This window comes from Mercenaria mercenaria, chromosome 17, assembly GCF_021730395.1.
Source record: "Mercenaria mercenaria strain notata chromosome 17, MADL_Memer_1, whole genome shotgun sequence".
Taxonomy (NCBI): domain Eukaryota; kingdom Metazoa; phylum Mollusca; class Bivalvia; order Venerida; family Veneridae; genus Mercenaria; species Mercenaria mercenaria.
The window spans coordinates 23666579-23810757 of record NC_069377.1 but is presented as its reverse complement, the minus strand read 5'-3'; the positions used below and the strand labels follow the sequence as shown (position 1 = coordinate 23810757).

At 35.2% G+C, this 144179-nt stretch overlaps 3 protein-coding genes across 5 annotated transcripts; all 3 read right to left on the bottom strand.

Annotated features, from left to right (window-relative positions):
• Positions 1 to 71628: 71628 nt before the first annotated feature.
• Positions 71629 to 73303, bottom strand: LOC128550082 (uncharacterized). The gene is made up of 3 exons (XM_053528193.1): positions 73107 to 73303; positions 72731 to 72866; positions 71629 to 71935 (listed from the first exon to the last, which is right to left on the bottom strand). The coding sequence occupies exons 1-3, from the start codon at positions 73242 to 73244 to the stop codon at positions 71655 to 71657; spliced, it is 555 nt and encodes a 184-aa protein (XP_053384168.1). The 5' UTR covers positions 73245 to 73303; the 3' UTR covers positions 71629 to 71654.
• Positions 73304 to 80140: 6837 nt separating this feature from the next.
• On the bottom strand, positions 80141 to 113354 carry LOC128549922 (uncharacterized). Its single transcript, XM_053527704.1, has 9 exons — positions 113151 to 113354; positions 109017 to 109056; positions 103809 to 103976; positions 100199 to 100326; positions 96878 to 97016; positions 95210 to 95400; positions 90301 to 90348; positions 85325 to 85430; positions 80141 to 80151 (listed from the first exon to the last, which is right to left on the bottom strand). The coding sequence occupies exons 1-9, from the start codon at positions 113235 to 113237 to the stop codon at positions 80141 to 80143; spliced, it is 918 nt and encodes a 305-aa protein (XP_053383679.1). The 5' UTR covers positions 113238 to 113354.
• A 12279-nt stretch (positions 113355 to 125633) lies between these two features.
• Positions 125634 to 142627, bottom strand: LOC123535913 (uncharacterized). 3 transcript variants are annotated; one of them, XM_053529268.1, is made up of 8 exons: positions 142458 to 142627; positions 135387 to 135770; positions 134638 to 134994; positions 133916 to 134221; positions 129978 to 130098; positions 129294 to 129349; positions 127924 to 128001; positions 125634 to 126615 (listed from the first exon to the last, which is right to left on the bottom strand). In XM_053529268.1, the coding sequence occupies exons 1-8, from the start codon at positions 142522 to 142524 to the stop codon at positions 126449 to 126451; spliced, it is 1536 nt and encodes a 511-aa protein (XP_053385243.1). In that variant the 5' UTR covers positions 142525 to 142627; the 3' UTR covers positions 125634 to 126448. The 3 variants fall into 3 exon arrangements, with proteins under 3 accessions (XP_053385243.1, XP_053385244.1, XP_053385242.1); XM_053529269.1 differs by having other exon boundaries at positions 127897 to 128001; positions 142454 to 142572; XM_053529267.1 differs by having other exon boundaries at positions 127897 to 128001; positions 142458 to 142563.
• Positions 142628 to 144179: the final 1552 nt, after the last annotated feature.

Genomic DNA, 144179 nt, shown 5'->3' with positions numbered 1-144179 from the left:
AAATAACGAATGAAATTACATAAATAGTGATATTTCTCTTGAGTATGACTGAAATGCCCCCGGTGAAGGGAGAAAATCGTTTCTCAGTAGGCATTAAGCAAATGTTGATAAAATGTGGACTGAAATACTCTGGGTCAGTTTCGAGAAATAAATCACGCCTTATGTTTGTTTACATTGCTGATCAATCAGAATAGACTGAAGTTTACCTTTTTATAACAACAAAGACGCAAACATGAGAGGACGTAGTATTGTCTTTTTCTTTGTAACGATTTGTAATTAATTATCAGTCCGCGTTTAGGAAATAACATTACATTATCCCGCATAAACACTTTAAAATGGGAGCAAACGTTATTACTTATTCAGCATTTACTATACATACGTTCGTGTGAAAATCATTCAATTATTAATGGTAACTTTTAACACCAGCACGTGTGGCTTTTCGGCTTTGATAAAATTTTAAAAAAAGCCATGAATTATACATTCACACCCTAACTTATTTCTATATTTCTAAATTCGCAAAAATAATTCGCTAGTTTGCTTTAACGAAATGCAAATTCTTTATCGTAAAATATTTAAGAAAGTATATACAGAAATAAACATGCTTGATAATCTCGAAACAATATAAAGGGGTTTCAGACAGTCTGACGTTTTCATATAGTTGTTTGATCATGGTATTTTTAAGTCTAAGTATTTTTGTATTGTAGGGTCTTAAATACTTTTTTTAAATACAAGATATTCTGAGATAATAGCCCTTTTACGTATAACATTTACACACTCACTGTCCTGTCGCTCGCTTGAAAATTATTGAACTGCTTTACAATTACAGGTGATTACAGAAAAACGCAAGACAAACTGTTTTGTGACAACCGCAATACTGACTCTACAAATGTGGTCTACAAACTTAACTTGGGGAACGCAAGGTTATGATAATCTGTCACTTGTTAGCCGAGTTATCGCAGTTACCTGAGAGCCGGGTATTCCTATCTGCATCTACATCCAGTGGTAGATTATTTTACTTGCATACCGTATTTTACAAATTTTAGACTAAATAAAGCGGAACGATATACTTTCTTCGTAGCACTCTTTTTTTACTGTATCGTAATTAAATAAAGTGCGAAAAATTATCGTCAAAAACAACAAAGTTCCGGTTTAATTTTGCCATTTGTAGCGTAACATTTTTTTCTTTGTAAAATAATTTGTTTTGATTCGAGAAATAAACTATATGTAATGAAAAACAACTTTCAAGGTATTTGATTTGTATCTCATTCTACATGAAAAATATATTCAATTCATGAATCGTCAGTTGTCATTAACAGCACGAGCGTCATATGGCATGGGAGTGCCTCATGGGGTTTTGTCGGGGTGGGTAAAATTCCCGGAAATGCCAGACTCTGGTGTACAAGAATGCGTAGGCCTTTCATTGACCGAGCCGATTATCTGACATGTATCATTTAACTCATTATTGATAAATGTTATATTTGTAGGTACATGTATTCCTTTGGATGACTACATTTTAACTAGAAGTTTCAAAACTAAAATTGAATTTATTTTCTCGATAGACGAAGTATTTAAAGAAAGCCCTGATATTAGAACATTCGTCAGCTGCTGGCTTTAAGTATCACTTGCCTATGCTTTCGTACAGATGTCTAGAATGTAACGTTAGTTTTTTAATGACACCCAGATTATAAAGCTGGCTTATTTGCATAGGCCATATGGCTTGTTGTCCTGACGGTCTAGAAGATTATATCGACTATCCTCACGTACACTGATATAGAGAGCTGTTTGAAGTTATATAGACTCTACATGGAAAATAGCATTCGCCTTATGGTCATATAGTGAGACCACATTTCTGTTCAGCTTTAATGATAGTATCTGGAAAAATGCACTTGCTAAGATATTCAAGTTACATAAACACAAAAAGTTGGGATTTAATAAGTGGGCCTTACAAGAGATTCTTCCACTCTCCAACAGATGTCTATCTTTTTAGCATATCTTTTTAGCTTTTCTGTACATAAATACTTCTGTCTAGGGCGTATCTATAGCTTTACTAAACACCAATATCATAAAGCTGGCGTATTTATATAAATCGTAGTGGCTTGTGGCTCTGATGGCATTTAGGAGCCCAGACACCAGATAGTTTTATCATATTTAATTAGTGTTTACAAGCGTTTTTCTATATGCAAAAGTAAAAAGTTACATACTGGTGTCTAGGGCGTAACGTTAGCTATACAATGACACACAGATCATGAAGCTAGCTTATTTGTGTTAGTCGTATCGCTATGTATTGGCTTGTGGTCTTGAAACCATTCAGGAGCCCATATAGCAGAAATTATTAACTTAATTACATGCACTGAAATTTGATACGGAATAGTGCATTCGCCTTGTGTCCATACAATGACACAACATTAAAAGAAATGAAATTATAACTATATCCTGTATCTAAAGATGCTATATACCGGTTATGATAGTAATATACCACAATAATATGCTGCTTTTATGCAGTCTAGAACCGGATTTGTGTACATCCTAGAATGTCATTTATATAAACATCATTTATTGCGATTTGTATCTGTATGCCCTCTTCTGAAATATGAAGATCACAGGGAATTAGTTTATAATGCAGAGGAATGTAAGATAAGTTGTATTCAGTGATCCCTATAATAGTGCTACAGTTTGGTTCTAAGAGCGGCCAACAAATCAAAATTGAAAAGGGCAAGTTTTCGTAAATTTTTCCCGCCACTAAACATTTACCTTAAGTCCTGATATTTGTATTCGATTCGATTCACAAATCATTAATCAGGGAAAACTTGGTAAAACGAAGGCTACGCAGTCAATATATTATCTTAAAACGCAATGAAAGAGAACAACAAAAGATTAGAATGTTATATGTTACATATAGATATGCCCCATATATGCTACGAAAATGTTTGTAAACTGTTACACATTTTGTATATCAACAAGATAGAGCTTACATTCAATCACAATATACAGCGTATGCCTGAATTCTGCAAGTTTATTTCATACACAATAAAGTTAAATACGGACAGCATGATTTTTATGTTATATGTGAGCCTTACCAAAGATTCTGTTATGTTTGTCGAAAAAGGTATTTCTTTCAGTTTTATCATATTTCATTTGAGTTTTACTCTCTCATATCTGAATAAAAATGCACACTGTTACATACAGGTGTCAAGGTCGTTTCATTAGCTTTCCAATGACATTCAGATCATAAAGATGGCTTATTTGTTAAAGTAGGATTAGCTTATTATCCTGACACAGTTTAGGACCCCAAATAGACGAGTTTATTGCTTTACCTTATGGACACTCTCATTTGATATGGAACGGTGCATTCATCTTGTGGCCATACAGTGAATCAACATTGAAAGCAATGAAATAATTACTATATCCTGATCTTACGCACTATATACTGGTTATATGGTAATATACTCACTAAGATATGCTGCTTTTAACGTGTCATTCCGGCATTTAGAATTGTATTTGTTTAAATTCTAGAATATAACTTATTTAAAGACCTTTATTGAGTACGAGATCTGTACACCCTTTTCAGAAATCTGAAAAAGAAAGATTATAAGTTTACCATGTAGACAAATAGTATACACAAACATCTATTATCCTGGTACAGTTCAGAAAGTTGTCCACAAACTAAAATTGGGAACGCAAAATTTCGTACTATTGGCCCAAACAATTTTCTGAGATGTATTTCAAGGACACGCCCGTTTTAATTATTATCTGTAATCGTTATTATGTAATTATTCCTTTGGATTAAACTTTCAATTTTTTATTGATCTGACGTTCTCGGTAGAGATGGTCGAGAGTAAAATATGTGCTGATACAAGTGGTCGGTTTAAATGACCAAATATTCGTCAGCTAATACTTGCTAGAAATAAAGCTGCAAAGTAAATATATGACATTAAAGGATTTTTAAAGAAAATACACAAAAACTAGAATGTTGTACATGCCGTAGATAGACATGCCCCTATACGGTACGAAAGGATTGTTACGCATACCCCTATTATACTGTACGAAAGGATTGTTACGCATGTAGTATGTCGACATAATGAGCTTATGTTCGTCATGTATTTCACAAGTAGCTTTCTTAGATATTCAGGTTAAATACACAGTAAAAATTGGGATTTTATATGTGAACCTTACAAAAAAATCCTGCGCATAGCTCAAATAGACTTTCACTTCATATTTTGTGAGCGTGTTACTGTCACTTATCCATCATCAAAAGGAAACTGTTACATACTGGTGTCTTTCGTAACGTTAGTTTTACACCCAGACCATAAAGCTGGCTCATTCTTGTAAGTCGTATGGTTTTGACACCATTTAGGAACCCAGGGAGCAGATATTACCGACTTTCTTTACCTACTGGGAAGGTGAACTCGACCTGTGGCCAGACGTAATGAACGCTTTACTATATACTATATTTTTGACAAAATATATAGGTTTTGTTTAATATAATTAAAAATAATAAAATAATCAGCACTGTGAGGACTCGAACTAATATTTGGCGCATTATATTTGGTCATATGACCAAAAATAGTTAAATCTACCGCTATGGAAGTTTGGTTAAATTCTACTTTGTAGAACTTTTTCTATATGCGGAAAGTTGATGATAAAGGTAAAATCAAATTATATAATATTGTAGATTTTTTTTTTACTCGAACGTGCAGAACTACCGTAAGGGAAGATATTTATAATAATCTTTACCTATTTTTTTGTATCTTGGGATTAATAAGCTTTTTTTTGAAAATTTATAAACATTGATATTGATGACCATATAATTTGAGTTTCATAGGACAATTGTTTATGGTCTATTGCTTTAGGGGTCAAAAGTCACAGTTACCTCAAACCTGAACACGTTTCTGCTCAGTAAGTAATGAGCGTTGTGGTAAACTTCGTAGGATGATTATAAGGATCTTACATGCCTGCCTGTGTAAGACGGGGTTTCCCTACCCGAGGGACAGTGTGGAATGGAAAACCGAGCGTTAGCGAGGTTTTTATCCATGCTGTCCCGAGGGTAGGGAAAGCAGCCGTCTTACACAGGCAGACATGTTAGATCATTTTTCTTGCCTATCATGTTCAAAATAGATCGTGGAGACAAATAGGTTTGGGGATTTCCTGACATTATTTTTAAAGTTTATGACGTCACAATGGTACCAGTAGGCCTACTATGTGACGTCACCTTAGTGCATGCTATTTTAGACAAAGTTTTTCCCTAGGGAAAGACAGGAATATCTATCCCCGGCGCGTGCTCGGATAAATGTATACTTTCCCCGCTAGGCAGGCAAGAATGTCTGCAGTCAAATAACCCCAATTGTTTTGGTGCCATCAGCAGTTCAAAGATCAAAGTAACCTCGAGATTGAAAAAGGTTTCCACACAATAAGTAATGAACGCTTTCGTCTGCCATAAATTATTATCAAGCTTCATACCACGATTGTCTGCAATCAGCATTTTTGGGGTATTTAGCCGTAGATCAAGGTCACAGCCTACAAAAATTACACATCAGGTTGCTTCCATTAGGTCATCATGTGAGCATATGTTTTTTACAAGGAGCTGTTGCCATTGTTAATTAGCATCACATCTATTTCTTTTTTTGTTTCGTTTAATGTCACTCCGACAAAGGTCACAATTATGGTGACTTTTCAAGTTTTTTTATGGTGAAGAAAAATTCCAGGCACACATATTTCAGGCATTGGCGAACACCTGGGCAGATCCACTGACTTTCCGAAAGCCAGCTAAATGGCTTCCTCACATGAAGAATTCCACATCCCAAGCGAGACATTAAACCCTTTTCGGGGAGGAGCAAGTGATTCGATGTCAATGAACTTAACACTCGGGCATGGAGGTCCCTCATTTATTTCTTAAATGTTATGAGGCAATATACGACTGAAGAGAAATAGCGAGCTTTCATCTCTTGTAAGATTCAATGAATTGTTGATTTTTGCATTTTGCCTATAACACTTTTTGAAAGAGATTTATTTTCACTTGTGCATCTTGATGGGCATTATTTCTTACCATCAGCCTGCTTTGCTTCCTTGACTTCTATTTATTCGTGTTTTTGAAACAGCAGAACAATCAAATGATCCGAGAAAATTGAATGTTTTGTTGAAGCATAGCAATTTCTGTTGTAAATCAAAAGGAAACAAACACTTGTGATCAGATAACAGATCAAAGCCCTGAGAGGACTGTAGGGAAGCGTAGCTGAACTGGTAGGCATTTTAATAGAGAAGCCAGGCAAGAAAAGAGTCTATCATTTTGCAATATTTCACTAAATGCTTCTAGTTTTTTGTACTCATTCAACAAAAAATGTAACCCGCATCCAGACCAAAGTCGGTAACGGTTACTCGAATCATAATCTTTGACTTGACTCTTAATCTAATGGATCTAATAGGGAACCAATATCTGTACGTATGAAATAAGATCATCAGTAAAAGTAGAATAAGGATTTAAAGGGCGCTTTGACCTTGACACCAAAACCAAAAACCAAATCAACATTTTTTTTAAATCTTTCAAAACTGTGCAACAATTTTTTTAAAATCTTACGTAAAACAAAGTGAGATGAAACATTCAGTATGTAGTAGGCCCAATATTTTCTTAAATTCAAGAAATCCAACTGATTCACTTACGAGCATTGTGTGCACACTTGAAAATAATTGGGTGAGACTAGCAGCATATCAACAAAATACCACAAGAGGGTTGTCAGCATCATATCAGAAATATATAAGAAAGAGGCCCTATTGGCATTTTTAATTATGAATGACTACTGCTCTTTTTTTTTGCAAATGCTTCATTAAAAATCTATATCCGTGATTTTCACGTTATAAAGATTGATGCTACCGGCGACTTATATTTTTAGCGGATAAATATTATAGTTTTCTGTGTGTCACTCACCTTGGTCACATGACAAATATTTACCGCGAAACTAAAGTAGTTCAACGAGTAGACATAAATCAATACATTTTTAAAATTTATATGTCACATTTTTTACTTAGTAAAAACAATGGAATACGGGCTGGGCAATTTTCTTGTCGGTATGAGGGAAATTTTTGGCTCGAACCCCACTGCCAACCGGACTGTAAAAGGTTATGGTCTAGTACTTTTATTCAAAAATACGATGGTTAGGAAAATTAACGGACCCGTAATAGTGTACCTCCCTTTTTTGAAGATTATTCAGTTCATACCATAACCTACTTTAACTAATTTTTCAGGAGGGCGTAGGCTCAAACCCCACTAGGACCAAACTTATTCAATTATTTCTTTTATCTAGTAAGATAAACTGATTTTTTTCAGGACTTTTTATTGATTTGTTGATTTGTTTTTGCGGAAAAAGGACCAAAAGGATAAGGCACAGTTTGAGCCCCCATATTTCAAAGAAAATGAAAAGAAAAATAAATCTCAACGATAGGAATTATTTGAAAGAGGATTAATCTTGCATTTTTTGAAGAAAAATGTATCAGTTTTGCGTTATAAGTCATGATCCATGGTCTAGTTTCATGTCATCAACACAGATTTTGCACATTTTTAGACATTTTTAGACATTTTTATGCACTGAATCACCAAAGTACGACACGAGCGCAGTGGAGAACAATTATGGTTTTTGGACATGTTTTGAGGATTTCAAAAACACGGAGAATGATACATGAGAAAAAATTGTTCTAGGGTGCGCTCGTAGTTAATTTTGAACAAATATGGTATTTTGTCGGAACAGTTTACTCTAAAAATAGCAATATAAAGGAACGAAACTCTTGATTTACTTGAAGAGCTTGGCGTAAAGGTAAGTAATTTAACATGTTGTGACGTCATGCGGAAGTGATTTCGTTTGCTTGAAACTTAGGTAAAGTGGCTATTTTTGAGTCGGGGCTTTGCTCCGACTCAATGGAATAATAGACGGTTAATGAAAACCACTACACTTTTTAGTGCAAAACGGCAAATAACAAAAATTAGTGCAGCCATAACAAAGCGCGTGAATATCATCAGGACTTTTTACGGCTATTTTTATATTAACGGCTATTCTTAGAATGCAGTCGCCAGTGACGTCACCGATATATGTCATACATACCGCTTGATTAAGTTGATACACACAACAAACACGATTGCTTCTGAGAAACTATTCCAAATAAAAACTTGACGGAAACCGTATTCCAAGGGCGAAGTTTCGCTCAAATGATATAAATGAGCATTCGGTATTTGAGCTGAAACACTGGCTTGAATGTGGATTACCTAACCGTGGAGATAAACCGAAAGTTATAGTAGAATAGGTTCATAAAGAACGTATAACGTTCGTTGTTCAGCAACACTTCTCGTGACTTGATTACACCTGAATCCGTATCCTATAATTGCAGATTAGAATGTTCGCTTTCATTTTTTAAACCTAGCTTATTTTGTGGTATGTACATCTTAAATAGTTTTAAGACAGGAAAGTGCACAGACTGGAAATTATACACTGTTTTTTTAAAGAGCCTACTGACTATACTGTCTTTGAATGGGACTAAAATTTCATTTTCATTTTTTTATTGAATGGCTCCATAATGTCTCTCAAGTAGCTACGGAAATCTTCCTTTTTCTTGTAGATTAACAAGTCATATTGAATTTAAAATTAATCAAATATATGTAGCAGAAAAAAAAATTGCACATGTGTTTTGTGTCAAAAGCTAAAACATGAATTTAAATCTTTATCACTACATTTTATGGTCAAACGAACGATCGATTTGTCATTCATTCACATATGTATAAGTTCTATTATCGGGTGTCCTAAGTAGCTCAGTTGGTAGAGCGTTGGCGCATTAAGTCGTAAGTCCGAGGTTCGGATCTAGGCTGCACAACTTTTCCTTAGACTGTTACATTTGGATATTCTACTGAGACGTCACCCTTAGAGTCAATGCGGAACAAAGCAGTCTGATTGGGGTGTGCATCTGAATTCGGTTAATAGTCTGCGTCAGACATTAGCGAAGAGAGCAAATTTTCTTGCAATAAGTGGAAAGGTGTGTAGCGGTTCTCGTACTGGTCGGCCATTGTAGCTCAATTGGAAGAGCGTAGGCATGAAAAGCCGAAGGTTCGAGTCCCGGTCTAGGCTGCACATGTTTTCTGAGACCGTTTCATGATGATAAACATGACTTTCATCTGTTATCAAAACTGACTAAAAAAGTGGTAGTTGTATGTGTCCGTATATCATGTATAATTTGTTTTTATACTGCAAACCACGTACTTAGTGTAAAATATGTTTTCATCTTATGAAAATAGGATTTATGTGCAGCCAGCATGTAAACTTACTTGTGAATTAGGTTCATTACATGCAGGCTAGGGGTCTGGTAATGACCAACGAACCCCTGGGACCTCCATGGCCGAGTGGTTAAGGTCGCTGACTTCAAATCACTTGCCTCTCATCGGTGTGGGTTCGAGCCTCACTCGGGGCGTTGAATTCTTCATGTGAGGAAGCCATCCAGCTGGCTTACAGAAGGTCGGTGGTTCTACCCAGGTGCCCGCTCTTGATGAAATAATGCACGGAGGGGCACCTGGGGTCTTCCTCCACCATCAAACCTGGAAAGTCACCATATGACCTATAAGTGTGTCGGTGCGACGTTAACCACCAGCCCCACTCCAAAAAAATAAAAATAAAAATAAAAATATAAATAAATAAATAAATAAAAATATAAATAAATAAATAAATAAACAAACAAACGGACCCGTGGCGGTGCGGTAATCAAATTATGCACTTGTAGTTGTACTGCTATGTACCATGTTAACAATGTATATGATACTTGCTGAGGAAAAGCTATGATTTATTGTCATAAACATAGTTTTTGTTAAATATTTTATGTAAACAGCTCTCACTTGGTGACATTAGTAACTGTTAAAATCTACTCTGTTAGTAGAATGAATTAAGCAATGCAACAATTCCAAGTCTAAAATATTAAAAGTAAAAGTTTAACTTTATTATTCTAATCGCAATAACAAATGCGACATAAATGTTGTTACCGCTTTTGTTACTTGTACATATACTTTTATTTGAAACTAGAATTGAACCATTTGACCGAACATGTTATTGATCAAAAAATGGAGCTCAGTATCTCTGACAGTTAAAATGTACATACTTATACAAGATTCCAGAAACATAAGTTTCAAATATTGTGACTGATTTCCTATAAGATGAAAAGTGTAACTTAATCAACTACTTGTCAAGTTTATCATTTCAGGTGTTTGGAGTGTATACCAGTAATAATGTTGGAAGTTTTAAGACAAAAATTGTTATTTCTGTTGACAAGGGAAGTGGGTACGAGCAGAAGTAAGAGTCATTTAACAGACTGCGAGAAAGGAGTTGGACGACCATTCCAGTTCTTCCAATAACAGCCTGGAGGATACATGCGCTTTTGTTATTGATTGATATATGGAAATATTACTGAATCTGCAAAAGTGACTGTTTCTGTTAAGCTCTGACAGACTCAGTGAAATATAAAACAAGTACTAATACAGATGCTAAGACTTAGAAAAAAGATGTAATTAAATTGCTGGAAGCCACCATATTGGAATGAAGCTTTATCTAAGTGTTGTATTGTCATACTACCGGGCATAATTTGCAGTGCGGCGCTGTCGCATGTTTGGCCAAAATCTTTTAAAAGATGAATTTCATTTACAAGCAGGTTCTTTGTTTTCTTCACAGAAGTGCTCATTTATTTAGCAAAGTTGGTCTAGCACTTCTTGTGATTGCACGAGAGATCCGTAACAGCACTTTGATAAAGGATATTACATAAGTGTCTTTTCATATTGAATTTTTAAACAAGTTGAATAATATAAAGAAATGCGAGGCTCTAACAAGCATTAATTAGGGTACATGTTAGCGTTTACTATTGAAACAACAAAAAATCTACTGTCTTTCACTATAGAAACAAGTTAATTTGACCAATTCTCATATATATTTTAAACTATATCGACATCAAAACTTTAATACTCTAGTATATTATCATTTTTATTCATTGGCTTTATTACAGTCCCACGAAGTCAAACATGTGGTCAATTAACATCTCTGAATCTGAAATTCTGAATGGCAAACAATACAGATCATGATCAGACTGTTCAGATGTACATACTGAATATGATCAGACTGCACAGTTGTGCATGCTGATCGTGATCTACACTGATTGCAAAGGCAGAATCAAGCATGATATTCAGCATTGTTGTCCTGTTTACCCTTACCCTGCTCAATTTAAATAATCAATATTTCCATCTTTGAATCTGGAAATACTACCATTAATTGTAAAAATAGATGCTAACAAAAAGATACTAATACTAATCCGAGAAAAAAAAAAAAGGAAACAAAATTATCACTAGTTAAATTATCATATTTTTCGTATGAGAACGAATTTGTTTGGGTGCAAATGAAAAGTATTAAAAAAAATGTACTCTGATGACTTATATTGCTGTTGCATGAAATATAATACTGGCATTACAGGAAAAGAGTGATTGAATTCAAGTTTTTGAACTCTGAATAGGTTTAAATAGTTTGATAAATGTGTTTCAAAGTAACAACACCAAAGAAAAACTGTAACAGTCTCAAAAAAATGGAGCGCGGTACAGGTCCTTATACATTCCAGACTCCTGTGATTAGAGCTTTTGACAGCATTTGCATAGCATTTTTGTCATTATTATAGGGCCTATACGTCATTATTACAAACCTATAATCCTCGATATTTTTCAATGCTTTAAGCGCGTCATACAATATTATTACTTGATCAGTCGGCGGAAATCTTTCGTCAAATTCGTCCAAGAAAATGATTCTGTAAATTGTATACTAAATACGCGTAATATAAACCAGATCTAAATACATGTATTGCGGTACTAACTTGGTCACACAAGGGAGGAACTTGTGTATGACAGCCATTTTTAATCAGAATGGGCTATTCAAGAAAATATTCCAGAAAACATCTGTCTCACCCCCCGTTGAAACATTTTTTTTTTTTTGGGGGGGGGGGGGGGGGGGGGAAGGGTGAGTGGGCGACCAGGAAAGGGTTGTAATTAGCAGTTCTAAAGCCGAGTCAAAGGAAGTGGTATTTTACAGATAAATGTGAATGGGGCGGTAAGGGGGGTGGGGGCTTTCGAGTAACCCAATGGGGATAAGGTATTTGGGGTATTTTCGTGGAAGGAAAGTGGGTATTTTGAGTTAAAACAGGGTGTGGAAGGTTGAGGGGATAGGTAAAATGTCTTCGAGAAGGTAGGTTTTTTTTCCCCAAAAAATCTACATTCATGGGGAGGGAGGGGAATGGGGGATGGTATTTGAATTTCTGGAGTAGTCCAGTTATCCAAGATTCCTCTTTGAGCCCTAGCCCAAAATGGTTGCATATTCTTCTCACCTTGAGCTTAAAATACATTGTTTGAATGATTGTAAAAATATACATTTTATAGTACACCGAACATGTGACTGTGCCGTAACTGCTTGATTTATTATTGATGCAATATGTTTTCACAGAATGGTGTCAGAGTGAAATTACAAATTATGTAAAATCTCTTCATATATACATTGTACAATCTAGATAACTTGTTGCCTGTAGAAAAAAATCACATTTGAAATGTATGGGCATTGGCCATTAGACATTCTGTTGGCCATCAAGATACAGACATTGCTGAAACAGTTTCAAACGATGGAAAAACAAAAATATAGGTGTTATAAAAATACAATATTTTTCGGGGCATAACAGTTTAAACAAAAATAATTAATATTATGGATAATCAAGTGGTGTCAGCAACAATTACAAATTAGACTTTAAATGAGTATTTAACTAGTAAACAGCATCTGCATCTTCATACCAGGAAATAATTAAGATATTACGACATTTTACAACATGCGATGCCTCAAGACCCAATACGTGATTTGAAATTCTTTGTTCCGTTCAAGGGAAAACAATAATCTCTATTGACCTTAAATAATACTTAAGATTCAGTATAAGCAATATACAAATCGAGAACAGTTCACTAAATTTGGATTTCTTCTTTCGAAAAATTCGTGATCATTAACTTTTAAACACAATGCATCTCAAGTGCTGGTGTCCTGTCCCTATTTCAAACGTTAGTATGGATTAACTGTCTTAAACAATGGCACTTAGTAAAACAAGGAAGATAAGTAAGGTATTGAACAATTAAATATACTTAAAAATAGGGTGAAATACTTACGCGTTGGGATGTGAATAAACAGTTTCGTACAATCTTTTACACATCACATTGATTATCGAAATCCTAAATAATTGATTAAAAAATTAATACAATACTGGTGTGATTTAATGTATGTCAGTAACAACAAGGCCAGGTATCCAGTTACAAAAGCCTTTCAGCATAAAAGAAAGTTTCAAAAAGCATGTATATATAAAACTTAATCTGATCTTAATTGATGATCATCAAATGAGTGAAACTGCTATATAAAAAAGATAACTATATGAATTTTTCCCTGATTTTCATAAGTCAGTTCCCGAGTACACTTACAACGTGACTTTGCGGCACTTGAATAAAATGAAAGACAATGCAGTATGTATTTACAGCAAGTCATCTAGTTTCAACCACTTATTTTATACATAAATTGCAACAGGAAGTAAATGGTAACGTATATAAGTATGCCCTTTCACATGACAAGATAGGTCAAGTGTTTAAGTGATGTGTTTCAATCTCATATTGTTTATGTATGTTTGTTAGATTATTTCATTGTAAATTATTGAGTAACAATGTATGACAGGCAGAAAACAAAATATATTTGGTACCTTGTTACTAATGTTGTAAACCTTTCCTGTCTTAATTTTCATTTTATAAAACTACACAGCGCCAATGGGTTGAATTGTTTTGTTATGTGTATTTTGAAAAGTTAAAATTGTTATGTAAGATCTTGTACCATGGTTAAAGTTTTGATATATGTTCTCTTTATCTCTGTAATTACTTGATGGATTTGTTTCAAACTTTAAATAGTTATTTCTCATCATCACCCACATCAATGGCATAAGGGCCATAACTCACACACCAATTTTTCATGAATGATACCCCCTTTTACTTAGAATTTCATGTTAAAGTATTGATGCACGTTCACTCTTTCTTATTGTTAAATGGATCTGATTCAAAAAGTATAAATACAAATAGTTGTTCCACATCATCACCAACATAATATGACACAAGGTGCATAACTCTAGCAGCAATATTTCATTAATCATGCGTCCCTTTTTACTTAGAATGTAAGGTTAATTTCGATGCATTTTCACTATATCTCTGTTACTGCAGAGAGGATTAATTGTTTTACATTATCACTCACATCATATGACACATGGACTATAAGTCTAGCACCAGTAATTAATGAATGATCTCTCTTTTTTACTTAGAATTTCAGGTTAAAGGTCTGGGGCACTTTCACTCAGTCTCAGTTATTACTAAATAGATTTGCTTCAAACATAAAATAGTTGTTCCACATCATCACACACAACATATGACACAAAGCGCATCACACTTGAACCAATATTCCATGTATTATGCCCCTAATTTGCTTAGAATTATGCTTATTTACGGTTTTGATATACATTTTATCTCTCTTATTATTTAATACTTTTAGCACAGACTCAAGCTATTGTCCAATATCTTCATCCAAATTGGAGTCATTAAACACTCCAGTGATAGCTCCAGCTTCCTCAGATGTGTCCAGTTTAAATATTTAGCACCAAATAGATGAGCGCACTGTCTCCTGTGACAGCTCTTGCTGATGTCTTTATGATTACTTTTTTTGTGTCCTTCGAGAGACATTTATAGTGTTTGAAGTATTGTGTATTCGACTCGTATAGTTAAGATTAAAACGAAACTTGTTATACATGATCAAAATGAAGTTTTACGTCTGAATATTAATTTTTAGCTTACCAGAGCATGTCTACCGACTTCAGATCATTTTGGTCCTATAAAGAAGGTAGGGCTGGTTTTCCTGTATGTCTTTATAGAAAGTTTTTAAAATATTATCCCTTTTCCTCTCAAATTGTTGGTTCGATTTCAAAATAATTTGACAACAGTGTTCCTTGACCATGTACCAAATCCCTTCAAGCTACGTATGTTTGTTAAAAACGTGGCTGCATAAGGATGGTGCTAGTTTTCTGTGTATGACTAAGGACAATCTTAAGAACCACCACGTCTGCACTTTTTTAAACTTTTTTTAAAAACTTTTTTTATATTGTCTCTCTTAGTATCATTTGTTATCCCCTACACACACCATACCTGTCCATATCTATGTAGTGGAAACTTTTACAAACATCTTGCCAGTAAAGGGTCTCGCCCTGTTTCAAAACAATATGACAAATATTTTCCTTGTATGACCATCTACCAAAATTGTCCGGGCAAGCAGAGTATTTCAAGTGAGCAATCTATGACCAAAGTTGTCCTCTTGTTTTTATTTTAACCAAACAGAGTCCATACGACACCAACACATTTCTCTTACTGTAGTTTACCAATAGAAGTTTCTTTTTAATATTTCAAACCTAACTTTAGTAATTGTGGAGAAATAAAAGATGCTTTAAGGTTTAGGAGTATATCACCAAAACGCAGAAATATTTTTTAAACGGACAACATCATTACCAATGTTTTACCTGACCATTACATGTTCTGCCGTACTGTCCCGTACTTAAAATATTCTGAAGAAGTTGTCCCCCTTTGAAAATGAATGCCATTTGTAAATAAAAGAAAATAAACAATTGCTGAAAACTGTGTTCCACCTAGTTATGTGAAATTTCAACACTCGCATGCTATTGCAAATGCATCAAAACACACATGTGTAACAGGTCCTTGGAAATGGTTAGTGTTTAAAGGCGTTTGACTGTCCGAAAGTGGGGGGCCCTTTAGGCAGTCCTTTTCCGTAATTCAATGTTTATATCAGTATACTGACACTTGTTTTGTAGAGTAATATACACGCTATTATTACAAAAACTACAAAACAAGTGTCAGTACACTGATACAAACATTGAATTCCGGAAAAGGACTGCCTAAAGGGACCCCACTTCCGGACAGTCAAACGCCTTTACAAACTCACCATTTTCAAAGAACTGTTACACATGTTTGTTTTGATGCATTTGCAATGGCGTGCGAGTGTTGAAATTTCACATTACTAGATAGAACACAGTTTTTAGCAATTGTTTATTTTTATTTCTTTACAATTGGCATTCATTTTCAAAGGGGGACAACTTTTTCAGAATATTTTAAGTACGGGACAGTACGGTAGAACATGTAATGGTCAGGTAAAATATTGATATTGTTCGTTTATCAAACATTTCTGTGTTTTGGTGATATACTCCTAAACCTGAAATATTATGCATAAAAAATCAATAAACTACCATGGTAACAAGTCATTAGATTTGTAACCATGAGAAGTTCTAAACATTTCTTGATCTATCTTTATTGTGGAATATTGTCAATTTGAGAAATACAACTTTTAAGTTACTTTTCAGCTGTTCTGAGTAAATAAGAGTTATCTCTCTTTATTTTTTTCTTCAAGTATTATAACGGGTATTAAATGTCAAAATAAATTACACACTATATTAGCGATGAATCAGTGATTTTTTCCCGCTGATTTGGGAATGAGGCCAGGGCCTTTGCCATTGGGAAAATGCGCAATAAACGTATAAATTAGGATTTGTTAAAAGTCATAACTTTTTATTAAATGTTACATTAAAGAAAACAATGGCCATAAATGCATTAAATTAGCATACTGTCTTGTTTCTTAAATGTTTAAGGTTTCATAGGTACAGTCTTGGTTGAAAAAGTAAAAAAAATCTTTTTATCTTTTGGAATATTCATTTTGAAATTGGGAAAAAAACTTTTTACCTTTAGGATTTGGGCCCAATATCGGCCCCAAATTGCCAGAAAAAAAAAACACACCCCCCATACCCCCCACAAAAAACAAACAAACTGTGGATTATCAGGTAAATTTATAAATATAAAGTTCTAATTTAAGTAAATAATAACTTCAGTATGGCACTTAATTAAGCATACCCCCTCATAAACCAAATATTCACACACTTGGACGCATGTACATGCATATATAAATCAGTATATTTTAAAAAAATACTGACTTTATTCAGATATTTGGCAACTAAATCAAGAAAATAGACATATTTTATAATCTAATGATGCTTTTAAAAACAAGATATGATCGGGGGCCCAAAACGTCCCTTATCATACATGGTCCTTTCCTATGATAGCCATTTCTTGCTGTTAAAAGTTACAAGTTAACCTCTGATACAGAAGGATGAAGGTTTAGGCGTCTTTGAAAATATTACTACCTTCTTTATTTTGAATTTATTCTGTGGTAAAAATTTAGGTAGGTTTTACTTCTGTCCTATGGTTATTTTTGAATGCAGAGAGATAGGTCATAGGCTATTGTTTCGGTGTTGGAGCTTAATTTCTGTCCGGTTAAATCTTTTTACTTGAGGCTCCACAGAAAAAATGTTATCGACAGATTATGTTACGTTTTATAATTGGTACGCAAGACTGATGTTTCTCCTATAAAATTTTTCGTAAAATGAACGTTCTGCGATTGTTTCGCAGTGGTTATCACTTTGAAATTTGTCTATGTTTGAGCTTGAGGAAATAACATAAATTATACAAAATTTAGAAAAAAGACCTTATTAAAGTTGTTTAAAAAATGCAACACAGTGCGAAACAATGTTAACTTCAAGACTGTATCAAGTTTATGCAATTATCAAACATTACCATTAAGAGTCCACAATCTTAATATAACCAAAAATACAGTTGAAAACGGGTGTTTAAATAAACGCCAACCCCTTCCCCGAGGAAGTAAGTTCAACACAAAGCACTTTTTAAAATATCCGGATAGATATATGACAAATTTATTCAGTATATACAATATCACTATCAGCGTTTGTGAGAATGTTTCTAAAACGAACTTGTTTTAAATAGAATAAAAATGCAAAAAAAAAAAAAAAAAAAAAAAAAGAGGAAAAATCAAACAAACTGAGTGTCGTTAAATCAAATAATGTTATTAGTTTCTATTATAAATATAAACATTATTTATGTAGTAAAATAGAACATGTAAGCTGTTTCAGTATTCAAATCGTGAAATGTGGTCATTTGTTTCTTCTCGCGTGACTGTGGCAATTCCACGCAGCGGTTACCTCCCCTAGAACATATAGCATCTAATCTGGAAGAATTCAGTTTTAAAACTTAAGCTTTCCTTTTACATAATTCATAATTTGTGCTCATTATTTGTTGTATTATATGCAAATATCATACCTTGTAAAAGTCATACTTATATTAAACATATAATCAATAATGCGCAGTATAATTCATATCGACATTTATTATGAATGAAGCTGTGTGCACGGAACCAATGTTTGTTAAATGACCTAAGGTCATAAGCTATAACTAAGTGGTAACTGGAATCCCGTTTTCATTTAAACAACATAAATGATTATTTAAGTGTTTCGATTAAATTTTAATTCGATGTATTGCATATATTTATGTTAAATACGTCTTACATTTCGCATTATTTATAGTTTTATCTCTGCATATTACACAGTGTGTGTATTCTGTCAATGAGTTTTACCTTACCAAACTTATCGATGTGGGTTCGAGCCTTACTCGGGGCGTTGAATTCTTTATGTGAGGAAGCCATCCAGCTGGCTTACGGAAGGTCGGTGGTTCTACCCAGGTGCCCGCTCGTGATTAAATAATGCACGGAGGGGCACCTGGGGTCTTCCTCCACCATTAAAGCTGGAAAGTCGCCATATGACCTATCATGTGTCGGTGCGACGTTAAATAAAAAAAGGGGCCTCCGTGGCCGAGTGGTTAAGGTCGCTGACTTCAAATCACTTGCCCCTCATCGATGTGGGTTCGAGCCTCACTCGGGGCGTTGAATTCTTCATGTGAGGAAGCCATCCAGCTGGCTTACGGAAGGTCGGTGGTTCTACCCAGGTGCCCGTTCGTGATGAAATAATGCACGGAGGGGCACCTGGGGTCTTCCTCCACCATTAAAGCTGGAAAGTCGCCATATGACCCATCATGTGTCGGTGCGACGTTAAATCCAAAAAAAAAAGAAATAAAAAAATAAAAAAAAATATATAAAAATAAATAAAAAAATTACCTTACCAAAAGACGAAAAAGTTCCATTCATAGGGATATTTCATTCATAGGACGCGAATTTATTTATTTTCGTCATGTAATTTTTTCTATGTCGTAAAGTAGTACAACGCGTACACAAAGTTCTTTACATATTTTACATTTACAAATCATAAATGTTCACATTTATTGCATTTGCTGAATAAACGGTATCGATCTGTTTACTCTCAGACCATTGAATGTTATAGAAGTACTGAACTACTTTTATAGCGTATGTTTGGAGAAAGGAAGTAACGGCATTTGTAACTAAAATTTCACCAATGTCGGTATACATAGTGTGGTGACTTTGGGAAAGCTACGCTTTCCAATACTTGAAAAAAAAGCATTACAGGGCCTGACAGGATGGTGAGTCAGGCCGGGCTCAATCTTTGAGAGTCGGGTATTGGCAACTTATGCTCTGTCCCCTATGTCTCTAGCATGTAATCTTTCATTTACAGAAGAATACAGATTTTATGTTTTTTCTTTTTATAATGAAATTAAAGAAGTCAATTACAAATGGAAAAATATTTTTAGGATTGGCAGGCAGACCTCTATTCCCCAAGTTTGTCAGTCACTAGGAATTGCAGGCTGTCTCCCATAGGATTGTAGACCCTCTTTACATCTATATATTCAGATGTTTTAATAAACGTAATTTCAAGTAGACAACTCATTAAACCGGAATCCCAACTTAACAAATATCAAGTTCCTACTGCATGTACAGATATGATAGTTTCGTGAGATAAAACGTTATAAAAAGTTTTCAAATGCAGACGGGCGTATGTTTATCGCAAGTCATCTTGAAATAGATATGGTCGAATTTTCGGAAGCGCGTGATAAGAATACAGTTTATTTCATTTAATAACCACTAAACACATATACCACTGAAATATGCAGCAAAGATCTTACTGAATTTGGTTTTAGTCAGAGGAGGATAAATTTATGTTTGTCATATGAATCTCTATTTGGTAGTTGTAAGTTAAACGATAATCTTACATAACATAGATTTAGGTGTAAAAAGTGTTTGTAGAGGGACAGTTCTACTGAATCGAATCTTTTGAAAAGTCAAAGAAATATTCATATGGAAGTGGTGGATGATTAATTGAGGATGGAATACAATGCGGTTGAAATTGCTTCAATTTTGTTTTGTTTGCATTTGAAATTTAAAGAAAAGAGAGATCTTAACTTTGTAAAGACGTCTCGGTACACTGCGAAGAAAACTGTCGGTGTTTTACTTGATTTGCTCGGTAAACTGTTTGATTTAGATATTCATTTAGTTGGTAGTGTAGCTGAAGGTATCAACGGACCTAAAAGTGACAGAGATTTACTGTTTTGTCCCCGTAATGACTTTTGTTGTGAAGAAGACCTTTTCAGAACAGAAACAGCTGAGAAGAAAGTCTTTCTGGCAGATTGTTTAAATGCATCATCTGGCTATGCACTTCTTTGGGATGCAAGTCCTTTTATAAAAGCGAATATACGGTCTTGGAAGCCTTCAAAATTGAATGGATTTATAGAAGAAGATACTCTACTTTCTATCATAAACACCAAGGATGGTAAAGTGAAGGCAGTAGCACGTTTCGGAACGATGGTATTGGATAACAGCGAATTCAGTGAAGAAATACTTCAGCCAAATTCGACACAAAATGGTCCAGCTATAAGCTGTATTATTGGTATTGGTGAGGTGATGAACTCTGTCCTTTCGTTAATCAAACTTGATGTCGGGAAAAATATGAAAAACATGCACACACTGTTTGGTACATTACTTGGGGAAGTGAGCTTGGATCAAGTTTTAGCATTTCCATTGCACTGCAAAACAATCTTGCATAGATATATCAACCGAAGACGGCGATATAACTGGCCGTCGGAATCTTTGCTTCTAGAAATAGAGAATATTCCGACGTATGTTGTTCCTGTTGGGAGGAAGGGAAGCCGCTTTGAAAACAAAGAATGGAGAATTTCATACACATTGACAGAAACGCATCTCGTAAAATCACTAAATGAAGTTCAGCTCATGCTTTTGTATCAATTGAAATTAGTAGCGAAAGAGCATTTAGTAACACTTTGTCCTGAGATTTCGTCCTACGTCATCAAAAACCTAGTCTTGTGGATTGTTGAGTGTTCTCCTGCCGAATTCTTTCAGTACAAAAACTTCATACCACTATACAAGTCATCATTGTTGATTCTAAGAAAAAGAATTTGGAAAGGATGCATGCCAAATTACATGATTCCGAAAAGAAACCTTTTCGAGGGAAAAATCAGTATTTTCAAAAGGGTTCGACTTTATTTTAGGCTAAAGCGCTTATTAAAAGAAGGATTACATATTGGTACATTAAACGACATGTATAAAACCATTTCCTGTCAAGAAATTGACATACTTCGACAGCAGATAGTAAAAGAAAGTCAAAATGCGATCCGGAATTTTACGAGGACAAATGAACTTGTGAGTTGTTTTAGGTCATTGGAAGGATTCGTGTCACCTGCAACAATCCTTTCAAGATTGATGGACGTTTGTAATAAGATAAGTCCGAAGATACCTGCAGATATCCCTCTTGATTAAAAACGTATTTAGGGATACAGAAGCTGAATTATAAGATGTAGTTACAGACGACGTCTAAGAAATTTACTTATATAAGCGAGATTATGTAACTGAATGATACCCGCTGACACTCGTATTTGAACCAAACTCCTAACAGCGAGTATTTCTCCAAGTTTTTCATTAATCGCTGTCGTCACAAACATTGCATTACCATAAAAAGCACACGAGCACTGAAAAGATCTTCTTTTCTTTCTTACTCCCAACTTTAATTTTTCATTATTTTTTACCCACTTTAGCTGTAAATCTTTGAAATATACTCAAAACAGCAGTTTCAATAACTGAAATCTATGGTGGCATATTTCTGCCACGAGATGTTTAAAGCACTAACACGAAATTTTGCGTTAAGCTATTTTCAGAAAAATGCATACATTTCTCGGAAAGTTTACAATATTATCGTGATAGCTACCTAGCTATCTCGTGGTAGAAGAGCCTCACTCGGGGCGTTGAATTCTTCATGTGAGGAAGCCATCCAGCTGGCTTACGGAAGGTCGGTGGTTCTACCCAGGTGCCCGCCCGTGATGAAATAATGCACGGAGGGGCACCTGGGGTCTTCCTCCACCATTAAAGCTGGAAAGTCGCCATATGACCTATCATGTGTCGGTGCGACGTTAAACCCAACAAAAAATAATCTCGTGGTAGAAATATGCCACGATAGAAATCTAACATCAAATGATGAAATAACGATTTGTCTAAAATCTTGATAAAATGTTTGTGATGGCAGATATTTTTTTACTGTAAGGGGAGGTCACTGCGTTGGAAATTGATACGTGCTTTTATGATGAAACTTTTTCCACCGTTTGAAACAGAGTAAACTGCAAAAGTTGAAATCACTTAAACAAACAAGAATGCCTATGTACATAAAGGACACTATATTTAACAGCAAAATAACTTACGGAAACAGAAGCCATTTGATTAACACAATCCATAACAGACACAGCAAGAAGGAATCAGTGGATATGTCAATTGGTTTGACTATTGACCGGTCAGTCATTCAATAAGTGTATACTATAAAGTTCAATCATCGGCATTATCACAAGACCAATGACCTCTACCAGTGAATTATGTTCTATGCAACGGTCTAGCTATATCTCTCCGATGCATTAAGCGATCATACGAGGGAATAGTGAAATAAAAAGACACATTGTGTTTATGTTAAAGCGTTTCCTTTGGTTGTTAAATAAAAAGATTTTGTTTTTGTCCAATTTCTTGAGGTACTTTCTTTAATAATTGTATATGTATTTGCTTCTTTTTTGTCATAGTTTAATTCTTCATGAAAGTAAGATTAAAGTCCAGTGTATTGGTAACATTCTCTTTTACAGTCGTCCAATTTGTCATATGGTAAGTTTTTTTTAACTGATTCTGAAATTCAAGCCCTGAAATAAAGTGATTTCTTTTCAAACAAGGCATATTAAAGTAATACTACCATGAAACAAGAACAATTGAAACATGCATTCTGCTCTATGAGAAATGTCTTGAAAAATCCGATTTGAATTTAAAAAATTAAAACTATTCTCAGATACTTCAGCTTTATAAAGTTAAGACCACATCATATTTAATTCAAACATTTTACATAACACATTGCACATCTTCAAAATATTTTCGTCACATTTTTGGGCTGGTAACTTTTGAAAATTAACCATCATCATTTGTTGTTTTCATCTGGTGGATTTAATAAATAGAACATCTCAATGTAAATTTAACTGAATGCAAGCTTAATACCTCTTCGTTTTACCAAAACTGCACATAATCTGAAGACAGAACCAACATGTTTTCCCTCCTGTAACAATAATATCAGTGACTGATACTTTATCATAAGATACAGTAAACACATCCAGATTATAACAATATGACAGTCTGAGATTTATTTTTATAGAAAAAATAACATCTACATCCTATATATATATCACAAAACAAAATTACGATGTATTTCAGGTGATATTTTAAAAAAATAATTTATTTCATAGTTAAAATATTATTTGTTCTTTTAATTCAGTCAATGGATCAAATTTCAACCAGTGCTCTTGTGAAAGGAAAACTCTGATGTTCCAAAGTACTAATGTTATAGGGATAAGAAGATAACAGTGAAAATTATAATCGAAGATATCTACAGCAGGGATATGCGTGTAACAAGAAGGACACCTTTATGTTATGGCAGTGACATTTATACAGAAAACTAAGAATAGTTACAATGTTTATTGAACATAAAATTAGAATAATTGCTCAACAAATGCGAAACATGTCTCGGACTGAAAATAGGGAAACTGTTTTTTAAAAAAGGTTTACAATCGCATGTTTTTTATAACTGCAATAGTTATGTGTTACGTCAAAGACACTGTCTGTTACAGGAGAGAAATTTGTCTAGAAAAGCTAGACAAAACGTTCTTTTTTAGAAAGTCAAACAATATTTTGATTAGTTTTGAAAGATATAACCATTCTGTAAAACATAACAAACAAAATTTATGACCATGTTTTTAAAACATTTGATATAACTCTTCCATATACATTGTTATGTAACAGGAGTGAAAAATATGCAGAAGTATGTTTAACACCATTCTGTTGTAACAGAAATTCAAAAAATGATATCAGATTGAAACGACATCAACTGTAAAAAAAGATACTTATCTTGTTTAACTGTAATTTAATAAATTATAATGATTGTACAGGTAAATAAAATGATTACAAGATGACATGTTGTTTATTGTAACACTAGTGACATATTTCTATCATTATATTTTACCAGATTTACATAGCGCCCTTTTCAAGAAAAACACGTTACATACAAAGATAGCCACCCACCACGACAAATTCATATATTCTACTAGTACAGAAACATAGCGAGATAAAGAGTGAGACAGAGAGAAAGCTGGCTAACATAGCCTAGCCCGTCTAGTTCATTAACATGTCCGGTTAGTAGCACTGATACACGCAAATCGGATTATCCTGGGAAGAACCAGTTTACTGGACTCTTTGGTAGGTGGGAGACTCTCAAGAACATCTCAGAGAGTTCAAGTACTCTGACCATGATACGAACGATTGAGCTTTGAAATGACATTCAAATCGTTGCTTTTGGACTGCCGGGCAAGTACTCATGGCGGTCGAAACAAATGACTGATAACATGACAGGTAATCAAGTTTCAACTTTGCATCAACGCTGAATCAACATCATGTGTCCAGTGATATAGCATTAAATGTTTAAATACGATTAATCTTCTTTTTTAACGAACAAGAAAGAAAATTGAATAACCAGCTCAAATACGCTCAACAATTACCATATACTGCTTATATATTTACCTTTTACATCTTCATGATTAAATTAATGATTGTATTAAAGATTATTCGAAACGTTTTCATTTGTTTTATAATAAATTTGTTGCTACTTATTCCGAGTATGTTTTCTTTCTAAATTAAAGTCCATCACACCCTGACGCTAAGTGAAAATGTTGTTGTTTCTTTTCAAATCTTTGTTCATATGTTGTTTCACAAGCTTTTTCAAATACACGTGATTAAGGTCGTTTATCATACTTTGCCATAACATATTTTATCCATCACATGACCTTAAGTCTTGGATAACGGCGATTTATTTACTTTGGATATATTCAAATTCAGCGTCTTGTTTTTCTCTTGATATGTGCGCTATTTCAATGTTTTGCCTTCTTCCGTCAAACCGTGTTATGTTGTTCTGTTTTTTTTCCATGTTATTCTGCAGGCTATAGTTCTTCAGACATTCCATGTGTTACAATTACCTTTTATCTCTTTGGGCTCTATAACATCAGATGCAATTGCTTCATCTTCATTTATTATTTCTGGTTCATCGGTTAACATTTTTGATTTTATACTTCCTAGAATTTTTGGTGTATCTGGCACCACTCTCTGCTAGCCCATCCATGTGTTGTGTCAACTCTGGTATCTGATTTTCAGTCTTTTTAAGTGCACGTACAATTATGTATATTTGTCATCTCTCTACTTGTTATACATCTTTTAAGTCCTGTGTCCGGGTTCTTCGTGCATTTCAAGTTTAAGTGTCAACGGTGTTTGTTAGTGATTTACAGGCATTTTAATCTGTTTATCTGTCACCTACCTCAGGAACTACTTTGTGTTCTCTAACTGATTTTTCTGCAAGATTGTCTAATTTTGATCGTTATTCTCACTGCTTGTTTATGCATGGCTTTTTTGTCCGCACTGTATCTTCTTGCACTTCTGCAACTACTTTTCGAACTGTAATATTTATGGGTTTTTGATCTTCAAGCTCTACTGACCCGTGTGTTACTACGCAGTCATCTGCCGACTCACTGGGAAAATCTTGTTCATGTGTCTCCACCACTTGTGTACATGATGTCTTTCTAGGTTCTTGATATTCATGCACTACTTTATCATTAGTCTTAACTGGTTCATCATTTAACTTTATAGGTTTATAATCAATTACACTCGCCTATGACCTGAATCCGAATCCATTTGGAGGCAGAAACTTTTATGTAGTTCAGCATTTGACAATACCATGTCGTCTCCTGTAAAACTATATTAATCAGTTAGCTTTTTGACGTTAATTTAGCAAATCAGATCATTTTTAGACTGCAAGTAACCATAAAAGAACACTTTTTTCAATCATTGATCTATATGCATGTCTGTCCCTTGTATTATGCGTCCCAGTTTAATGGGATATTCATGCTCATTTCTTCAGTACTGTTGTCAATGTTGTGTATTTAAACGAAATACAAAAAAAAAATACGAGTACCTATTCAGATATGCACTCAAACTATAAATGCAAATTGTCATTTAAATAACATATTGTTGTCTCTCCTGTAACAGTTACATAAAACACCGATAGTTTCCATGCATGTAAATATAACTTTTCTGATCCAAATTTTCTTTTTTAAATTATTACTGTTACATGAGAGACAGAAATCTACTTGCCAACTTTCATATGGTATTTCCTCGATAAAGAAAACGAATGTCCGCCGTGGCACCTCAAATGTTATCTTGAACAAGAGGACAATGATGGTCCTGAATCGCTCACCTGTCCCCACGTGACCCAGTTTTGAACTGAGTATGACGTCGTTTTTTTCTTCTATTATTTGACATAGTGACCTAGTTTTTTAGCTCATGTGACCCAGTTTTGAACTTGACCAAAATATCATCAAGATGAACATTCAGACCAATTTTCGTACAGATCCCATGAAAAATATGGCCTTTAGAGAGGTCACAAGGTTTTCTATTTTTATACCTAATGACCTAGTTTTTGATCGCACGTGACCCAGTTTCGAAATGTACCTAGATATCATCAAGGTGAACATTCAGACCAATTTTCATGAAGATCCATTGAAAAATATGGCCTCTAGAGAGGTCAAAAGGTTTTTCCATTTTTAGACCTACTGACCTAGTTTTTGACCGCAGTTGACCCAGTTTCAAACTTGACCTAGATATCATCAAAGACTAACTTTCATACATATCCCATGAAAAATATGGCCTTTAAAGAGGTCACAATGTTTTTTTTTATATTATTTGACCTACTGACCTAGTTTTTAAAGGCATGTGACCTAGTTTTGAACTTGACCTAAATATCATCAAGGTAAACAATCTCAACAATTTTCATGAAGATCAATTTAAAAGTATGGACTCTAGAGAGGTCACAAGGTTTTTCTATTTTTAGACCTACTGACCTAGTTTTGGACCGCAGTTGACCCAGTTTCAAACTTAGCCTAGATATCATCAAGATAAACATTCAGACCATCTTTCATACAGATCCCATGAAAAATATGGCCTCTAGAGAGGTCACAATGTTTTTTAATATTTGACCTACTGACCTAGTTTTTGACGGCACGTAACCCAGTTTCAAACTTGACTTAGATGTCACCAAGGTTTACATTCTGACTAACTTTCATGAAGATCCATTGAAAAGTATGGCCTCTAGAGACGTCAAAAGGTTTTTCTATTTTTAGACCTACTGACCAAGTTTTGGACCGCACGTAATCCCGTTTCAAACTAGACCTAGATATCATCAAGATGAACATTTTGACCATCTTTCATACAGATCCCATATAAAATATGGTCTCTAGAGAGGTCACAAGATTTTTATATTATTTGACCTAATGAACTAGTTTTTAAAGGCATGTGACCCAGTTTCAAACTTAACCTAGATGTCATCAAAGTAAACATTCTGACTAACTTTCATGAAGATCTATTGAAAAGTATGGCCTCTAGAGAGATCAAAAGGTTTTTCTATTTTCAGATCTACTGACCTAGTTTTGGACCGCACGTAACCCAGTTTCGAACTTAACCTATATATCATCAAGATGAACATTTTGACCAACTTTCATAAAGATCCCATGAAAAATGTGACCTCTAGTGTGGTCACAAGCAAAAGTTTATGCACGGACGCACGGACGGACGACGGACGCTGCGCGATCACAAAAGCTCACCATGTCACTTTGTGACATGTGAGCTAAAAATGATATTCTTCCAAATGGCGGCGATGCATAGATAAAATAATAGAGGGCTCAGCTGTTATTTTGACTGAACAGCTTTCTGTTACATGAGGGACATATAAGTTAGGTACAAACTTTGAAATCAAATTAGGTGATGATCTTTTCCCGGATTTCCAACTGTATGCACACTAGCATTCAGACCAAGTGCCAAATAAATTCAAATAACACCCAGTTCTATATTTTGCGTTTTGCGATTCGAATTTATCTTGCAAGTTTAGGTATGATATATTTTACGGCGATTATGTTTCTCAGGGGAAAAATAGGACATTTCAGACATTTACATTGAACATTTCAGCCGTGAACAGTAGCAACTGAGCATTGTTCATTAAGTGACATCCAGAGTGCCGTGAACAGTAGCAACTAGGTAATGTTCATTAAGTGACATCTAGAGTGCCGTGAACAGTAGCAATTGAGCAATGTTCAGTAAGTAGCATTCACAGTTCCGTGCACACTGGAAACTGAGCAATGTTCAGAAAGTAGCATTCACAGTTCCACAAGATATGGACACCCATATTCTGTCCCTGCCGTCGTCTGATTGCAATTTTTCGTGAAAAGTTAATTATATGCATTGGATTTGACTTGGAGGCCAACTGCCAACGGTCAGTATGCAGCATTCACACTGCAAAAAATATTACCGACTGAGCAGCATTCACAGTGCCATGAACACTATTCATTGATCAACGTTCCATCAGTAGTTCTCAGAGCTGTGAAGACTTTACACTAAACATTATTTATTTTTATTTGAAGATTGTTAGTTTGAAACATTTAGTGATTTGCCTGATCACTGAAATTGTCTAGCTCATAATAGAAATCTGTTACGAATCATTGGTACACGAATCATTTAGGCAAGGTAGCCAGAGGAAAATTCTATATACGAGATATTTGGTCTCACCAGCTCTACGTTTTAACAAAGGACATTCTACATCGTTTATCAGCTAGTCTAAGACATAGTCACCTTAGCGATTGGACCCAAACCATTGTTCAAGATACTAAAGGCGTAGGCACTTCCCTGGGTCATATAACCAGTATCCTGACAATGTTACTGAACGTAAAACAGAATGAGGTATAGGACAATATTATCGATCAAAATATAGGTGATAGGGCCAGGAGTTTGATTGTACTAAGAGATACACACAGCTTGAAATAATAATGGAGTTATTTCCCCTAAATATTATGGTTCAGGATAAGGAAACAATATAAACGAAAACAACAGGATGAATAAATATCATGTTTTATAACTTGTTTTATTTAATGCAATTGATAGCAAATATTCGACCCTACATCATACTCTCGCTGCTTAAAAAATAGCGTCCCGACACTTCCGCTGTAAACATCAATTGTTTTCCTAAAGACTTACTGGCGTGTACGGCCTTCCATACATCGAATCATGTATATTTAATTACAAGGTTTCCAAGAACTATCTTAGTCCTACCAAATTATCGAACGAAAAGTATATGAATAGTGATACTTTATTTAAGTAATTTTCGCGTGAATGAGATGACCCCCTGTTTACATCATTGACATGGCGGGAGAAATTCGTCTGATAAAACTTCTTTCAATAAACATAAAATGTAGCAAATTTTGTCAAAATATGTAATAAGAAACTATAATTGCAGTGAAAAATATCGATTTTGAAAAAATAATTACTTCCTGGGTTTGTTTATACGACTGACTAATCAGAACGCACAGACGTAACCTTATTCCCAGGTATACACTTACCTCATTCCCGGTACCTTTTTGAATTTGTGGTCTCTGACCTGGATGGATGGATGGATTGATGGATATAAACGAAAACAACAGGCTGAATAAATATTAATATGTTTATAACTGTTTTATTTACGGTAGGACGACTTCGGCCAAGAAAGTCGGACTCTACTATAATAATTTCTAGGGGTAACTCGGGCCCAATTTTTAAATGTTTGTAAAAGTTTGTAGATTCTGAAAGTGCCGGCATAAATTGGCATAAATGATGGTGGGCTGAGAAATCCAAGGTGGCGTCCATGATGTCCGCAATAACATGAAAAACGTGTTTTTTTTTTTTTTTTTTTTTTTTTTTTTTTTTTAAATAAGGTTTTCGTAATTCCCTTTAGACTATTAATAACTAAACTGCTGGCATGCATTGTTTTGTAGAATTATTGCAACACATCTTTCATGAATTGTAAAACGTTTAAAATATTACATTTAAAGGTAAAAAAAAAAAAAAAAAAAATCAAAAGGTCAAATTCCTGCTAAAAATACAAAATTTCCATATTCATTATCACTTATTTGTAGTCTTTTGAAAATTAGAATTTATAAGTGTTAAAATCCTTTTAAAAGAATTCAAAGAATGGCACAAAAAGATTATCTAATACAAAGAATGACAATTATTGATGTTTTACAATAAAACTATTGTTAAAGGTACTCATACTAATGTGACTTTATATGCGCATAACAAGCAGGTAAACAGGAAAGTACTCGATGAAGCTGAAACATATGTGTGTAATTTTCTTCCTCAAGTAATGCAGGTATGAAAAAAATGTTTTTTGGCTAGTTCTGATTCATGTATAGTATTCCCCTAAGGATAGGCTAGGTCAGAACATCCGGATAGCTACATATATGGTCCATTTACGGTAACTGTAATAGCATACATGTTGTAAAAATAAAAGAAAACAAAATTCCAGAGTTAGTTTGCTAGTTTTTTCTTTTGAATATGCAACAATCTTTTTTCTTGTTTTCATAAAATATTTTAATTTTTTTTCTCTATCTCTCATAAATAATGAATTAAAGGTGGATGTAGTTTTAAAATTTATGCATTACATTATAACATATATTCTATTATTTATTTTTGTTTGTTTGTTGCGGTTGAATCACACTCTGGTAAAGACTGCTGGGTGGTAAAAGCAGTCTGTAACTCGCATATATAATGATTGAGAACAATTATGTTCAGTAATACATATGTATAAGCAAAAACTGAAAGTTAAGGAAATCATTCACATGTTTCAATGAAGGGTGCGTGCTGTTCATTGCTTACCTCTCATGAACAGACTCGATCAAACAGAGTCTGCTAATGTTTTGCTTGGTTGCATTCTACGCTTCAAAAGTATCTTCATATAGATTTGACATTTCCCCGAGGTTATCGAAGTTTTTGACTTGCGGGCTCTGGCGTCTACACAGCCCTTGTCCTTCTGCAGATGTTAATGCACAAAAAAGATAAATGTGTATTATCCCTATATTTTCGGTCACGATCAAGAAAGGTATCTGCATATCTAGGACAACGACTGTCAATGGCAGCGGCGGCCAAATACAAATTCTTATAAATGTAAAACGTTAGTCTACCAAACTAAAGATTTAACCATACATGTAGGAAAATCTTAATCTGAAAGATGTTACAAATATACGTGTACGTTTAAAAGAATGCTAGCCTCAATACCACAATACCATTGTTACATATTGTTCATTCTTAAAGTAACAAACAAAAATATCCCACATAATGCAACAGAACAGAGTTAGACCCTTACATTCATGCATTAGATAAAATCTTGAAATTAGTTTTTTAAGTCATTCAAATAACCAAATATAATTCTACAAATGTTCTTTTTATAGTTTTGTTCTGATCATATCAATAAAAGAAGTTTTAATATTTTATTAAAAGTTGTGATCCGAAAAGCGTGACAGCTCTTGCGTTAGGCCAGTTGTAACAAGCAAGATATCTATTAGTTTACTTACCTTTCAAATACTTGTATACTATTGAGTGGAACATGAAAACGGTTTTATAGATCGACCATGTTTTTTGAGCCGGAACTAATTTATGCAGGACAGTTGATTCGCCAATTTTATGTTACGGAAACACTTGAGAATTTGCTGTTTTTACTACTTTTTACGATGAAAATTGAAAAGCGTTTGTCACACATTTACCCCCCAAAGTTAGTAGTCTCTATTATAAATATCTATATTTTGAAGTCATTATTCACTACTTCAGCTATAGCGCTATTGGTTACGACGACGGAAACATGTCTTTATTGCCGCGCGGTCCGGGGTTCGATTCCCGACGCGGTCATCTTTTCCTCTTGATTTGGAACTTTTAAAATTTGTTAGAAACAAAAATTCATATTCTAATATTCATAATAATATCAAACTTCAATTTGAATGAAAGATTATTTTTAGTCAAATCTGGAGGCATGCTGCTTTAAACCACCAGGCCAAGTTCGATGAAACTTCACAGGGATGTTTCCTGGATGGTCTTCTTTGAAAATTATTTTAAAAAATGAATTCCGTTCAGAACTCGGTTGCTATGGCAACCGAAAGGAAAAACATTGAAAACCTTCTTTCCAAAACCACAGGGCCTAGGGCTTTGATACTTGGCATGTAGCATTATTATAGTGGTCCTGTACAAAAACTGTTCACATTATCCCCCTAGGGTCAAATATGGTCCCGCCCTGGGGGTCACATGATTTATATAGACTTCTATAGGGAAAAAACACAAGACCTAGGCCTTTGATATTTGGTATGTAGCATTATCTTCTGGTCGTCTACTAAGATTGTTCAAATTATGCTCCTAGGGTGAAAAGAGGCCCCGCCCCGGGGGTACCAAGTTTTACATAGACTTATAAAGGAAATAAACTTCATTTTTTTCTGAAACTGCAAGTCCTAGACTTTTGAAATTTGGTTTGTAGCATTGCGTAGTGGTCCTTTAACAAAATTATTCAAATTATGCCCCTGATGTAACAAGAGGTTTTTGCTAGTTTTACATAGACTTATATAGGAAAACAAAATCTTCTTGTCTGAAAATTCAAGGCTTAAGCCTTTGATATTTGGTATAAAGCAGTAGCTAGTGGTTCTCTAACAAGATTGTTCAAATTATGCCCCTGCGATGAAAAGAGGCCCCTTCCCGGGGGTCACTTGTATATGAGTTATATAAAAACACATCCGATCATATTTCCTAGATTGTTTGATTATAATTACCTTATGCCCCCAAGTAATTAGGCGTCACTTGAATGTGACATTGATCTACTGACCTACATTTTTAAGATACAACCTTGTAATTTGGATGACAAAATACAGTTTTGCACACCGATCTTAACAGCACAGAAATTACCGATCGATCGATCGATCGACAGACAGACAGACATATTTTATTTAGAAAAAGATTTATAACAACAGTATGGTGGCAAGCAGACTAATACAATCATACATATATTCTAAACCATGAAATGCACACCAATACTAGGGATAACACAAAAAGAGAAACAAAAATTCCCCTTATTTCCATTGTGGTCCCTGTTATTGGCGGCATGGCACAGAAAGTCATGTATTGGTTTTAACAATAAATTGCCTATTAAATCTTGAAATCAAATGTATCACAGATAATTAAGTTTTAAGTATTATCACAATATACAATCTCACATATTATTATCACAGTATTTTAGTATTAGACACCTAGAGGTCAGTATTAAAAACAGAAATATATCACGCACAACATAAAAGTGACAAGATAAAATGAAAATAAGAAAGTATGAAAACTAACTGGTCATGAATTGGATTTTGATGGCATGTTTGAGTTTTGAAGGACATGTAATATATCTAAGATCCTGGGGAATATGATTCCACAAAGCAATACCATTGAAGGCAAATGTCTTTTTGCCAAAGCTTCCAACCTTGGGCAATGAGAATCGCCCGGTATCAGTAACTGTCGATAAAGATTTCAATACTCATCTTTAATGTTCTTAGCCCTAACCTACTGACCTACTTTCTTGTTTTTGAAGCTACAGCAAAATAATTTGGACACATATATGGTGTTTGATACAGATTTCAATACTTATCTGGAATAGTCTTAATCATGATCTACTGACCTACTTTTTCGTTGTTTTTGAAGTTACAGTATAGAAATTTTGACCACATGTATAATTTTTTATACAGACTTCAGTACTCATCTCGAATAGTCTTAATCGTGACCGTCTGACCTACTTTCTTGTTTATGAAGATACAGCATAGAAATTTGGATAACTTGTAGAACTTTTGATATAGATTCAACTACTTATCTTGAATAATATTAACCCTGACCTATTTCTTGTTTTTGAAGCTTCAGCAAAGAGATTTTGAACATCTGTATAATATTTTAGTACTTACCTTGAAGAAAATTTACCATGATCTTCTCGCCAAGTTTTTTTAAAGCTTTAGCAAAGAAATTTGTTCAAGTAAGCACTTTAACTCAGATGAGAGTTTTAGAGCCATCATGGCCCTCTTGTTTCAATCGTTTGTTTTAATACGAAGGGTTTGAAAACATTTCATCTTCAGATTTATCTAGGTGTATATTGACCATGTTCTGTCAGTTAAACAGGAATACTGGGAGTTAGATATTGCTACAGACGATCTCCAGCACCGCTGATCATCGAGCTTAACTCGGATTTCGATACATCATCTCACTCAGAGACTTACACAGGTGAAGGGTCGTCAACAGACACAGCAAGTGAAGTTGAAAGTATGTGTCATGAATTAAATTTAAATAAAAGTTGCAAAATATATCAAAAATATAGAAACAATGAAAACCAAATAAGACAAACATTATTATCAAAATATATAAAATGTTTTTCGAAAAGAGTTTTCAAAGATTCTTGACTAAAATAAAATGAAAAATAATATAATAAATATAATAATAAAATAAAATGGTGTGTACTAGAGAGAAAAAATACGGACGAAATCTGGGCTTTAAATCGCACCTCAGCTTATACTTCTCTGGCTCTACCAATTGCACCAGCGATATAATCAAATTCTTTGGAAACAAAACATACATATCAACTTACTCTGTAGAGATTGGAGCGAATATCGATATAACCCAACTGAAAAAGGGTATCATTCTGTCACGGCTCAAAACACGCGGTCGAACTATAGACATAATATTATACCGTTTGTGCACAACAAAATTTGTTAGGATATTTATATTTATTATGTGTTTGATTTACCCTTTAAAACCTGCTTCAGATGTTTTTGTCAGCTTACTTGAAAATTAACATTTTACAAGCCGATATTAAAATGAAATACCAGTGAAGACAGTATTAAATGTTAAAATAAAACAGGTTTAAATTAAGAAATAATAAGTTCCCAAACGTGGATTATCGTAGAATAACCCGAGTTTTGAGTTCTTATGCGTAAGAATATATCACTCAGGCCTACGGCCTTCGTGTGATATATTGTTTCGCATAAGAACGAAAAACTCGGGTTATTCTACGATAAATCACACTTGGGAACTTATTATTTCGATTCTAACTCGACATACTAGTATTAAAAATGTTAGAAAAAAGTGGTAACTACTTTTTACGACCGTACTACGCACCTGGATTGGATGATGTCATTGCACGCGAGTGGTATATTGCAGAATAATGCGAGATAGATTTTGCTCTACATGGTCGTGTTAGAATTAGTAATATAGGATAGGTAGGGTTAGTTATTGTGAAATCTGTACTTATTATGCCAAAACCGAACAATGATTAGTTCGTGATCGACTGAGTTTAACAGTCTATATTTATCGAACATCTAATTAAAAAACAAAAAAAAACTTCTGGCAAGCAGTATTAACTAAATATCAGCCTTTGTAGAAGGACTGATTTACGAATTGGGGATTTATTTATAAGTAAGTAGATTTTAAATTAATCATTAATGTCAATTTGACACTAGACATATTTGAAATAAATTATAGTAGCTTGGTAATTATATATATCTTAAGTTATATATGATTATGAATCTCTCCTTACAGCTTACATTTCCGACAAATATGTTTTACGTGGAATAAAACGCCTGCTTTGAGTTGCCAGATATTTCTGAAAAGCACAATGAATTAACTGAACAAGTATATGTATCATTTTGTACAGAATATACAGTTGATCTTTAATTTGATTGTTGTACATGTTTTACAAACGCTGTGAACATAGAGGTGCAATTTTACTATCACAGTTTTAAATAAAAAATCTTTTGAGACACTAAGTTCTATAGAATCAATTTTGTATTTACGACATAATCTGTAAAATACCAAAGCAAAGGATCGACATCGATTAGAATTTCATTGGAAAAGTTTTCAATATGAAAAATATACATTATTTCATATAAATCCGTCAAATTATTACTGAATGCAGAAGACATGTGTTATGTGATGTCATGATTATTTAAGTCAAACGGAAAAAATAGAGACAAAACTAAGCTGTCAGTCGATTCCATCGCCTTTAATCAACTTGAGAGTTCTGCCGTTCGATTTCTAGAATCCGTATTGTAGTACCTATTCATCGTTTGACTGCTCCTGTAGTCAAGTGGTTAGTCGTTGTCTTGAAATCACTGTAACCTCTCACTGATTGGGGTGGGGGCACGGGTTCGAGCCTTCCTACCGACCATATTTCTTTATGTGAGAAAGTTGGCAGTTTCTTACAGAGACAAGGGTCTAGTACTGGTTCTTCCCAGGAGCGTTGCTTAATTAAGTAAACTAACCACCCGACATAGTAAGTCATGATTCCCGAATCAAGTTTCAATTTGCTGTTCAAGTCAAATGAAGGAGCCCAGAAAAAAACTGAAAAAAAAACTGAAAACTGTTTCATTTGATTAAACGCCTATTTTTACGCAAAACATATTCAATGGCGTTTTACAAATACATAAAAATACGACAAAAATTAAGATATTTAATGACATATAACATAAATGAGAGCCCAGCACTTAAGGTTTTTAAGCTTCATGTACAACGGCTACCTGACTGGAAGCTGAATCGTTGATAAGTATGTAGGACCTAAATACATATTCAATGTACGAAAAAAAAAAAAAGATTCCAATTAATTCATGCATGTCTTCAGAATCGCATGTTTGCTAGATAAATGGTTAGAGCTATTACCTTTATAACTTGAGTAATGTATTTAAGCAGGGCATTTATGTTTAAACTAAATATATAATGTGAAAAGTGATGCCCATCAGGCTATGAGTTACTATTGTAAACTTAAATCCCTGACCAAGCGATAAAAATACACATTACTTTTTATCGACTTGTCACAAGGAAATCGATGTACATCGGTGACTGGAAAAAAAATACTTATAATGTATACGTGAAATGATCGGGAGAATGCAACGTTGTGTGTGTGTGTGTCTTCGGTTTAACGTCTTTTTCGACATTTTTTAATCAGGTTCAGTTTTACAGACAGTTTTACAGTTTGTTTTGAAACTGAGTCTGAGATACGGCTAAAAACTGTAATATCATCTATTTTAAAATCCATAGACAAACTTTTCAGTTTAAATTGACTCTCGTCATGGGTGTAACGGTCAGATTTTTCCCCAGTCAGTTTTTTCCCCGGGGAAGAAACTGACTGGTCAGTTCTGTCCCCCCCCCCTAGTCAATTCTACCCCCCCCCCCTCCACCCCCAATCGCAACTGGTTACTCTTGATCATTCTTATGGGGTGGGGGGGGGGGAACTAACTAGTCAATTCTTTCCCCCCTCATCAATTTTCCTGGCTAGTCAATTATTTCCCCTGTTAGTGAATTGGAATTGGTTATTCTTGGTTATTCTTAACTAGCCTGTTTTTTATTTCCGATAGTCGGTTTTCATTTAAATTTCATATAAAATAAGAAATATGTTTCATTTTTTGTGTAAGTGAAAGAAATGTTTTTAAATGAACTTATTTTAATTTCTGTTGTATTTATTTATTTGCCCTTTTCCTGTTTCAATTTCTTCTAAGGTAAGGAAATTACTGCTGGTCAGTTCTTTTCCCACGTAGCCAGTACTTGACCAATAAGGTGGGGGAAGTAAACTGACCAGTCAGTTCTTTTCCCCCTAGCCTGTACATGCTCTGTTAGGTGGGGGAAGAAACTGACCGGTCAGTTCTTTCCCCCATGGCCTGTACTTGACCTATCAGGTGGGGGAAGAAATTTACCGGTCAGTTCTTTCCCCTCTAGCCAGTACTTGCTAGAAAGAATTGACCAGTCTATTTCTTCCCCCTCTAGCCAGTACTTGCTCTGCTAGGTGGGCGAAGAAAATGACTGTTTCAGTAATTTCCCCCCTAGCTAGTACTTGACCTGTGGTGTGGGGAGAAGAAATTGACCGGTCAGTTCTTTCCCCACTAGCATATATTTGACCTGTCGGGTGAGGAGAAGAAATTGACCAGTCAGTTCTTTCCCCTCTAGCCAGTTCTTGACCTGTCGGGTGGGGAGAAGAAATTGTCCAGACATTCCTTTCCCCTCCTAAGCCAGTACTTGCTCTGTTAGGTGGGGCAAAGAACTGACCGGTCAATTTCTTCCCCAACCTAACAGAGCAAGTACTGGCTAGGGGGGAAAGAACTGACCGGTCAATTTCTTCTCCCCACACCACAGATCAAGTACTAGCTATATATAAGGGGAAAGAACTGACTAGTCAATTTCTTCCCCCACCTGACAGGTCAGGTACTGCCTTGGGGGGAAAGAACTGACTAGTCAATTTCTTCCCCCACCTGACAGGTCAAGTATATGCTGGGGGGGGGGGGAAGAACTGACTGGTCAATTTCTTCCCCCACCTGATAGGTCAAGTATATGCTAGGGGGGAAAGAACTAACTAGTCAATTTCTTCCCCCACCTGACAGGTCAACTATATATGCTAGGGGGGAAAGAACTGACCGGTCGATTTCTACCCCCACCTGATAGGTCAAATATATGCTAGGGGGGAAAGAACTGACTGGCCAATTTCTTCTCCCCATCCAACAGGTCAAGTACTGGCTGGGGGAAAGAACTGACCGGCCAATTTCTTCCCCCACCTGACAGGTCAAGTACTGGCTTGGGGGGAAAGAACTTACTGGTCAATTTCTCCCCCCCCCACCTGACAGTTCAAGTATAATGCTACAGGAGAAAGAACTGCCCGGTCAATCCCCCCCCCAATATAATAGGTCAAGTATATGCTAGGGGGGAAAGAACTGACTAGTCAATTTCTTCCCCCACCTGATAGGTCAAGTATATGCAAGGGAGGAAAAAACTAACCGGTCAATTTCTTTTCCCCGCCTGACAAGTCAAGTACAGGCTAGGAGGGAAAGAACTGACCGGTCAATTTCTTCCCCTACCTATATGCTAGGGGGGAAAGAACTGACTGGTCAATTTCTTTCCCCACCTGATAGGTGTAATACATGCTTGGGGGAAAAGAACTGACTGGTCAATTTCTTCCCCCACCTGATAGGTGTAATATATGCTAGGGGCGAAAGAACTGACTGATCAATTTCTTCCACCACCTGATAGGTCAAGTATATGCTAGGGGAGAAAGAACTGACCGGTCAATTTCTTCCCCCATCCCGATAGGTCTAATGTATGCTAGGGAGGAAAGAACTGACAGGTCAATTGCTTCTCCCAATCCGACAGGTCAAGTACTGGCATGGGGGAAAGAACTGACCGGCCAATTTCTTCCCCCACCTGACAGGTTAAGTACTGGCTTGTGGGACAAGAACTGACTAGTCAATTTCTTCCCCCACCTGACAGTTCAAGTATAATGCTAGGGGAGAAAGAACTGACCAGTCAATTTTTTCCACCATCTGATAGGTCAAGTATATGCTAGCGGGGAAAGAACTGACTGGTCAATTTCTTCCCCCACCTGATAGGTCAAGTATATGCAAGGGGGGAAAGAACTCACTGGTCAATTTCTTTTCCCCACCCGACAGGTCAAGCACAAGCTAGGAGGGAAAGAACTGACTGGTCAATTTCTTCCCCCACCTGATAGGTCAAGTATATGCAAGGGGGGAAAGAACTGACTGGTCAATTTCTTTTCCCCGCCCGACAGGTCAAGCACAAGCTAGGAGGGAAAGAACTGACCGGTCAATTTCTTCTCCCCACACCACAGGTCAAATACTAGCTGTATATATGGGGGAAAGAACTGACTAGTCAATTTATTCCCCCACCTGACAGGTCAAGTACTGGCTAGGTGGGGGGGGGGGAAGAACTGACTGGTCAGTTTCTTCCCACACCTGACAGGTCAAGTATATGCTAGGGGGAAAGAACTGACTGATCAATTTCTTCCCCCACCTGACAGGTCAAGTAGATGCTAGGGGGGCAAGAACTGACTAGTCAATTTCTTCTCCCACCTGACAGGTCAAGTACTGGCTAGGGGGGAAAGAACTGACTAGTCAATTTCTTCCACCATCTGACAGGTCAAGTACTGGCTAAGGGGGAAAGAACTGACTAGTCAATTTCTTACCCAACCTGACAGGTCAAGTATATGCTAAAGGGGAAAGAACTGACCGGTCAATTTCTTCCCCCACCTGATAGGTCAAATATATGCGAGGGGGGAAAGAAATGACTAGCCAATTTCTTCCCCCACCTGACAGGTCAAGTAAATGCTAGAGGGGAAAGAACCGACTGGTCAATTTCTTCTCCCCACCCGACAGGTCAAGTACTGGCTAGTGGGGGAAAGAACAGACTGGTCAATTTCTTCCCCCACCTGATAGGTCAAGTATATGCAAGGGGGAAAGAACTTACTAGTCAATTTCTTCCCCCATCTGACAGGTCAAGTACTGCCTAGGGAGGAAAGAACTGACTAGTCAATTTCTTCCCCCACACCACAGGTCAAGTACTAGCTATATATAGGGGCGAATGAACTGACTAGTAAATTTCTCCCCCCACCTGACAGGTCAAGTACTGTCTAGGGGGTAAGAACTGGATCCCAGGTGCCCCTCCGTGCAATTTTTCATCACGAGCGGGCACGTGGCTGGAACCACCGACCTTCCGTAAGCCAGCTGGATGGCTTCCTCACATGAAGAATTCAACGCCCCGAGTGAGGCTCGAACTCACAACGATGAGGGGCAAGTGATTTGAGGTCAGCGACTTTAACCACTCGGCCACGAAGGCCCCTTCATAATAGATATAGACATACTATAACGTATATGTAACATAGAAGAAAGAAAGAAAAAACTATCTGGACGTCAAAATGCCACTGTCAAAAGCAAATAAAATCTGTAGAAAGATCCCTTGGAAGCAAAGAATGCAACCAAGAAGAATAAAAGCAGAGTCGATTTGATTGAGTCTGTTGATGAGAGGTAATGAAATGTGCAAAACCTCTCAAGCCCTCTAACACCGACCTAAGCGGAACTCTATTAAACATAATTATGTTGAATGGACTCCATGATCCCAAATGACCAGAAAATATAACAACACTGAATCCCCCGCTGGGGCATAAACTTTTTAGTATATACTGAAAGGTAACAAGGTGTACCAGTCGTGTGTTAGCCCTGTGTAGCAAACACTATATATTAAAACTGTTGCTAAACGTATGTCGTGCATCATTTCATCACGAGCGGGCACCTGGGTAGAACCACCGACCTTCCGTCGGCCAACTGAATGGCTTCCTCACATGAAGAATTCAACGCCCCGAGTGAGACTCGAACCCACATCGATGAGATGCAAGTGATTTGAAGTTAGCCACCTTAACCACCCTGCCCGCTTGTGATGAAATGATGCACGGAGGGTCACCTGGGGTCTTCCTCCACCATCAAAGCTGGAAAGTCGCCATATGACCTGAAACTGTATCAGTGCGACGTTGAACCCAACCAAAAAAAAAGAAAAAGAAAAAGAAAACACCCGTTTTACTTTCTTCGGCACACTTGATTTATGAAAATCCGCCAAGAAATTAGGAACTCTTAGGCAAAATATTACTTTAATCAAGACGTTTTTACTGTGTGTATATGTGTACGGTATCCAAATTTCACCAACCTGTATCTCCGAACGGTTTCTTAAGATGGACTCGTATATTAATGCTGATTACTGAAATATTTAAAAATCAGCCTGAGAGTTTCACAACTTTTAATATTACAAACTTTGCTTCTTTAGGTGCCTCCGTGGCCGACAGGTTAAGGTCGCTGACTTTGAATTCCTTGCCGATTAAAAACTCCCATTTGAGGTATAAAATGTGTTTGTCAGTTCGACGTCAAAGTATATTACATCGTGTGAAAACCACATGAAATATTTTCACGAGAGATTAAGTGCTTTACTCTAACAAGTAAAACAAATATATAGTTCCTTTTTATTTTGTTTTCAATGGTTTTAATTTACTTTTAACATTGTTTTTACCTCATCAATAAAATGTCTATCAAATAAGTGATTATCCCTGGCCAGTGAAATTACCAGATATTTGTTTCAGTTTTAATATTGAATACTTTAATGAAAAATTCATTTTAAGATCGCCCTTCTTAGTGTATACTTAAATGGCATATATTCGCAGTACTAGATAATACGTACGAGATTTTGGCTTTCTCACTGTCCAAATCATTGTGAATTGGTTCTATTTCACTTGGATTATCGTTTATATTATAATTATTTATTTATTTATTTATTTTGTTGGGTTTAACGTCCCACCGACACAATTATAGGTCATATAGCAACTTTCCAGCTTTGATGGTGGAGGAAGACCCCAGGTGCCCTCTGTGCATTATTTCAGCACGAACGGGTACCTCGGTAGAACCACAGACCTTCCGTAAGCCAGCTGGATGGCTTCCTCACATGAAGAAATCAACGCCCCGAGTGAGGCTCAAACCCACATCGATGAGAGGCAAGTGATTTGAAGTAAGCGACTTTAACTACTACTCGGCCACGGCATTAAATACTGTATGTTTTCACCTTCAGTTATACCTTTATATCTGCAGTGACCCTTAAATAAACCATACAAAAATCATTAATTTGAAACAAATAATTTTTCAAAATCATGTAATACTGTTTATAAAATGCATTTAAACTTCTGGATATAGGACCTAACAGCTGTAAGTCGCGTTCTAATGTTGATCACTCATACAACACAAGACTTAGAAATGATGGGTGTTTTGCTGTCTCTGCGGTTGGATACTTTTGCAAGAAATCCTTTTCTCAACAAATTTTAGTTGAACTTATATGGAAAAAAATCACAAATTTGAAAAAAAAAAAAAAAAAACACTTCTTTGTAGCTTCTTTCATTACATCAGTAAATCGAACATTGACTAACACTCATTTCCAAAGTTTTCTGACAAGGCCTTCTTTTGTATTAAGAAGATTTCAAATGAATGTTTTTTTCTTCTCATTTTGATGACATATTCGTATACAATCACGATAGGAGTTGAATCAATGTATATATCCATCCTTTATTAGGTAATGTGTATCCTCTGTCGGTTTGTGTAACATGTTTGAAGCCGCATTTTGATGTTCCAGTCAATGGCTGTGGTAAAAACATTGACGTAGACTTGTGAACCTATCTTTGCATGCAAAGGGTTTCCTTTAGCGATTTCTCTGATGAAGTCCTGATCATTGTAACAAAAAAAAAATACACAAACTGGATATTGACAGCTATAAACGCTTTGAGGTTTAGGGTATTAACATTAGTAGGAAATTCACATTAAATTGTAAAAAACCAATTAAATTATAATGTATGTTTTAAAACGAACAGGTACAGAGGAAAAAAAGAATCATTTAAAGAACGTAGCCGCACATATATCGTCCAGTATGAAAATATAGTTATGCGTAAATATATATACGTACATAGCGGCTGAGCAAAGGTACACATTAACACCAGCAAAGGAATGCGTCAATAATAGTTACTAACATACCGACACAAAGATAATGAAGAAGGAACATAGCAGAGCACCACCTTGGAGCAGGCAGTAGCAGAAATCTATGTTGTTTAGTCACGGTAAATCTCGCTTTTTAACTCTTATGTTCCTTTACTACAAAACAGTGAAAAGTAAAGGTTACCGCTTTGAAAGACATAGGAATATATAAAATTATCGGACATTATGCTTGGGATTTCGCCTATACTTCAATGCCATTTCTTGACTTCAGGTATGTCTATATAAAATGTTTTAAAACAATAAATAAAATTCTACCATGCAGATTATCAGTTTTATCAACATTTTTAAAAATAACTGAAAACAGAAAATAAAAGTTTTGGTCACACAGCTGTACTTCAGTTCTTTCAACCCGAGTGCCCATGACAGCTGATGCATTGATCATAGTCTATTGTTTGTTTCTATATATCTTTGCTTTACTGTATTAACACATGTAAAATACTGACCGGGTATTTAAGAGAGGGTTATATATTGAATACATGCAGCTGGCTTTTTTCAGTTGTAGCGAAGGGGTGTAGGAGACTGCCCATGCCAATATGGGTTCAGGGGTGCCTGACTTGGAGCATTTAATGACACATTTGGGCAAGGAACGATACTCTTTTCAAGTTTGGTGTGTTTAGTTTTTCTGTTTCCCAAATAATCTGTAGGCACAGTCCTGCTGTGCTTATATAATAGCGGCTACGCCACAGAGTTATGCACATTTAAATTATATTTTCTAATGCCTGGCAAAAATTTAAATGTGCTTTCTGTTACTCCAACACAGAAAGAATAAAACAACATAACTCTACATGTAGTAATAAAATACCGACTGGTCCAATATATCTGATTCAATGGAACAGAACTTCACTAGCTAATATCAACATTTAACATTTATGTTGATATTTTTGGGGTGTCAGTGTTAGTTCTTTAAAGGTCGTTAGTAGTATTTCGGTCGGTATCAGAATAAGTTTCAAACGTGGTGGTGAATTGGTGTTAATTCTGGGGGTGTCAGTGTTAGTTCTTTGGGCGTCAGTGTTAGTTCTGAAGTGGGTGTCTAGTGTAATTCGCAGGTGACAGTAGCGTACCTAGGATACAGTATAGGTCCATGAGCCATATTCACTTAAATATATTCAATTATTATGTTTTCTAGGAAAAAAAGGCAAAAAAATCATTTTGAAAATTTTTGCCCCTGTGACAATGGTAAGGCATATTTCTTGAAATTTGTTTGATCAGTGACAGTATTCGGCAACGTTCAAAGTCCGAAAAAACCTTATTAAGAATAGAAAAAAAATGAAGCGGCCATGGCTTTGTTTATAGTCATATCTATAGTATTGTTATTTCGCACCTTCATATTATGGATTCGTGCAAAGTTTCACCAGTTTCATATCCAGGTTTATTTTATTCGGTATGCAGATCCTCATGATATCTTCTATGTTTTCCGGATAAAGACGTTACACCATTACTATGTTTTAGGTAGACAACCAGTTGTTTTCAAATAGACCTGCATTATAACATGGCGTGTACGTCCGATGGGGATGGGGGGGGGGGTTTCATTAAAATTTTCCATTTGGCATAAAATGGAGCAAATATTGAAAAAATATGTATTGAAATATTCTAAAGGCACCTAATAGAAATGAATCACGGTTCATGTTTGTTTACATTGCTGACCAATCAGAACAGGCTTAAGCTAACCTCATTCTAAGGTATAAGGCATAACAACAAAGAAGCAAACTTCCATAGCCACCGATGAGAAGGACGCAGTATTGCCCTCTTTTCTTTGTAACGATTGTTAATTAATTATTTGTTCGGTTTTAGGAAATAATATTACATTATCCTGCATAAACATTTTAAATGGGAGCAAATTTTATTACTTATTCAGCATTTACTATGCGTTTGTGTGAAAAGCATACAATTATTAATGGTAACACAAGCACATGTTGCTTTTCGGCTTTGGGATAATTAACAACGGACCCCATAAATTATACATTCAAACCTTAATTCGTATAAACGACATCTTATTTCTATATTTTCAAAACACACACAAAATAAAATGATTTGTTAGTTCGCTTTAACTAGAAACAAATTCTTTATTGTAAAATATTAAAGAAAGTATTTGTATCATGGTTTACCTGCAGTGTCATATGTACTTTTCTCCAACTAAAGAAGAAACTAGAATATAAGGTGTACTCTAACTAAGTTAGAGAATATGTCTTTATGTCCCGCCTACATATAACATTCTATGTAGGGAAATGTTGAACATTCTGAAATCGTTCTCCATTTCGGATAGAGTACGCTTGTTACGTGATAGTACCAACGCTTTAAATGGAATGTTAACTTGTCAACCATAATTAGTAGCCGAATGCGTTGTTTATATTGGTGGACCATGATACAAAACAGAAAGCGTAGGGGCCACTTGAATAATAAGGTTATTTATCGAAGGCTACTTCTCGAAACAACCAAATTATTCTCGTGAACCTCTACTCTTTCTATAACATATAGACAAAAATGCTTAAATATATCGAAACAATACGCAGAGATTTCAGATAGTCTGACGTTTTCGCATAGTTGTTTGATTATGGTATTTTCAAGTCTAGGTATTTTGCATTTTAGAGTCTTTAATTAGGACAGTCATACTGTTTTCTTTATGTAAAAAGACATTCTGAAAAAATAACCCAGTTTTACCTAATACATTTACACCCCGAATGTCCCGACGCTAGCTTGAAAATTCTTTAATTGCTATACAACTTGTACACAAGTCAGGTAATTACAGAGAAATGCAATACAGTATGTATTTAGTGACACCTACAATATTGACTCAGTACAAAAAAAAATTAACTTTGGAAACGCAAGATTACACTAATCTGTTACTTGTAAGCCGAGCTACCGCTAAAACAGTTACCTGGGAGTCGGGTATTCATATCTGCATCTACAACCAGTGGTAGATCATTTTACATGCATACCGTATTTTACAAATTCTAGACTAAATATAGCAAAACGATATATTTTCTTCGTAGCACTCTTTCTTATTGTAGCGCATTTAAACAAAGTGCGAGAAATCATCGTCAAAACAACATAATTCCGGTTTAGTTTTGCCATTTACATTTTTTTTTTGTGTAAATAATTTATTTTGAATCGAGAAATATACTATATGGAATGAAAAGCAACTTTCAAGGAATTTGATTTGTATCTCATTTTACATGAAAAATATACTCAATGCATGAATTGTTGTCATTAACAGCACGAGCGTCATCTGCCATGGGAGTGCCAGATAGGATTTTGTCGGGGTGAAAAAAATTCCCGGAAATGCCAGTCACTGATGTGCAAGAATGCGTTGGCCTATTACTGACCGAGTGAATCATTTAACTTATTATTGATAATTGTTATATTTGTATATATATATATATATATATATATATATATATATTTCTTTGGATGACTACATTTTAAGTTGAAGTTTCGAACTTTTAATGGAATTTATTTTCCCGATAGTCGAAAGTTATAATTTAAGGAAAGCCCTGATATTAGAACATTCGTCAGCTGCTAGCGTTTAAGTATCACTCATCTATACTCTCGTACAGATGTCTAGAATGTAAAGTTATCTTTCTGATGACACCTAGATTAAATAGCCGGCTTATTTGCTTAAGGTACATTCTATAGCCAAAATATCGACATTTTAGTGCTTGTCTTTACAACCATTTTGCGAATTTTTACTGAAGAATTACATAATTTGATGAATGAAATGCCTACTAAAAATGATTTACCTTTCCTTTGAAGTATATATCTTGAAAAACAAATGCCAACTTGTACCCGAAAATCCGGACAGAAGACAGAAAAAAATATTTTTAGGTGGTCATATTTTTTCAAAATCGACAGCTGCTACATTCAAGCATTATTCTGCCTAAAATTGTGACCAAAACGTACCTAGATAATATATCTACTTCCTGCAAGCAATAATTTTTAAATAAATTTGATGAAAGTGCCTTTTAGAGTCGATAATTTCAGATAATTTTTATTTTCTCTTTTTTCATGCAAACATCATCATTTCACAATTAATTTGAGATAAACATGCGTATCTATGACAAAAATCCATAATATCATTACAAGGGCAATACACATAAAAGTCAGATGTGTCAATTTTATTTTAGAAACGGTTGCAGTCACAAAGTAACTGACAGAATAAAATGTAAATTTCAGCATATTTTTTCACACAAAAATGTGTTAATGCGTAGAAATGTGATCAGGCTGAAGCACATGGTCTTATGGATTTCAAAATTTTCGGCGCTTAACGTGAAAACAGATAAAGCACAGGATTCACAAACATTAAATTTATGCTTAAATCTATATGCGATACATTATGCATATAATTATAATTCACGATAATATCGCATATGGAAGTAACTGGAATAAATTTGGACTATTTCCTCTGGAAGTTTACATGTCTGTCCTGTCAAAAGGCCTCCCTCGTGTTTACATATTTTGACAGGTCGAGTTGTTCTGGGACTAGGAAAATTGGTAAGTGCAAAGTTATATAGATTTATATAAATTAATTATTTTTGCAACGAGTTCAAAGTAAGGTTGATAATCAGTCGACTCTATTTCAAGATCTGAGAATGATTTGCCTATTTTTGGGCGGAGAACATAGCATATGCATGCTTGTACCACTGCCACCATAGATTATCATTAGATCCACTGGCAGATCTACAACAAATCATTCTCAGATCTTGAAATAGAGTCGATGCAGAATTAACGCATTGTTTTATAGATAGTGAATGGATCAGAATAGACAGAATAGATCATTGTCATAGAAAAAAAACGTTGATGTACTTTTTGCATTCGAATTGACATAATTTGAACATAGACTCTGCATTTATGCCATAAAATATGTCTGATTGGACGTGCTGAATCGTCCGGCAAAAACCATCAGTATTTCTAAAGTAACATTAATTAGAATCAAGGTCTACTGTGCATATAATCCGCCATGTGTTCGTTTCAGATGAATGAATACCTGCACCATGGAAACAATGTCATTTGCAAACTTTTTGAACCTGTGCTGGACGTTCACATTGACGTTTCTTGTTCAACATATACATGATGTCGAACAACGGCTAGGTAAATGTTAGTGTTCTATATATATTCTACAATAATTTCGTAAAAAAAATGAACAATGTCTGTAAGTAAGCCAAAGAAAGGACACCTCTGCATAGCTGACAAGTTCAAGGGTCTGAATGAAGCATGCACCGAAATATCAACAAATTTATACATTTATACAATTGAATGAAATAACATACAGTAGGCCTATATTACAGCAATATGTGATTAATAAATAGTATCATAATTATTTATTTTACATGGCATGCATGAATTGTTCAACTTCATAAATGAATTGTGCTGTAGACCTACAGAATCAGCATAAAGAAATTAAGCTACATGAGTAGTTTTAAGATACATAAATCCTAACTTGTCAAGATTCCATATATAATGCTGATTTCCTTATATGGGTGGTTTTCAAAATAATGAAGCTTTTTCTTCTTTTTCACCTTACATTAATTCAGTTCAGTTTAAGAATGTGTTTTGGGGCAAATCATATCCAAATCAATGTATTCAAGAAATGTGTGCAATTTCAGATGAATGGCTCAAGCATTTTTAAAGTTATGTTAAATTATATAGCTAATTTTGTCCCCTCTGCACCAAAAGTGTGACATTTTGCATGAAGGATAGTTTTCAACTGTGTTTTACTTTTTCAAACCAAACTGAATTGTCACAGCTTTGGCTTTTGTTATGTAATCTAAACTCTGCACATCAAAACAAAATACTTCTTTTCATTAACTACATTTTATTCTTACTAATAGTTCATGTCTTCATTGTGATGGAAGCCCCTTCATAAAAAAATAGTGATAAATTTAGAAGTTGAACACTACAATTTCATAACCCCATTACTTTTCTTAAGTCGTAATGTTTTTCTAAGATCTTAATCCTCACAGCTTTGAAGACACCTTACGATTTTATTGTTTTATAAATCAACTTTCTCAGAATCTTCATATATGTCTATACACCCAAAAATGTCCCTTGTAAGTATTCTTTAAATAAACTGAATGGGATTTTACTTTATTTCCCTCTAAATGGAAGTTACAATGGTTACAAAAGCAGCTTTCAGCTTCACATATTAAGCCAAAGTGATGTCCCCTGTGCACCTTTTTTGACATTCATCAGTTATCATAGCATTTATACTGTAATATGTTGTGGCAGTTCTATATTCTTAGCAGTGTGTAAGTTAAATGCAGGCATTACTTGATAATTAAGCATTATATAAAATCCCAGGACAATTTAAATTTTATTTTTTGCATTTTTCTCAAGTTGGCAATTTTCAGGTTTAAAAGGGGAAACATCAATTTTACTGAAAGTTTACCTACATAAATTATGTGAATATTTAGTTGTGAATATTGTGTAGTTGAAAGAATTTTACTTACTATGAACATATTCCATGAATATATATTTTGCTGCCATTTGTCCCCTGTGCATCTTCTTAAAATTTGTAGCATTATAAAGTATGTGTATGAATTTTACCATTCCATTTTACCATGCATGGCATTTTGTCATTTTTCTGCTCTGAATAAGCAGTGCATGTAAACTAAATGATTTCAATGTGTTAATTGTGTTTAAAGTCACTTATTTTTCATTTAAAGCATTACATGCTGCTGAATTTTCATGTTTGTGTTATTTTTTTGGAATAAACTAATTGTTCAATAGACTTTTGTCTTAAGATGATCACCATTTATCTTGTTTTGAACAGAAAAACTAATACTTAATGAATATTACACTGATTTTTAGTATGTATCCCCTGTGCATCTCTTAAATAACTCAATTTTGAGTTGACAATTTTAGAAATTAAATTCACCAGAAATTTTTGATATTTGGAATGTGGTTTATAAACCTGCAAAATGTGAGAAAAAAAATAGGTTTTATAATAATATGTTAATTATTTTTCATTCAGCAAAAACTTTTCTAGGTAAAATTTTATTTTTATGTCAGATTTGTGCAGAAAGGGTGATTTTAAAAACCAAAGTCCACAAGCATTTATTAAATAAGTTTCAAACTATACACAAACACCTATTCATATATTATGTTGAAAAAAAAATTACTGTTAGACTTATTTCCTTGTCATAAAACACTGCAATATTTATCACCCATCTTACTGGAAATTCTCTGAACTTATGAACTGAAGGCTGTTCAAAATATTATCTGATTGGTATATCTCAACACTTTCCCAAAGTTGTATATTTCCTTGAAATTTGAATTATTTGCTATCATAAAAAATAGGTGACCGCCAAAAGAAATAGGTTTGAATTTCCAACCCCTATGTCACACTTTTGCGTCATTATTTTGAAAACCACCAATATGTTTCCTCATAGTTTTTTTTTATATACTATACTATACTTATTTCAAATGAAGATATAAATTTATTCAAAGAAATAATGGGACAATGAATGCTAAAATTGCCAAGAAGAAGACTGCCAATTTACACACCATTTTATACAGGTAGGTGTTGAAAAGTGTTTTGAAAATCGATATGGCATTCAGCACTTATTTTACAAACTATAATAACTGATTTTAGAATCATTTACATTGTACTTTTGACTTGTTTTTAATGTGAAGTGTCAGCAATGGAAATTTATAGAGAAATCACAGTTAATTGTGAAAGAAAAATTTATGTATATATAAATGTACATGTTGGGCTTTTTTTAGTTACAGTATGATATGGTGAACAAAAAGCCCTCAATGGAGCCAGTTCTGGAGCTGTGGCTAGACTATGAACAGTAGACATCAAAAGGTACAGGATAGTTTAGAGCTGCATTTTTTACTTTTTTTATGTAATTACTATTTATCAGTTCAAATGTAACTTGGTACATCAACATGAAGTGGACAGGCACATATTGTCAGGACTATCAAATTTGATTATTTGTTTCTTCAGTTATTATGTCATTGTCTTTTTCAAATTGTCATATCATAGCTTCCTTCATACCTTTTGCATTAAAACTCTCTTTCTGCAGATTCCATCATATTCAAATGGATCATGGTATATTTCATGGCCAAGCAGCAGAATTATACACATGCTATAGTGGATTTACATCTGATGACAGTTTTCTAAAGTTATGGTCCTTTTAGAATCTTGAATTAAATGAAACAGTTACAGTTTCTTTTCTTTTGTTCTTTATGTACTCAGCTCCTCCACCACTTTCTATCCAATGCCCTTGAAACTTTTAATGCACTTTTACCTTAAATGTAAAGGCCTTTATCTATTTTAGCCTAAAATCTAAATTTGGAGTGTTATGCCCCTTTTTATATTATAAGAATTATATTTCATCTCCTCCTACAGTTTTCATACTGTGTCACAGTGCAAAAGTAAGTTGATATGAAATTATCAACATGAAGTAGGCATGCACATATTGAAAGACTTCATTTCAGGTTACTTTTTATTGAGTGATGTCCTTTAAAAATTTCACAAATACACTTGTACATTGTGTATGCCTACTCACAGTTTCAAACAATTCATAAGAAATTTAGTATACATTATGGACATGAAGTGATCATGTGCCTGTATATAGTGTTAGTTGAAAATGGAATGCATGAAGACATACAGACAAATATATATCATTTGTTTGAATTCAAAGCTGTATTTCTTAGTCTTTATTACTTGTGTAAGGTACTGTTTTTGCACTTCTTAATGACATTTACTTGATAATGTCTGTCAGACTGATAATATTATAATTGTAAAATGTTGTATTCTAAAATTTTGTGTTTTTATGAACATATAAAACATGTAAAGTTTATACTAGTGTAAAAATGGCTAAATTTTTCCATTTCAGATGATCATCTGAAGGACCAAAATTGTTTAAAGCACTGGTCAACAAAAACTGAACTATTTGATGGATTATACACGTGCAGAATGTACTACCATATTTCCAGAATCAGAGAAATAGAAATATCAAGTATTAGAGAGAAAGAAAAGTATGCATCATGTAGAACTGCCTAAGAATAATTTGCAAAATACATTGCTAATTGCATAATGCATATGGAAGTTAAGAAAGGTGTACTCTTCTGGAAAATATGTGTCCAGTGCAACATTTCTTTTTCAATTTTGTGAGCATAATTCTACATAAAAATTGTAACATGGCTACAGGGATAATACAAAAGGTTTAATCTTATTTCCAAACACATTTGGGGAATCAGAGAAGAAATATCAAGAATTAGGGAGAAAGAAATAATTGTCATGAATGAAGAACTTGCTTTTTATTAATTTCTAAAATACTTTTTAGCCTCACAACTGTTAATGATATTATGAATATGAAAGTTAAAAGTGTGGACTTTGATTAATCTTCAACTTCTCTGAGCATAGTTCTACATAAAAATTGTAACTTTATAAAATAGTCTTGTAGAAAAAGTGTAAGACTTTAATACTTGTTTTATAGAAAACGTTTCTGGATGTTTCAATGTAAGTTTGCTAGACCCAGACCACTAGCTCCTAAGTCAAGGTTACACTTAGATGTCGAAGGTTAAAAGGGTCTGTTTCTGTCTGGTCAATAACTGCCATACATAAAGGGATTTTGTAATTACTCGGCATAAATGTTCACCATAAAGAGACAACGTGTTATGCGCAAGACCCAAACCCTTGCTCCAAGGTCAAGGTCACACTTAGAGGTCAAAAGTTAATAGAGTCTTTTTGGTGTCTGGTCAATAACTCTGCGATCCATGAAGGGATTTTTAGATAACTTGGCATAAATGTTCACCATAATGAAACAAGGTGTCATGCCCAAGACCAAGACCCCTAGCTCGAAGGTCACACTTAAAGGGCAAAGGTCAGATACAAAAATGACTTTGTCCGGAGCATTTCTTGTTCATGCATGGAGGGATTTTGATGTACAATGGCAAAAATGTTCATCATCATGAGATGGTGTGTCATGAGTGAGAACCAGGCCCCTAATCCTTTGCTGTTACTATAAATAGCTATTACTGTAAAGTTCTATTCTATTAACCCTTACCATGCAGTCTGATGATGATCAGCACTGTTCGCCATTCAATCAGTATATTTTTGGTAAGCATCCCTTTTAACAGTTAATGGTACTGTCCAAATTGAAAAATGGACAAGTTCATTATAGAAATTCAGCAGGGTAAGGGTTAATATTAGCCCTAGGAAAAATTGGGACTACTTTTCTGTAGTACAACACGCATGTAACATCCAATTTTTGATGTATTTTGACCTAAGGCTATACCTGATAAGTACTTTTGTGTGGATTTAGATTTTTTCAGATTAACTTCTCTTTGTTGTCACTATAAACAATATATATATATATGACAACTTTTTATAATTGAGCGTAGGGAAAAATCAAGACCATTTTTCTGTGTTACTTTCAAATTTTAGGTACCTCTTCCTGGTAAGGAGTTTTTTGTGGAGTTAAAAAATCAAAACTTACTTCCCTTTGTTGCTACTGTATAAAACGATTATTCTTGAAACTTTTTATCCTGGTTGTTAGAATTGGATATGTCATTGTTTTGTCTTTCTGTCTACCAAACTTATAGTTTTGTACAGAAAATGTTTTATTATATCATCTACCTGACGAGCATATATTTAACATCCTGGCACTCTTGTTTTATTTTGTTCATGCCAAGATGCTGTATTGGCATACAGTATGTATGATGAAAATGTCCTTAGGCAGGGGACGTTGCTAACTCTGTTACAAATTCTTGTTGTTGTTTTTTCTGGAGTTGTTGCCCTATTTGATCTTGACCTAATTCATCACATCGTGAACTCGTGAACTTAAATCGAACAGATCCATCCAACTGAATTGAAACTAGGTATACATCAGAAGCATGAAATGAATATGTACATGTTGCCCTGACTTTTATGATCGATTATTTTGTCTGGAGTTGTGGCCCTTCTTTAACGACGAATGACAACTACATTGTAGTTTCCTTCTCTTCGTTTCAAATAAAACTTGTTAAGCATCATAAACATTATGAAGACATGCGCATTTGTTTCTTGTTCAGTTGTTTAACTTCTTTATATTTTCCTTAATAACATTATTGACCCGTCGTTATTATAAATTATTGAATGAAACATTTTTGTCGACATCATTCTAGTTCGCTTTGCAACCTCCGTGAAGGAATATTGTCAAACTATACCGATAAGGGGAAGAGTTTGCTTCCTTTTGTAGCACAACTGTCTATGCATTATTGTGTCTTGCTCATATACATAACACTTTTATTTGTGTGACATGCATGAATTTGTTATACTGCAAAATAAAACAGTCATCATTGATTACTTTACTTGTCGTCACTTTCATCCTTTTTATCGTAAATTGCACAGTCATACACAGAAGATGCTGTATACTAAACATATTTTCTCAAAATTCAGACCAAAAAATCTATCAGATGCCACCATTACATAACTATATTTCAAACTTTTGCAGGGGGAGAACACCCTGACTCCTACTCAATGCTGGGAGCTATGTGTCTCGCTGGTGACACATTCTTTCTAAACTGTTGCCTCGCTGCATCAAATAAAGGTATTTCTGGATCTGGACTAGCCTGGGAAGCCGTTGACAATAATTGTCAGAAGAAATCTTACCTACATTAAAAATCCAACTTAAATTGTGATAATTAATGTTAATTGGCATTCATTCGAGTTTCGATTATTACAAGTATCTAAAATAGGCAACCTATAGTGAAGGTTCATTGACGAATAGTATCTAACTGCATATTGCAAACATCTGAGATAGACATCTGAGGTTTCATGGACGAATCGTATCTACCTATATATTACAAACATCTTAAACAGGCAACCTAAAGTGAAGTTTCATAGACGAATCGTATCTACTTGAATATTACAAACATCTTAAATAGGCAGCATATAGCGAAGGTTCACTGACGAATCGTATCTAACTGGATATTGCAAACATCTGAGGTAGACATCCAACACTGAGGTTTCATGGACGAATCGTATCTACCTATATATTACAAACATCTGAATTAGGATGTCTGTAGTGACGTTTAATAGACAACATGTATCTACCTGAATATTTCAAACATCTGAAAGAGACATCAGCAGTGAAGTTTCATAGACGAATGGTATCTACCTGAATATTGCAAAGATCTGAGAAAAGCAGCCTATAGTAAAGCTTCATAGACGAATCGTTTCTACCTGAATATTACAAACATCTGAAATAGGCAGCCTATGATGAAATTTTATAGACGAATCGTATCAACCTGAATATTGAAAAGTACAAACATGCAACGTAGCTTCTTGACATGTAGCGTTACTGATCAATAAAACATCGAAAACCTACTTGAATACCCTATCAGTCTTGAGACATACTCTCTCATTATTCAAATGATAGCCTGACCTTTTACATGCTTCGCCCTATCTGGCTTACACGTGTCTATTGAGACACCTTACATTGTCTTACAACTCTACAGCTCCTATTGCAGGAGATATGTTCTCCCTCACTTTGTTTTTTATTCATTCAAAGGATATTGCAGGGGGTTACAGTCCCTCCCAAATTATTTACATATACTAAAAGGCGGACGGAAAATTACAAATGTAGTTGCACAGAGCTTGTAAGAGGGTGTCAGAGTTCAAGAATATGGTGTCATAAGAAAGAATAGTATATGGCAGACAACGTATTTCCTGCAATTAGGTGACAGGGTCGAAATTACAAGGGGGCATCTCTCGGGATTTAGCCTTTCTAACAGTGGCCTGCAAAGGCGACAAATATAGATTGACTTGTAAAATAACTTCATTTTACTGTTAGTAAAATCAGCGTTTTCTCCCACAAAACGTCTTCAATTAGTTTTCTCAAACACTTTGTCCAACTGCGAATGTGTATGTTTTATATACACAGCCGGGCAAAGTGCTTGAGAAAGCACTCGTTTTGCTTTCTTTGGCACGCTTTAATTTATGAAAATCAGTCAAGTAATAAGGAAATCATAGGCAAAATATTACCTTATTCGAGACTTTTTCTCTGCGTGTACGGTATCCAAAAGTCACGTGGTTGGCCAATCTGTATCTCCAAACGGTTTCATGGGATGGACTGGTACATTAATGTTGATCACTGAAAGATTTAAAAACCAGTGTGAAAATTTCATATCTGTGAATATTTCAATCTTTGCTTCGAATTTCTTGCCGTTCGAGACTTCATTTGAGATGTAAAATTTGTTTGTCAGTTTAACGTCAAAATATATTACATCATGCAATATTTTCGTGAGGGGTTAAGTGCGTGCTTTGATATAACATGTAAAACAAACATATATCTTTTTTATTTTGTTTTTAATGGTTTTAACTAAATGTTACCAATTTTGTACCTCCTCGTCAATATAATGTCTATCCAATAAGTGTATTATCCCTGTGATATTACCAGATATTTGTTTCAGTTTTAATGTTTGAATGCTTCAATGAAAAATGCATTATATAAAGAACGCTCTTCTTAGTGTAGTGTATACATAAAAAGCATGTGTTCGCAGTACTAAATAATACGTACAAGATGTTGGCTTTCTAATTGTCCGAATTGTTGTGAACTGGTACTATTTCACTCGGATTATCGTTTTCATTATATATCTTTAATGTGTAAACATGGCAAATTTTGCTGACATTTGGGAAGTTGAAATGTGTTTTAGAGTAAGAACAATGGAAATAGAAAAAATAACGCTCAGCTCATTAACACAGATAGTTCAGCTTTATTCAGGGACCTCTGTGGCCGAGTGGTTAAGTCATTGAATCACTTGCCTCTCACCAATGTGAGCACGCCCCCTAAGCTCAATAGGGAAAGCGCAGATCTACGGATCTCGGGGCCGTGAGTTCGAGCCCAGGGCGAGGCGTATGTTCTCTTGTGACGATTTGATAAAAGACATTGTGTCTGAAATCATTCGTTCTTCATCTTTGATTCATGTGTGGAAGCTGGCAGTTACTTGTGGAGAACAGGTTTGTACTGGTACAAAATCCAGGAACACTGGTAAGGTTAACTGCCCGCCGTTACATAACTGAAATACTATTGAAAAAACGGCGTTAAACCCAAAACAAACTAAGAAAAATCACCGATGTGGGTTCGAGCCTCACTCGGCTGTTGAATTCTTTATGTGAGGAAGCCATCCAAATCAAAGAAATACTTAAATAATACATACGAGTGTTTCTTTTTCAAGAACATGTCGTAAACATCCTAATGTGCAAAACACGTGCCCATTTTTTTTACTAAAATATTTCGCCACCATGTTTATTTCAGAGAATTAAATATAATTGTTCTTTCACCTAAGATTTCCCTACTGGTGAATATATTTCACCTTATTCGCTGCATGGGGTATCCATTTAGTATTGTTTTGCACTGTCCGATCCTCTTGATCTATATCCTTTACATTTAAAGAATAAACACAATGTTTAAATTTTTGTTCGCTTTACACACCTATAAAGGACAAGAAAGCCGTTTCACATAAAACTTGTAAGCATCCGCTGGCAAATTATCAAAGAAAAATCGGAACTTTTTCCACAACAAAATTCATCATTATCAAAAACTCGAAATATTGCGTATTGTAGTGAATAAATAAATACAACAAAAATCCCCAAAATAAACTATTTTAGAACTATTCCGGGAACCATACGTTTCAGCCGAACAAAGCATTTTAACATGACACAAAACTGATTTCTCTTTGTAAACAATGTCAAAGTTCACCTGAGTGAAATTGCAGAAATAAGAGAAATGCTTACATGTTTCAGTTTTACGTCCTGTAGAAAGCAGTTGAATGTATATATGTTCCATCATTATTCCAATATTAACACAAATGTCCGATCGTTTCCGTGAGAAATAAAACTAAGCAATTTTAACTATTTCTTTACACTTTACCATCATGATGTGAAATTAAAGGCTTGTACTATCACGAGACTCCCGTGCATTTTGAACAGCGTGGTGAATAAACTGAATTTACTCTGAAGTATGGTGTCTCAGGTAAGCCAATTATCTGTTAATTTTAGAGAACATACATTAGAACAGAACAATCATTTTATTATACCTTACTTGAACATTTACTGTTCATCGTTATTAGAGAAGTGGTTATGAGAATATGCCTATGCACGAATATATCAAAGTCTACATTATATAAACGACGACAGAAAACTAGTAGGCAAATAGCAAGACTATTAATTTCAAATAAATTAGCGTATAAATATATATATCTACACATATTGTTCACGTCGCAAAATCTGTTTGTATCAAAACTTATCTGTATTATTTTATGACTAAGAGAAGCAAGAAAACGGAACACAGATAAAAACGTTACCAAATTTAATGATTGATTATGTACGATATTTATAACATTTGCACCAAATAAATAACAGTATGAATATGCACGTACGACGATATATTTATTGATAGATGGCAGAAATGGCCGCGATGAAAATTACACTAGGAGCTGTGTGATAACCCAAGTTGTACCAATACCGGCCAGCTGCGGGACGAGCAAGCAAGCGCATGTTGTTTGATTATTATCTACTTAGAATTGCCGAACTTATCGTGCAACTAGGAGTTACGCTACGTAGTTATGGGCAAAACCTAGTTCACGTACGCTAACATGGTCAGTAAAATACACGCAACCGACCTAGCGGTTGACTAATAATCACAGAGAGCACGTGCACAACCTAGCAGTATACGCAACTAAACCGACCTAGCAGCTCACATAACTAAACCGACCTATCGGTTCACAAAACTAAACCGACCTAGCGGTTTATATCAGCACTTGAAAAACGGACCACACGCAGCACGTGCACACTATATGTACCGTAAACGGACCAAGCGTTTACGTCATTATAACATTAATCCGATCTATGTTATGGCAAAAACTGATATTTTAGTCAAAATTTTTAATGTAAATGGCGGCTTCCAACCACCAATGGAGCTGCGACCTTAGTCGTCCAAAGTGAAGTATCGATCCGCAATTTACCTCATAATGATTGAAACGTATGCGCATGCCTGCCCGTCCCGCAAAAATAGAATTTTCCGCCACAATAAATTTAATTAAATTTATTTCCCCAAAATTCTACAGATACATTTAACCCGTTTGATAGATCTATACTGTAACCCTTCATATGTATGAAGGCATTTATAACAAAACGACTACTTAAAGGTACTTTAACATTGAATCCCGGATGGAATCGAGATAAAATTCCAATCCAACGTCCGACAAATGAACCCCGTCCTGGCGAAAAACCCCCGGGGTTTTGATGTCTATATCCACACATAATGTATCTGATCGGGTATGCAACTGTACCTGTTGTCTACCCCAACGGTTAATACGTTTTCGTTTAGACTCAATTCTAGAAATTTCAGAGTCCGGAACTCCCCATGATAGACGTTGTAAAATGTCAATCCATATAATGACGCTATCCAACATATCTTCACGTAAGTACCGTAGTTCGCGTTTGATTGTATTTCTTAACCTTGTTAGGGACATGGACACTAAATCATTACCACCAAGGTGGATGAATAAAAGATCCGGGCTCTTCATAAGTAGCACATTGCACTGGATTGAATGGCGGAAATCATTCCACGACATACCCCTTATTCCCCACCAACCTATGATCTTCTGACTTGGTGCTTTTAAGTTCTGTTTCTTTGTTTCTTTTGCACGGACGCCGGCCCAGAATGGAATGGACTCCCCTAATATCCAGATATCTGTGAAAATAATATAAACACTGAACTAGATTGATTACCTGATATAAACTTTATAGCTATCAGAGGACCAACGACCCATAGCTTTAATGTCAGAAGGTGCTAATCCCATCACCGACAGGTCCGATGCCCTGCCTATCCGAAAACTATGTGACCTGAACTTATTATGTGCTAGCCCAGCCTTAGAGACACATTTTAATAAAAGCGCTGTAAATTGATACCTAGTAACAAATTTACTATCGGCATGACAAAATAAAGGTCCGTCTGCCTTTGGTCTTATTTCCAAGAACTCGCGCATGGCTTTGACCGGACATAGCATAGAATCGCGTTCCTCGGGAATCTGAAGAATGGTAGGCACGCCACGCTGATTAGTTTTGTGTTTGAGTAATCTAACGGATATGTAGTGGTCGTGTACAGTTATGTCTTCAAACTTTAGGCAATCAAACGACCCTACAGCGGAGGAAATCACAAGTTCGCTCACCCTAAATAGATCAAACTATGCTAGGACCCAAATGGCAGTGAATAGTTTCGTTTCGTACAGACTAAAGGTTACCCTGGGGAGTTCCGGAATTAAAATAGCTAAAACCCGTTTTGTTATAGGTGCTCTCAAATCTACCGATTTCCTCATACGGCTGTACCCTTCTAAAAGCTTCGCAATTACAAAATTTCCCGTAAAGTCAGCCCACCCATTAGCTTTATGAAAGTAAGTAATGCCGGCAATGTACGTTTTAATCGTTTTTGATGCCAAACCTAGCTCAAAACAGTGAGTTATAAATAAAATCACCTGTTGCGAATTGGTGGGCCAACAAGACTCTAATTTGTAGGACATCCTAAAAGTATGGAACGCACTGAGAGCTGTATCATATGTCCGTAATGTATTCAAGGCAATGCTGCCTTGCATTAAATACTTTGCTGTGGCTCGAAGATGGTCCAGAGATGCTGGGGCACAAGGGCAGGATACCTGTCGGCTTCCGGAGCTAATTTCCTGAATCTGGCGTCCTGGAAACGAGACAGAGCATCGCAGATAGAGTTATGTACGCCTGACACATGACTGGCCCTCAACAAGATGTTAAGTTTCAAGCATTTCAAGGTCAGGGCCCTGAGTACACACATTACCCTTTCAGACTTAGAAGTCAGTGAATTCAAAATGCAAACGACGGCCTCATTATCACAATTAAATTTTATTTTTTTTTCTCTAATTTATGGCCCCAAATGACTACTGCCACCAGAATGGGAAATAACTCTAAAACTGTTATGTCATCCGTAATGTGTTGATTTCTCCAAGACTCGGGCCACTTTGCTTGGCACCAATGACCTTGAAAAAAGCTGCCAAAACCTAACCCAGGACCTCCGGCACTGTCCGTAAACAATTACACGTCATCATTCGATAGCCAAAATCTATCGTGAAAAACCGAGACGCCGTTGTGATTTTTAAAAAATGACAACCACATTTCTAAATCTAATCTGATACCCTGTCCGACTCTCAGGTGCTGGTATGGTTTTGACAAACCACAGGTAGCGTTAATCAATCGTCGGCAGAAAGGTCTGCCGGCGACAATAGCTCGGCAACAAAAATTCAGCGACCCTATAATAGATTGCATTTCTTTCAGCGTGGCCTTTTTTTTGCTAAGAAGTTCCTGGATTTTTTGCACCACCTCTTCAATTTTTTGAGACGGGATACGCACCTGCATTTTTATAGAGTCAAGTTCGAGACCTAGAAACACAATTATTTCGGAAGGTCCCTCGGTTTTTTCCTCTGCTAACGGAACACTTAACTCTTCCATACATTCCGTAAAAGTGACCATCAATGCTTTGCATAAAGAAAATGTCTTATCCCCACCCAGAAAGTCATCAAGATAATGTATGAGCTGTCCTGACGTCATTTTGCTTTTAACCACAAATTCCAAAAATGTTGAAAATGTTCAAATGTATTACAACTGACGGCTGCACCAAACGGCAGAGCCTTGTCGACAAAATATTGACCTTGAAACTTTAAACCCAGCAATTCAAAATCTTTACTTCTGATAGGTAATAAACGAAATGCATTTTTTAGATCCATTTTGAAGAGTTTGCAGTTTTTACCTAAAACCTGGATCATATTTAGTGCTTCATCAAAATCGGTGTATTTCACCGAACAAAATTTCCTATCTATAAAATCATTGACCGATTCACCTTCGGGAAAGGACAGGTGATGAATTAACCTGAAATCTCCCGGATTTTTTTTTAGGTACAAGCCCGACAGGTGAAACTATAAGATTTTGAAAGGGTTTTTCAAAGAAGGGACCGGCCATTCTACCGGCTGTAATTTCTTTCTTTATTTTTTCTCGTACGATACCTGGATTTTGCAACGCCGATCTGAGATTTTTACATTCTCGAGCTCTACGGGGCCCTGAATAATGCATACTGAAACCCGATAAAAAACCATTTAACAGAGAAGATGAATGCTTGTGTTTATACAATGATATATATCTACATAAAGCCAGAATGTTAATTGGTGTAGCTGCTAAATTAATGACATCTAGATTTTGCGGGACAGACATAGATTTACTGTCGACTGTTTGCATTTCTGTAGAGGTTCGAACCCCTATAGGCACCACGGCCTCGGCCTCTGAAGTTAAAGCTGCCTCGGGAGTTGTATTGAAACTGACTTTTCATCGGGTACGAAGAGTTACTAGTCTGAAACAACGTTTTTTCGGTGCGCGGTTTTGTATAACAGTTTACCGCTGAATGCGAGGCGCCACACTCCGAGCATGCATGAGTAAATTTACATTCAGGCCATAAGCATCGGCCTTCATTAAACTGACGGCATAATCTACGACTTCGCGCCACGGGCGTCCGTTCGGGCATAGGACTAGGACGCAATTGGACGCAACGCCACCACAAGTCGTTGTTTATCATAGCCCAAGACGAGGGCTGTAATGCTTGCCTGAGACGAAACTGTTCGTCGTATTCCCGCCAGGAGTAGCCGCCTTGTTTGGCCGCGCATTCACGGATAATCCACATATAATGCAAAATTTCGTAAGTTTTGTTTACATGTGACGGAAGGTAAATAGACGCAAATATCAAGAACGCGTCCGACCATTTTTCAATACAACTAACCTTTTCTTTGCATTGTTTTGATTGTGTTTCAAGTCTGCCGTTATCAGACAGTTGCAAAATTCCACCGTTAGGCCGACAATAATCTGCCAATTCTACAGCGCCCTTTAGTAAAAGTGCAAGGTTAACATACTCGCCTCTAGCTATTTGTTGTTTTATAGCTGCTGGCACGTGTGCCGCTATGTCATCATACGACAAACGTGTAATTTCCGGACTAGCAGGAGCACGTGCAGCAGCGTCAGAACCACAAAGGTTGCCTAGAGACTGAATATAGGGAGGAATAATTTCGTCCCGACTATCCGAAATATGTGACTCGTTACTTAAAGGTTCGATACCCTGCGTACTGTCGGAAAGGTTTATTTGAGCTCCTGCACTAGATCGAGTTTCTTGTTCATCTACATTTACAGACTCGTTACATGTACGATTCGCTCTGGACCTAGTGTTTGGACGCAAGGCATTTTCATTTACGTTGCCACCACACCCCTCGGGCAAGATACCCGCTGCCGTAATAATTTCTTCAAAATTTATAACAGAACCTGAACGTAAATTACCTGGATCTGGTTGTGTAAGCCTAGTTTCTTGCCCATCATCGTTCCTTCGTTGAGAAGTGGCCTTCCTTTTAACCCCTCTTCCTCTGCCAGGCATTGCAGCTTAAAGATAGTCAGATGCAACTCGATATTTACTTATTTAAATTGCAGCGATGTGTACTGCACGAAGACGTTCACCGGAAAGACCGAATATCTGCGTATGGCCTTGCATGAATGAATCCGAACGAGATTATCACGTGACCGCGCCACCTAGTGACCATAACCATAGCAACATACGGCGCTTCCATCGCAAAAATAAATTATATTATTTTTAATTGAAAATAATATGTATTAGTCGCCAGTAACTGTTTCCCTCTGAAAAGTTTTGTAGCTTCTCCGATTCCAGAAGCTGCCCTGGTTCTATAGCGTTTTATGTGTAGACTGGAGCCTTATCCCAAAGTTAGTAATTTTCAGAAGAAGGAGCAGGGGATGGAACTCGTGATTCTTGGTTTCGTAGACAATGTTAGTACTGGACCGCAGCGTCCGCTGTTGACATCGCAGTAATGTAAAGCCAGAATATTAATGTAAACTGTATTACCTCTTAACATGATTTATTTCGACTATTTGGTTGTACATGTTTTCTGCGAAGTATTTTCATTGTGTATAAACAGTCTGCATAAATTCTCAAATTGTATAAAACATTGGTAAATCAAAAGTGATTAGTTTACGATGCATAAACTATATATTATTATAAAGAATTCCAATACATCCGGCTGTCAAGTTTTGAAAACCAGACTATGCTGGCTTTACAGTAAGGTCTAAATTATCCTCGGACCAGTATGCGGTGTAACGAAGTTTGGTAGTCGCGACCAAAATTCGGCCGAGTTTTGGTAGCGACAAAATGCGTTGCAAGGGTACATATGATGTGTTAAGGATTATAGAATGGACCGTGTTTTGGTAGTTTTTTTTCTACATCAGGAATAAAGATATAGATAAAAGGAGGGAATTCTCCTATTAAAAAAATGGGGGAGGGGGTCCGGAGTTCCCCTACTAAGATATAGTTTTCGTATACAAAACAACAAAAATGCAGATTCCTGAGAGTATTCCTGAGTATTTACCCTGAATATTCTGTTATAATAATAAGACTCATGTTTCCAAGGTTCAAACATTTAGTCGGGTAATGGACAGACTCTTAACAAAATATTGCCACTGAACCTCAACTTTAAAACAAATGTAACAATTTAGGCATTTAGGCCAACGGCAATCCTACATCCTGTGATGTAAGAAAAGTTGTTTCAACATCATGCAGGTGAAAATACGAGAAAGTTATGTCCGGTATACAAAAATAAGATTGCCTGATATTTACTAGACCAACCTTAGTATACCAGTAAGACTAAAGTTGTTATTTTTAGTAAGTCCAAAAGAAACTTAAGAAATTGTGAATTTTACTATAATAATGATAGACAGGATGTTGTTGAAGACTTTTCATACCTTGGAGTGCAATTTAATTATAACGGCTCGTTTGTTAAGAAAAAAGCACGGCTTATTGAACAAGTTAGGAAGGCTATGCTTAATTTACCATTTTCAGTTCAATTACATTTGTTTGATACTATGATAACACATATGTTGTTATATGGCAGTGAAGTATGGGGTATAGAAAATACCAAAGCACTGGATCAGTTTCAGTTGAAGTTTTATAAGTTAATTTTAAATGTTAAAAAGTCAACTCCAGACTGTATGGTTTATGGTGAGCTTGGTGCCAAATCTGTATCATTAATGGCTACACATAGGGTATTGTCCTATTGGGGCAAACTGTTGAATGCTAAGGATGATAAAATTTGTAAAGTTCTGTATAGAACTGTTCTGGGTCTTTATAATGGCAATGTATTACAAACCCCATGGGTTACTTATGTTCACAAAACTTTAGATGAACTTGGTTTATCGGACATGTTTTATAGTCAGTCAGTCATTAGTACAAATAGTTTTAAATCAATGGTTAAAACCAGACTTACTGATCAGTTTCTTCAAAACTGGCACAGTCAAGTAGAACAGTCTTCTAAGCGTTTAGTTTATAGAATGTATAAAACTGAGTTTGGTTATGAAAGTACCTAGATATTTTACCTAAAAAATTAGTACATGCATTATGTAAATTTAGAATTATGAATCATAAATTCCCTATTGAAAAAGGTAGGGTTTTTTGGCATTGAAAGGGATAAACGTACTTGGTAACTATAACTGTTTAGGTGATGAATTTCATTATTTGTTACAGTGTCCATTTTTTGAAAATTTGAGAAAAAAAAAACATTCCAAATTATTATAAAAGACATCCAAATTCTCTAAAATTAAATAAGCTCATGAATAATAGTAGTAAATCTAGAATTGTTGAACTTGCTTCATTTTGTAAGAATATTTTAGCTTGTTTTAGTTAGACTCATTCTCCACTGACAAAATTGTAAACTTAACATATTTTCTGGTACATTTTCAACCCGTGCATTCTGTACGGCTACTTGTGTGGGTTTATTCATTCCGTATTTGGTCTTGTACATTCCTTAAATAATACATGTGCTGTTTCATTTAGTCTCATTTTCACATGACACTTTCACATGTTTTTTTTATTTTATGTATGTTCTTATTCTTATCACATGCTTGTAATAAGCCTTGATACTGAATAAAATTGAAAACTCTCTGTGAATAAATTAATCGGTAACCCTCGGAATTAACTTCACTACCGGGTTAGATTATTTAATTGTATTTCACTATATTAAACAACATTAAAATATTCTTAGACTAAAGATTTTTGGTGGATAAAGGTTGCATGTCTACCTTGCATATACATTTAAAGGTTTATGCAACCTGTTTTATGTGACCTTTTCTCGTGAATCTCACACTCGTAATGTGTAAATTTACGTTACAAAAAGTATGGTGTATTTGACAAACAATTCATAAATTCTGGCGGTAAATGTCATTGATAAACTCTGTAAAGAGATCCTTTGGAAGCAAAGAATGCAACCAAGCAAAATAATAGCAGACTCGGTTTGACTGAGTCTGTTCATGAGAGTTAACGTAAGGTGCAACACCTCTCACCTCTCACGCCGCCCCTACCCCATAGCGTGTTTATGGTAGGTATTATTTATGTTAACGAAAACATCTTGCAAATATAAAACTGAATATTTAAGTTTATTACTTGCAGAAGAAAATGGATTAAGAAATGATCGATTTACATTTGTTATTGTGACAAGACATTTTTAAAATTCACTTTATAAAAACCGCGTCTGAATATTTCCTAAGCCTAGAAAAGTTGTTCACTGATAGTTTTAACTTTTAGCGATCTATGTAGCTATATACATCCAAATGGTTCCATGAGTTGGTCTCCCATATCAAGGCTTATTTTTGGCGGTTTTGAAAATCGGCGTGAAAATTACACAAGTGTGAATATTTCAAACTTTGCTTCTATATGTGGCTTCATGGCCAAGTGGTTAAGGTCGATGACTTCGAATTCAGACATGGAATCGAAACTTTACCTGAGGTGTGAAATTCTTCATGTGAGAAGCCCTTGCAGCAGGCTTACCGAATGTCGGTAGTTCTACCTAGGTGCTCGTCTACGCCTGAAACAATGCCTTTAAGGGCACCTGAGGTCTTTCCCCACCAACAATGCTGGAAAATCGCCATATGACGTTTATAGTTTCGTATCGGGATGACTCTAAACCAAACTAAATAAAATATATAAACATTTACTCCGTTCTGTTTCTTTTTCTTTAAATAGAGGTGTAAAAGATATTTGTTAGTTTAAACTTTACCCGTTTATACCTTTTTAAAATATCTGTCCAATCCCTGTAAAATTACAACATATGTTGCAGTTTTATTTGTTTTGTTTTATTTGGGTTTAACGTCGGTTTTCAACAGTATTTCAGTTATGTAACGGCGGGTATTGCAGTTTTAGATCTCATGATACTTGACGGTGCAAGTGACATAAAAATTTCAATTCGTTTACAAACACAAGCTCTAACTTTCAACTGAAAGCCAAACTCTCGTTAAGATACCAATCTAGACTTTCCTGCTGTTCTTTTCTCTCCTTTCTGTTTGATAGATTCACGTCGTCAGACTCGCCAGTTTAATGACCTTTCAACTCTCAGCAGGCCTATCATGTTACTTGTTGTCTGTTTTCTATGATTAAATGCACGTTATGTTTAACGATCTTTCTGGTAATTCTAGGCAGTACAGTACTTGGATTATGCGCATTTGATACAGTACTTGGATTATGCGCATTTAATACAGTACCTTGATTATGCGTATTTGATACCGTACTTGGATTATGCACACTTAATACCGTTCTTGGATTATGCGCATTAATACCGTGCCTTGATTATGCGCATTTAATACCGTTCTTGGATTATGCGCTTTTGATACCGTAGCTTGATTATGCGCATTTAATACCGTTCTTGGATTATGCGCTTTTGATACGGTACCTGGATTATATAAATATGCGCATTTAATACGGTACTTGGATTATTCGCATTTAATACCGTACTTGGATTATACGCATTTAATACTATACCTTGATTATGCGCATTTTAATACCGTTCTTGGATTATGCGCATTTGATACCGTACTTGATTTTGATTTTTACAAAGACGAAAAAATAATTTATTTAAACAAAACTCAGCTAAGTTTTACGACTTTTAGATGTCAAAACGTTTAAACGTACAGGCTATGCATTAGGGACCGTAATACTTCCCCTCTTCAAAGAAGTAATCATTTATAAATGACGCATAAGCCATTCTGGCATATAAAGTGCCATTTCCACCACGAGATAATGTCCGTATCCTGGAGGAGCCTCATCTCACGACCTTTTGGCGTAACAAATTATACAGCATATCATGTTTTGACGAAAAATCCAAACTGTCTGTGGCGGGATTGGAACCTGGGTCGCTCGGGTGCTAGTGCAATGCTTTAACCACTTAGCCAAAGAGCCGATTCAATTCCTTCCGTAATACATGTAAGCCTTTATTTCGAGACAGTCTATCAATCTTTCGATTTAATAAAAAATCACCCTGGTAGCATTTATGCACTTCCTTACTCGAATACTTGCTTTAGTACAGAAAAGTGATCTATTATATTTCACTACATGCGCATCATTTTGGTACTTTCGCGATTGGACTAACATTTTTTTTCTTCAAAAAATAATTAAGAAATTTCATGTATGTCTTCTTTTTGCTATCGTTATACTAGTATTGTCTTTTTTGAGTAAAGTGACTGCTTTTCTTTGTAAAGAGATAAAATTAATGCTACGACAGCAACAACAAAAACAGTACTGAAGGCCAAGATCATCTTATTAAATCCAACTACAGAATGAAATACCAAGACAGTCGGAAATGTAGAGCCAATGTGGAAACTATGGGAATAGGGAGTATACATTTACTTAGTGTTTTTCCTATGGACTCAAACAAAATGATTTTGCCAACTGGTGTAGGTCAGCAAGGAAAGCTAAACGTTTGAGAGTGATCAGAGGCGTAGCTACATGTACCACAATATGTAGCTTCCTACACGTGGTCAGAAGAAATAGAAACAAAAAGGAATCAAAATGCAGTTTAAACAGAGATGGGATAGCCTATGGTATATACTTCTTATATATCTTATGATTGACAAATTATTCCGTTTTGGTTGACAGTCGGAAGATTTATCTCTATTATATCGACGAGCATTAAATATGGCGCTGGGTTAGTCGTACATAGAAGCTCCTAATATTCATCTCTTATATATAATACCTGTTCTTATTCCAAAAGTAAAACTTACTTTTGCATACTTATTAGCATTTTTAAAACTTAATTTCTAACAGACGGTGTACATACTAACAGGAAAGTCTCCCAGTTGCCATTACACACTGGGCATTATTTGGATGCACCCGCAATGCCTGTTTCAGTAGTAAAAAATGCATTCTTCTCATGTCGTATACAACTTTGAAAATCTCTAAAGCACCCTTCCAAACAGTCCATGTACTTTGTCAGTATGCAGTAAAGTTTTCACAATGATAACCGATCGTACCTGAAGATATGCAAGTGACTAACAAAATTTAACTACCTTCATAAATTTTATCTTATATTGTAGAGTAAAAACATCCAGACAATAATGCCAATAGGTTTTGTCAGTGTGATTTATTTTTATTTGTTTTAATGTTTTGGGAGTACATCAGGACACAATGACTGTCAAACACCGGTGTGTTTGCATTGCTAATCAATTGCCGAACGTCTAGAAGAAACGATAAGAGATAACGTACAGCAATATAATCAACCTGTCATAAAGTTTTTTAAGATTTCAGGAAGAATTCAGCCAAAAGTAGAACATAACGGAATACTAATATCTTCCTCTTTTCTTGCCTCGTCTAGACAATGCTATACTTTTTTAGGATTTCTGAAAATAATCAGACTTGTGAAATGAAAGTTGGAAAATGAGAAATTACCTTCATAACATTATATGATACATTAGAAATCAAAATCAAAACAGCCATTAAAACAATCATTTCCTGAACATGCTGAATAGCTATAACGAAAAATGACATTCCAAATGAATAAAAGAACTATTTTAAAACTAGATAGTCACAGGATTTACGAATAATATCCCCACAATACGGCCTTGTCACAGAAGTATGGCACATTTTAAGTTTGAAAGAGGCCATAACTATGTCAAAAATTAGTGGTAGTGGTTTGTAGCAAAAGTCAAACTTGACCTATATTTTATGATGTTACACCTGCGTACCAATATTATTTAAATATGTCAAGCCTTTCACGAGTTACTGTCCGGAAACTATGACTTTGGCAATTTTTAAGTTGAAAAGGGGCCATAACAACGTTAAAAATGGTGGTTTGTAGCCGAAGTTCAACATGACCTGTATTTTATGATGTTACACCTGTGTACCAAAAATTATTTAAATCTGTCAAGCCTTTCATGATTTATTGTCCGGAAACCATGAAAACAAACGGACGGACTGACCGACAGACAGACACGAGACTGATCATCCGACCGGCAAGCTCACTCCCATAATATATAATTAACTGCTACATAATCATGTTAAGAAATTCTACGTTGAAATAAGTACTTAAAATCCGTAAATAACGAGTAAACTAGAATTTATTACATTATGAAATGTTTTCGTAATCATTAAATCAGTTTTCTGCTTTTCAGGTTGAAAGATTTCCTTATGTGACTGGGTTGCACGTTTGACGACACTGGGCCGACCAGTCGGAGGAGTCACAGAATAGGGCATCACAAAACACATAGATCCCATCGTGGCTGTTTGAGTACTCGAAACTGTCAAACACAAATCTTGTCTCATGCGTAGATTGGGAAATTATGTGGGTGTTCGTGTTTACTTCACATCTGTAAGACAAATTATAGTTGAATTTATATGGAAAAAGTAAAGTTTAAAAAAAGATATAATTGTTTCTTTGTATCTCGTTTCATTACATCAGCAAATTGAATATAGAAGCGTTAACTATTACTGCATTTATCAAACTTTTGAATGTTTATCAAAAAGATTACTAAGAAATGTTTTCTTAATTTGTTGACATTTTTGTATCTCTAGATATGATATCAGTTGAATCAATGTATATACCCATCCTTTATCAGAAAATACTTCATATGGTCATGCGCATGGTCAGTCGGTTTTGTGTAACACGTGTGTACTCGCATCCTAATGTTCCAGTCAGTGGCTGTTGTAAACACCTTGGCGTAGACGTGCGAGCCTATCTCAGCATGCAAAGGATTCCCTTTACCAGTTTCGTGGATGAAATCCTGATCTTTGTAAAAGGACACGCTGACGGGGTATTGAGGACTACTGACATTATGAGCTATTGCGCTGGTCGCATTACTAGGAAATCCACCTATAAAACCAATGAAGTTAATAAGATATATGTAACAAACAAACAGAAACATACATGAAGATGGAAAACCACAGGTCATCGCCTCGGACAAAAACATATCTGTTGAGTTTAAACTTGGTTGCTGGCGAAAAAACTCACTCTTTAAATTCTTCAGTTAAAAGACAAGACAGACGCACAGGGAAAAGCCAAATTTTGAATTCCGAGATACTAAACATAATGACATAATAACAGAAAATGACTATTTCTATTAAGGAGATTATATGAAAGAAAGAACTACACTAGTATCGACTTATTCTGATAAGAAATCAGACGAATAATTCCACACTTTATATGCATCGTGAGCAATATTAAGATATATTTCATACAATCAAAATTATACAATGAGGCAACAGTGTTTAAAATAGACCAAAGGTCACTCAACTCTAATGTTTCAGTATTTGAATGTACATATACGTCGTTGATTATTTTATTTTAAAATTATGTATTATTTAGGACTGGTGTGTTTTCTGCGTATTGTGTAACTGTCAGTTAAATTTTTAACCTTTAAATCGAAGGCCATACAAGAAATAAATTGTATGTGTTTTGTGTACTCTTAGTATGTAACTTTCTGAAAATAAATTATTACTATTATTATTATTATCATTATTATTATATCTTTAAACCCACAATGGTCTCGAACTAGTCACGTGCACACATTTTCACGCTGTGCTCAAATTGAGAAACATTCGAAAAGCTTTTAAATTTCCAGACAAACCATTTGAAATCAACTGGAAATTTGTTTTAAATCCGTCATACCTATAGCAGTTCCGTTTTGTCCTATGTCACATTCTACTCCAACTGTCCAGTTATAGTGCAACACTGTAAACAGGTGTACAGGATCGTGTTCCGCATAAATTAGGTCGTTGTTGTACACTTCAATTCCGTCGACAAGCTGTTCAAAGTAAGAAAGTACCACTTGTTATATTATTATGGTGTTATTATGTTGTCAAACATTTGAAATTAAAGGCTTACAAAATCATCTAGATACACATTAAATTTCTTTTAATTCAGGGTTCGGCTAAAATATTATTATCATATAAAAATACAAGACGAATTCCCAGACAGACATTGAACCCAAATGCCGTGTCTACAATTCTGAAGCAGTTATAAAACTAGTTCTTGGTACACTTACTAGTTCACTAGTTAAGCATTCGGAAATGTCATGTTGAAATACCAGAAGGTCACCATTTTGCACACCTTTACATTTATTATCCCCAAGGTATATATTAGATGCCCTTGCTGTTGGGTAGATGTGTCGTATTTTGTTCATTTCTACCGTAATATTCCAGTGATAGTTAGTGCATACCACATGTATAGCTCCTTTCAAACTGTAATCTGTAAACAGTGATAGTGCAGAGCAGCTGATATAATTGTCAGTTGTATAAATGTATGTTATGCGTCCATACCGTGCTTGAATTAATATGTAATCAATGGGCAGGGTGGAATACTGAGTTTTTTCTCGTACATGGAATAATAAGTATCAAGATAGAAACAATAAAGCAGTGAATCATTTTGATATGATTATCTTTGTAATAGCAGTACGCTTACAAACGAAGAAATAAAAACAATGTGTGGCTGTAGATCTAGTTTTATCTTGCCTCCTACAAGTTTCTTGCATTTCTATTGGTCAGTAGACGTCACGTGGAGACAGGATATATTCCATATCCAGCAAGTACATTTCAGATATGAATTTTGATTAAAACAAAATGGCTGCCGCATCGCTGGCGTAACTGAATCAAATCAGATTATCAATAAGCTCCAGCGATAGACATCGTTTCCGAGAGTAAATCTAGTGTTTTCTTGTCGTTTTCATTTTCCTACATAGTTTAGGCTCGTGAAGTTTGACAGAAGTTAGCCGTAAAAAGCGGAATAACTCTGTATGGGAGACACGAATGTTAAAATCTTGTTTTAAGTTAAATCATCGCAACACAAAGGAACTTGTTTGTTACTCAGCAGTTTGTTGTAGGATCATTTACGTGAAAGATAAAGGATTTAACAGGTGATGAATGCCGAAAGTTTCAAGACATTTCTGACATCGTGAAATCTTGTGATTTTCGAAAAGATGGAACAGAAAACTTTTTTTGTGTTTCTGATCTAAACCAGTTCATAACCTGTGTAAATGAGCTTTTGTGTTTTGTGATTTAATCAAAATACAGGCCATTGTGCATGTTATGGCTAGTGTTAATCAAATACAAACAAAACATGATGACCAAACAAATGAGGATTCCAGTCTGCACTGTGAGTAGCTTTGTTAATTTAAAATGTATCGATTATAGCATGTAAGGGTAGTCGGCAAGATAACAGATCGTTACACAGCTTATATCTCGTATCCAGTCACCAACAAGCAGTGTAACTAATAATATCTGTTCCCTTATCAATATAAATCAAATTGCTTATAATATAATTTTTTTCAGTATTGTAATTTGTTACATTAACTTAATGATTACGGGGTCATTTTGTCATATTATCATCCAACAGCATTCGTAATTTCAAGAGAGTTGTTCTGATCATTTCTGAAGTAGTTCTGCACGTTCGGATAAAACATTTTTTCTACTATGTAGAATTTGATTACACGCTGATTTTTCAAAACTTCAGAATATACTTAGAAAATTCGGTAAATAAAAAAGATTGGGTCGTGCTCTATATTTTTGCTAGACTGATTTGAAAAAAAACTATGAACTAACACAAGTTTTCGCAATGGGAGTCTATGGGAAAATCACAGATTTCATAACATAACATAACATTTTTGAAAATAAAAACTTTTCTACAATGTAGATTTTAATGAAACTTCTCACAGTCGTAAATAAACATATGACCGATAATCTGGTGAAATAATATGGATAGGTTCGTGTGCTTGTTTTCGAGATATTTGCCCATGTTTAAAGGTATCCGTGCTTTTCGAGCTGATTTTAAAACGTTTTATGGAATTATTTCAAGTGTCAGATGTTTAAACATCATATCTGAACTTAAAAAAAGATAATAATATTGCTCTTGTAATAAATCTACTCACCTGTTGCAATTAATTAATAAAATGATTTCCGTTGCCGTACGCCGATCCCAGGCTTTATCCTGCGTTTTCCGGATAAATGACGTTAAACCATTACTTCCGGTTTATCAAACGTGCAGAACTACCTTAAGTTATTCTTTCCTTTTCAGTCTCGTTTCAAATTCCAGTTGAGAAATGAACTCTAAATATTTAAATAAAAAGTGTACATGTACTTGGTTTATCGTTAAATGTAAATTTTCCACCGAATAGAAAACGAAGTACAAAAGTCCAACATAAAAACCAACATTCAAAGAACGCAGCCATCAATATAGGAACTAGAAATTGTTTTCATCTTAAATGACATGACAGGTGACAGAATAATATAATATCAACATAATTCAAGCTATTTAATTTGTAGAATATTGCTAGTTAAAACAGTTGCCATTTAGATCTACTAAATAAAGAAAAAAGGTACCGGAGTTATGAGGCTCCGAATTTAATTTGTCAGAAATTCAAGATTAGGCTTCTGTTTTTGGAACGTGGCCATTCTTATTGGAGCCTAATTACTTTTGGGCGTGTTTCATTTCAGTTAAAAATTCTTTCTTGTGAATATGAGCAAGTGAATTATTAACAACAATACGACAATTTGGTTGTTTAAACAGCATATATATTTTACAAAGTTGTTGGGCATAGAACCTGTCAAGTTCAATGTCATTCTGGATACCAATCAATAAATATATCTTAAGTTTGTTTCTATAATTTGACCTTATATCTTATTGATAATTTAAATCAAAGTGTAAACAACCAGTTGGTATAATAGGAATATTGTCGCAACTAAAGATGACTAAAGAGTCTAAGGCAGCAAATGAAGTGCTGCCGCCAAGTTTTTACAGAATAAAGTACATTACATGCATAAATTTTGCTTCGTACTCTACGGTATATGTGTGTGAATTCCACATATAATAGAGTTATTATAACAGAAGCTAGATCCGGGATGCTGTATTCGGCTCAAGTGGATTTTTGCCAGATCGGCTCTCACGAGGCGCGCAATTAAGCGCCAACTGTGATCCAACCTTGCAAAATCCACTCGAGCCGAATATAAAATCCCAGATCTAGCTACTGTTATAATGACTTTTTTATTATATACCTCCACCTTTTTTGTTTGTTGTTTTGTTATTGAACGAAATCTTCAAAATTTTATCGATATCAGAAGTTTTTATTGCGCTATTTATGTCAGGTCATGCATATTAATGAAAGTAGTCCGGCAGCATATAATACGAAAGGTACAATACTGAATTTAAAAGGTACAAAACGTTTTTTTTTCTTCCTGTTCATATTTAATTGTGAAATGCATGCCGATTTCTTTTTACAGAATTTATACAGGTATATAATAAAAGCTATGATTGCCGACTGAGTTATTTCCATCTCGGTATCGTACTATAATACTATGAAATGCATGGCTGTGTTTGAGGTATATGCACAGAGGCATTTAGCTTCCACAAACTTTTAACACTCCCATTTATTCAAGACCCAAACTGGTTTGTTTCTTAGATGAAAAAATATAGTAATCATAGGATCTGGTAAATTCCCTCTATCGACAGTGGTTAGCAACCTTATAAGTGTATACTTTAGAATATTTGGTAGGCCATTGGGCTAGTGTTAACACGCTTGAATGTCAATCTAGAGGTCCGGGATTCGAACCCCGGTCCAGGCACTGGATGCTCTTGAGTGTCTTATGCTATACACTGGGCACATTAAAGAACCAGACTGTCTATTCGCAAAGAGCTGGGCTAAGTTAGCCGGACAGGCCTCTAAAAAGGATTTCTCTCTATCTGTTCTGGGTTGCTTTATCTCACTCTGTCCCTCTGGTCAGATCGCTCTGTGTCTGTACTAGTAGAGGATGAATTTCGCACCCTGTGTGGCAGTGTTTGCTATATGTAAAGCGCCTTCGAACGTGAAAAGGGCGCTATATATAATCTGGTATAATAATAATAATAATAATATAATTTTAAAAAAGTTAATTGTTTAAATGTTGTGAACTTAGGTTTTGTCACAATATATCTAATGCATTCTTAAATTACGTGTTTTGAGAACTAAAACCTGGACATATGAAATATAGACAATTCATAATGACCAGCAAATATAAGAAAAGTCGGTAGCCCCTATGTACAGGTATTTGCTTTAACCTATAACCCTCTTGATCGTTTATGAAAGGCATGGAGATATAGTGAATATTATATGCTAACATGACATTTCTTTATAAATTTGATTCAATGACATAAGAATGAAGATTGAAGAATGAAGATTAAGCAGACTCATCATCATGAGCCGCGCCATGAGAAAACCAACATAGTGGGTTTGCGACCAGCATGGATCCAGACCAGCCGGCGCATCCGCGCAGTCTGGTCAGGATCCATGCTGGTCGCTTTCAAAGTCTATTGCAATTAGAGAAACTGTTAGTGAACAGTATGGATCCTGACCAGACTGCGCGGATGCGCAGGCTGGTCTGGATCCATGCTGGCCGCAAACCCGCTACGTTGGTTTTCTCATGGCGCGGCTCATATTACAAAGCATAATTTTGTTAAAAATCATTTTCTAGAATGTTTTGTTTTATTACCTGTCTTCATTACTATTTTGTTACTACAATCAAGTATCAAGATATCTTAAAATATGTTTATATAATGTTAATATGACTTGAGAGGTAGAAAGATATATATACTATTTTTATGACCATCACTTTACAACATGATGGTTAGGCAGTTTGAGAAGCGAATTAAACTTAAACCATAGTTTTTAGTATGTAAATTTAAAGCTAAGTTAAAGAATAGCACTACGCGAGTATACATCGTGTACTACATTGATTTAATATGGCATATATATACCTTACATTTTATTCAGATTTCACAGATCTTGACAATATATAATATATATTTTTCTCATGAAAAATGTCCTCTGCAGAAGTTAATTAACTTGTTTTCATTTTAAATTTGAGTATGAAATCGTGAAATTAGCCAGAGCAGCTAGAGTAGCCAGAGTTCAGCCAGAGTTTAGCCAAAGTAGCCAGAGTTCAGCCAGAGTTTAGCCAGAGTAGCCAGAGTTCAGCCAGAGAAGTCATAACTCTGGTTACTCTGGCTGGCCAGAGTAGCCAGAGTTCAGCCAGAGAAATGATAACTCTGGTTACTCTGGCTGGCCAGAGTAACCAGAGTTCAGCCAGAGAAATGATAACTCTGGTTACTCTGGCTGGCCAGAGTAGCCAGAGTTCAGCTAGAGAAGTCATAACTCTGGTTACTCTGGCTGGCCAGAGTAGCCAGAGTTCAGCAAGAAAAGCCAGAGTTTCTAGGATGTTAAAATGTTCTGGCTACTTTGGTCAGCCATAGCATCCAGAATAGCCCGAGTCGCCTGTATTTTATTTGCTTTGGTTAGTCTGGCTGGCCAGAGTAGCCAGAGTTTCTAGGATTTTAAGAGTAGCCAGAGTAACCTGGTTCACAAAACATTTTCCGTCTTAGCTGAATTAGATTATAAAACTTAATATGTTATTTCTATCTAAATAGCATGCTTAAACTGAATTTCAAGTTAATAAATAATTACAAGTGGCTATTTAGAATAGCCAGAGTAGCCAGAACTCTTGTTACTCTGGCTGGCTAGCCAGAGTAGCCACAGTTCAACCAGAGTAGCCAGAGTTGAGCCAAAGTTCAGCCATAGTAGCAAGAGTTTCTAGGATTTTAACATGTTCTGACTACTCTGGTCAACCAGAGTATCCGGAGTAGCCCGAGTCACCAGGATTTCATTTGCTCTGGTTACTTTGGCTGGCCAGAGTAGCCAGAGTTTGTAGGATTTTAACATGTTTTTGGAACTCTGGTCAGCCAGAGTAGCCAGAATAACCAGGTCCCATGTTCACAAAAGTTTTTCAGTCTAAGCTTAATTTGATTATGAAATTTAATAATTGAGCCGTGCAATGAGAAAACAAAAATAGTGGCTTTGCGACCAGCATGGATCCAGAACAGGCTGCGCATCCACGCAGTCTGGTCAGGATCCATGATGTTCGCTTTTAAAGCGTATTGGACTTGGAGAATCTGTTAGCGAACAGCATGGATTCTGACGCTTAGGCTGGTCTGGATCTATTCTGGTCTCAAACCCACTATGTTGGTTTTCTCATGGCGCGACTCATATGTCATTTCTATCTAAATAGCATGTTTAAAACTGAATTTCAAGTTAATAACTATTTTCAAGTGGCTATTTAGAGTAGCCAGGGTAGCCAGAACTCTGGCCACTATGGCTGGCCAGAGTTCAGCAAGAGTTTAGCCAGAGTAGTCAGAGTTCAGCCAGAGTAGCCAAAAACCTGGTCACTCTGGCTGGCCAGAGTAGCCGAGTAACCAGGATGTCAGTTGCTCTGGCTACTTTGGCTAGCCAGAACAGCCAGAATTTTCGAGATGTCCATTGGTTCTAGCTACCCAGGCTAGCCCGAATAGCCAGAGAAAATACTGTAATACCTATTGTGAAATGACCCTTTTGGTTCTCTCAGGTTTGATTTTTTAGTGTTTTATATGTATCAAGTGATTCATAAAACGGACTTCAAAAAATTGTCTTATTTTTCAGACAGCAGCCAGAGTAGTCAGACGTTCTAGGATTTTAATATGTTCTAGCTACTCTGGTCAGCCAGAGTAGTCAGTGTGACCATGATTTCATTTGCTCTGGCTACTCTGGCTAGCCAGAACAGCCAGAATTTCCGAGATGGCCATTGGTACTAGCTACCCTGCTAATCAGAAATAGCCAAAGAAAATACAGTAAAACCTGTTGCCAGAGTAGCCAGAGTAATCAGAACTCTGGTTACTGTGGCTGACTAGGACAACCTGCTTCATAATTTTTACATAGTCTGGCTATTCTGGCTGGCCAGAGTAACCAGGAATAACTGAAATACGCACGGGTTCTGGTTATTCTGGCTGGCCAGAACAGCCAGAGAAAATACAAACAAACATGTAAATTAGAGCCATTTTTAAAATGTATGACCCTTTTTCATAAAAATCATATTATATATGATTAGGTTGCACTAACTGTTGTATACATTTATAATGTAAATAAAAAGTAAGACCTGTTGCGTGTTGTGTGTGTGGTATATGAAGGCTGAAATTCACAAAGATTAAAGCGAACAGGTCTGTATATTTCTGGTAGATTGAAAATCTTTAAAACAAGCCTAAAAATATCAAATAAAATAGCAACAACAACAAAAAAAACCCCCAGTAAGACGGCATGATTTTCGAACAAAGTTAAGAGTAACACGAATCAGAAAATAACACTTTCAAAAAAAAAAAAAAAATAAATAAACGGGTATATGCAAAGGCTGTTTGTTTATATACATTGTAAGTAATGCTTAGGTATGTTTTCTTTTTATATAAGTTGTAATTTTACAAAGTAGCCTGCCTCCCACGAAGGGTAGATACGACGAAGCAACACCGATCCATCCAGGATCTTCAGTACTTATACGGCTGTATGCCATACCACACTGGACTGTGATTTAGTGCAGTGCGACCTGGCTGTCATCGTCTTTTGTTTTGCACTGTCCCATTCTGGATCTTATTCATGGCATATTTTATCCCCAGTGTATTGTCTCATATTCATTCTGTTGAAAAAAAAATGGCACCAAATTGAAAGTAAAAAATACATGTACCTGAAAATAAATATGCTATAAAGATAGAAATGACATATTAAGTTTCATAATTAAACTTAGCTAAGACTGAAAATATTTTGCGAACATGGTACCTGGTTACTCTGGCTACTCTGGCTGACCAGAGTAGCCAGAACATGTTAAAATCCTAGAAACTCTGGCTGCTCTGGCTGAACGCTGGCTACTCTGTTAGAAACAGCCAGAGTAACCAGAGCAAATGATATCCTGGTGACTCGGGCTACTGTGGCTACTTTGGCTGACCAGAGTAGCCAGAACATGTTAAAGATCTAGAAACTCTGCCTACCCTGGCTGAATTCTGGTTACTCTGGCCAGAGTTCTGGATACTGGATGAACTCTGTTTACTCTTGCTGAACTCTGGCTACTCTGGCCAGCCAGAGTAACTTATCAGAGTTCTGACTTCTCTTGCTGAACTCTGGCTACTCTGGCCAGCCAGCGTAACCAGATTTCTGGCTACTCTGGCTGAACTCTGGCTACTATGGTCAGCCAGAGTAACCAGAGGTATGACTTCTCAGGCTGAACTCTGGCTACTCTGGCTAACCAGAGTAACCAGAGTTCTGACTTCTCTGGCTACTTTGGCTAAATTCTGGCTGAACTCTGGCTACTCTGGCTAACCTCTGGTTGAACTCTGGCTACTCTGGCTGCTCTGGCTAATTTCATGCACATTCGTAAAACTGTACAAGCAGTAATGACACAGTCACATGTTGGGTGTGCTATAAAATGTATACTGTCACAAACATTCAAACAAGGTATTTTAAAGTGAGAAGAATGTGCAACCAGTTTGGGCTGGGGCTCGAAGATGAATCTTGGATAACCTGACTATCCAGAAAGTCATATACCACCCCCCTCCCTCCCCTTGGAAACAGTTTTTTGGAAAAAAGTACCCACCCTCTCGAAGACATTTTACGTATCCTCTCCCACTTCCACAGCCCGGTTTTAACTCAAAATATCCCCTCTCCTTCCTCGAATATACCCCAAATACCCCATCCGCATTGGGTTACTCCAAAGAACAGCCCCCCCCCCCCACACACACACACTCGCTACACTCCCATTTATCTGTAAAATACCCCCTCCTTCGGCTCGGCGTTAAAACCTACTTCCACATTTCACAAACAAAATACACCCCCTCCTTTCCTCTAGACACCTCCCTGGTCCTTTTATCTGTAAATTACCCGCCCCCCCCCCCCCCCACCCACCACCCCATTTCCATAGTCCCCCAAAAATGTTTCAACGGGGGTGAGACGGATATTTTCTGGAATAGCCCATTCTGATTAAATGGCTGTCTTACACAAGTTCCTCCCATGTGTGACCAAGTTAGCACCGCAATATTTAGATCTGGTTCATATTACGCGTATTTAGTATATAATTAACAGAATCATTTTCTTGGACGAGTTTGACGAAAAATTTCCGCCGATGTAATAATATTGTATGACGCGCTAACAGCATTGAAATAAATCGAGTATTATAGGTATATAATAATGACAACTTCTTAAAGGCACTCGCTACAGTTTTTCCGGACGGGTCGATATTTACCCCAACACCGTGCCAATTTGGTTTCGATGTAGCTCACTGCAGTGTTGGTGCGGTCTTCTGCGCATGCCCGGAAGTGATTATCTAATGTCGCGTACGGCAAAAATTCGCAAATTATTGTATGTTCGCATGCATTTAATGTATAAAATGTATAATATACTGACTAAAGGTTAGGGTAAGTATCACCATGGTTGCAAAATATATACATTTAAAGTACTTTTAGTTCAAATTGCTTCAATCCGACATATACTGGAGTCTGTTATTTATACCAACGCTCCAACTCTGCATTGAGTCGCAGCTATTTCTAATCCCGTACCGTACCCGTACCGTACAGTCGTAAACTATAGGTTTTGTTAAAAAAAAGGGCGGAAACTTTCATCGTTCTATGCCATCAAAATGCTTCAGAAACACATTAAAATCCGATTATTAAGAAATCTGCCGTTTGATAATTTTATATATCCATTTCTAAGTCATTTGCTCAAACACTGAAAGAGTATTTCGTACCAACCTGCGTTGTATAAATGCCCGCCACACCCCACCTCGTTGTAATTTGATTTAAGCGAAATCTAATATGGTGACCTATCAATTTTCTTTTTGTTTTAGATTAGGTAGACATAACCAAAGGTATGTGCAGAGTTTGATTACATTCTATTATGTGAAACTAGATAAAATAGCAGAAGTACCTACTTAAAACTGACAAAAATATGCAAAAATAGCCCTTGGGTCTGCTGAACAAGTATTCCTTTCTTTACAAAATCATGTTCTTTTGATTTCTCTGAGCATGTTTCAAATAGATATATTTTTTTCTGTTATAAAAATGCTTAGATAATCAAATTTATGCTGATTATTGTACTTTACTGAAATATATTTTAGGATTACAGAAATTTTGAAAAATGTTTAAAATAGCACCATATCTAGGGGCAAATTAAATTGAAACAAAGCTGGTGACCTAGTATTTTTATTTCGTTTTTCAATACATCATAACATGATCTTTTAATACAAAACATTTCATCAAAATCTATTATTGAGAAAAAAATTACGAAACTGTAGCGAGCGTCCTTAAAATGCTATGCAAATACTGTCAAAATGTCTAATTCACCTGTAATTTGAAAAAAAAAATCCATTTTTCAAGCAAACGAAATCACTTCCGCATGACGTCAGAACATGTTTTTACTTACCTTTACGCCAACCTCTTCAAGTAAATTAAGAGTTTCGTCCCTTTATATGGCTATTTTTAGAGTATAACGTTCCGACAAAATACCGTATTTGTTCAAAATTTACTACGAGCGCACCTCAGAACAATTTTCTCTCATGTATCATTCTCCGTGTTTTTGTAATCCTCAACACATATCCAAAAACTAAAATTGTTCTCCCCTGCGCTCGTATCGTACTTTGGTGATAAAGTGCATGAAAATATCTAAAAATGAACAAAATCTGTGTTGATGACATGAAACTAGACCATGGATTTTAACGCAAAACTGATACATTTTTTCTTCAAAAAATGCAAGATTAATCCTTTATCTTTCAAATACATTTGTAATCCATATCGTTGAGATGTATTTTTACTTTCATTTTCTTCGAAGTTTGGGGGCTAAAACTGTGCCTTATCATACATTGGTCTTTGAATATGCAATTCTTATGGGGGTGGGGGGGGAGTGAATACCCATTACCTCTATTTAGCAATCACTTACTTAGTACTAAAATTATAAATGTAACCTTCCAATATACTTTCATCCTGAATCGTGAACTGTAGACCAGATCGCAGTTTGCAATTCGAACCGGAAACTAAGAACTGCACACCTGCCGGCAGTTTGCAACTCTAATAGAGGAGGAGTGAGTGCATACCATAAACAATGATTTAGCAACCACTATCTTAGTACTTAGATTATAAGGGTAACGTTCCAAGATACTTTCATTTTGAATCGTGAACTGCAGACCAGTTTGCAGTTCGCAATTCGAATCGTGAACTGCAAACTCCGAACTGCGCAGATACTTAACCTCTATCTAGCAACCACTTACTAGGTATTAAACAAGAGCAACGCAATGTGGAGCAATATACGCCCGAAGGTATGAACTCTGACACCTAAGTGTGACCTTGACCTTGTACTAGCCAACACTGCGCATCGTCTCGTTGAGGTGAACATTTGTGTCAAGTTTCTTCGAAATCCTTCAAGGGGTTCAAGAGTTACAGACCGATGACCTTTGACCCCAAAGTGTGACATTGACCTTGAAACGAGACATCCAGAACATGCACCCTGCACGTCGTCTGTTGATGTGGTGAACATTTGTGCCAAGTTTTTTTACAATTCTTCAAGCAGTTCAAGAGTTACAGAGCGGAAACGAAATACACTCATATGACTATTGACCCCTAAGTGTGACCTTAACATTGAAGCCAGCCATCCAGAACATGCGCTCTATCTTTGGGATATGTTTGTGACCGAGACAAACAATCCCGAGGGCTTCTGAAGATGTTAATACACAAAAAACGTGTATTATCCCTACATTCTTTGAATGGTCGAGCTAAAAAATTTGGACAGCCACTCGTTGCGAGTCATTACAGATTTAAGAGGTTCAAGCCTATAGTGTATAAACCTGACCTTGAGCTGTAGGGGACTAATAGGCTAGTGGATGTGTAGATTTGTTATATGTGTCACTTTTTTCATGCAGGTCTAATTTCTGCTTCCTTAACAAGAAATATGCTTTCGAAACCACCAATTTATTCAGGCCAACATATAGATATAAAGTTTGAAAGTTAAAAATAAAAAAGACAATAGTATGCAAGTCCACTGCTTACTTAGCAACAGTGTAATAGAAAAAAATCAATGAGCCCTTAAGAAATTATCAGCCATTGAATAAATATTTTGCAAAAGGATTCATTACAATGTTGAAAGCTTAAAAGTTTGTTTCTCACATGGCCAAACTTAGATATTTTGAAATGCTGTAGGAGGGACATGGTGGAGCCAGAAGGTAAGCGGTGGGGGTAGGCACTAAAATACATGGTTTTCTTAAAATTATTATCAGGCGACATACCATTTTTGTTGCAATTTTAAATTCAGGATGATGAATGCTAGGCATGGGCCAAAATTGTACTCAATGCTTATTTGATAGATTGTGTTCAGTCTGGTTTTTTCAAAGATATAGTAAAAATACTTACTGTAGTTAAAGGAGAAATTCTTTGTCATCGTCTTCGTGCAGTGATCACAGATTTGGCCAGTTACATCTTTACATGGACAGTGGCCCTCATCCTTCACAGGTTTCACCTGCAGGTAAATATGTGTAATTAATACTTTTATATCAGTGTATTTCCTTATATTTGTGATGAATAAGTACAAAGAATAGTTTAAAGAAATACAGGAGCTGCTTTGGTGGGCAGCAGTGCTCATCTAGAAAACATACCGTATGAATACAATGACATCAGCAAGTACACAAGGGGAAACAACTGAACTTAAAGTGACCTATTTTTGTGATGAAATGTTTTTCTCTCAAAAGTTGACAAAATGTGCCTTTTGTTCTAATGACACAGAAGCACTGTCTTGGAAAATTATAAAACATATTGGTTTAAATTTCAGGTGATTTTGTTCGTCTGGAATTGAGGGAGAAAAAATTATATCCAGAACAGAAGTTCTTGCCAATGATTTCATAATTATTGATTTACTAATTTAAAGATGAATGAAGTTTGAACATGAAATTCAAAGACAGCAACGTTGTCTTAAATTGGCAAAAAGTGAAGTTCTGAAAATTGTAAGGCAGTGGTAGTATGAGATTATTTCTTACGCATTATTTTGGGGACATCAGTGTCTGAATGATTATTTAGGTTGCCGACTTGGAATCACTTGCTCTTACCTCTGTGGGTTTAAAGTCTTATTTGGGATGTAAATTCTTTCCTGTGAGGAAGCAATGAAAAGATGGTGGTTCTACCCAGGTACCATTCTGTGCCTGAAAGAAAACCTTGGGGCACACTCTGGGACTTCCTCAACCAATAAAAATCTGGAAATCTAAGGTGTCATAATGACGTAATATTGTGCAAGTATGACTTTAAATCAAACAAAATATTTAGTATGCTGCAAGCACTAGTTGTGTTACAAACTTCAATTTTATTATCTTCTTCCACCCATTTACCTTGGAGAAGGAAGATTTGAATGTTGAAAAGCGGACCTACTTTAAGCCATTTAATACTGATAAAAATCTTTTTCATAAAAAGGTCAAAACTGAGTCATTCTGTTTGATAAATGTTTTTTTCTTAAAAAATGAATAAAACATACTTCAAGTCTAGATTTTATATTTGGATTACGAGGTAGGGGCTCAAGTGTTACTTACTAATAAAAAAAGAAGTTTTATACGAAAATAACCATATCAAATATCGGCCACGTGCAAGTCTTTTCAATTCATCTTTTTATCTGATAAACACTGAGAAGTTGAAGGTTACAATTTTTTGTCATGTAAACATTTTACTCGCATTCAAACATCCAAATCATATAAATAAAATACTAAATTACCAAATGCAAATGTAATTCCAGCATAATTTCAAATAATTATATGTAAATCTATTTGAAAAAAACTTAATTTTCTAAATTAATTTGAGCCGCACCATAAGAAAACCAACATATATTGCACTTGCGACAAGCATGGATCCAGACAAGCCTGCGCATCCGTGCAGTCTGGTCGGGATACATTCTGTTCGTTAACGGTTTATCCAATTGCAACAGGATGTGCGGGTCGGTGTGGATCGATGCTGGTCGCAAATGCACTCTGTTAGTTTTCTCATGGCGCGGCTCAAATTTAATTTACTGTATTTGACCAGTAATGACACCTAGCAAAGTATGTACTCTATATAGTGTGATTTCCGCATCCTCCTGATGTTATCATATGGAAAATTCACTGTCACTATGGATCCCACCTAAACAAAAGACTTTTTTTTCTGCAAATTTTGTCCATAGTAGCACTGTTGTCTCTGTTGCTGAAGTTATGGAACAGTGACTGAGCCTTTTAATAATAATGGAATGCATAACCTGGTTATCTAGAAAGCAAAATAAAAGCTTTGTGTTTACAGTTTTCATAGCTAAAACATGATATGTTGATGAGAAAGTAGGTCAGTAGGTCAAGGTCACAGTCAAGTGATATCATATTACTTAGGGTCATCAGGTAATTATAATTAAACAGTCTTGGAAATAGGATCAGATGAGTTTTTAAGTATTTTTCCTATATAACTAATATGATAATTAAGTGACCCCAGGGCGGAGCCTCTTTTAACCCCAGGAGCATAATTTGAACAATTTTGGTAGAGGACTACTAGACAATGCATCATACCAAATATCAAAAGCCTAGGTCGAATGATTTCAGACAAGAAGATTTTTAAAGTTTTTTCCTATATAAGTCTATTAAAAACTTGGGACCCCCAGGGCAGGGCCTCTTTTCACCCAAGGGGTACAATTTGAATAATTTTGGTTATGGACCATAAAACAATGCAACAAACCAAATATCAAAGGTCTAAGTATTGTGGTTTCAGACAAGAAGATTTTTAATCTTTTTTTCCTATATAAATCTACGTAAAACTTGGGACCCTATTTGACCCTAGGGGGACAATTTGAACAATCTTGGTAGAGGACCACTAGATGATGCTACATACCAAATATCAAAGCCCTCGGCCATGTGGTTTTGTACAAGAATATTTTCAAAGTTTTCCCTATATAAGTCATTATAAACCATGTGACCCCCGGGGCGGGGCCATATTTGACCCTAGGGGGATACTTTGAACAATTTTGGTAATGGACCACTAGATGATGCTACACACTAGATATCAATGCCTTAGGCCTTGTGGTTTTGGACAAGAAGATTAAAAAAAATTCCTTTCGGTAGCCATGGCAACCAGAGTTCCAAATGGAATTCAATTCTGTGAAAAAATTTGAAAGATGGCCACCCAAGGATCATTCTTGTAAAGTTTGGTGTAATTCTGCTTAGTGGTTTTCAAGAAGATGATTTTTTTTTAGAAATTGTTGACGCACTACGCACGACGAACGACGCACGACGGACACCAAGCGGTCACAATAGTTCACCTTGTCACTTCGCCACTTGATTAAGCACCCAGTAAGCTGAATATGTTCTTTAATTCCGACTTGTCTTACACTGAGCCACATGTCTTATCCAGACTGTGTTGACTGCTTAGCTGGCTGCTTAATATAGGTTTGACAGCACTGTGTTAATTATGGAGCATAAAAATTGCTGAGTTGAGAAAAGCCGAGTTGAGAAAAGTTAAATGTAATATTTCACAGAATATGTCAGGTTTTGTAAAGTGTCTTTTTAACAGATTTGTTCTTCACTTGAAGCATATTTGAATAGATTTGCTTCCTGTCGAAGCATTATAAAGGTATAGAATTTGTCTATTCTAAGGTTCAAACACACTATCCCTGGGTGGATTGATGGTTTGAGGGTTTCTTTACTGGAATAGCTTAGTAAAATGGGCAACATTTATTTCTATATATACATGAACTGAATAAGTAAGATTCTGAATTGTGTTTACCCAATTTTTTAAAAGTATCTAAAACTAGAGCTGCTTTTGAGAAATGCCTCCCACATCTAGATTGACATTTCTTCTCCATGTATCTGAGCAACCATGCACCAAGACCTGTATCACTGGCATCAGTATTTTTTGGCAGTGCAAAGGCAAAGGCCATAGTTCAAAAGTGTCCGTGCCGATTTTGCTAGTTATCAAACTTGGACGAGGACGTATTTTTAAACGCTTTTTGTTCAAGTTTGGTGAAGATCGAATGAGAACTGTTCGACTTAGAGCGCGCACATGTTTTGTGACAGACTGACAGACTGACAAACACACACACAGACAGGGGTAAATCAGTCAACCCACTGACTGACTAATCATACTTCCCATCATGGAATACTAATAACATTTAATATATGAATTAGAACATTGTATAATGGTCATCCTTTTCATTTTTTCGTATCTATTTCCCTTCATTGAGGGTAGAATTTATTACAACATGTGCATTTGAAGGTAAATAAGTATATAGATTTCATTGTAAATAAGCATAAAATAAAATGATTTTTTTTTAATCTGCCACGACGAGAGTTGGTGATATTATAGGAATGGTCTCTATCCGTCCTTAATATTTCATGTGAGCTCTGTATCTCTGTATGAAACTTTGATCAAATGTTCACCTTATCAAGACAAAGTGCAGAACCCATGAGTTAGCTATGTCGGATGAAGGTCATAACTCATGGTCAGAGGTTTGAACCTTCCATATCGTGACTGCTCGGTATCTCCAAAAACCACTTGAGGGATAATCATGAAACTTAATAAATGTTCATCTCATCAAAATGATGTGCAGAGCCCTTGAGTCTGCCAAGTCGGCGCAAGGTCAAGGTCACAGTTCAAGGTCAAAGGCTTGAGCTTTCCATTTCGTGTCCGCTTTGTATCTCCTTAACCCCTTGAAGGATAATCACGAAACTTGCTCATCAAGACGATATGCAGAATTTATGAATCAGCCATATCGTTTTAAGGTCAAGGTCACAAGCCAAGTACAAAGGTTTGGGCCTTCTATTTTGTTTCCGCTCTGTATCTCATATCTCCTAAATCGCTCAAAGAGAAACCTTGTATATTCACTCAAAACAAACAAAAGTCCTTTGTATATGTATTATAATTGTACATCCTGTAATAAACCAGTCCGGTTATATCAGTGGGTAGAGCACATGCCTGTGAATCAGGAGGTAACTAGGTTGATCACTATTTGCACATCAATATGACAGTTTGGCAGAAGACATTGAGTTTGAAGTCATTTGTCCTGCACATGTGAATCATGTGGGGAAACTGTCAATTAATTGTGTAGGAAAAGACTAAGTACTGGTGCAGAATCAAGAAATATATATGTTCTAATTCATTTTATTATTTGAATCATAAAGTTATGAAATTCCCATTAATTAACATTATTTCAATCATGAAATATACTAGAAAGAACAAAGAGGTACTACAATATTCATCATATTTTACATGAAAAATAAGAAATCGATATAGCTGCTATATCTCTGAGATTATTATTCAATCGACATGTGGATTATAACCTCACTAATTTAGTTCCTAGAAGGTATAAAATGAAGTGGTTTTTTTTACCATAACCTTACCCAAATTTTATACACCCCAGTCGGTACTCTTTTGAACTGGTACCATGTCTGAAATTGAAATTAATGACTGTGTAAATTTCTTTTATTTCTGTTACGATGGAGATAAAATGTGGAACAGGTTTAAAATTCAACGCATGAAAGTGATAAAGTAATTTCTTATCTTACAAGCTGTTTGGCATCAGCATAAATATCTACAGCAACTTTCCTAGAAAATGAAATAAACAATGCTCAGATTAAGAGGTATATTGCCCCTACTCAACAATAATATCATAGTTAAAACAGTTATAAATAATAAAGATGCATAGTTTTGTTGCGTCTGACGTCACAGCAACTTTACAACGCTAACAATTTAGTGACTTTCTAGCTTCTGATGTTGAAAGAAAACCCAAGATGCCCATCTTGGTATTTTTTCATCACAGACACTTTCAAACCATGCACTCTCCACAAGCCAGCTGAATAGTAGCTTAAAAATAATTCAAAGCCAGTGATATGTTCCGTTTAGCCACTGTGGTCCCTAGTTCCATTTAAGCTGATACTTGAATTTAATTCAGGCAAATGTTGTGAGCTCCCTTTAATGACTGTGACTATACTTATTGGCTCGAAGCAAGAATTTTATGCAGCGTTAGAGTTAAGTCTAATCAACTACTTTTTAGCTCACCTGAGCCACAGGCTCAGGGTGAGCTATTGTGATCACTCATCGTCCGTCGTCCGTCCGTAAACTTTTACTTTAAACGACATCTCCTCATAAACCGCTAGGCCAATTTTATCAAAACTTCACAAGAATGTTCCTTGGGTGAAGCTCTACAAAAATTGTTCAAACAATTGAATTCCATGCAGACCTCTGGTTGCCATGGGAACCGAAAGGAAAAACTTAAAAACATGAAGCATTGCCTAGTGGATCTCTACCAAGTTTGTCCAAATCATGACCCCGGGGTCAAAATTGACCCCGCCCGATGGGTCATATATTTTTACATAGGAAAATTTAAAAAATCTTCTTCTCAAAAACTAGAAGCCCTAGAGATTAGATATTTGACATGTAGCATTGCATAGCAAAAGTCTACTAAAGTTGTCCAAATCGTGACCCCGGGGTCAAAATTGACCCTACCCCAGAGGTCACTTGATTTTACATAGATTTTTATAGAAAAATCTTCAAATTTTGAAACAAAAATAAACCAGAAGGCCCAGAGCTTAGATATTTGACATGTAGCATTGCCTAGTGGACCTCTACAAAATTTGTTCAAATTTTGAACCCCAGGGTCAAATTGACCCAGCCCCAGGGGTTACTTGATTGTACATATGGAAATCTTCATAAATTTGCTAAAAATAAACTAGAAGGCCCAGATCTTAGATATTTGATATGTAACATTGCCTAGTAGACCTCTACAAACTTTGTTCAAATCATGACCCCCGGGGTAAAACTGTCTCCGCCCCAGTACATCGGAAAATCTTCCAAATAATTCCAAATAATTTCTAAAAATTATCAGTTTGACATTTGAAACATGTAGCTCATATTACACAGGTAAGCGATCAACAGTCATCATGACCCTCTTGTTTGGAATTAATATCAATTTAAATTTTTATTTTTAAATTTGTTATATTACTTAACTTTCTGTCATGTTACATTTTACTGATAACTAAACAGGTCAAACATTAATAACTTACATAATAAATACATAGAAACAAAGATGTCTTTATATCAGAGCGCTTGCAAACAGAAAATATAACTAATTCCATCAAGACAGAGATGTAGCTATGCTAAATGTATGTGCAGGCATTTTGTATGACGTAGCTACACAGCTGCAAGATCTTAATCAGATAAAAGAATCCAACACTTAAAATCGTGACCTTAACTTAACAATGACAATGTGAAATCAGATTAACCCTAGATCCAATATCTAAATATTTGCAATTTTTTGAAAGCCAATCAAGTGCTTAAGCACTAGATTATTTAAGAACAAAAAGTCCTAATCAGATGTTGACCAATGCACATGAAAATGTAAAATATCAAGAAACAGGATCATTAAAGAAACTAATTTCTTAAGAAAAATGAAATATTTAATAAAACATTCTTATGAAACTAAGTTCTTGTTCAAGAAATGAAGTATTTGATCAAACATCCTTATTTTGGTGTCCTTAAACAAATCAAGTTCAAAACTGCCATAAGTGAATTTAGAACACACGATGAAAAATACAATTTAAAGGGTCATGTATCCATTTGACATTAGATGTTGAAAATGATAATCCAGTATTCATATAATTTGTTTAACATAGATAATTATTTTTATGTTTAGGATACAGTCTATTATTTTGTTGCAAATTTCAAGCATTGCCTATTAGAGGGTATTCTTTATACTTTATTGCTTAAAAGAATTTAAAAAGTCTCTTAAATTTACGGAGTCACCTAAACATTTCTTACTTAAAAAGATTACCATTAATTTGGAGGCATGTAGCTATAACAGTTAATGTAGAATTTGATTGCAAGCAGACAGAATTTAATACAACCAAAGTATGAAATTTCCTTAAGGTTTTGCTATACAATATGTTGAAACCAGTCACTTTTGTATAGGGTAGCTGCAGGCCTATAAATTATGTCAATGAGCTGTGAATGACAAAAGCAGTTGCCTGCTGCAATTTTAAAATTCTAATAAAATAAACAAGGGTTGTCTGTCGGCAGCACGCTTGACTATTAGAAGCATTGATAAAAGTATAGGGTCAAAATATTAGCAGAGATTTTCAGACAAAAGAAAAAGGATAAGACAAACAATATACATGTACCTACATTATTTTGTGGATTCTGAAGTCCATAAGTCTTGCACTATATAGCAATGTGTGATTATGATGGTAAGCAAGTGTTCAAAGTTTCAAAGCCATATATCAAACAGTTTAAAGACAAAATATCAAATGGTATGTGAAATTTAACAAATTTCTATGTCAAAAAAGGGCCATAACTGAACTAAATTCCTTGTCCTTGACAAGTGGTCAAAGTTTCAAACCATATGACAAACCGGTTAGGCAAAATATGGACTGATTTAACTTACCTGATTTCCAAGTTCAAAAAAGGCCATAATTCAGCCAAAATAGTTGATAGACTTGTGTACCCTTGTCTACAGATAGAGACTGTTAATAATAAACAATTAAATAAAAGTTTTAAATCCACGAGTCAAACACTTTACACAAAATGTGAACTGGTATCAGTTAGAAGAGGCCATTACTCAGTCAAATTCTTGCTGGACTTATGTTCTCCTGCTTAAAACTGGACATGGTGATGGTACACAAATGTTGAAAGTTTCAAAGCTTTGTGTCAAAAGACTTTGTCAAAATGTGGAGTGGTACAAAAAACTTAACTAAGGCGTGACACCGATGACGTGGTGAGCAGGATAGCTCTACTTTTTCTTCGAATAGTCTAGCTAAAAAGTAAACATTTTTTGTGGAGTATTCTAACATAGCTTGATTTGAATACCAGTTAAAACCTAGAGAAATACCGTACTATGGACTACTCTGCAATAAATAACGTTAAACACGCAGACATGTAACAGAGCATAATGATGTCAATTTTGACTTCAAATTTCGGCATGACCTTCAGTTTATTACTACTGCGATAGATGAAGTCCATCATAATCTTTATCAAAATATTTTAGTGAAAATATCAGAATGAAACAATAAAAGCCTTCTTGTGGTTTACTGTGTACATAGTTCACCTTTCAGATGCTTAAATATTTAACTACTCAGGTTAACACCCTCTTGGTTCAATTCCCACGCATTTGAACTCTGAACAGTGATTTATAAATCAAGCAACAGACCATTCGAAGGCCTTGGCAGTTTTATAAATAAATTAGTTCCCAAAGTGCTAGTATGGCAACCTGAATTAAAGGTATATTTCTAAAACATTTAAGCATCAAGCACACCCTGTGGGTGTGGAGGGGAAGGCGTTTGTGAGGAGAGGGGTTTAGGGGGCAGCACAATACTTTGGACATGATCGAAGTTCTATCTGTTTAGAAAAAAATGCACTTAAGCAATCTACGTTATAAGTAGAAGGAAGGTCGCTGTGTATGTTTCTGGAAAACAGGATGAAAAACATGATACACGTAAAAGATAAGGGGTAAGGATAGATTTCCCTGAAGCAAAATGCTTCCAAAACACAGCCATAGAGCCATGCATTTCAAAGTAGGCCCACAACAAAAAGAAACTCTAATGGAAAAAATACAGTAGACAGGTAGCTTCAAAAATCAAACAAGTACATTTTAATCAAAATTTGTTGATGCAAAGTACAAAAAATGGAGACAGTAACAGAGAGGGGTAGTGGTGGTGGGGGGGGGGGGGGGGGAGGGGGAGTGGGAAAGAGCAAGAATGAATATCAACACGGAAAGTCAAATTTTTAAAATGCAGTAAGTCTTATAAGGCCTAACTATAAAAGGAACCGGAATGGGAGCCCTCTGGTATAGTCGCGTATTGGTGGATAGGTTTCTTAGCACTATTTGTTTCACTTGGCATGACTACAGAGGTCTAAATCAAAGCTGTTTTCAGTTTAAATTTCATTGTGGATGTATTTTTGACATTTTGGTAGTAAAAATGGAAGAGGAGGTTGTATTTGGTGACATGAAACTCAATTTTAGTATGAGTAGTACTTCTAGGTCAGAGCAGTGTGATTTTGATGTGATTTTACAGTAAATACATCTGACAAGACAAATAACATGACCCCTACTTTTCTCATTAATTTATATCATTTTTATCATAACTCTTTAAAATGGTGTAAGGATTTGTTCTCCGAAATAGGTCAAGCTAAGTTTGGTAGCTCTTTAAATATGTCAGTCATTCTATAGTATATGTAGGGAATATTACTTATTGTAGTCTGACCTACAATGTAAATTTTAGTCACTAGATCTCAACCTAATTCACAGATTATACCTACCTTTTTGGATTTTTCCAGAATGAAAGGCACTATAGATCCACTATGAACCAAACTGTATTCAAACAAGGTGAAATTATATTCAGCTGGTGGTTGTTCTATTGTGACATTTATAGTTCCGAGATTACTGTCTTTTGTGTAATATATCATTGCAAGCCAGTTTCTTGGAGATCTATCATTTACTGGTATATAGACTGTAAACAAAAATGTTTTATGGTTTCATATAATGAATTGAAATAAGTACATAACTACCATGTACTAACATATAAATGCTCCATTCTTAAAAATTCCAACATCCCTCCTCCAAATATGGCCAAAAATATAAAAAAAAATATTTTAATTTATAAGTGAATAGTTATAGCATTGTTACGATTCTTAACATTCATTGGTTTGATTTATATCAATATCTATTGTAATGAAATATTTTTTTTTTTTTTTTTTTTTTTTTTTTGGATTTAACGTCGCACCGACACATGATAGGTCATATGACGACTTTCCAGCTTTAATGGTGGAGGAAGACCCCAGGTGCCCATCCGTGCATTATTTCATCACGAGCGGGCACCTGGGTAGAACCACCGACCTTCCGTAAGCCAGCTGGATGGCTTCCTCTCATGAAGAATTCAACGCCCCGAGTGAGGCTCGAACCCACATCGATGAGGGGCAAGTGATTTGAAGTCAGCGACCTTAACCACTCGGCCACTAATGAAATAAAAAATTAAAATGTCGCCATGTTGTAAAACGGAATAAAGTATTAAAAATAATAATATATATTTGTTTGATTATGATATCACAATCCAGCTAACAGGAAATTCAAAAAGAATTTATGCCAAATTATTTCATAAGGTAGAAAATGTGGCCAATAAAGATAAATGTTACAGATTTTTTTCTTTTCAAAACAGTATCATTTAACATATTTTTTAAATTTCAACAGTAATGCAATTTATCTTGACTTTAAACAAATACCACAAAACTCCCTGAAAGACAAACTACTTTGCTTTTAAAATTTTAAAAAAGTTTATGAACCGGGTACATCCCTCTTCACACACATTTACAAAATCACTGTCCGTAGTAAAATCAGTCACCTTAAATTTTTAGTTTTCCAGGATTTGGGAAATATGATAATGTGGTGATAACGTCCACCTTCCTAAGATAGTCATTTACGATAGGATCAGTACTTTTTCTGCAATTTAGAGTTTGACTTGAAAGCTTAATTTTTCAAAGTGTCAGGATTTACTTATACCGCTAACTCAATAAAAAGATTGGTTTGAAAAAAACAACAGAAAATAGAAAGGTTTGTGTCCTTAATTTTTTGCCGGAGTGACGTAAAAAAGTTGGTTTCAAACAGGCATGCTTTATTTGTTAGGTTTAACGTCACATTGACACATTTATATATCATATGGCAACTTCCAAGCTTCCAAAGGCTGAAAAAGACCCTAGGTGCCCCTACGAGCATTATTTTATCACAGGCGGGGACCTGATTAGAACCATCTACATTTGGATAGGTTCCCCACATAAATAATTTTATTCAAACATACTCTGTTACTCTAATGATATTAACATGAAAAATAATACTCAGATTTGGACCTACAGTGCCTGCATGGAGCTAACTGTAAACATTACAACAATTTAGTTCAAATTAATATTCTCTATGAATATACTTCTGGCACTAACCTGGAAACTGAATAAACTTTTGTAAATACTGGTCAAATCTGTCCTCCCTATTTTCCTGCTTCGGCAAAGCATATACTTCAAATGCAAAATATCTAGGATCTGCTGGATTTAGGGGATACAAGTCCAGTCTGAACTTTGTCTGAAAAGAGAAAAATTTCTTTTCTTTTCTCTTCTCTTCTTATAATTAGATTTTGGATTCAAAATATCCTAGGCTATAAGGTTCAATCTATCATATAATACAATCATTTGGATTAAGTCTTTCAAAGTTTTGTAAAAGCTATGATTAAACGCACATCAATTAATCGTTCTCAAATTATTCCAGCAACATGATAATCCCTTGTACACAAAGTAATGATGAAAAACAATTGTTCCAAGTTTGACGAAAATCGTTCTTTCTGCGACTTTTTGTAATTTCAATTTAATAGTGGAAGAACATCAACATCACATTATATACAAGGCCACCGCCTGAAAGTGTCTCACCGACAGGAGCTTCGACTCATGCAATAGGTGCAAAACCATCTTCCAAAGTTTCAAACTATATTTGTAACAATTTTTTTTTTAAAAACTGTCAGTTCTGTGAATTTTCTGATTTCTTCAAGGTTAATGTCACTAGGGGGCCAGGACTCCATGTAGGGATGTAAAATAATTTAAATGATCAAAGCAATAATATTTATGACATTGTGTAATTGTTTTTGAGAAATTGTCATAGTAGTGAATTTTCAAAGACATCAAAAAATCTAAACAAGAGCACTGCCTTCGGGTGCCATCGCTCATCTGCAAGTGCTGGTCAGAATGTAAGAATAGAGTTATAGTTCAGAATTTCTTAGTACAAAAAGGGCTGTAATTCTGACAAAATGCATTTTCAAAGTTATGCTTCTTAGCCTACATTATAAGTCACCTAATGATGATAAACCAGTGTGCCAAGTTTCAAAACTGTAGCTCTTATAGATTTTGAAAAAAGGTAGACCTAAACAAAATTTTAACCAAGAAACTCAAATTTTCTAAGTACAAAAAGGGCCATAATTTTGAAAAAATGTATATCTGAGTTATGCTTCTTGGCTTGGTAAGTCATTTAATGGTGACAAACAAGTGTGCAAAGCTTCAAAGCTGTAGCTTTTATGGTTTTTGAAAAAAAAATGGACCTAAACAAAACATTTAACCAACGCCAAAACCAACGCCAACACCGGCTATCAAAGGACAATAGTATCTCACACAAGCTAAAAATGCTAACTTCTTCAAAGTCAAGGTCCATGAGGGCGGAGGCAGGACCCATATCAGGGATGTAAAATGAGTTTTTGAACCATCCTACAAAGTTTCAAAGCAATACATGTAACGGTTTTTGGGAAATGTCATTTTTTGTAAATTTTCAAGGCATCAATATATCAAACAAATGCTTATTTCTTCAAGGTCATGGTCACTATAGGGCCAGTACTTACCAAAGGGGTGTCAAATGAGTTTTTGCACCATCCTACAAGGTTTCAAAGCAATATACACGATTGTAAAAGGTTTGTGAGACATTTATAATTTTCAAAGGCGTCAACAAATCTAAATCAAAGGCCTGAAGGGCCTGAGTCGGCTAATGATTGATGTACTGACAGTATAGTCTACCAGTTTCAGTTTGTTTTCATAAAATTTCATAACACAGCTCGATATTTACCCAAAATATTATATCCGGATACGATTACACTTTTCTACAGTTTTCAACAATATATTTTACAAATTGTGATGATACGAAGACATTTAGCAGCAATTGGCAGTATCTGACATTGAAGTTTACGGTTAAATTACCTCTTATTTAAATCTTTTCATAAAAAAGTTGTTTCGTTTCGTGAAAGCAACCAAACATAGACGATCTACTTTCGATTTCAAAAACTACAAGAAAATACAATTTAATGTTTCGCCGATTTGTTTATTTCTCGAAAAATAAGAATTAAAATCATTTTTAATATCAGTAGTAACTAAACAAACCAGTAAGAGCTTCTTCTTCCGATAATTTATCCGTTTACTGACTGCAAAATTCAACCCACGCAAAGTTTATAGAAATCATACGATGCGTGTTTACGTTCAATGTGGGAGAATTAAGGCTGATCGGCTATGTTACCTAACGCATCCACACGATTCAGATTTTGTTTTTAAAAAAGCATTGTGTGAGTTTCTGTAATTTCATATACGTTTTTATACGCTTAGACATTATTAGACATGCGTATTTGCATTATTTCTATACGTAATTTACGCTAATACGCATCTTATCTGGAGCCCTGTGGAACTATTTTTTGTCTTTCGCTGGATGTTACCCAAGCTTTGTAAGCCTGCGCAATTCTTAAAATGCACATTTATGCTTAATGAGTTACATTCGAGTATTGCACAATTACAAGTCATAAATATGACAGATTACATCGTATATTGGTCATAGCAAAGGGAATTGACACAATTTAACTTCATTCATGCAGTGAACTGTTTGAAGTTTGAGAAATCTAATGGAACTACATCCCTTCACGTGTTATTCGGTCCATTTAGAGAATCGCTGAACAGCAAGGACTCGTCGAAAGGCTTTCAGCCTTTAGCCGACTCAAAAATCCTAATTTCTTCAAGGTCAAGGTCACCAGGGGTGAAGGGGGGGGGGGGGGGGGGGGGCAGGCCTAACCATGACAGTGTAAAAAAAGAACCATCCTGCAAGGTTTCAAAGCAATATGTATAACGTTTTTTGAGAAATTGTCATTTTTGTGACTTTTTAAAGGCGTCAGAAAAAAATCTAAAAAGCGCTATTTTCTTCAAGGTCAAGATCACTATGGGACCAAGACTCATCATGTGGGTGTAAAAAAAGTCTTTTAACCATCCTACAAGATTTCAAAGCAATAACGATTTTTTGAGAAACTATCATTTTTGAAAATTTTCAAAGGCGTCAAAAAAATTCTGAAAACATTTTCTTCATGGTAAAGGTCACTAGGGTTCCAGGGATCACCTTTGGGTGTAAAATTAAGCTCTAAATCATCATACGTGGTTTGATAGAAATACATGTAACGATTTTTGAGTCATTTCCCAATAGCTGACACCGTTGCCGTTGCCGGAATTTTAATTGTTTAGCCTCGCTTCCACTAAAAGTGGACGAAACAGTAACATGAAATATTGGTGCCAGAGTAATGGCCCTTGTCACACATAGTGCGAGTTTTAAGGAGGAATTACCATTCTATGTTTGAAGTAATTTTAAAGTAGATCGAAATATTTAAAGCAAAGCAAGTCTGCATTTAAATATGACTTTGACACTGAAATGAGAATGTATTTGTACTATCAAATTTAAAAAGAATCTTATGTTATACTTACATGCATGTCTGCCACAGAGTTTTCATCCCAAATTACGTTTGATAGATCTAGTATGTAGCAAGTGGGTCTTTTACTACTTGACGCATCATAACGAGTAACTTCAAAACCCTTAACATAATTCTTCCCAGCTGAAAAAAAATACGTTATTAGTCTGAATTAAGGTAGTGAACCGATAATGACAAATTATGTATTCCCCAAATGCGATTTGGCATCCACAGGGCTTGACAAATTCCTTGAAAGCAACTCATTATTTAGGAAGAGGTGCCAAGAATTATTACTCGTCCTTCAATAACTTGTACTTTCCGGCAATTCACCTAGAAAACAGATTTTTACGGGCACAGAGTTTATTTTAAAGTCCTTTGAAACGGCACGTACCGGAATCTTGCTCTTGACTATCGAGTGTTCAGCTGATGCAATTATAATATGGTACAGTAACGGAATTGAGCGGTTTTGAGAGTAGCAATTATCAAATTAACTTTTATTTAAGATAATTTTTATACCCGGCTTCTTCATGACTCCATTTTTACTGGATTTATTGTATTTTTGGTAAAACATTTGCACTCGTCCTGCAGGACAAATACTGCAGCAAATCGCCTGGAGCCAATTTTTACGCGTATTTACAAGCGGACGAGTGGATTTGTTGACCTCTTATTCTCCAGTTTTTATGAGAAGCCACGTTTAGGTGCATTTAAATCTGAAGAATGCCGCATCGCCCAGCAAGAATATGTAAAAATATGGAAATTGCCAAGTGTCACTACTGGTCAACTACCTTAAAACTGCTCTTTTAACAAATGGCCGAGTCACTCTGCCTTTTGCCACATTTGCTTCCATGTTGCTCTATCCTTTACATAAAATTCAAATTTTTATTTTACACTGTAAGTGGCTCAGAAAATGAAACTAACTTACTACCTGTATTGTTACATAATAATTCCATTGTATACAAGGATAGCAAAGTTTAACAAATTTAATAGAACAAGAGCTCGTAGAACACGAAATGCCCAGTTATTGCACAAGGAACAAAAATTATTTGGTCAATGTGCACTGGATGTTTGACATACAGACCTCAATAATATTGGTCATTTACCAGCCATAAAGGACCCTTAGACCAATACTTTCTCTAAGTATTTGGCAAAATAGGTACTGTTCTAGGTCAATGTGACCTTGACCTTTGACCTACTGACCTAAAAATCAATAGCGGTCGTCTGCTTGTCAAGATCAACATTAGTATTAAGTTTATTGATCCTAGGCCCAAGCTCTCTCAAGTTATAGTCCGGAAACTGTTTAATTGTTCCGGGCCACTGTGACCTTCAACTTTGACTCACTGACCTCAAAATCAATAGAGGTCTTCTGCTAACCAAAATCGACATCACTATTAAGTTTGATGATCATAAGCCCACGCGTTCCCAAGTTATAGTCCCGAAAGTGTTTAATTGTACCCGGTCACTGTGACCTTGATCTTTGACCTACCGACCTCAAAATCAATAGAGATCATTTGTTGGTCATGTCCAACCTCCCTATCAACTTTCATAATCCTAGGCCCAAGTGTTTTTGAGTTATCTGTTCTGGGTCACTGTAACATTGACCTTTGAGCAATTAACCTCAAAATTAATAGAGATCATCTGCTGGTCATGACCAAACTCCCTATAAACATTCAGGAGCCTACGCCTAAGCGTTCTTAAGTTACCATCCGGACACCGATTGGTCTACAGACCGACCGACCGGCAGACTGACCGACCGTCGACATCTGCAAAACAATATACCCCACCTTCTTCGAAGGGGGGCATAAAAATAAATAAAATAACTTTAATAGCTTTCTATACTTGTGTCAATGGAAAACATTAGTCAGTTACTTCCCTTGATTAAGTCCAAGAAGTAGATTGGTCCTACCTCTGTTTTTATCGTTGACTTCTTTGTAATTTTTCAAAAGCAATATCTATAATAAAATTCATTGGATTGGAAAATGATTAAGGACAGGTTTTTTTAGCGGCCCTCTGTTAAATTTAGGTTCGGTTATTAATTTTTAGCATAAAAAGCATATTTATTTTGACCAACCACAACATCTTGGACAAAGGTTATAACGAAAAAGTCAGTGGAATCCAACTGAAAGGGACCAATGTAGTATTTTATATATTATATTTTTATAAGGGAAGTATCAAGCTAATGTTCCTCATTGAAGAATTTTGTACATCAAGCAGGAGTTCTCAGAGGACAGCAACAATCCACTATTCAACAGCCTTGCCACTCAAGAAAGTTAACTGAATGGCCATGAAAAACAAAAAGTGGCATAGTTTTGTAAAATTGCAAAATAGAATTACTGAACCTGTACAATGCATGTAAGCTCATCACATGGAAAATTGTTTGAAGTTTCAATCCATTCAATCCATTCCCATTAGTGAGCAATGAGATACCTGCTTACATAAATCAAATTCGAAACTTTTCTTCAAAATAATTTTTTCAAATACTAGACTTTGAAGTAGTGTTGTTTCAAAACTATATAGTATACTTAAGAAATAATTTATAGCAAAAGAATGTTTTAACACTTATTTATGCACGATGGGCGGCTTTATGTCGGATGTAATAATTTCACGAGGCATAGCCCGAGTGCAATTATCTGTACGACTTATTACCGCCCGAGTGTATAAATAGTGTTAAAATACGGTTTGGTATAAATTATTTCGATTCTAATATGCCCTTAATCTAAAACAGTAGATTAAATAAAGTAGCACTCTTTCTTGGTTGCAACAAAAACATTCACGTCACAGCACGTTAATGTGACGTCATTCTAGTGTAAGAGTGTTTTAACAGAGAAAACTCAGAAAAGTATAATTAGAACTAGAGCTGCTTTTGAGAAAAGCGCATGTCTCCCACAACTGCCTAATCATCTAAATTGTAAGTCAGTCTTTACATACTGTTTACTCACTACAAATATACTTTTGAAGAGTAAACAGGCTCATTCTGAGTAATTCAAGAGCCATAATTCTGAAAGACCCCGGGTGATTTGTCTAGTTAATTAACTTTTCTGAGGAGTTATGGTCAAAAACATTTTTATTCAAGTTTGTTGAGATCGGGCGAGAAACGTTCGACTTAGAGCGCGGACAAGAGTAAAAAGGCCGATTTTTGGTAATTCAAGGGCCATAACTCCGATGTGGCTCGGTCGATTTGGCTGGTTATCGAACCTGGCCAATGACTTACTGACAAACACATTTTGTTTAAGTTTGGTGAAATTGGATTTTTAGCTCAAATAAATGGTCCTAAAAGGATTCCTGTACTTCTAATGATTAGTAGTATAGTGACTCTTTTAGGTCCAAAGACCTGACCGTTTTACGGTAATTAAAGGGCCATAATTCCGATGTGCCCTGACCGATTTGGCTAATAAATTAACGTGTCTGAGAACTTATTAGCAAACACATTTTCTTCAACTGTCGCGAAGTTCGGATGAGAAATGTTTGACTTAGAGTGCGGACAAGGTTTGTGACAGACACGCAGACAGGAGGAAATTAATATATCTCCCACACCACTGTGTGGTTGGAGACATAATAATATTTAAAATTGATACAATAAGGAGTATGATACTTCAAGTCACATGACTTTGTATGATCCATATTCTTACTATTTTGCGGTGCCGTAAACGTTAAGTTGACCTCCGGATACCATCTGTTATAAGTTGGATAATATCGATAACTTCCCACTGCATCAAAGGATCCAGGCTTCCCCGGAAATTTCGCAGTGTTTGTTTCGAAAAATGGAAATTCTGTTCTCAGGTTGACAGGAGAACAATCTGAAAAGAGGAATGAACAGATCAGAAGTAATTTCTTTATTGTCTGTAGCAGGTATATCAGTTTTAATTTTTTGGTTTGTTAGTGACCCTCAATGGAAATATGTGGTGTCAGTATGAAAAATACGAGATAATTTAATCTAGTCCCCTTTTTTTCACACTGACCCCATATATTTCCATGTAGGGTATACCATAACTTACAAACCCTACATGTATAATTGATTTGTATTATCTAACACTTATTCTTTGCCTAAAAGAACGTAACAATTTACTGACCCTCCACAGAGCTATGGGGGGGGGGGGGGGGGGGGGGGGGGGTGGGGCACCATAATTTATGACAACCTATGAATTCTAGAATCTTATGGAAGATAAAACAACATTTAATGCATTTAATGGTATTCATTGTTGTTTCAGTTTTATCAGCAGTGTTGTCTGATTTTAGTATGTTATCCTAACACAAATCATTTGTACCAGTATTATACTTTTTTCCTAAACATACTTAATAGTATATATCAAAAATAATGTTAAATTTACAAATACTTAATTTGGATATATGTACTATCAAGTATGTTTGGGAAAAAAGTATTTTTAAACATTATTTCATGTAACACTTGAATGAAAAATGTAATATTGTCATCGTCTGTGCTGTCAGATCTTGGCCCATACTGTTACAAGTTGTATGCATAAACAAACATTCTAACATGACTTGAATCATTTTCGTATTCAACAAGTATTACGTCATAGAGTAAAACGGCATAGCGGCCCGAGGGAAAAGAAACCAACATAAAAGGCAAATATATTGATGGACGTCGTCAAGGATGTACTTAAAATCATTGGTCACGTGTAAGAAGCGAAATAATATATCTCATTTAGTGATTTACTCTTGAATAAAATCATTGTTTTTCGTTTAGATGCGTATTATTATCTCGAGGGCGCAGCTGAACTCCAAACAAAGATTTTATTCAACGACAAATTACTGGATTAGATATATTAGTTCTTAAATATGGAACATTATACATGTTCGCTTACCTGGATACTTGCTGGCTGCAAAGCCCTAACTTTGTTTTTCACTCAGCAGAGCACATTTACATATAATGTTCAAAGTCTTGCCAGGAAAAAAACATATTTTATCATCTTTTTAAAGATGAATAAGAATTTGTAGTTTTTCACTGTTAACTCATCATATATGATTCACTGCAATAATGCACTAAAACGATTTTTAACAGGTTTATAACCTTATTAACACTGACATATTTATAGGTAATATCTATGGAGACTTTTCAATTTTTCTTCATGAAGGATGGAAAAATGCCTCTCATCTATGGAGGGCACCTGGGTAGAACCACCTACCTTCCCTATTAGTCTTCACACGAAGAATTCTATGTCCGAACTATTATATTTAAATCCAAATCAAATGGGGGCAAGTGATTTGAATTCAGAAACATTAACTACCCTGCCATAGAGCACACCCCCTGCCCCCGTAAAAAAGATTTAATAACGCCTATCGTACTAAAATTTTAATAACATGGAATGGTAACTGTCACTTCCTTAAATAATTTTTTTGTTCATTTTAAAGCTCACATATGGCAGGTCAAACGTTGCTAAATTATATATGTATGTTTGTTATTGATATTCAATGTCTTGTCATTCATATTCTAAAAGTCATTATTGTTATTCTATATTTCGTTATTCTTATTGTATCTTTGATATTGTTATTCAATGTCGTGTCATTCATATTCTAAGTCTTACCATTGTTATTCTATATGTCGTTATTCTTATTGTATGTTCGATATTCTTATAGTAAACGTCATTATTGTTATTCTATATTTCGTTATTCTCATTGTATCTTTGATATTGTTATTCAATGTCGTGTCATTCATATTCTAAGTCTTACCATTGTTATTGTATATGTCGTTATTCTTATTGTATGTTCGATATTCTTATGGTAAAAGTCATCATTGTTGTTCAATATCTGACGATTCTATTTACAAAACGTGTCATTCTTATTCTATGTTATGTGATTGTATTTGTATAGCGTCGCTGTGCTATTTATATCGCGGGAAATCGCACATACAATAAGAATATCAAGCTTACAAAAACAATAAAAAATATACATCAACAATAACGTCTTTTACAATAAGAATATCGAACATACAATAAGAATAACGATATATAGTCAATATCTTTTGGTATTTAGGAATAGTACTGTCTACATTGAAAAAATGGGCAAATTCATTATAGAAATTCAGAAGGGTAAGGGTTTTACATACTGTATTTTTGACTTTTGCAGTATTATACAACATCAAATATGTAACTATATTGGGGAGAGGTTGCTATGCTGCATAGTTAAAAGTCTGGCTACCAACTTGAATTCTTTTTTCCCATTCTACTCTACTGTTTAAACATAGCGAAGGTGTTATTTTTCTATCTGTAAGAAATCCCAGCTGATATATTTGCTTGATAAAATATAATTATGACAGCCACACACCTTACTGGCTAATATAGATTATGTTGAACAATTGATAAATACAGTAAGATTATGAGTAATAATTATATTCTCACTTGTAACATTAAGGAAGAGCACTCAGTAATACTCACAATATATAAAATTATATCTTTCTTTATTACCCTCCATTACAAGCCCCTCCCCGCTCCCCCTACATACACAAAACAAAGCGCGGAGAAACGTTTTTATTTTATTTCTGAGGAATGACACGTTTCCTGGAGAAGCAAATAGCATGATAATACACACCAGGGACGGTGAAATCTGATTTAAACTTACTTTTGATATTTGTCTGCAAATATATTTTAATTGCCCTTATAATTGAGCCGAGACAGAGTTACAACCCTTTTACTACAAATAATTGTCATAACATGGAAACAAACCTTTTTTTAAATAGCTGTGAAACATCCACATGCCGGGACTAAGTGCATAAATCGGATATTAGACACTTTTCTGTATAAAAGTTAAAAATTTCAAAAGTAAGACAAAAAAAAATATTAGTCCATATAAGAGGCCTATAAAGTTTTTGTAGTCATGTATGCGTTAAATGATCAATTGTGTTTTATCTGTAAAGTGATTTAAAAGATTCTAAAAATGTACCGGTTTATAAGATAAAAATATATAATTTCTAAATTTTATTAACTGACCTTAATACACATTATTTATTCAGAGCAGCCTAAACTCCTGGCCCCTGGTTTCATAAGCAGACAGTGTTACCACTGAACAACTGCATCTGTTCTTCTTTACAGTTTTATTTATGAATAGGCCAAATGTTATACATTCAGGCAATGAAACTATCAGATCAAATCCTTTGCATCAACTAAGAACACTCACATGATGAAAACACTGCACTGACTCTAGATTAAATTCTTGAGCCTGCATTACAAATCTTTTAAGGACTTAATCATTTAAATATATCGAAATATTTTGATCAGTATTGTATCTTCAAGAGAAATGTCAATCTAATATAACTATCCATTCTTTAAAAAATCATCAAACTTCATAATTTTTAAGGTTAACCCTTTTGATTCGTTGTGCACCTTTCGTAAACCACATGGTATTGCTTTCCATTTTATAATGGCATGCCATTTAATTAAGTTTAATTATTAATTAAAAAAAAATAAAAGCCCTGTGACACATATTATCAATGTTACAAGACACCTAAAATAGATATGAAACTAAATTAATGAATTAGAGAATTTCTTTTTGCAACAATGTGATGTTTTACCCTATTCAATACAGTGATATCCATGAAACAGAACCTCATGGAAAACATAGCAAAAGACCAGTTAAAATTCCACAAAAAGCTAAGTTTCCAAACATTTTTACTATTCTGCAACTTACATGTTTTTTTTTTGTTTTTTTTTTGGATTTAACATCGCACCAACACATGATAGGTCATATGGCGACTTTCCAGCTTTAATGGTGGAGGAAGACCCCAGGTGCCCATCCGTGCATTATTTCATCACGAGCGGGCACCTGGGTAGAACCACCGACCTTCCGTAAGCCAGTTGGATGGCTTCCTCACATGAAGAATTCAACGCCCCGAGTGAGGCTCGAACCCACATCGATGAGGGGCAAGTGATTTGAAGTCAGCGACCTTAACCACTCGGCCACGGAGGCCCCCGGAACTTACATGTAGTTAAAGAATTTGATAAAAGGAGGTTAAAATAATCCATGACCTAACAGTGACATTGACATGGCCACAAAATTTGTCTGTCTGATTAGGCTAGCTAAATTCCAAGTTCCATAAGTTACTGAGCAGAAATCGTTTTTCTATTTTTAGTAACAGTGACCCAAAATACATTAAAAAACTACTTCTTTATAATTCAACGTCAATAGGTGAGGCGTGACCTATCCGCTATCCTCGTCGTTTACCGCAGTATGTTAAGAGCTAAATGGGCAGACACGCCTCGATACATAATGTTGATCTACACTTAACGTGGTATACACTAAGTTTGATAACAGTATGTCAATTCCATAAAAGGCAAGATATAAAATGTTGGACAACGAAAAAAGCTTAGGTGTGGAACACTAGGGAACGACTTTTCTAGTCCAACTAAAGATGAAAAAAAAAAGAAAACAGTGAAAGAGGCTTGAAAGGACAGTAATAACTTATATTATAATAATAATGTTTAAATATATATATTTCACTTAGTACATATCATCACAAGATCTAGGTGTTGAAATTAAAAAAAATTAAAATTAAAAACATAAATCCATTTTCCCTCATACCAATGTCTGTTTTGAGTTAAATGCCCAACAACAGATTGATATTATAATATACTGTGATATCATCTATGTTTGTGGGGCACTAATATTTCATGGATTTAGTGGCTGAGTCAAACCATGAAATTTAATGCCAAAGTTAAAGTATAGATCTCATTAATTTATATAAAAACTGAAATACACAAATTCAAATATATCAATATGAAAATATCTGTTTTACACAAACCACAAATTTTTGTGCTCTTGTGACCACAAAATTAAATGATTTGACAGTAAATAGGTTTCACATGAAAAACTCAAGGCTTACATACCATTTCCAGTCAGCTTATGTAATGTGCATGGCATGTCCACCTGAAAGAAAACAAATTAAGGACATAAGAGAATAGTGACCAGCAATAAAGGCATCACTGAAACCATAACACTATTGTCTAGGGTTATGACACTGCATTTTTAGCTTTTTGTAAGATATTGAGTGCACAAACTTTTTTTATACAGCTCTGCCGCTTAACCTACATGTACCCAGCCTGACAAGTATTAACTTTGCAGAATGAATAGAAATTCTCTACATCCATACTAGTCAGAATCCTATTGGTGCTATCAAAGTATTGTGTTATTGCCATAAACTGTTTGCAAGGTTAATCTATAATGCATAGGGGTACCATATATTGCATGACAGTACATAATTGAAGATACGTGATAAAATGAATGGCTATCATATGACTTAAAGACTTAAAGTCCACTAGTTCAGCTCATGGCAGAATTATCGTTCTGTTTAATTTCATTTCAGTTTGATACACAGTCCAGCCTGGTCACATTTGAAAACTGGCCTAATCATTTATAGTGTCAGATTCATTGCGAAACATCAATTTATATCAGTTTCAAAATATAAGACAAGAAGATTAACATATTAATGTTTACTCTTACATTATGAGAAAACATTTCAAACAACACACCAAATCATAGAAAGAAAGGGTTGTTTAACATGAAAACTGAACAGCATATAAAACATGTATATTACTCTACGAAACAAGTGTCAGTATACTGTTTTATCCATTGAATTCCTGAAAAAGGACTGCATAAAGGAGTCACACTTTGGGACAGTTCAACTCCTTTTAAACCTCACCATTAATTTTCAAAGAACTGTTGCGAATTATGTTTGATTTTGATGAATTTGCAATAACGTCCTCGTGCTGAAATTTCACATAACGTTGTGAAACGTAGTAAAATTTACGCAATTGTTTATATTTATTTCTTTACAATGGCATTCGTTTTTAAAGGGAGACAACTTTTTCAGAGTATCTTAAGTATCCATCGTATGGAACAGTGAGGCAGAACATGTAATGGTAAGGTACATTGTTGTTAAAGATGTTGTTCGTTTATCAAATATTTCTGTGTTTTGATACCCTAAACTTTACTTTGCCACATATTTAACAACTATCTTGCACGCAGATCTCTTCTTTAGCCAGTTTTTTTTTCTGTAGAAATCTGTAGAATAACAGTTGTTAACATACAGTATTTACAGTTGTAGCTCAGTGTACAGAGTTGCTTGATTTGTCCATCTAAGCTTCCATTCATTCATAAAAGAACAAAGAAAAGGTATACAAATGGAGATATATTTCTCCACAAAAAATATGTATTCAAATGATATCTCTTATAAAGATATCATTTTGATTGCACGGTACTGCATATAGAATTAGTATGAAACCTATTTTTCAACAACTACTATGCGGCAATGGTGTATGACCCTGAATGAAATATATAGAAAGTGATGCAATAATGCTGTGAAATCAAATGATGTAACACAAATCGATAACATAAGTAAGCAAATGACTTATTTTTTGTACTTTGAAATGATCATGAGATGACATATTATTTGTCAGTACATGTACATGCAAACAACTGCTTAGGTGAAATAGAAACATTTGTTTAGATTGAATGGAACCTTCAAATAAAAGTCAGGTTACTAAAACTGGCTATTATTTATCTATTCACAAAGAATTATATCCCTGAACTATGGCGGTATATGTTTTGGACATAAGTTTTCTTTTTAGATTAAATTATCATACTAGTATGAACATAAAATGTTGTGGGCTCAAGATAAAATTTCATGCTATCAAGATGTTGTGCACTCATGGTAAGAATTTCTGCACTAGAAATAACGATGTTGTGCATTTAAAATAGGATGTCGAGCACTTACAATAAGATGATTTACAATCAAAATAAGTTGTCATACAATCTAGGTATGATGTCATGCATTCAAAGCAAGATGTCGAATACTTAAGAAAAGATGTCGAGCACTTGAAATAATCGAAAAATTTTTAGATGTCATGCTCTTAAGATAAGATGTCAGGCGATGGAAGAAAGATGTTGAGCAATCAAATAATATGTAATGTGCTTGAGGAAAGATGCCTAGCACTCGAGATAAAATATTGTACGATTTAAATAAGATGTTGTGAGCTGCAGATATGATGTTGTGCTCTCAAGGTAAGTTGATGTGTGCACTTGAAATAAGATGTTGTATGTGTGATTGAAATAAAATGTTGAATGCTGTCAGACAGACTAAAGATGTCAAGCTATCAAGATAACATGTTGTGCATTTTCAAGAATAAGATGTCATGCCCTTGAGACAAGATGTCAAATGCTCGAGATAATATGTCGTACACTCAAGATAACTTGTCATATACACCAGATAATTTTACAAGAGCCTCAATATGGTAATGATGATCAGTAACCTGATTTTCTCAGCTCAGACAGACATACATTAAGAATCATTTCTAACATATCCTTTTAACAAGACATCATTATCTATATATTTTTAGGACACATGTATACATATTTAAAAAAGGGATTTATTTTCTCCTTATGGCAGCTTAAATATTGTTCTTCTACATCTACATCTACAGTGTACTGCTCAACAATCAATACTGCTATTAACTAGGAGGCGTTTTTCAGGACAGACTATTAAAAGATGTGTGCGCTCATTAGGTGCAAAGTTATAAAGAACTACAATCACTATGATTAAAAACATAGATATAGATTAGAAAGTTAAAGTTGCCAGCCCCTCCATGAATAGAATCAAGCTGGGGCTGGACTGTATACATGTAGTGGGAGACCATTCCAGAAACGAATTGTTCTTCGAAAAAAGGAGTTGGAATGGTATTGCGTATCAGATTGTGGTATCAAGTAGTTCAGGTTACTTGTAGGTGTGAGATGGTTATGATCAAAGACTTTTATGATAACTGATTAAATACTGTGCTTTATCAGTGAGATATAATCCATATCACTCACTGCATATCACTTACTGTAGCCTAAATGCCGATCTACTTGTAAATTGTGTATGAATTTCAAATTATTTGTTTAAAACAGAATGGAAATTATAGTCGCTCTTTGTTTTTTATAGTATATTTCTCGATTCAAATTATTTTACTTAATGAGAATTTCATAACGTTATGCAGCAAAAAATAAAATAAAATGGAACTTTATGTTGTGTGCGTCTTTCTAACGTCAAACACGTCTGACGTTATTTTGTTTACGCGCGTCTGTTTCCCGCGTTAAGATTTAAATGTGTTGCAAAATGCACATCTCGACGTAATTAAGCATAAAATAAAAAGAAAATTTGTTTGTTTTTCGTGAATATGGAATATATCGCACCTCGAAGTGAGAAAATTTTCTACGCGTTCGTGAAAATATTTGAAATTTTCTCATTTTTCAGTGAGATATATTCCATATTCACTCAAAACAAACAAATATCATATATGTACTTCATTTTAAAAATATAATAAGGGAATTTTTGATATGACGTTGTTCAAGAGATTGCCAGTTGAGATCTTAATGCATTTAACTTTTTGAGTGACACTGCTTGTTACGCCATAGTTGTGACATACGTATCGAGCTGTAGATCGTTGTACTCATTCAATTTTGTATGTTAGGGATTTTTGCCAAGGGTGCCATATATAGAAGAATGTCTGTCCCAGACTTGTTTCAAATAATAGGACATTTCGAGACAGCGTGATAACTTTTGACTGTCGCTGTCTCTCTCTCCGTAGAGATAAAATATCAGATCATAAAATATGTCATCCCGATAAGCCAAATGAGTAAGGCTAGCCCCAGACAAGCGCCTCCCAGTTATAATCAGAATTAATTGTTGGGTAGTACACTGTAGATGTAGATGTAGAAGAATAATATTCAAGTTGACATATGGAGAAAATAAACCCCTTTTTTGAAATACGTATACATGTGTCCTAAAAATAGCATCGAACTAAAAAACGACCTGACTAAGACCTGACATAACGTATTTTTACATTTTGACGTCTATTAGTTATTTTAGATTGAAAAAAATATGCAAATTGAAAACAAAATGTAAAATAATAAAACAATGAAAGCTGAAGGTAAAATGAGCATACATGTACACGTCTAATATTTTGGACTAAGAAATTAAAATTTACCTGTGGTGAACAATCTCCAACAATTTTCCCATATCCCCTTGATTCTAAAATAACACTTATAAAAACAAAGATAATTGTTCGCATCATGACATGTTATGATTTTCTAATGTTAATCCACAATCTCCAATTGTTGATATGACATGTCAGTTCATTGTAAAGTTTATTAACTTCCTGAATCTACGGGCTTGTACTATAGGAATGACGGCTAATGATTGGTGAACGGAGAATACCAAAGTTGTACACTGGTTATCTTTTTAGTATCCCGCGATGAAACGGTCGCAATACACTTAATTTAAAACTCTAGAAGGTCTTACATCGCTTTTGATATTCCTATAAATACAAATTAAGTTTAAATTCTTGTTTCTTTTTCTTTTTTTTAGCTGCTCAGGTGAGTTTTTCTGATCGTTCGATGTCCGGCATCCGTCTGTCATCTGTCTGTCCGTCAACATTTAGCATGTGTATGCGATAGAGGCTGTTTTTTTTCAATTAATCTTCATGAAATTTGGTCAGAATGATTACCTGGATTAAATCTAGGCCAAGTTCGAAAATGGGTCATCTGGGGTCAAAAACTAGGTCACTAGGTCAAATCAAAGAAAAACCTTGTGTATGCGATAGAGACTGTATGTTTCAATTAATCTGCACGAATTTTAGTCAGAATGAATACCTTGATGAAATCTAGGCCGAGTTTGAAAATGGGTTATCCGGGGTCAAAAACTAGGTTACTAGGTCAAATCAAAGAAAAACCTTGTGTATGCGATAGAGGCTGTATTTTTCAATTAATCTTCATAAATTTAGGTCAGAATGATAGCCTTGATGAAATCTAGGCCGACTTCGAAAATGGGTCATCTGGGGTCAAAAACTAGGTCACTAGGTCAAATAAAATAAAACCTTGTGTATGGGATAGAAGTTAATTAATCTTCATGAATTTTGGTCAGAATGATGGCCTTGATGAAATCTAGGTCAAGTTCAAATATGGGTCATCTGGGGTCAAAAAGTAGGTCACTAGGTCAAATCAAAGGAAAACCTTGTGTATGTGATAGAGACTGTATTTTTCAATTGATCGTCATGAAATTTTGTCAGAATGATTGCCTTGAAAAAATCAAGGTCTAGTTTGAATATAGGTCATCTTGGATCAAAAACTAGGTCACATGGTCAAATCAAAGAAAAACCTTATGTATGCGATAGAGGCTGTATTTTTCAATTGATCGTCATGAAATTTTGTCAGAATGATTGCCTTGAAAAAATCAAGGTCTAGTTTGAATATGGGTCATCTTGGGTCAAAAAGTGTGTGTGCGTGTGTGTGTGTGTGTGTGTGTTGGTGCGTGTGTGTGTGTGTGTGTGTGTGTGTGTTCGGGTTTAACGTCTTTTTCAACAATTTTTCAGTCATATAAACGACGGTGTCTACTTGTAGCAGTGAGCACAATGCCCAACTTTATAGTGCTGCCTCACTGGAACATCACGCCGTAGACACGTGGCATGATACCTCACACAGTCACATTACACTGACACCGGGTTGACCAGTCCTAGCACTATCCTTTTAATGCTGAGCGCCAAGCGAGGAAGCTACTAGTTCCAATTTTTACGTCTTTGGTATGACGCGGCCGGGGATCGAACCCACGACCTCCCGCACTCAAAACGGACGCTCTTCCACTAGGCTACCGAGGCGGTAGTGGGTCAAAAAGTAGGTCACTAGGTCAAATCAAAGGAAAACCTTGTGCTTGTGTATGCGATAGAGGCTGTATTTTTCAATTGATCTTCCTGAAATTAAGTCAGAATGATTTCCTTGATGAAATCTAGGTAGAACTTGAATATGGGTCATCTAGGGTCAACAAATAGGTCACTTGGTTAAATCCAAGAAAAACCTTGTGTATTCGATAGAGGCTGTACTTTTCTACTGATCTTCGTGAAATTTTGAAAAAATGATAGCCCTGATGATATCTAGATAATGTTCGAATATGGGTTACCTGGGTTCAAAAACCAGGTCACTAGGTCAAATTAAGGAAAAACCTTGTGTATGCAATAGGGGCTGCATTTTACACTAGATTTTCATCAAATTTTGTCAGAATGGTTGCCATGATAAAATCTAGATCAAGTTCGAATATGGGTAGTTTGGGGTCAAAAACTAGGTAATTAGATCAAATCAAAGAAAAACCTTGTGTATGCGATACAGGCTGTATTTTTCAATTAATCTTCGTGAAATTTGGTTAGAATGATAGCCTTGATGAAATCTAGGTCAAGTTCGAATATTGATCATCTGGGGTCAAAAACTAGGTCACTAGGTCAAATCAAAGAAAATACTTGTTTTTTGCTCCTATTTTAATGATAATTGGTCAGAATATCTTTTCCATAAAATCACTAGGTCAAACATGTTTACACTGTTATGGTGTTTCTCAGGTGAGCGGCCTAGGACCTTCTTGGCCCTCTTGTTGTTGTTTTTTTTTTTTTTTTTTTTTTGTTTAAACATTTTATTCTTATTACCCTGTTTGAAACAAATTGTAAAGTTTTCATGGGTAATCCTGGGATATATGTCACAAAATTTGTAAAACTCGTAATGATTTATTCCCAATGTTGAAAGTATTGTTTCTTGTCTGTGATATCTTTTTGTTACTATTAAGTTATAAAGAGACTGTAATGGACTTTTAATTCAAATTTATGCAATAAGATATTATATTTTATTTGTAATTTTTCATATGACACTCATAATCATGAAAAAAATCAAATCAAATCAGCATGTTATGTTACACGTAAAAAATAATGCTTTTAAAAACAACACCCTTTGACAAATGCTCCGATGAAAGTTACTGTTGAGCAATCATGGGTATGTAGACATTTACTCAATGAATATAGGTAGTCCATGTTTCTTCTTAATACAATCAAAACTATAATTGTCAAATCCTTGTATGACTCATTTTGCAATATTTCATCAACAACATGTAACTTTTTTGGACTAATTCATCTATCACTGAGCAGTCACTTGCTATTTGGTGTAAATAGTCCTTTATGTTTATGGTGAGACGAAAGTAAATAAATTTACCTTCGCTCTAGATAAAATACATAGCAATGACCATTAAAAAATAACTTCAATCTTAACATTTTGTTGATAAATGTCTTTCATTTGATGATAAATGTCTTTCATATGAATAGCATGTACGTGTCAGGTTATGCAACTTTTCAATGACAGTTGAATGCTACAGAACTAGTATTAGTTGATTAGTATGTTATTTCATTTATCTGCAGTTCTATGGCTATATCATGCATTAAATGGCATTATATAAAAGCTCAATGATCCAAGGGACCAGAACTTATTACAACACTGAGTCCAACTTTGGGGAGATTTGAACGGTCGCTGCACGGTACTTAAAGACTATATAGTTGTGAAGTTTGAACCAGGAATCTAATGCTTCCATTCCTGGAAATAACAAAGCTGACTTGCGAAAGGTTGATACCTTGGTGCCTGAGCACTACGTAAATACACTGATATACATATTTGGTTGTAAACATCAACTTAAGTGTTTACTATGATTAAACTATGACAATAGCTGCGCGCAAGATACTTGCTTCTGTCTTCCAAAACAATCTTAATAGTTAGAAGATACTAAAAGCTTCCGCTAATATTTTCTATGCAAAAATAACAACATATAATATGTTTCTTCAGCATTTTTAGCACTTCACTTTTTGTGAGACTACTTTGTCTTGAAGATCTGTTTTTAGGCAATAAAAACAATAAAAATATGTGGTTGATCATAAGGCAATAAAACCATGAACAGGTAGCTGAGACACGTGATGAGATCGCTTAATATATTATGTGGGTAGACATCATCAGGCAGGAAATGCCTACGTTTACTTTCATTTTACCAAGCAGCTTCCGTTTATATCCGGCGAAATACTTAAATTACAATAAATGTGATGGCAAACGATAACGATACTTACCGTGTTCTTATTTACAAAAACTCCTTGCTGTTAACACAGAAAATGCACCACAAACGAATTTAGTTTAACAGACTCCATTTTAAAAATTATTTCTTTAAACTAACATTTCCAAGTAAAATTTGCAACAAAGATTCCGACGTTTACAGAAACTACCGTTTTTATCTTTGCAAACCCCATTTCAGTTTTTCTGTTCACGGTAAAAACTTTCCATGATCAATTAATTTTTGCTATCAATCGATAAAGCTCATAAGCTTTTACTTAAGCATATTGTACGATTTTGTTAATATTTTCATATTTTGTCAGACAACTAAATTAAAGAAGATCGCGTCTTTTCTACTTTTGTCGTTCTGATGAATAATTTGAAAAGATATGAGAATCTACCACTCTGAATTCAATATAATTTTACAGGAATGTTTCTTGGAGGTCTTTCTGCTTCAGGCCATTTCGTTCGCTAAAATACAACAGCCAGGAGATGGATAAACAATTGCTGAAAACTGTGTCCCACCTAGTTATGTGAAATTTTAACACTCGTACGCTATTGTAAATGCATCAAAATATGTAACAGTTCTTTGAAAATGGTGAGTTTTTAAAGGCGTTTAACTGTCCGGAAAAGGGGCCCCTTTTAGCAGTCCTTTTCCGGAATTCAATTTTTATATCAGTATACTGACTCTTGTTCGTAGAATAATATACATGTTTTACAGGCTGTTCAATTTTCATGTGAAACAATTGACTCTTTTTTTCTATGATTTGGTGTTGTTTGATTTTTTTTCTCAAAACGTAACGCTAAGCATTATAACAGTATGATAAATCTCGAATAGAACAACTTGAAACAGTAAACACTTGAATACTTAAATACCTTTAACAGTAGACTAGCTACTATTATTCTGATAGTAAGATTTTTTTATATATTTGTATTTCCTCGTCAGAGATCTTTCATTTATAGATTGCTCCCTGTTGAATATCTGGCTGTGTTATTACATTCGGCAGCAGGAAAAGGTAACTATGAAGGGAAGTAATTAAACATAAAATATGAGAAGAGACTATCACTGGCAAATGTAAGGACTGTGAGCAGTCTACTTTACTACAGTAAAAGTTTTCTCGGCATTCTTATTTGTTCCGTCACTGTATATCGCCTTCCATTTATATGTAGCTTTATCATCAAACTCTATTCTGTTGAACACGAGTGTTGCAGTTTTACTACTCTCCGTTGGTTTTGTTGCTACTTTTCTCGATTCCAGTAAAGTCTGTATAAGTTACATTAAGATCACCCGAAGAGTTATGGAAATATATTATTGTTGTAAAATCTGAATCTGACTCCCGCTTCCTCATCAGCTCAATAGAAAACAACTTTTCCAGCGAACCTATTGTGTATGTACATGAGAGTGTAAACGAGTTGTCACCCAAGTTTAAAACTGCTTTATCAGCGCTCTGGTAAACACTTACTGTGAGTGAATATACATCTGAAAACATATCAAATAATTCATTTAAAGGAAAGCTACATACGTACCTAAAGTTTAACATTAACTATGTATTAGAAGCAATCGGAAACACATCACACTTACCTGTAATGAGAACCATTGATGAAAACAGCAATATCCCATAAAACTGATGTCTACATTCCATGGTTTCAACGACATAAATGATACTACGTTAACCGTAATATGGAACGCCTCTATATGGTGACTTTCAATTTGATGTGTAGATATAACAATGTTTTCAGTGCATATATTGATCTGTAATGCATATTTATTAATTTATGTCGATACAACAATGGGCAAAGAACATTCATAGTTTTTAGGGAGAAACAATTTTTGTTGTGTGCATTTAGCGAATGGTGATGTAAATTATTGAATATTTATTAATACTTAACAATTTGCCAACGCCGTTAAATTGTATGAAGGAACAAAGTGTTATAGACGTATTTGTGCATAAGCAAATACAATCAAACATAGACGTGGATTAAAATCAGTCACGGAAGCCACTCTATTCAATGTCCTAACAGTCACCCCAGGTTCCAAGTGTCCAAAGCATCTTCATTCTAAACCTCAAATCGGTATTGTATTGGCGTTTTCATAAAAATTAACGTTCGATATTTGACGGACATGATTGCCTGCATTAGCAAGTAAAGTCATCCATACATGTGAGCACAAATCAGCACAGTGCCTTAGCCTTCGCAATAGCCCTTGAAAAGTCTTGCATTCTTACTTGACTTCTTCTTTTTGTTTTGGATGTTCACGTACCAACAATGTTCCTGGACATGTATGCATGCATTAGCTAGTATGGACGAACATTTCGTAACGACAATCAGTGCAAAGCCCCTAACCCCCTGCTTACCGGTCCACAGCAGAAAACAGACCTCAAGCACCTCGCTAGACAGTTTTCATAGACACTCCAAAAATAACATCATTTAATAGCTCTCCCAGTCAACCTCGAAACAGCCTTCTCCTGCCTCACTTAGAACAGATTTCTTATAGCTCCCCCTACCCTTCAAAATAAATGATTGTATCTATATCCAACAGTTATTTAATGTACATTGCCACGAGAAAGACTAAACAAGCCCTTGTATTTACATCACAAATTAAACAAGAAACAAAAATGTTATATTTACTTAAGAACTTGAAAAAAAATGTGCATAACAAATTAGTAAATGGATAGAACACATTTGCCTAAAAAGTCATTATTTCACATCTACATAGCAAGACTATAAATATATTTCACAAATTAAAAACCACGAGGACAGCTGAGGCATTCCATATATTAGCATGATCCAAGATTTATTATAGCGTTTTTATTGTTTGTGACATGTAATGTACACATTTATCTAGTACAAATGATTTAAATTATATTCTACACCTTCGATCGATCGTAAGATATTGAATGACATTGAAGCTTAATATGATAATGTGGTTAAACAATATTCAAGGTGAGGATGAATACACTGGATATTGCCATTTTGTGATAAGGTATTTTCCGTAAACGTGATTGACTTTTGTCAAGGTAAACAACAATGCTCGACTATTCAACAGTCTTGTTAATTGAATTAATATCAAAGTCGAAAAAGGGTTATAATTTTGTAAAATTGCAAAACAGGGTTATGGAACCTGTACAATTCATATCAGTTTCAATCCATTCCCTTTAGTGGGTACTGAGATACCAGCTTACATATAAAACCTTAACCAAAGATTTCGATAAAGGGGCATAATTTTGTAAGAAAGCAAAACAGGGTTGTGGAACTTTTGCAATGTAAGACAGTTTATTACAGTGAATAAGTGTGTGAAGTTTCAATCCGTTCCCACAAGTGGTAACTGAGATACCAGCTGACACACAAAAACTTAACCAAATCGGGACGGGGACGCCGACGCAGACGCCGACGCCAACGCATGGGTGAGTTCAATAGCTCTACCTATTCTTTGAATAGTCGAGCTAATAGTCTAATTTACTACTCTATTTTACTACTATGGAAAAGGGGATTTTATTTTTAGTGACCAGCTACTATGTATATGCTCTAATGAGTCAATCTTAAAATTTGTGATAAAATTACAACTTTATCATTTTACTCCCAGTATCGAAACCGATTGTCTTGTGATGAAAAGTCTGAATCGTACGATTTATTTAGTTACATACAAAGAAAACATCTTTGCAAATGTTCAAATGACGGTGAAATCGGTCATAAATGAGCGCCGACTGTGTACTGTGGATTGACCTGTATCTCAATTTACGGTATTGTGTAATATTGACATAATCACTGAGTTTTAAAGAATAAATCTTACAAAATGTACATTATCATTTCCTTTTAAAAGTACAAAACAGTAATGTCTTTAGACCTGCAGATACGTGATGTTTTTACATTGATGTTTATCACGTTTACTTTGTTGTGATTCATGTAATAAGCTCTAAATCGTAACTCACAGTCACAATAGTGCAACAGTGCGCAATAATTTTTGTTATGCTTACCAGTACTACATGACTTGTATATTCTATTCTTAGGCTATCTGATGTTGAACAATGTTTCCGTTGGTATTACATGAATTTTCTCAAAAACAGTTAAAGGTATCTTTTTAAATTTGGCACTGGTATGTCACTAAAGTGTTACTCTCAATATCTTGCAGAAAATCCGGCCCTATTAATAAATACTACATTGTGATATTTGTTTCTTTGCAAATTGAACATGTATATGTGTGTTTATAGCAATCTGTTTGAACCGTCGAACGAGTGTAAGGTCATTGAATGTTATTTTGTTGAACACCACCCAAATGACGAAAATAAATATAGTATGCTAACGACCAAAACCGCAAAAAAGTAAATTACAAGATAACACCAGAAATATACTGAGAGAAAAAAGCAGAAAAATACTGTTGATTCAGAAAATATTAAAATACATGTTTCTAAAGGGAACCCATTTACAAAAGGGACCAATTTCCAACAGAAGAACAGGCTTAAGGCTTAAAATTACGTTTTGAGAAACAAAAATCAAACAACACCAAATCATAGAAAGAAAGAGTTGTTTAACATGAAAATTGAACAGCATGTAAAACATGTATATTACTTTACGAAACAAGTGTCAGTATACTGATATAAACATTGAATTCCGGATAAAAAAAGACAAAGATCATAAACATTTTACATTCTACAGTTTGGATATATCCATAAATTCGGAATGATCTTCAAAGTAAGTTCTTGATCGTTTCGATAATTGTTATTGTTATTGTTCAAAGTTGACCTTATCAAGGAAATATACTGTTTGACAAACAGGGAAGTTGATCACATAAAAGTAATAACGAACTGTTTTCATAGAAATGGCAAATATCTTCTAAATGAAGTGTGCAAACTATATTGTAAGAATTACACATGGCACTGCTTCCACTTTTTCCTTCTACTTTTAAAACAAATTGCTCAATGAATATGACACCTATTTTGTTTCGTATGAAGCAATTGGTGCCCGCCCGCTTAGCTCAGTAGGTAGAGCATTGGTCTACGGATCGCGGTGTCGTGAGTTCGATCCTCGGGCGGGGCGTTTGTTCCCCGTGACTATTTGATAAACGACACTGTGTCTGAAATTATTAGTCCTCCACCTCTAATTCATGTGGGGAAGTTGGCAGTTACTTGCGGAGAACAGGTTTGTACTGGTACAGAATCCAGGAGCACTGGTTAGGTTAACTGCCCGCCGTTACATGACTGAAATACTGTTAAAAAACGGCGTTAAACCCAAAACAAACAAACAATTCTAATATGTAGGGATAATACACGTTTTTTTGTGTATTAACGTCTGCAGAAGCCCGCGGGATTGTTTGTGACCGAGACCGAAGGTCTTGCATAAAAATATATTTCACGGCGATTTATGTATTGTTTTCATACGTGATGACTTGACGATTCCGGTACATTTTTTATTTACCATTCCAGTTGTTCTTGGAAACGGTAAACATGTTTTAAATATCCGTATCCAGGGCCCGGAAATAAACAACGCTATCAAAAGCACCTCCTGAAGGTTTTAAGCGATTTTTTATCTCTCATTATTACAAACATAAAATTACCAATAATTGTTCATATCATTTCACAATTTGGTGGACTCGATCACAATTTCAAGAATAAGGTGGCAGGGGAGTGCAGATTAGCGAATTCCACATTGACGTGTGGGTACCAGTGTTGAAATATCCATAGAAATCTCGTTTTTGCTTATTTTTCTTTGAAACTACTATGGATCATTGCAGATACTATAGACTACATAAAGACGACTCTCCGGTCCTATGCACCTGTCGCTTTCCATGCCAGATGTAGTGAAAATTGGCCAAATCACCCAAATTTTATAGACCAAAATTAGCCTAACCGGGCCTCACGTTGAACTCTGCCATTCATCCATTTTATATTTTTAAATCCAATTTCGTAGCATATATGTATAGTGCGAACATAGATGCATACCCAGGTGGTGTGGAATGTGTCTCCCAACCACCACTTTATTTCCCTACTTTTCACTTGAAAAAAAGTGGATGGATGACAGCCGAGCGTCTGGCCGACGTTTTGTTCTGATGTTTATGTTTTAGCCTCAACCGGAAGTACGGAGCTAGGAATTTTAAAACACCCGCCATGTAGAATCATTAACCGTTCCTCATTCCCCAGATATATTAAAGAATTAATAATGATAAATAACCAGTAAGATAGATATGCCTTTATATCTACCCTGTCCTGTTTATACAGAAAATCGACCGGGGCCAAACTACGAAACCGCTCCCCTGTCACCTTAAGTTTTTAAGATGTTTAAATAAAATAAAATGTAACCTGTCCTGAATCCTAAGACACTTATAGTGATATCAACTGAACAAAAAGTGTTGCCATACCTTGCAACATAGCCGGTGAATAAGCCAACAAACGTGCCCACCCCTCTAACGCAAAAATCAGCCGAAATTTGCATTCTGAATCAAAGTAACCCCGAAAAACTATTTACTGCCTTTAAAGTTAATTTAACATGATATTTACATTTTAAAGCCTTTCAAATGTTAAAACCATGCACTTTTAACATAATTTTGGTATACAAATGCAGATTACCGTACTTATCCTATCGGGACACCCCTTAAAGGCCACCCATCCATCCTTTGGGGCCACCCGAGCCACTATATAGCTTAATGGCATTGCTAGATATAGACACATGTGCTGGTTTTAAACAAAATGGGATGAATAGTCGTTATCTAGGCACTAGTTTCTTCTTTTTGCCGTTTTATGATACGAATCCTACTGGCTGGGGGTCCTTAGCTTCATTATTATATGGCCACCTACTGCCATTTTGGGACTCGCTAGGCCGAATTTAGTACTCAGAAATGAATAAAAACCACTATAGGTTACAGTTCATTCCGTAATGGGTTTAAATAAATGCAAAAAGTCAATATTTGAGTGGTTTGAAAATTTGTCTATTTTCCTTAAGTTTTTAAGATGTTTAAATAAAATAAAATGTAACCTGTCCTGAATCCTAAGACACTTATAGTGATATCAACTGAACAAAAAGTGTTGCCATACCTTGCAACATAGCCGGTGAATAAGCCAACAAACGTGCCCACCCCTCTAACGCAAAAATCAGCCGAAATTTGAATTCTGAATCAAAGTAACCCCGAAAAACTATTTACTGCCTTTAAAGTTAATTTAACATGATATTTACATTTTAAAGCCTTTCAAATGTTAAAACCATGCACTTTTAACATAATTTTGGTATACAAATGCAGATTACCGTACTTATCCTATCGGGACACCCCTTAAAGGCCACCCATTCATCCTTTGGGGCCACCCGAGCCACTATATAGCTTAATGGCCTTGCTAGATATAGACACATGTGCTGCTTTTAAACAAAATGGCATGAATAGTCGTTATCTAGGCACTAGTTTCTTCTTTTTGCCGTTTTATGATACGAATCCTACTGGCTGGGGGTCCTTAGCTTCATTGTTATATGGCCACCTACTGCCATTTTGGGACTCGCTAGGTCGAATTTAGTACTCAGAAATGAATAGAAACCACTATAGGTTACAGTTCATTCCGTAATGGGTTTAAATAAATGCAAAAAGTCAATATTTGAGTGGTTTGAAAATTTGTCTATTTTCCTTAAGGTGGCAGGGGAGTGCAGATTTGCGAATTCCACATTGACGTGAGGGTACCAGTGTTGAAATATCCATAGAAATCTCGTTTTTGCTTATTTTTCTTTGAAACTACTATGGACCATTGCAGATACTATAGACTACATAAAGACGACTCTCCGGTCCTATGCACCTGTCGCTTTCCATGCCAGATGTAGTGAAAATTGGCCAAATCACCCAAATTTTATAGACCAAAATTAGCCTAACCGGGCCTCACGTTGAACTCTGCCATTCATCCATTTTATATTTTTAAATCCAATTTCGTAGCATATATGTATAGTGCGAACATAGATGCATACCCAGGTGGTGTGGAATGTGTCTCCCAACCACCACTTTATTTCCCTACTTTTCACTTGAAAAAAAGTGGATGGATGACAGCCGAGCGTCTGGCCGACGTTTTGTTCTGATGTTTATGTTTTAGCCTCAACCGGAAGTACGGAGCTAGGAATTTTAAAACACCCGCCATGTAGAATCATTAACCGTTCCTCATTCCCCAGATATATTAAAGAATTAATAATGATAAATAACCAGTAAGATAGATATGCCTTTATGTCTACCCTGTCCTGTTTATACAGAAAATCGACCGGGGCCAAACTACGAAACCGCTCCCCTGCCACCTAATAACTTTGCATTCGAGTTATATTGAGTACGGACACGCAGTTGGAGTACGGATAAGTACGAACGTAGTGTCAAGTTTCCAAGCTGTTTATATAAATTCTTCGAGAAATTAGATAAAAACATACCGACTGATACTTACCAAAATCATGAATATAATACCTAAAAACGAACAATAGCACAAGTTACACGCGATACTTATTTATTCACAGTTATTTACAATAACTGAACAGACGCTTTGTAAAGGGAGTGAACTCTAAGAGAAGCTAGGGCGTACATTGATGGGGGCAGTACGTTTGGGGTTGGAAACAGATACAGCTAAACATACTATGGATTACATTGTATTTATAATGCTACAAGATGAGGTTGTTAAGGAAGAAACAAGACGCAGATGCCAAATATCAGTGTGCGTAAAAATACATACATATATCCCTGGCAAAGCATTTCAAAAATAAAAATCGGGTATTAACAGCACGTGAATTGCCTTGTTTGCACACGTTTTTTCTCCCGTTAATACATGGGCGGATCCAGTGAAAAAAGTAGTTTTTATGCAAGAATGACTAACTCAGTATACGTGTAAATTAATCAACACATTTGTGCAATGGACATTTCGTTTAAATATTTCATGAAATTTGAAAGCGCTATTTCTTGAAGTGTACATGGCGCTAAATATCACGTTGACGTGACGTCAACATAACATCGTTGTGATGATTAAAGCATTAATAGTCATATTAGAAATACTATTAAAAACGGCGTTAAACCCAAAACAAACAAACAAACAAAGGAATGTTGTCACACTACATGTGAATAATTTCGCATACTGTAAAACATCATCTATTATTACATGATTCATATAAATCCCAGGTTCGTAGTTTGTCCTATTAACCGGACTGTAATTCAACACTAAATTTTGCTTGGATAAAGTCAACACTGAACAAATAAGAAATTTTATTTTTGGTGTCATGTAATAAGACACTGAATGGGTTGTCGGCCAATAGTCAAAACTAAAAGCTCTCGGTCATTGCATTTGGCTGTTGACAGGCTAGTCATTCAATAAGTGTATACTATAAAGTTGAATCATCAGCAATATCACAAGAAAGCGTTTTCTGTGGTTGGTAAATAAAAAGATTTTGTTTCTGTCTAATTTCTTGAGGTACTTTCCATAATGATGGTATATGCATTTGCTTCTCTTTTAGCATCGTTTAATTCTTCATAGTTAGATTGAAGTCCAGTGTATTGGTAATCTTCCCTTTTACAATCGTCCAATTTGTCATATTGTACGGGGTTTTCATAGTCTCTAACTGATCCTGAAATTAAAGCCCTAATATAGTGATTTCTTTTCAAACAAAGCATTTTAGCATAAAACACGAAAAACTGAAACTCTGATTTCTCTGTTCTATGAGAAATGTCTTAAAAAATCCGATTAAAATTTACAAAATTTAAACTTTTCTCAGATACAACAGCTTTATAAAGTTTAGACCACGTCATATCTAATTCAAACATTTTACATAACACATTGCACATCTTCAAAATAAAACATTTTATAAAATTTACGAGTTGCAGTTATCTATAATTCACGGTGTTCCGTTAAGGCCGTCACCTCGGGTACGGGCGATAACACAACAATACGATGACACGATGTTGTGGTGACGACACAAGAATACGATAACACGATGATGATGGAGAGATGTCACGTTTGGTGATAAAGCGAAGACAAGATGGCGATTGAGTGGACGTACTGTCACGATACGAATTATATGACCCAGGGAAGTGCCTACGCCTTTAGTAACTTGAACAATGAGCGCTTAGGTGACAATGTCTTAGATTAGCTGAAAAACGATGTAGAATGTCCTTTGTTAAAACGTACAGCTAGTGAGACCATATATCTCATATATCAAATGTTCCTCTGACTACCTTGCCTAATTGATCAATGATTCGTAAATGATTTCATTTCTATTAAGAGCTAAATTGCAGGGATCAGGCAAATTATTAAATATTGCAAACTAACAATCTTCAATTAACGATAATCAGCTCAAACTCCTATAGGCTTGAGCTACTATATTTGACTGGTCTTTTAGTTGAAGATTCCGTCAGACAATGTTTTGAATCAACAACATACGAGTCCTATCGCATAGATGCTCACACGCTGAGCATCAATTTAATTGAAGCTGTAACTCATTAAGATTGCCCTGACTCCTGGATGCTCAGCGCCTATATGCTATCACATTCAACTACCAAGTAGGTACATTGTATAACCCCGATGCCTTAAGTCAGAGTGACGATGGTGATAATACGATAGCACGATAGTGATGAGGCGTATACCCGATGACGAAGACATGAAGTAATATTGCGTCTTCATCTTCGTGCTGTCATACATTCAATCCATCTCTATCGTGCCTTCACGCCACCACTGTCGCGCTATCATATTTCGTGTCATCATCATCGTGTCATCGTGGTACCTGAGACGACAGCGATAGCACGATGACCCTAACTGGACACCCAGCGATAGGACGATGACCCTAACTGGACACCCAGCGATAGCACGACGGCCTTAACGGGACACCGTAAAAATAGTACACATTTCATACCTGCTTCAGGACGGACATTCCCCCTACCTTGTATACGATGGTCGTTATAGTAAATGTGGTAACCCGTTTGCACGCCCACTTCGCAAGAAACATTGGATGTTTCTCCTGAAATAATAGGTGTTAAAGATATTTGCTGTTAGAAGTTAATTCCCACTATCCCTATATAACAACTGAACATAACCTTTTATTTCAACATTGTTTTAAGTTTCATTTAATAATATATGTATGTGTATAACCATTTATCAAAACCTATGAGAGGTATTTTTTAGACTTTTAATTACGAGGAAGGTAGCGAGTTATATGTTATAGGGCGATACGATATATCAGACCATGATACTATATTGGATTTTTTCGGTCATATTATAATCAATACTTACATCTGAAGGTTATATCAAAATTCAGTATAAGAAATAATACGCGATACTACAGGTATTATCAAAATAATAATTCAGCTACTAGTTTGCGAACACATATTTGACGGGATATAGAAGTGTTGACTTTTACGGTGGCATAAAACGATTTATGACATTAAATTCGCTAATGTCAATTTTCGTAATTTTGACTGATTCATTGGCTTTAACTGAATATACTCATATAAACTGGTTAGTTACCAATCCTTACCTTGGCCTAGATTTGATATAATTTTATACACATTCTGTTTAAGTACGGTTGAGACAAAAAAAGTAGTCCAATAATTCAGGAGACACCATCATTTCATTGCAATTTTGATGAATTTTATGATCGTTACACTAAACGGTAATTAGATCTGGCATGTTATCAAATTATGCCTAGATTTGAATAAGATACACATCCTGAGTTTCAAGAAAAAAATCCAGAATTGACCGGACAAGGTCAATAATCGCACTTTAGAGGAATTCAAAGGCCGTACCTCGACAGATACTGCGACTTTTCTGCTGCCGAGATATTATGCCCACACATTCTGTTTAAGTATGGTTAGCATTAAGTAGCGTTACTCAAGATGTCGAGCGGACACTCAGTTTTTGCAATTTTGACATATTGAAGGGCCATACCTCAGAAGATACGGGTCCGCAGTGAATGGCTATTGGATTTGACCGAGATTTTATAGAAATATACAATTTTTAAAGTTTTGTGATGATCTGATAAAATATATTATGAGGTTATTTAACAGTTTTGAGCGCAAAACTGAATTCTGTTGGACGAGTGCACAGAAGTAATTACACCGATTTCATCTGCCCGCCCTGTAAAGGGTGAAAATATAATACGTTCCATTTTTAAAAAGAAACATGCATATAATAACTAAATAACTTTTTTTGAAAAAAAAAAAAGACTGCAAATGATAATACAGTAATAACGTTTTGCACAGCCTCAAATCTTTTCAATGCTAACATAATTTAATACAGTAGACTAACACATACTTCCAATATGCTTCTTAAGACCATTTCCGTCGTTTTGAATATGTTTTTGTCTTCCTCTGTAAGAAAAAGGACAAGTTAACAAGAAATTTCCGAAATTTAACAGATTTTCACTAAAATTGCAACACGTAATTAGAGAAAACCTACATATACGTTTACTGCAGGTATCTAGGTCCCACGTTAAAGTGCGAAGCAAGAGCAAATTTAAATATCTTTAGTTAGGTATGTTTTATACAGGTATTTGTCCGGCCTGTGATAAAAAATACGTGCCATGAACCGTTTTATTTCAAAACAAAATTTAACAGTAATAACTTTTAAGGGGGCTTTAGGATTCTTATTGAAGGGTTCAGTGGACACATGCTATAGTGTTACTATTACATGATAGCGCGGACAATGCACTGATAATAATTACAAGGTTTGATGGAAATCTGGCAGATAATTGCTAAGAAATAGACCGGACATTTTTTCCATATATACATATAAAGAAAAAAACTAATATAGGGACATAATTTCGTGAAATATATTCTGAATGAAGCTCCAACAAATTCCGTCTGCAGACGGACAGATCGACGGACGGAAGTACGGACCGTAATTTTGTATATAAACTAATCACGCAAAGGAATTGAACTGAACAGCCTTAAATAACAAACCCGACAGTGATTTAACTAAGTTTGCAGATTTGCTTACCGAATGTACCTGGTCACAACAAGTACACTTCCAACGACAATGAGGGTAAACACACATGTTCCAACCCCTACACCAATAAATGCCGCGGTGTCTGTTGACTTTTCAGCATCGTCTGAAGACGCTGAAATTTTGTTCGAAACATATAAAGAGTTAAAAGATTTAAATAAAATGCGATTTTATATGTCTTGAATTTCAGAATGTGCTGATTTGCAATGGTTTTATTTCATTTATAGTATTACAATAAAAGAAGTTACCATCCATTTAGTATAGCATACATACACATAATGTCCTTTGTATTCCGCTTACAAATTTGGAGAGAAAAAAATCTAACTGAAAATGAACATAGGACTCCAGAAATAATGGAAACTGTCTGAAAGATAAGTTATTGCGTAAGAAACTGACCATTTGCTTTGTTTTATTTCCATATAACTGTTGGTGTAGAAATTCTGTAAAATATTAAACGCTTGTCCATACAAGTCAGGGGTGTAGCGTGATCAGTTTAGATGTTACTCAAGGGAAGCGTGGGGGAGAGGAATCCCTTCCTCTGGCTGGGTCCGGGGAGCCTCCCCCGTGGAAACTTTAGAGCAAACCTAGAGAAAGCAGGGTGGCTTCTGTTGACTTTTCTCACCAAAACTATGCTTCCTCAGTTCTGAACAAAATATTCACAAATGGCTCGGAATGTAAAGAGAGGTCTATATAAGTTGATGAACGTTACAAATCGGGGTCGGTGAGAGGGGTGGGGCTGGCATTTTGGAAGGACTTGAACTAGGCTGTTTATTTATTCAGGACGAAATTTGTTATTCACAAGTTAAGCAACATGAGCTCTTTTTTCAAACTTATTTTTTGTTGTATACAAAATTTGCATTCACTATACATTTTACTATGGAAAGACAAAAGCGTTAAACATTGCAGTAATAATATCAATGACGGTCCTTCCCGCGAGATTGCACGCGTAATCTGACGTCCTTCACCAAAAACATGAACAAAATGGCCTCGTTCCAAACATTCTTTAAAAATTGGACGCCACAACATTCAAAAAGAACATTTAATTATAGCTTTAACTAATTTTTCTGACGTCAAAGATCACAACTGAATGATACGACTGTATAAATTATCACTGGAGTTAAACATACTTTAAATAAAAACCAGGAACTGTATTTTTATCAGAAGGCGAATTATAGTTGAACGTGGGCGGGTCTTTTTTACTGTGACTAAAAGCTTAATATCTTGTTATTTATTTTTATTTTCTGATACTCCTGGAAAGCAAATCAGTTATTTTTGTAGCAAGCTGTCGTAAAATTAAATGGTATTTTTTATTACGGCATGAACCACACTGGAAGGCTTCTTGACAATCAATCAATAGAATCGCTAGAGCGATTCATGAATTTTCAAGACGTCCCAGAAAATAGCATTCAATTCTTAAATAAAGTGCACATGTATGCATACGTGATACAAACGGAATATATGCAATTCACCTTGCATATAAACTGCCTAGGAACTGATTAGACTGCTGAGGACAAACTTTGACTTATGCACAATTTCAAAACAGAAAAATATGATGAAGCTATTTCAATCGATTCTTATTTCATTCTTCAAGTACAAATATTTAATAACTAATGTCGTCTACACATTTCCTTTATTATCGTTTCGTGAACTTGGATTTGATATTTCAGCCTAAACATCTGTCACAAGACTTTTGTCTCTGTATCATTATTTACTTGATTTCCCAGGATGTAGAGATATGTTTTTTGAAAATCAATGTTCATGGCAAGGACGATTGTTATATTAAAATGCAACATGCAACTTGTAAACATTGTAAACATGCAACAGATGGCTAAAATAACCTTGGTCTAGAAATCAATATAATGCTTACAACATTATTCTTTAACTGCAATATTTAAAAGAGAATTTACCGTAAATGCTGGTTATGAGCATTTATTAAATATCTGTATCCTAGGTTTAAAGAAATCGAGGTATTACCGTATTTCAAAGGTATTGAGGTGTAGGATGTATAATTATTTCATGCGTTAAATAATTTTGATTGATGTATTTTTCCGGCAATAAATTTTGGGATATGGGTGTAAGGTGACTGGAGTTGAAACTGTTTCTCTATACACCCCCTCACCCTTCCCACGACTGGGTGAAGTAGGGATGAGTAGGTGCCTCTTAGCATAATGACCCAGAAAGTATATTCATAAGGTAGAAATTAATGAATTGGTACTGAATTGGTATGAATGATGTTGAGTGTTATACTATGGCAATGCGGATAACAAAGCCTAAATGTTAATTTATGAATTTGTTTTTTTTTTGCTCCCGTTGATTCTCTTTGATTATGGAATAGATAATTATTTTTTGTTTGAGCGTAGCGAAATAGGAAATAATTAAAAAAATAATAAGGCCTTCGAGTGGTTTATCGTCTAATTTACCACGGTTCAGAGTTCAGATGCGTGGGAATTGAACCGCGAAGGCGTTAGCCCGAGTGGTTAAATACTGAAGCATCTGAACCGTGGTAAATTATACAATAAATCACAACACTTCCTCCTTTGTTTAACTGGAAATCAAATCGAGCCATGTTAGAATACTTGGGAATTCATAGTTGTTACAGACACAGTTGTTTATCTTTCTAAATTTTACTAGTGATGGACAATTGCCATTCAGCAAATTGTTCTTATGGTCAATAGCAGCTTATAGTATATATGCATCTGAAATCATATTTGTATTTAGAACTTTAAATATATTTAGATTTAAATAAGTATTTACAATAACAAGTGCAAGTGGAGCAAGAAAAAACAAAATTTAGAAATGTTGATAGAAATTTTGATAAAAGAGCAATAGCAGTCTGCCGTCACAAAAAAATTATAACAAAGTCAAGGACCAAGACAACAGCATACTCATATGCTATGACATTGTCCATACCTCCATACCCACTCCTGATCAGTTTTTTATTGCTTCTATGGAGTTTTTACCCTTTTTATATTTGGATCTTAAATGATACTCAGCTGAGTAACCGAGTATGCTACGCTACGCGCATGCAAGTTAAGGATAACATGGTGTAATAGCCATATTTCATATCTTGTAACTAGATGGTAATATTTAAATGAAATTTGGTCACTTTAAAGACATTCAAACTGATTAAAAACGTTTCACCGAGAGATTTTTTAAATTTTATCATTTTTTGGGGAGGTAATCGGTATTGAAGTTAACATTGATGCCTATGGGAAATATATAATTTCTTTGATTATAAGAATCTGAACTTGAGTTTCGAGAAAATTTTGCCGCGTAGAAAGCTTTATTATATGATTCTGATATAAATATCAAAAAGAAATCTAAAATTCCCCATAGGGAAAATGAGAAAATTATTTTTTTCTAGTTTTCAGGGGAGATAACTTATGAAAAAACAAAACTATCAGGGGAGGTAATCTAAAGGAAATTTTTGAGAACTTCTGTCACTATATAACTTGTCAATATGCATCTTATTTCTATAGTTTGACATTTTCAAAGCTTACATTATCAAGTTGTATGTACGCTTTTGGTGAAATTGAGGCCTATTACGGGTAGTCATCCTTAAACTAAATTTCATTTTGAAAAAAAGCATTCAACAATCACACGAATTTCATTTTCTCGAAAAAAAAACGAAAAAAAAACAACAACAAAAAACAATAACTTTTTTTAGATACGTAAACAAATGCCAACTTGTTTTAAGGTCAGTAGAAAAAGACTGAGATATCCAACAGTGCTGGAAAAGATGATGTATTGATTTAATCTTTCAACAAAATATATGTCGTACAAATGTATCTATTCACGCAGTTATTGTTCGCATTACAAGTATGCAAATAAATAAAATCTTTTGGGACAACAAGTTATATAGAATTCCTGTGCTTTCCTTTGGTTACCCTACCGATTAGGCTGTAAACTATTTTAGAGATACAAGAACTTACATTTCTGAACATGTGTCGATATCATTGTCGATGTCATTGTTGCAGGTGTCTTCAAAATCTGAATAAAGGTAATCCTTTTTACGGTATGGTTTTCACTCTTGTATGTATTGTAAACAATGCATGTGTACAATCCAGTATCTTCAACTGTAGGGCTTGCAAGTACTAGATACGGTCCACGAATCACGGAACCGTCGGCTAGGAGCCATCTATACACAGGTGCTGGATACGAGTCTGCATCACATATAGCATAAATATCCTGACCTTCATTGATTGTAGTATTAGGTATGGTAGAAATTCTTGGAGCATCTGGAAAAACAAAATGTTGACTTATCAAGAGTTAAATAATAATTACGTTTTACGCCTAACATATTACACGCACGCACGCACGCACGCACGCACGCACATACGCACACAAACCGGTAAAAACGTAATACACAAGTAATAAACATTGTACTAATAAAAGTCATTTTCGCAATAAAATAGCTTCAAACGGTTATGAATACCTACAATTAATATATTGTTACAATACATCTTCACATCAACAACAGGGTCTGATAAATAAATTGAATTAAATCGAATGGAGTGTCCACCTTATTTCAATTATTGAAACAAATGTCTTGCCAAAACAATTCCCCAAAACAGAATATAACACCCAAATAAAAAGCTCTTGGAACGAATAAAATAATTCTTAGGAAACCAGATTTTATTTGTAGGACACTTACAATAGACTGGAATATTTTCTGTTTGTACGTTACCATCGCCAAACTGATCGTACTTATCTTGTTGAACTGTACATCTCACTATAAGATTGTTGAAGTCCCTTGTCATTTTTAGTTGTAGATTAGATGTGCGGGTATAACTACAGGTGCTTGACTGGTATACTGGAGCTGTTGACGTAGCGTTACATGATGCGTTAATAGCATTTGATGTATCATTGTACAGATAGTAGAACCAGACTAGGTGGCCAACTGGCTCGTTACCAACATCCCCAGAGCAGGTGAATACAACATTATCACCCTCCTCTAGGTTAGTAACGTAAGAAAGAGAACGATGCTCCTGTTGCCCAAACAATGTTTTTGCTGAAACAGTTACAGTAAATATTTGCAAATAACCAAAACAAAAATTTATTTTCATTTCACTGTTACATATGCTTTATATTTATAAATGTGCAATTCACATGCCACTAAAAAAGCACATTTACGTACTAATTTGCTCACTTACTTACTTATTTGCTTATTTAATTACTTGCTTTCTTACCTACTTATATACTTATTTACTTACTTACTTGCTTATTTACTTTGTTACTTACTTAATTACTTACTTACTTACTTGCCCTCTTACTAAATCACTTACTTCACTGCTTACTTACTTACTTACTTGCATACCTACTTACTTACTTACTCGTACTTACTTATACCTACATTTACTTACTTACTCGCTTACTTAACTCGAAAAGGTGGACTGAATTTACCTTTCACAGTAAAAGTAGAAGTTTTCTCGACATTCTTGTTTGTTCCATCAGAGTAAAACGCCTTCCATTTATATGTTGCTTTATCATCACACTCTACTCTGTTGAACACGAGTGTTGCTGTTCTACTGTCAGCCGTTGGTTTTGTTGCTACTGTCCTCGATTCCAGTGAAGAGTCTGTATAAGTTACATTAAGAGGACTCGAAGTGTTCTGGAAAAGTACTATTGTTGTGAAATCTGAATCTGACTCCCGCTTCCTCATCAGCTCAATAGAATACAACATATCCAGTGAACCCATTGTGTACGTACATGAGAGTGTAAACGGGTTGTCACCCAAAACTGCTTTGTCAGCAGTCTGGTAGACACTGATTGTGAGTGAAGATACATCTGAAAACAAATTTAGTAAGATTTAAATAATAAATTCATGCCGAATATTTAATATATAGAGGATATTACATGAGTGTCTTTTCATATTGAATTTATTAAACGAGTTGAATAAAATAATAAAATGCGAGGCTCTGCCGAGCATTTTATCAATTTTATTCAACGAGTTTAATAAATTCAATGTGGAAAGTCACAAATGTAATATTGTTTTTATCACATGTTAGCCTTTCTTGTCGGAACATCAAAGATTCAGCTTTCTTTTACTATATAAACAAGACAATTTGACCGACGTCGCTTATACACTAAATGACGTCGACGTCAAAGCTTTATTACACTAGTGTATTATCATTTTTATATAATGGCTTTATTTCACTCCCGCGACGTCAAACATGTGATAATAATTTATATATAAGAAGACGCAAAGCAAACGTAAAATTGATTAACAATGGTAAAATTAATATACAAGCTACTCGAAGCTAGATCTAGTTTACAATGGTTTAATGATTTTGGATATAAGACTTTGAGAACTAATAAATGGTTATCAGACGCTTTAATCCTTTTGCGACCTTATTTTGTAATCTATTCTAGCATAAAACTGCTGTTCTTGTGTTTTATTAGAAGAGAACATATGTTTTAACAGAGAGATTCTAGCGCTCGCGTGCTGTTATAACACCTTTTTTTATATGCGCGTTCCGTGACAAAGCGTAAGCGTCATTCGGTCCAAAAACGGATAATTCGAAACGAAATGACGTCAACGTAAACAAACTCATACATTCCCGCGCATTTCGTGGAAATTTAATGACACTGAGTGACATTGTATTCATTTATCAGTTTTTACGCGTTTTATGCTAGAATAGCGTTAACGCATGTTCATTTCGTGTGGTAACATCTGCAGAATCCCTCGGGATACGTTGGAACCCTCGCCCAAACGGGCTCGGCACCAACCAATTCCTCGGGATTCTGGAGATGTTATAACACGAAAACACTTGTGTTATTCCTACAATCACTCCTGTACACAATGTATTAAAACATGTTTTTAAGGAAATGTTAAACCAGTTCTACAGGTTCAGACTGCAAAATTGATTTCTGCAAAGTAGAATTTAATTAAATATCAATTTTTAAAACAGCACGACAAACTAAGAATATTAGACAAATAAAAAAGAGAAGGGTCATGTGCTTTATTTTTTTGCTAGACTGTTTTGAAAAAAAAATTGAACCTCTAGTGAGTTTTTATAATGGGTGTCTATTTGAAAAAAAAATCACAATTTTGATGACATTTTCGCGAATAAAATAGTTTTCTACCTGGATATTTTAATGAAACGTTTCAACATTTAACTTTAAGGTAAAGAAGGTGTAATGAGCGGTAACTTCAAAAACAAGTTACATCCGTGATAACATGTTTAAATAATAGCAAAAGCTGATCTTCACCCGCTGTGCAATTATTAAAAAGGTCAAATACACACTTTTTACGCAAATGGCGTTGAAAAATCACGTTTTAGCCTTCCCCTTAATAGTTGTGACGTTGCCGTTTTTACGGCGATTAATTTGGTTTCGGGGCGTCCATTTATTTCAAAAAAGTATTTTTTTCTTTAAATTTAACAAGCCCGTTGAAACTTATACGGTGATGTAATTTTCAAATTTGTTCTCCAACTATTCGCTGAAGGAATGCTTACTTTATGCAAAAATCATGACAAAATCTTTTTACGAAATTATTGTTTTCGAGAGGAATAACTAAGTAGTGTGTAAAATCTGTCCATAGATTTAAAAAAAAAAACAACACTAAAATTATCATAATAGATTTATTTTACTGTAGAATGAGCGAAAACAATACGGAGGTCTCCGACTTCGTTTTCACTGTATTGTCTTAAATTTTCCCCGACCCCAATTTTCACGCGCAGATTTTGTGCATCAAAATTTCACAAAGAACTGTTTGTATTTTAGGGGAAAATAATTTAATCACAAAAGAGTTTGCAACAAAATAAATTTCATTTTAATCGTTTTATAATTTTGTAATCCATTTTCCGATTTCTTACCAATTTTTATTGACACACTTGTATACATGAATGCATGTTACCCACACAAAAAAGGGTAATGAAAAAAGATACTTCTTATTAAACACTTTACTGCTCTTTCTCTCTTCCATAGATTTATTTTTTTTTAAATCTGAAATTTTCCTGAACTGTTTTTGAATAAAATAAGATTTTAAACTTTTTTAACTCTGAGCAATCACATGGAACTCAAAGACATGGTATCGTCAAGCATAATGTTTGACGTTACGCTAGATGACGCTGAATTACGCCTTCTTGACCTTAATTAACATATCATCTTTGATATTGTCACACATAACCCAATAACATGAATAAGTCGTCTGCTTATTGTAAAGATATTTGTCCGTCATGAAAGAAATTATAAAATTTCAAGCTGACTTTAAAACAATAGGAATTATTCTTCGTATCAAATTTTTTATTTTATTTTCTTTAGAATGATAGTAACATTGTCGTTTTTATAAATGCGCATACGCATTGCCAATATGATTCGTAGACTGATTTTTAATTCCGTACACCAGATTCAGGCTTTAAGTAGATCACTACCAAATCAAGTGTAAGCCTTCGCTGGTCTTACAAGTAGACCTTTACAACGGACACGGACAATGTAGACGTACTATGTACTATGGTCAAAATCTGGGGGATTTCTCAAAACATACAAATTGGAATACATAACCGCAGGGATTCGTTTTATTATTCGATTAATTTTTAAAACATCAAATTCAAATGTTTTCATCTTATTATCAAGACTGAGCATATCTTTATAATTCTTGGAAGCGCTATTTTCTGCAAGGAATAAATTTTGTCTACAAAGAGAACACAGACGAACACATATATCTACATCTTACGAAAAAATTACCATGTTCAGTAGACTAGTTCCTAGACTATGATATATATTTTTACATTTTATGATTGAATGTAGTGAACTGAGCCAGTCTATATCCTATGTCCAATATCATAATTTCAACATCAGTCCTGTGTGAAAATTTCTAAAATAGACTAGCTTTTGCCTCTATGAAATTGAATTTGTCAAAAAAGAGAAAAATATAGAAATATAGTTATTATCAGTCTAGTGGTTAGTCTACATGTTCAGTATAAACCAATTTTAAACAATTTATTTTTTTCATCCTAGCGACTGAAAATACATTCTTAAGGTAAGTCCTGATATACGTTAGCAATAACACAAGTTTGGTGACAATGTTTCTCAGTCAGAACTAAATTCGTTTGCCGGTAGCTGTTTCTTTGTTCAGGTACAATAATATTGACCCCAATTCAAGCAGCCTGAAATGTAATCTTATGCTAGAGTTTTTGTATGCATGTTTTATGAAAATATGTCATACCAATTCCCCCCCCCAAAAAACGAAAACCTCTGTCTCTATTTTCAGTAGCAAACAAGTTGAAATTAGCTGCAGCTGCCAATATATCCAGGACTTTCCATCTTATGTACTATAAACAAAGTGTTATCGTAATATCTCATTCTTATTTACAGTAATGTGGTTCAAACAATTTAAGCGAATAAAGAGGGTTGTATAGTTATCACCAACGTTGGTGTCGATGTTGTTGAAGTTGGCCACATTCTAAACTTCTCTATCAACTGCCCCTATAATTATCAAACCTCATACTTTGTAATAATGTAGGTTAAATATTTATGTCAAGCTTCTCAATACCTGCTTAACTACGGTCCTAGACTCTTTAACGCTTACACAAGCGGCACTGGCTTCATCTCGTATCTCAAAAATGTATACAGACAAGTCAAAACAATTAGTAAACTACCTAATTTATTTTGTAGTGAATTATGCTTCCCAAACTTTTTCAACTTTCATTTTTGAACCGGCACTATTTCGCTACCCTCAAAACTTGTCAAGTCAAATGTGCTTACTTAAGACAGTAAATATATGCAAATCGCTCTATATATATGTAAGTTACAGTCATTTATGACTATAACTTTGTATTGCCCGTTTAATTGAAATACGTTTACAAATTGTTACAAAAAGCAGCCTTTCTTTACAACTTAGTGCCACCTCGGAAGTATCATTAGCTCTTTCTTCCACTTACCTCACTTGCTACCAAAAGCAGATGGAGCCAGTGTTTACAGGCTGTGTTATAGCTCATTTTGTTTCTAAGTATCCATTTTCCTCCAACCCAGTGACACTTACACCTTGACCACCAAAACATAAGACAACAAAATAAATAGAATTATATTCTCCCAAACATCCAGACCTTTAACCCCTCTCCCCTCCCTCAAGCTTCCCCGCCCCCCCCCACCCCCCTCCCCACCCTATTCCCCAACACACACAAGATACAATTCTACATCGACCCTCAGTTCCTTGTCTTACTTTTCATTGACTGTTTTCTGTAAGCTTACACAACATGCAACTTTACTGGGTTAAACCTTAATCTCTACATATTTTTTTTAATGCGCTTTAACTTATAACCAGACGTATTCTCACAAGTTCCTAAAACATGTTTGAGAAAACCCCCCAAATTTGAACGAAGTACAGAGTACGTTTACATTTACATTCCCATGTCCGTGTCCGTGATAAAGGTCTAGTAGTCCAAACATAAATAGTGCTAATCTCTCTCCCTTTCCTCGTGCACTTTCTCAATAACATCGTGTTTCCTTTAACTCTATCACGTTTCAGTATGTATCACTTAGCATTCTATTGAAATCGGCATGTTCCTATCGGATGCTGGGTGAAAACGGCGGCGTAATTTAAGAATTTAATGTCTCGAAAAGAGAAATTGAAAGAATCGAAAAGGAGTAAATTCAGCATGTTGTATTTAATGAACTGTATTTTTTTATATAATAGTTATCACCTCCTTTTCTTTTTGTTTTTCTAAAGTAGTGATATAGTTCTTTATGGGAATATAAGTCTCTGAAAATCTGATATGCTAGAAATTGTCGGAAAACCGTTATAAATTAAGTGAATTTTATATCAAATAAAGAACAGCCGGATTTAGTGGTGTTTAGCCTTTATTGTATAATATCCGGATAAATAACGCCACACTATTACTTCAGTTCATCATTCCGGTAAAATTGTACCTGGGTTGATCCAGCGGGGGGTGGGGGGTGGAGGGGAGTCCCCCCCCCACACACACACACGGGACCCCCCCCCCCCCCCCCCCCCCCCACACACACACACCCCTAGAACTTTCAAAGTTAATGGTGAAACTTTTAAAGCTGCAGTCTCACAGTTGAACAAACAGTACAAAAATTATATTATAACGTACTGCGTACATCAGGAAACATTCATTACAAAACCTATTACAACCTACAGAAAAGCCCTTGGAAAAGATTCCTACCTTTTGAAACACGAACTTTTTGAGATTAAACGGCAAAAATCCACATCGATAATGGCAATACACGATTTATATTATATTTCTGATAACCCTTAGAAATCGGCGAGTCTTTGGCAGGGGCTTAAACTTAGCCAAGGCCGATAATGAATTTTTCATCCTTGTTCGCCCGTACCCCCACTATGCTCGTTTTTATATCATGGGAAAATTTGTGAAATAATATTGGATTTCTAATTTTCGAAGTGATAATTACATTTTTGATGGGATTCAGATTCTTGTTTTTCTTACCCTAAAACGATCGAAATTCGCTCTCCGTTGACCCCAAGAAACAAATATTTTCCGGGGGAGGTCCCCCGTACCCCCACCAGCAGGAAGGGGACACCTACCCCCGTCTGGACCACTCCTGGAAAAATATCATGGAACGGCCCTGATGTAATTATAATATAAATCGATCGGATTCGAACTGAAGCCTGTGCGTAAGTGACAAGATCGATAATTGTTTTTCGTTATCAAAACGGTTCGTTTACTATAAACGAAACTGTAATTCGTTTGGTTAGTTGTTCAATGTATGAGCTACAACATTTAATCAAGGGATTCAAATGAAAATCTGTAAAATTTATAAGGTTAATCATAATGAGAAATGGTGTCGTGCGTAGGAATCCGTACCTGTAAGGTCACTTGTTACTGGCAAGGGAACTTGTATTTGGGTTAACACTCGTTTCTGATGTATAATTATCAAAATATTCAAGGGCTTAAAATGAAACGTTACACTTGTGAGCACACATTGAACTTACTTCACTTAATGTCAAATCTAGTGTTATAGATAAAGGTGCTACCCCGGTATTGAAGTACTTCCGGGTAGTCGTTTTTAAGGAATTTAAAGTCCAAAATTTGCACCCATCCCTATTTTGAATGGTTACATTTCAAATGTATTTATTGGCAATGTGTAAATTTAGTGTCATTTCGGATGCCTTTAATGTTTTTTTTTTTTTTTTGTTTTTTTTTATAGAAATGCATCTCTTCGTGAAAGGATTGATCGAAAAGTATTCCAGACCGGTCAGCCAGGACAGATGTGTATGAAAATATGGGCAGTGAATATAAACATTAAAGTTCAGTGTTGATGACAATTGTTTTCTAGTATCGATTGCCTTGGATAGTGTTAAACGTTAGGAATACATAGCTCCCAGTTGTGAAGTTCAAAATTCATGTCTAAAATGGTTATTCTTCTATACAGTAAGGAAGGACAAATAGACCGACACCTTTCCATGTCCTTTGTACTTAGAGAGAAAATATGTCAAAAACTGAATACAAGTATATGTTCCTTGTATAATTGTAAGTAAATACTCACCTGGTATGAGAACCATTAATAATAATAAAAATCGTAATCTCCCGTAAACTAAATAACTACACTCCATATTGTTACGCTTAGATAAACATTAGTATGGAACGCCTATGCTACCTCTATATGATGGTTTTTAATTTGCTGTTTATTCTGTGCATATACTTGGTTGTGATATACCTTAATTAGGTTGTTAGTTGTTACAACAGTTAACAGTTGACAAAATATATATCTGTAATTAGTATGTAGATACAATATTTTGTTCTGTGCATTTACCAAATGGTGATATAAAGTATTAATTCGCTATGTATGTCGACACTATTAATGAAGGAATAGATTTTTGGATGCTCAGTCTGCAAAAACAGGTACAATAAAACACAAGCTACTCTAACCAATGTTCCATTTGTCAAAAAGGGCTGCCTGAAAGCAGATTCAACTTCAAATAGGCCTTGCTTTCAGACTTTTTCAGATATTTACATACCAGCACCATTCGAGACTGGACGGATATGCTTGCATGCATTAGCAAGTTAAGTCAACCGTGTAAGTAAACAAAACTCAGCCAGCCAATGTATCCTTCATAACTCTCATCGAAACAGCATACCCTGTCTCATTTGAAACAGGCCAAGCTTCCCAAAACAACCTCCTAAAAAATCAAAACAACACTCTTGTCCCTTAAAAACAACTAACCCAAGTCCTCCCCATAGAAGGCTACCCATACCCTTCTCCTTTGAAACAGCCTTATATCGAAAGGTTAAACAAAACCTCCTTGCTCCCTTAAAACATACCCTCTGAATCAATAGCCTCTCCTGCCCCCATAAATGGTCTCCTCCAGGCCCCTAAAGTTATCTTCTATCGTCCCGATAGCCATCTAAAACACACCATGCCAACTTAAAACAGTCTTCCCTGACTTTACGACCGTAAACAGGAATGGAAATGCGCCATGACGTTAAAGTGACAAAACAAGGGTTTGTTTATCACCTGCAGTGAAACGTTATGTTTTATTATAAAAAATTTTTTTTTGGATTGAAAAATATTGTAAGGAACAAAGAAGACCTATCAAGGTATTTGATTTTTATTAAGTTATAATTACTGCACGAAATTTCTAAATAGATGTAATTCATTATACGTCATTTACAGCACAGGAGTCATCTTACTTCCCGGGTGTATAGCGGAGTTTTCCAACACCGTTGAAATCAACGGAAGTCAAAGTCCGGAATGCAAATACATTGTATAATTAACAGTGTACATCGCAGTGTATTAAAGTCTATTCAAACGTATTTGGCACATGCACAAATAATGTTTTATCTACATCACGCAAAAATAAACTTGTATAACTATCTGGTAAAAATAGAACGATTTGTTATGTCTATATTATCAAATAAACAAATACATCACAAAATGGAAATTAATGACAGCTGAGGCGAGCCATACACCAGCATACTTGATCGATCTATTCTAATGTCACGTTCCGGCTTATGGATTTAGTATAGTTCTTCATTGTGTTTTGTCTTCCGGTTGGTTTGTTATGTTAGTTTTTGTTTGTTTATTTTGGTTTAACGCCATTTTTCAACAGTATTTTAGTTATGTTATGACGGGCAGTTAACAACTCCAGTGTTCCTGGATTCTGTACCAGTACAAAATTGTTCTCCGCAAGTAATTGCCAACTTCCCCACATGAATCAGAGGTGGAAGACGAATGATTTCAGACATATAAAAAATGTCTTCTATCAAA

Bases quoted from the DNA above. Each gene is read 5' to 3' on its own strand.
- LOC128549922 (XM_053527704.1), bottom strand. From the start codon at position 113,237: ATGATGCGAACAATTATCTTTGTTTTTATAAGTGTTATTTTAGAATCA. The intron at 95,401-96,877 runs GTTAGTGCCAGA...TTTTGTTTACAG, and splicing joins AAAGTTTATTCAGTTTCCAG to TCTATATACCAGTAAATGAT. The intron at 85,431-90,300 runs GTAAGGTTATGG...ATTTACCTGCAG, and splicing joins CTGGGGTGTATAAAATTTGG to GTGAAACCTGTGAAGGATGA.
- LOC128550082 (XM_053528193.1), bottom strand. From the start codon at position 73,244: ATGAACAAAATACGACACATCTACCCAACAGCAAGGGCATCTAATATA. The intron at 72,867-73,106 runs GTAAGTGTACCA...TACTTTGAACAG, and splicing joins AATGCTTAACTAGTGAACTA to CTTGTCGACGGAATTGAAGT. The intron at 71,936-72,730 runs GTATGACGGATT...TTGGTTTTATAG, and splicing joins ACAAAACGGAACTGCTATAG to GTGGATTTCCTAGTAATGCG.
- LOC123535913 (XM_053529267.1), bottom strand. From the start codon at position 142,524: ATGGAGTGTAGTTATTTAGTTTACGGGAGATTACGATTTTTATTATTA. The intron at 130,099-133,915 runs GTAAGTTCTTGT...ACAAAATTTCAG, and splicing joins ATCGACACATGTTCAGAAAT to CGTCTTCAGACGATGCTGAA. The intron at 126,616-127,896 runs GTATGAAATGTG...CTTTAATTTCAG, and splicing joins GAATGTCCGTCCTGAAGCAG to GATCAGTTAGAGACTATGAA.